This window comes from Pagrus major, chromosome 4 (genome assembly GCF_040436345.1).
Source record: "Pagrus major chromosome 4, Pma_NU_1.0".
Classification (NCBI taxonomy): Eukaryota; Metazoa; Chordata; class Actinopteri; order Spariformes; family Sparidae; genus Pagrus; species Pagrus major.
Window position 1 is genome coordinate 5,405,118 of NC_133218.1, and position 144,179 is coordinate 5,549,296.

Here is a 144,179-nt window from a genome sequence, read left to right on the forward strand (position 1 = left end):
GTTATGTTTAATTAGAAAAAAAAGGGCGGTTAAATGAGGTTACTGCGCGGCAGGGGAGGACGTTAAGGTGAGAGTGAGTGATCAAAAGAGGAGCGGGAACATCATAACAACCAATTAGGAGTCCTATATTTCTTTATTTTTGTAGTTCTGTCAGGTAGTTACAGAGAAGGAGAAAGCTCACTGTCCTGAATCATATTTGGACGACTAAGTACATTTTCTTCACTTATTATACATCAACAAAGACAATGATGGTGATGCATAGCATAAATTTATATTTGACTCATCATCTGGTCAGCCCTTACACAGTTTGATTATCACACCTCTTGGCTGCTGTGATCAAAGTTGAGTTGATGGTAAATGGCACTTTTCTAGTCTTACTAACCCCTGAAAGCATTTCACACCACACATCAGCATTTACACGTACAATGGTGGCAAAGGCTACCATATCACCTTTTATATTTCACACATTCTTCCTCCTTTTCAAAACCTGCAGCCTACATTACTCACAATGCAAATTAGCCATTGAGTGATATCACTGGAGGCAATTTATCAGATTACATGCAGCTTCCTCTGGAGACACAAAAGGCTTTATACTACTCTTTTTCACATACGCAGTAGTACTCCCCAAGACCCGTGAACACACTTTAATGTGTAAAATTGGTGGAGTTACCCTTTAAATATGTACATAGCGCACTTTTGATGTTGCAGCTGATTGGGCTGGAGTTAATTGTTTAATATACTGATGGACAGGTTTCTTTTTATTGTTCACAGCATTGCATCTTGTTTTATAAGATCATTATATGGTTTGTATGTACAATCTTAATCTATACCAACTAACTATAGCTGTGAAGTAAATGTAGTGAAGTACAAAGTACAATATTTCTCCATCGAAATGTGTTGGAGTCAAGTATGAAGTATGAAGTAACCTATCATGGAAATGTTTAAGTGAGAGACAAGGACCTTAAAGATGCACTATGTTGTTTTGGAGAAGAAAGATTTTCAATTTTAATATTTACAATATTAATGAGGTAATAATACAAACTCAGAAATATTTAAACATAAACATGCTGAATATACAGTTTCTATAACAGACAAAGAACATATATTTAAGTTGAGAAAGTCAGCAGAAATGCACAAACGCTTACAACTTAAGGAAGTCAAACGTCTGAGCCGTGTTGACTAATGATTCCTAACTGTGGAATAAAAGAAAAAATGAATACAGATGTCTCCGTTTTACAGCCTGTTTACATCTGAACTCCTGCTCAAAGACAAGAGTTTCCTTTTATGTGTGTAATTCAGTGGTGTGACAACACAGCCTTATAACTCGTTCAGCTCCGTCCTGTAAAGCTGATTTGAAGTGAGACTGAGTTAATGCCCCCGATCCAACATGACAATAACTCAGCAACTGAAACCCCAGAGGAGACAGTGGAGAGACTTTGAGCGTTTGACCTGTTGACCTCCTCGCTACTGAACTCCAGCTCTGTGGAGGAAATGAACCCCCTGAACCACTTTATCATCATCAGCCCACTACAAAGCTGAACTAAGAGCTAATTCATGATCAGCGAGAGGAGGCAAACGAAGCAACAAGTCGCTCTGAGTTAGTCTCAGTCTGGGTTCAATCAGGGACCGTTCAAGAACACCGAGCTCTGTACTGTTTGTTCATTCTTCAAACACCAATCATTGAAGAACCCAGTGATACATGACTTTGTTTTTATAATATTAAAGTATTCATTTGCTTCTATCCCCAGAGTTAGATGAGAGCTTTTGTTCACCAAGAAATAGTCCAGCACACTGTTAAAGTACATCTTGGTGTTTTTATTTTAAGACATATAGTGTAAATTAATGAGGTTTAGAGGCATTGGTTAGCAGATTTTTGTCAGAGCCAGGTTAGCTGTTTTTCCAAGTTTCCAGTCTTTATGCTAAGCTAAGACAACTGTCCCTGTCTGTGTGTTTATACCAAAACTGGGGCAGGGAGGTGATTAGCTTTGTTTAGCATACAGACTGGAAGCAGAGTCACACAGCTAGTTGGGCTCAGTTAGCATGTCTAAGGCCCCGATCACACGCATCAGGCCATGATCACACTTAGACTCACATTTAGAATCATTGCTACAAGCGCAGCCTTCAAAAACACTCATTGGGCAACAGTGTGGTGCACCAGTGGAGCAGGGCTGCCGGGTTGTAAGCCAATTACATCGCTGCAGCGAAGCAGAACCACTGTCTTTACTTTGGTCGCTGTTTGTGCCAATTACTGGACCATTAACAACGAGCTGAGAGGAGGTCAACACAGGTCGGTTTTAGCCTGACTTCTTACGTTACTTTTTGCTTTTTGCAAGGTTAATCATTAGAAGGTAGATATAGCCTCTGCTCCCGGCAGAGACACTTTTAAACCAAACTCCATTCAAAAAGCAGGTGTTTATAGTAGGGCCTTATTTTTCACAGTAAAAACTGTAGTTACACCATCACAAAGACTTCACTGATTCACTCCAATCTACAGACACAATCAGCATACGTCATTTACTCAGTAAGAGTAAGATGCGATGAAGTGTTTGATACAGACGGACACGTATTGACCAGCCAGAAAGTTAAAAAAAAATGTAACCTGTGGGATTTTGTATTGTTTTAGGCATAGTGCAAATAGCTTTTTTGATTTTGGCCCTGGTACTTTCACAACATTTCCACCCAAAAAGGGGCATGGCCGTTGACGCAACAGGAAAGTTGCTGCTCTCATCTATGCCAGGCTCGCCGTACTACAGGAAAACAAAGGTTTTGCCTGCAGGTTTGTTGTGACACATCCCAGTGTGATCGGCCAAAAAAGCTAACTAATTAACATGTTGTATCTTGTTTGTTTTATTCATACTCAAACAGAAATGTGGTCCTGCTCAAGTGATACATGCTTGAAGTCCACATCACTCAGTACTATATCTCTATCTTAAACCTGAGTAATATGTAACAGTTATCTCATTCACATGTAATAAGTCTGTAGCACTGATGCACCGTTCGTGTCAGCGGTCTGTTTCAGCTGAACTGGCTCCCCGACCAGCGTGCCATCCTGAGATCCCACAATTGAAAATGGAGCGTCTCCCAAACGCCAACATCAAATCTGAGCCAGTCCTCCAGACTCGCAGCTTTTCATCCAGTCCTCATCACTGAATCAAACACAGCCTTTTCCAACCACACTAACAAGGTCAAGCTAACACCCTCAGGCCTGACCCGACGTCTTTAAGACGACTGGAGCAGCCAGAGGTGGCCTCAGCCGTGTTTCCAAGCACCAAGCAGCCCCCAAAGCCTTATCCTATTAAACCACATACGGCGGCTCATGTGTTGCGCCACGAGCAGACATGCAAAACCGGGGCGATTTTCCGTTTGAGAGCGAGAGATTATTGTGAAAGAAGTGGTGGGAAGGATGACAGTTAGACGGCACAGGGAGATGTGGTGGTTTGGGCCCATCTGGTTCTTGCTAAGTCAATGAAGGGAGGAAGAAAAGCTGAGCAGATACACTGAGCATTAGTGGTTAACCAACTACTAATGAGGGAAAAAGAAAAACACTGAACTCAGATGAAACCATTTAGCGTACAGCGGTGTACAATGTCCTTACTGGGTTTCAGGGAAAGATGGCCAACACTCACGTAAGCCTCGTGTGTAATAACCAAAGGAATAAAAGAGAAGTGGGCCTGCTTCTAATCCGTGTGTGCGTGGGTGTTTTAACCAGGGATCTGTTTTAACGCATGTATCCACTACATGTACACTACACCTTTGATACAGCAATCGTCCAGGGCACTCGGCTCCGGTGTAGCCTTGGCATGTAAGGCTTGATCCTCCCGCCAGGGTTTGAGGCTTGAGGGTTTTCATTCCTCTGATCGCCTCTCTTCCCTCATATACCCCCGCAACCTTCCCCCTCAAAGCTCTGGAATAAATCCTGGGAAATGAGAGGGCCTCCTGCCCCCTCGCTGCTACTCATTCCCAGGTGTGCAAATCCCAGGTCAGCCCAGGATCAGACAGTTACACTGCCAAAGTGTTGGATGGAAGAATAATAAATGACGGCTGATGAGGAGTTGAGGGGGGAGTGAGAAGAGAAAGGTGAGAAGTGGGGGAAAGAAAAAGAAACAAGATGAAATAAAAGAAAGAGATGGGAGAGACGGAGCGGGGAATGTGAGCCATGCTGAAACCATTCAACTCAAATCAGCACCATGTGTCCTCCAGAGCCTTATTATCCCATAAATGAACTTTATTGAGGCAACAAAGTGCTTTGGAGCTCTGCAAAAACATTAAAGGGGCCTCGCCTGTCTCGGCCCGGAGCCAAGAGTAGTCCGATTCCTCAGGGGACTAATGAAAGAAGAGGGGCCCCCGGCCTCGTGCTCGCTGCCCCCGGTCCAGCCTCACAAGCCGGCCGACCGGCAGTGCCCGAGTAATGGCCTATTAGAGACAGAGAAATAGTTAGCCATTACACCAGGGAGACAAATGTGGCACAGACCTCTTGACTGAGCTGACCTGTGGAATTAACCAGGAAGGAAGGATGACAGACGAAAGGTAAAACAGCAGGAAGGAAGGAAGGAAGGAAGGAAGGAAGGAAGGAAGCAGAGGGGAGAGGGAGAAAGAGAACATATGATATGACAGGACAGAGAGCAACTGCCCCGGTGTCCTTTTGGGTAATTTGATTACCTGCAAAGTTTGGGGTACATGGACCTGTCTTGTAGAGGAGCTCTGGCTCTTTCTGGTGTGTGCTCACATGATGCATTTTCCTGAATAAAGTTGTGTAAATTACCACAAACTAACTGACACACAAACCATTTGCCAGGTACTATTAGAATAAGAGTACCGGTTGGTTTCTGGTTGCAAAATATAAGAAATTTAAGGGGAATTCCACAGATTTGTCAGTCTGTTGACATTTCTTGGGAAGTACTACTCATCAATTAAAATAATCAATAAAATATGGACAGAGATTTCCAGGTCTGAAAAGTGAAACCAAGTGAACCTGCATTCTTTCTCACAACCAGCAGGGGGCAACTCCACTGGTTGCAAAAATAATGTAAACTTATGAGAAAATGACCCTACTTCTCACTTGAATCATTACCTCATTCAAAAGTTTCCTAATGAGTTCATGGTCTCAATCGCTAGTTTCAAGTCTGCTTCAATGCAGCCTGATCATTTTATGAATTATGGTTCCATTTGAAAGAAAAATGGATGATAAAGCAGATAAATCCTTTTCCAGCACATCCTCATCCAGAAACCGTCCACATAGGTCAACTGTGAAAGCAGCATATTACGACCCATATTGACCATTGTTGTTAGTTGGCGACCTCTTGTGGCTGTATTAATTATTATGGTGGCAAAGGAGGAAGTCAGGTGAATTTGTATAAAAGAGCGACAAAATCCACATAGGGAGGAGGATCGGGGTGGATGGATGTGATAAACACCTGCAGAACTTTCATCCAGGAGACCGTTCATGTCCCATGTGGAACCAAAAGTTCAAATGGTGAGTCATTTTAACTAACTAACATAATTGAGTTAAGTCACAACTTAAGTTGTGTACATAATGTCGATTTTGTTACTGAAATTACATAAGTAGTTATTTTATTTAGGTCCAGTTCACTAGCATTTGAACATTTTGCCAAACTCGAGGTTTCAAAATGGTTGTCCACAAAGTAACGCGTGTGTGACGTCACAACCGTATGAAATGAAGACTTTTGTGGCCTCAGAGAAAGCAACATGAAGTCTGATGAATTGTTTCAAGTGATGTGATGTGCAGCTGTGTCAGTCGGGCCGAAGACTACAAGTTCGAAAATTAAAAAAAATTGTCTGTGGAGTTGAAATAAGTGATCCTACCAGACCTCTGTAGCTCGCTCCTCATCTCTGCTTGAGGCTTGAGGTTTCGAGGTTACATTAGCTGCTACTAGCACAACGAATACAATTCTCTGACAGAACTGTAAGCGGTCGCGTTGCATTGTGGGTAATGAAGGCTCCAGATTTTGCAGTGAAAGAAGAAAGTGTGGCATAAAAATGACTCTTGTTCTGCTGCATCGATTTGGATTCTTCTCTGTACGTAACGATGTTATGGGAGTGAACTGTGAAATAGGTTTAGTACAAGAGATCTGTGGCTGCAGCTAAGTTATTTACATTGTTGTTTGACCTGCTGATCATTTTTTTCGATTAATTGATTAGCTGTTTGTTAAATAAAATCCCAAAATTAATCTTCAAATGTCTTGTTTTGTCCACAACTCAAATATTCACATTTAAGAAGTTGAAATCAGAGAATTTGGACATTAGTTTTCTTTAAAAAAATCACTCAAACAGATTCATCGATTATTAAAATAGTCGGCGATTAATATAATAGCTGACTACTAACCACACAGGTCATAAAAGAGGGAGAGGGTAGAGGAAAAAAAAGGTTGAGAAAGTCATTTCACGTGTCAGGTAGTCATAGCAATAAGTTGTCACAAACACAAGCAGACTCCTCTGAGTTTCTGTATGGCTGACAATGCGGAGCGCCTCCTCCAGGGAGAGGCGGCTCAGAGGTGGCTCACTGCTGTGTGAGATGACAAACGTTCGTGACAGCTCAGAGCACTGGAAGCAAAGATGTGGGCGTGTATCTGATGTGTATATAACCACCCGCCTGCTTCCTCAGCCAGTTTACCACTCATGAGGCATGTGGTGGACGGCCGGGGCTTACTCCAACATAAATAAAGTCTCTGATCCTTCTCGGGATGACGAATTTTATAAAGATGGGATTCTTTTGCGGCCGGGAACGGGGTCACAATGGTAAACCAAATGGCCGCAAGTAGATGTATGGGACTGATTAGGAGCCTGGAAATGAGATTAAAGAGAGATCTACCAACAGATTGAATTGTATTTGCCATAATTGCTGAGAACAGCTTATTCAGTGCAGACCGCAAAAAAGAGAATCATAAAACCGAGGAAGGAGGAGGAGGAGGAGGAGGAGGAGGAGAGAGGGACAGCTGCGACTTGAAACCAACAAGCTTTCTCAGAGGAATCAAACCCAGGACAAGTCTTGTATCAATTAGAGGGTGTGTGCACGTTTGTGTGTGTGTGTGTGTGTGTGTGGACAGAGGATACGGGATGAATTAGCTCTTACTCATAAACTTCTTGAAGCATGTATTAATGATTTTTTTCCTGTAGTATAAGTAATCTTGATGATTTCAAAAGCAAAAGGCCAATTTAAGCACGTTGTGCTCTTTAAATGGAAAATTCCCCGGCACTCATCGGCTGCATGCCATGAATTTATCTGAAATGAGACAAGTGAAACAGCCACGACCTCTGTTCTCAGCATCCCACTGAAAAGGGCTTTAATGAAAAATAAATCTTGTGAAGAGAAAAATACCAACAGACAAATCAATAGAGGCACGGGCTCAGAGATAAAAGTGAGAGCTGTGTGCCAAAGAGCTACTCGCTCTCATTCCTGGGTTGATTGTACTTAAAGTGAAACCACATGAACTGAGCTGTTCCCACAAGGGAAGTACGAGTGTGTTGTACGAGCTGAAAGCACACTGACTGTTCCACTTAAAGCCTCTGAATACTCTGGTATTTCTACGTAACATTAAATATTCACGAGTTAATGAGAACAAAACAAACTGAGCTGAGTTGCTTCATCAGATCGTTTGGGTGTCGATGGACCTGATTCGATCTGGAAACAAGCCCACAACTGCCATCCAAACGATTACAATATAGTTACATTCAGTGACAGAATGTAACTACATTTACTCAAGTGGGGCACTTAAGTAAAGTTCAAGTACCTCAAAGTTGAATTTGACACCACTATATTTATTTGATAACTTTAGTTACTAGTTACTTTGCAGATTACATGTGTACAGAGGAAAAGGAGAACATTTTTAAATGAATTTATTTTATTGGCAAATCAGATTTTTAAAAAAAACAAAAACGGATTCTGGTGATTGGAAAATGCTGAATATCTGATCCAATGATCGCCCGACCCCACATGTAAATATATGTGCATTTTACTTTTACTTGTTGTTTGATACTTAACTTAATTTTATATCAGATACTATGACTCCCACTTTTACCAGAGGTATATTCTAACATGATATCTTTACTTTGACTCTTGAACACTGTTTGAATCCTGAATGATTCACAGAAGTTCATAATGTCAGGCGTTTTCAATGGAGCCTCGACTTCTTCGTCAGGGGACACCGGGAGTCTTAACAAATTTTTTCTTACAATCCATCGATTAAATAATTAACAGCATGACTGAAAACTTTTACACAACTGCTATAAACACTGGAGGAAAAGTCAGGAGATCATTGTTCATTGTTGGATTCATCCTCTGGGAAACATGACTGTTTATACAACATTTCAAAGCAGTTCATCTGAAAGTTTCTGAGGTATTTCCATCTGGAACAAACTGCTATTGTGGCTAAAAATGGCACAAAATTCCTTCCTGTAGTAAAGACAAAATACACTGAACAGAGATGTAGTTTTCTATGTTAGGCACTTTTATTGATTTTGTATTACTGATCCACAAACACAAATATTATTGCCAAAGAAAACAACTGATTTAAACAGATTGGTAAACAGTATTACATATTTAACTGGGTTTTATCTATAGTTGGTGTTAACGGTAGAGGGAAGACAGAAAGAAATATTCAAAACAATTAGTGTTAATCCCAAACATCTGCATCAGAAAATGTGAGAGGTATTGTTTTTTAAACCATGAAAAGAGTTTTTGGCCAAAATATAAAAACAGAGAGGTGTGTTAGCTGACAGGTAGCAACAGGAGTGCTTCAACTAACTCATCGTTAGGGGGTTTGTCTATCCACATAAATAAAGGAATCTGTTCCTTCCTACGTTAAAATGTTACCCTGAACGAGTTTTGTGCCGTTCTACTTCCAGACCTGCTGAATATCAGATTTGTCACACTGTAGTACAGTAATTAAAGTCGTACAAAGCTATGAAAAATATATCAGTGTAAAGGCATGAGAGACTCGCTCAACAATCACAACACCACTACACTACACCATCAAGAGTCACAAGGAGCTGGCTCAGGGGGACGCAGAAGCTGGTCTGAGAGGCTGCAACGTTCACAGCTGCATACATTAGGTTTTATATGAAGTCAGGCTTCATTTGCTGTCATTGAAGCTGGTAGAGCTCATCAATTTAGTTTGACATTTCATATTCTCTCATCTGTCTGTGAGATTTATAATAAATGTCACTGGTGCAGGTCCACAGCCTCCAAAAACAACTGCTGCCCACCCCTGAGCCACACTGATTATTACAATTTCTATCAACTTGGCCTGCCAAGTCTCACCACTAGAGGACACTCTGGTTTCAACAAAAAGGACGACGTGCCACTGCAAACTGTAGGACACAGCAAGAGATCTCTGCTCCACCTACACCACGACTCAAATCCGGCACAGACGAGACTGTGTGTGACACGACTGTCAAATCTGTCACGTAACCATCGACCACATGACAACATGGCGAGCAGTTTTAGATCTGGATGATTTCACCCTCTTCAGGTCTTTGGATTGTTCTGAAAACACATGTGCTAGTTTGGACCTCCAGAAGATGAAAACTGTGCCACAAAATGAGTCTCGAGAAAGAAGCTGAAGTGTTACAACCGACATGAACAATAAAGGAGAGATTCAAGTCTGTGTTAAAACAATACGCACATACCCACATGTACACTGAGATTGTTACTGGATACTGTGATCGTTCCTTCTCTTCATAATGGACCTGAACGGATCCCCTTATTGTGCTATTATCAAATGTAAGAGATTGGGGACAAAATCCACAGTCCTGCATTTAAAAAATCAAAGTTGAGTCATCCCACAGAGCAACTCCCCTTTCAAATCATCTTAGGAAGGGATCTCTTCACTGCCAGCCTCAGATTAGAGATCAATAACTCCTTCAGTGTACAGGTGATATTTGAGTATTGTATTAAAGGATAGGTTTACAATTTTTTAAAGTCTGTTAAAACAGGTTTTGTTTGCTGTAATCATCAATGAACATTCTCATTTTGTGAAATAAATGGATTCCAAAGTCCACAATTCACTCTTTGTTAATAAACTTTCACTGCAACGGGAAGGAACTGTCCCTGAAAATGTAAAATGGAATTTTTTTACTGAAATTAATCCAACTTTGGAAGATATCCACTCATATTTAAGGTCACACGATGTAGAAAGAGAGATCACCATGCCCTTTTTTGTTTAAAAGCAGGCCTAGTTGCTACAGTAGATAAATATCTCTTCACAGCTCTCAGTCAGCGCTAGAGAAGGTCTGGCTGCACCAATTATCATTATGGTATAGAGGTAAAAACACTCTGGCTTGTTTGTATTTCTTTAAACCAATCACAATCATCTTGGTCGGGGTTAAACCCTGGCTGCAACAAGTGTTCCCGTGAAAAATAGTGTTGGGGGAAACTTGTTTTGCATGTGGAGATGCAAACGTTGGGGCTGTGGTTGTTTCTTTTGGCGACAGGATTTAAAAAAACAAGGGAGGAGAACGTGACCTGAGATAGGGCCCAGTGGCAGGCTTATACTAACAGTCCTACAACCGCTGTCTCACACTAATATAAATACTGTGAAAGCATCAAAATGCTCAATCTACAGACAAATCCTTAAAGCACGTATTCAGAAACTGTGCCTTCAAACGAGCCGCCAGGACTTCTGTAAGGTTGTGATGTCACAACTAAACAGTCACCGCCAGACTGGGCTTTTCAGGAGGGGCGTCAAAGTGACAGAGGGTGAATAGAGGGGCTGCAGCACTGGATAGAATGAGAAAAGTAATGTGTTTTTTAAACATCGGAGCATGTAAACATTTTCTAGTCGACACCCAAAATAAAAGTATGAACCTGGAAATGAGTAAAATATGGGACTTTTAACTTCAGATAACCTTTTGAGTACATTTTCAGGGAATGAGATTTGTGAATTTTAAGTCCAATCACTTACATTAGAAGTGGAATTATTGCAGGAAACAAAACCTCTACAGGTACCCGACTACTGTTTAAAGACAGGCTTGAAAAAATTGTGAACCTGTCCTTTAAATTCTGGAAAACATTGCTATTAAAAACCAGAGCTGACTGTCAGGTGGGAATGTGAAAAGTGGTCTTTGTGTTCATGTCTGTTTTACATTTCAGCTGAGCATTTCAAGAGTGAGTCATCTACAGAAGAGATCTACATGTCAAACAACTCCCATTAAACTAAATATAATCAGATAAAGCTGCGTGAAAATACAGAGATTTGCATTATCATTTATAAGAGATTCGACAGAAATGTATGGAATCGCTTTTTCCCAAATGTTGAAAGAGTGAAAAATATTCCTGCATATATGAAGATCATTATATCAAAATTAGTTCACAGGTCAGTTTGATACAATATCATTTTTTAAATAAATTCTGTTTTCATTTGCTGCGTTTCTATTGAGGGTGAAACAACACATTTGTATTTTAAAATATACAGTTATTCACTTTTACTCACAACACAGGGACTGAGATATTTGGGAACCAAAGTGCAGCCGTACGACAAAAATATGGATTTCAGCACAGCCACACACAGACACACACAAACACACACACACGCTCACAATCACACACACACACACACACACACACACACACACACACACACACACACACTGGGCACCCACAGGGGCCACAGCGGGGCGACTCTGCAGTGGGAGATGTGAGAATTTGAGTCAGCAGACAGCATTTTGTTTTGGAGGAACCTTTAACAGACAAACTCTTGTCTCATGCGGATGATCTGTAGTAGAGCGGCCTGGACGTCTTCGTCCATGTGCCCCTATAAAACAAAACACATGACGGGCTTCAGTTAGTCCATTTGTACCACATCCATCTCAGCCCAAATTATTGAAGATTTGAGTCCACATTTTGTTGAACTGGTTTTTTCGTGTTTTGTTTAATGAATTTGCTCCCACAGGATTTCCAACCATTACACTTTTCCTCAAACACTCAGCAGGCTTTCAGACATTATTAAACAACACATGTCAGTGAAGTGTAAATGCATGAATTCCCTTTTGCTTTTGGATGGCGACAAAGTGCTGAAAGTTGTTTTTAAAATTTGGCTTAACTTGTATTTGCCAAAAGCACGGCCATGATTTGATAAAACAGGCGTGATTTCATGAAAATCTTTTCCTCCTGTCTACATATTATTTAATGCTTGCAATAGTGTGATCATTTATTGTTTTAATTTGCAGTGCCAGTGTGTCAAACAACCATTCAGAGATCTATTTCACCTCTCAGCAACAGTGACTTTAAGCTAAGTAAAACCTTTCTGCAGCTGTTGTGACAGACCCACCGTGCGTTGGAGCAGTTTTGGTCCCGTTTGCGTCTCTCTCTTCTGAACATTACTTTCTGCTGCCATAATGATTTGATGATGACTTTAAGACCATCGGTTAAGTGTTAAGATGCACTGCGTCAATCCCTGGCCCTTCACAGCTTGTTTAAGAGCTAAATGCTCAATAATAAAAACACAACTTGGCTTTCCAAAATATAGATTTCCAACTCAAGACAGATTTTTATCAAATAATTGGACCAGGCTTTTCAGGCAATCACGTCAGTTTTAATGAAATGATTCATCTCTTTTCCAAAACAAGTTATATTTAAGAGCGTTTTTGTCAATTTAATTAATTTTTCATGAACTCTGCTCTAAAATCCCTGAATCACTGAATCTCTTTGAGTTCAGCCTCCTTATTGTTTTCGTTCTTAAAATACTCCTGTAAGATCTTCAAAAGTCTGTCTGAACAACAGAACCTAATTATCTTAATTAAGACCAATTAAAGGGAATGAGGCAAACGTTCTTTATCGACAATGTTCAGAGTTTAAGAAAGAAAATCAACAGAGATAAACTTACCTGTGCTGCACTGAGTAGATGAGTTCGATAAATTGAAACCACCTCTCTGTGTTGCCTCTCAGCATCCTTATCGAGCAGAAGAGAGAGAAAAAGACACGAAGACAAAACAGTGGTTACTTTGATGTTTTAACAGCTGGCCAGTATCATAAATACTGATTCTAGTTCCATAATATTATACATCTACATCATTATACCTAAATGTTAGGATGAGAACAGCACCCAGTTTTTCTTCTAAAGTTGGATTTGGAGGGTTTTTGTGTAATTTCAAGTCATGATGATTGCTGGCAAGAGCTGACTAAAGCAGTGGAGATACTGAATTATTATTTTCAACCCATTCACCAAGTAAAAGAGCATTACACGACGTGATAAAGAATACAATAATATCATTCTCCCCGAATAAGACTTCATAAATATGGTCTACTCTTGTGTGACAAAACACAAAAAGTGTTTATAGTGTCAAAAGAACTCTAAATTAAGTTCTAACTCAGAATATGTTCAAAGTGAGGCTTTGCTAATAACTGAGTCACTCAAGTTTGACACTTATCAACACAGCAGGTCACTGAGGGAAAGTTCTTAGTTAATGGCCTCTTAGTTGAGGAATATGTTAATGTGGAATAGGGCATTAATAAGCGCTTTATAATGAAATAGAGAGCTAATATGCTACTAAAAAGCAAACAGAAAATGGTTAATATGTGTTTCTTGATATAAAATGTTGTCCTTTATTCTGTGAGCTACGTGATGAGCCAGAAAAATAAAATACCGTACACACAACAAGTTCCAGCATTCTTCTAACTAACTAGAGGAGATTCAGGTCCGTGAGGCCAAAGTGTTGCTGCATGAACTCTGTTAAGAAAACTCTGTAAATATCAGTGTGAAATGTATAAAAATGAAGAAACTAATTGGCTCCGCCAGTTTTTCAGAAAGACTTAATAAATGTGTGCGTTAATGTGCAGTAAATCTTATTAAATACGGAGCAGTATATGCATACATTAACTTAATCTTCTGTAATATATGTTTCAGTAAGTGATGCACGTCCACTCACAGCCAGCTGTTGCTGTAGGCTCTTGATCTGGGCTTGGAGTGTGTCGATGTGCTGCGCCTGTCTCTTATTGGGCGCGTTGCTCGTGTACGCCAGCTGGGACAGACCGTTCAGTGCCTGCTTCAATCGCTCAACGTCCGTCAACAACTCTGTGATCTGACACACGAACACAAATATTAAGGTGTAAATTATTCATACATTTTTAATTACTTTATCAATCACACTGCACAACTGAAAGAAGATTTTATCCCCAGAAATAGAAACAAACCTGATTTTCTTTCCAAATCTACTTGCAGAAATTATTTTAAATGGTGGATCATTACATTTTTAGTGAATACAGAAGTGTCATTTAGCTATAGTTAAACGCATCATAACTTTCATTTTAACTGAAAAAACTGTCATAATCATGATGATGTGACATTTGTTGGGGTCTGGACCAAACAAACATGTTTTCTTACATCTGGAGAACAAGATCTGTAGGCCAGGACACCTCTGCAGTACTACAGCACTTCATTGTAACGCTGTTAGTCAAACATTGCAGCTTGTGATATTTGGATATAGTAACTTTGTGATTGACCATAAACCATAACAAAGCACCACTAAAAATATTTTTACTACCTTCTTGTCTTTGGCTTCAGTCTGCGGAGCTGATGTCTGAATCCTCCTCTGCAGGTCACCGATGGTGCTGAGCGACTCGTCATATCTCTCCTTCAGCTCCCTGATTTCTCTCTCGATGGCTCGTCCCTTCTCCTGGACGGCCTCCATCTCCGTCCTCGCTCTGCTCTCGCCCTCCTTCGCCTGCGTCGTCTCCTGATGGGCCTTCTCACACTCCTCTGCTGAGCTCAACAGCTTGTTGCTCAGGTTGGCAGCCTCCTCCTCCAGCTGCTGCTTCTCCTTCTTTAGCTGGTTCATTTGGTCTTCCTTGGAGCGATTTTCCTCGAGGGCCTGCGTGGCTTGAAGGAGCTCGGACTGCAGCGTGGACACGTCTTCAGCCCTCTGGGCATTGTTCTCCTCCTCATCGCGGAGAGCCAATTGAAGCTTGGCTACTTCAGCCTCCAGGGCCTCCTGAGACTTGGCCTGTTGTTGCAGCTGAGACGCCTGATCCATGCGGTATTCCTGCAGTTCTTTCTGTAAGGCACAAACCCTCTGGGCCTCCTCCTGTTGAGCCTCTTTTGCTTTCTTGCAGTCGGTCTGAGCTTGCTGCATGGCATCGTGGAGGGCTTTGAGCTCCGTGTCGTAAGTTGAAATCCGAGTCAGCTCTGATTTCAGACGCTCCTGGATATTCTGGATCTGAGTGTTGCAGAGGGCGTTCTGCTCTTGAAGATCAGCGTTCTGAGACGTCACCTCTTTGTGCTGCTGCTCTAAGTCAGCAAACTTCTGAGTCAGTTCCTCGAATTTGCCATTGAACTGTTCCTCCACATCCTTGTGCTTTTCACTGCTAACTAGAGCAGAGTCTAGTCTCTGTTGAATAGATTCTATCTCAACTTTAAGCTTCTCTTTCTCCTGCTTGTTGCTCTGTCCGGCAGACCTTTCTTTGTTATACTTCTCTTCCATTTCCACCAGTTTGGCTGTCAGCTCCTTCACCTGGGAGCTGTATGAGTGTTCTTTCTCCTCAGCCATGGTCACTGGGATAAACTTGGACTGAATAGCCTCCTGAATGGTATCAAGTTCTTTCTTCTGAGCCTCCAGTTCTTGGGTGAGCTTTGCAGTTTCCTCCTGAGCCGACACATACATCGCCATCACTTCGTTTGCTTTCTTCTCTGCCTCGACCACAGCAGCACTCAACTTTTCTGTGGCAGCTTTGTGATCTTTCATGTCTATAAAGTCTTCTTTCATCTCCAACAGGACTTTTTCCAACTTTTCTTTCAACTTATCATTTCCTTCTTTCACCTTCTTCAACTCTTCCCCACTTTCTTTTTCCTTGGTCTCCAACTTCAACATCTCAGCTTTGACACTCTCTAAGGTGGAACTTAGCTCCATCTTCACTTGCTCATGCTGCTGTCTGGGAACATACTCTCCATCCACACTCTGTGTCAGAGTCTGGATCTGTGTGTTGAGCTGCACACACTCTTTACCTTTGTCTTCAAATCTAGTCTGCAAAAGTTCAATTTTCTTCATTAGATCAGTGTTCTGAGACCTCAGACTGTCCATTTCACTCTGTTTGGAACTCTGGATGTTGCTGATGTTCTCCTGCAGCGTGGCCCTCTCACTTTGAAGTTGATGAACTTGTGCTTCTGCTTTTCCGTAACGCTCGCTGGCTTCCACCAGTTTGTCCTCCAGCTCCTCCAAAGCCGTCACCATGTTCCTCCGAGCCTCCTCATGGTCCTTCATGGGTACAAAGTCCATCTCAATCCTGCTGTTGAACTCATCCAGCTGCTCTCGTAGAATATCTCTCTCTTCCTCACTCTCCTCAACCTCACGGATTAGCGCCTGGCTTTTGGCGGTCAAATCCACCAGTTTTCTTTTCAATGAAGCGTTCTGCTCCTCTAGAGCGGCCTGTATCCTCTGTTGCTCCTCAGAAGCTGCTGATCCTCCCTGGGATGACGGACTGTCCAGCTTTCGGTGGAGCTCGGCCACCTCCTCCAGCACACGATCATAGTCTTCCCTCAGCTCAGCCAACTGACGCTCCTTCTCGTCGACTGCATTGGTCAGCAGGTTTTTCATGTTGTCAAACTTCTCAGCAGGTACCGTGTTGCCATGTTTAGTCTGGGCCTCCTTCAGCTGGGTTTCCATTTCTAAAAGAGTTTCTGCGAGTTCGTCTCTCTCTGCAGTCAGAGCGTCCAGGTCTTGGTTCAACCTCTCTGCCTCGGTTGCTAGCTGGCTCTCGCTGCTCTTGTACTCCTCCAACGCCTTCTCGCTCTGTTTGAGGCGGTTACGAACTCGACCCACTTCAGCTGAAGCACCTTCATACTTGGCCTTGATATCCTGAAGCTGAGCACGCAGTTCTTCTGTCGCCTGGCCTCCTAAGTGTTCCTTCACGGCAACTACATGGGCTTGCAGCTGTTTGACCTTACACTCAGAATCCAGCATCCGCTTCTGGACATCCCCCAAAGCATCCTCCAGTTCTTGAATCTGCTGGTCGGCCTGTTTCTGGATGGTGTCTCTGCTCTGAACCAGCTCCTGGCACTCTCGGTTTTTACGGCTCAGGGCGGTGTTAAGCCGTGCCGCCTCTTCCTCCGCCGACTGTTGTCTTCTCTTGACCGCCTCGTGTTCGAGTCGGAGGGCATCCAGTTCAGCGGAGAGGTCCCAGCCTACAGAGGGCGGACTCTTCTCTAAAGGTCTGGATAGTGAATGTGACATGGAGGGATTCTGGAGCACCTGCAGAGGAAGAGGGAAAACATATTGATACAAATACACAACAAATGTGACAAAATTTTCATTATTAGTCATTTTTACTCTTTTATGAAGGCAAGACAGAAAACCAAAACTGTGTTCGCAGTTTAATACAAGTCCTGCTGTAAACTAATGATTGTTGACAGAGATTGTTTAGGCTATGTTCAGACAGCAGGCAAATCAGATTTGTTGTGTCCGCACTGTTATTTGGAAGAGATCAGATTGGATTTTGTATGTCCAGACAACCCCAACCGATTTGCATGGGTTGCTGTGGTAACACTGCATTAGTCACTTTGGACACTGGTGACACGGCTTGCAGACACAAAAGTATGAGAAATATAGACCCATCATCTTCCTCTCCAAGCCAATTTTTCCTGGTAGTCTGAACATAGCCTTCGATAAATGACTAACACTGTATTCTAGACATTTGCAAGTCACATGAAACTGTTACAACTTACGTGGTCAGAATCCAGGCTGTGAGCTTGTTTGACCAAAATGTTTTCTTTACCTGCAAGACAAGCATAACATTCTTTATTCTGCTGGTGAAGTTTCATGTAAAAAATGTCTTTAAGATTCAAGGCATGAATAGAAGCTAACCTTTGATAACAGACTGCCCAGAGTAGTCGCCCTGTGAATACAAAGAGACACACACACTCATTACATGGCTGCACTGACATTTAAGACCTAAACAGAATTTATTTTAATACTATAAAAACATTTAGCAGAACCAATTTACTTCAAAAACTTACTGTAATGGTCACATTTATTATGAATTTTCTTAAAGCAGATACACACATTAGGTAAACCGAATGCAGTCTAACAACAATCCTGCAATAAATGCTGGGTGCTTCTCTTACTTAGCCTACTCTCATTGATATAAATGGGTTGACAAAATAATACACAACACATGTTAGTATAATGCTATACAGTTGGAAAAGCACAATAAACTACATCCTCTAAAATGACCATACAGTTGTATCAACACCTCTGAAAAACAGCTTCAACAAAAACTGGACACTATAACCTTCACAGCAGTAGGATTTATTGCAGGACTGCTGCATTAGACTGCAACAGTTTTAACTCAGTTTACCTCCTAAGTTAGTAAGTAAACTAACAGAACTTTACTTAAAAACTTTCAGACTCCAAATAGGCGACCTGAATTCTCAGGGCAACAAAAATAGACATCAAAGCTTGAGAATCACTTTATACGAAATATGTTTATTGTTGCAAGTCAGCATACAGATCAAAACATCTTTGATTAAAGATGATAAAAGCTTCAAAGTAGAATCAGGTATTGCATAATGTCACTGACCATAGTGCTCCGGAGCTGGACCTTGACAGTCTCCAGGCCTCGAGCCCCTTCGTCTCTCTCTTTGGTACTGAGTATCGACTTCAGCTGCTCCTTCTGATTCAATAGAAAGAAAAGCAAAGGCGTGAGTAACAAGACAATTTTCGAAGAAGAGGCGACTGACTGAATGATAGAAAATACAATGTAGATCTTTGTTTATTTATATCACATTATAAAAGGGAATACATGCACTTTGATTGAACTGATTCCATCTATTCAAAACTGTGTTAAGACTTTATACAAATCAATATGTGCACCTCTTTGAGAAATGCTCAGAACATGCAGCCACACCGGGGACTTCAACACCGACTGACTGTTGTGGTCTTCTACCAGATACCTACTAAATTATTCAGCGCTCTAAATTGTGTGTTTGTGTCACTACTGCAGGTGCTTCAAGTTCAATAAAAGTTGTAACAGCATCAAAGGAGCTTACTGAAGAAGTTTGGAGCAAAATAAGCTCCCAAGGCAGAAGAGTAGACGATCCCCAGAGAATTCTTACAAAGCAAGGTTTTCACATCCAAAGTACGCCGAGGCAGTCCCTAAGAGAACACAGCTGCTCTGTAGGACAGTTTGTGCTTAGCTGTGCCCATAATATTAAACCATATGGACGATTATTGATCCCCTCAAGTTCATGAAAGTATTACAACTTGACATCTGCAGCTTTAATGGGAGAGAAGCTCTCTGAAGACTTTGTTGGTCTTTCTTTCACAACTAAAAGTCTAAGACTAAAGCTCTGGAACCAACTTTTTGTTTCATGAAGTCACAAAATGAATTGCCACAACACTTAACCTGTATTCCTGAATGACCTGGTAGGATGTTATCAAGTGCTATTAAGTACCATCCAAGTGGCGTTTCAGACTGTGCTGCCTTCCTTTTTCCTCCCCTTCACTTCCTCAAGCACATTTCTGTGTTGACACAGCACCAGCAACATCCTCCAGGGTCTTTCCTCGGCTCTTATGCTGCGTTCCAGACAACGTGGATGTTGAACATATCTGACCTTGTACTAGAAAAAGTACAATGGAACGCCACTCAAAGTGCTTGTAAACTCGAGGCACATCCATCTACACAGGCTTCACGAGGGAGCAGTTGTCCGGCACCACACAACAATGGCAGCACCCATGGGAGGTGGGAAGGGTGTATTTATCCACTACATTATTTATATTAAGTGAGTGAATGGATTATTTAGATACCTTCTGAGGTAAAAAAAAAATGCTGTAAAATAAAATACATAATGGCGTCTTTTACCTCGTGTTGTTTTCGCTGCTCTAATTCGTTTATATATGCAAGAAGGCTGCACTGCTGAGAGACATCATTTTGTTACGGTCAGCAAAGTTTTTTGTTAACTTTAAGCGTCGTGCACCTGGAACGCCTGGAGGTCAGAAGTTCGGAATTTCAACTAGGAATTTCCGACCTCCAACGTTGATTGGAATGCAGCATTGTTTTTAGGTTTCAGAGGTCAGACAGTAATTTAAGTAATGACTGCTACTTCTTTATAATAATGGCACATTTATTATTATCCTTACAAAGAAAGAAAGAAAGAAAACAATTGAGAAAATTATGAATGCGGCCAAAAATGTCAGAGCAACAATTTTAGTTTCATACCTCTTTCTGAGTGTCTTCCACAGTTATCTTTTCCTGCAGATGGAAGAGGATAATATGTAGTCAGTTGACCTGCTACTTATTCCTCTAAAATTCATTTAATTGAATGTCCTTCTGTGAAAACATATTGTTCTTTCAGCCAATACTGAGAAATCTATTATTCTCACTGAATGAAGCATTTAAGTCACTCATCTTTAACATAACCAAAAGCCTGCTCTACCTTATCTTAAAGAAAAAAGAAATATTAAAGATGTCCTAAAACACATTTTGTCTTACCAGACCTATGATACAAGGCCAGGAGAACATGACTCAGCTCAGTTTTTTACATAATATTTGCAAAATCCTCTAGTAGGACCCTCAGATCTACCCAACCACAGAAAACTATGAGCACTGAAAAAAGAAGCTAGTGCTGAAGGACGAGTATGCTTTGAGGTCTTTATTGTACTGCACTTTTTCTCTAGCTCAGTTGTTTGCTGTCTTGTTGTATTGTTTACCTGTGTGAGTTGTTGCTGCAGCATGTTGACCTTATCTAACAGGGCTCTCTGCTCCTGGTGGTACTTCATGAGACTTTCCTGCAGGGTCTCGTTCTGTCTCTCCAAGTCCTAAAACACACATGAAAACATAAAACTTAAATCTACCTGTGAGTAAGATGGTCAAACTCTATCCTCGATTAACCTATCAGGCGGAGGCTATAGCATTCTCTACCTTACTTGCTAGATGTCCGATACTTTGTTTGATTTCTCTTCATTTTTATTTTAGGTATACACTAAGGACCCTATATCCTGCTGAACTGGTATTCCACTGACGATCTGTAATGCCTAGCAACTATCTGTTTTTATTACTTCTGCCAAGGAGGTCATGTTCTCACTCGAGTCTACTTTGTTTGTTTGTCAGCAGGATTACACAAATACTACTGCACTGATTTCCACAAAACGTGGATGGTGGATGGCCCAGAAATGATCCCATTAACTCTTGGTGCAGATCCAGATAAAGGGAGAGATCCAGGACTTTTTTAACATTGTGAGATAGGACGTTTCTCAGGAAATGATGCAGGCGTCTTGATGAAAAAAATCTGAGGCATTAAGGTGATTGGCATCTATGAATGAGTACAATTTGATGCAGATCAGAATAAAAATATAAATAAATTTGTTTTATTTGATATTGGATTAGACTTGATTGAATCAAAGGTGACTGTTGGGCCTTGGCAGAGGTATACACTACTGAGAGTCATTCTAGTGTTTATATTTATCTTATTTTGGAGTATTGAGCACTGCTGTGATTGTACAGTATATGTGAAAATCAATAAAAAATATTTAAATTACAAAACCATAAAGCTTACAAATATAAAACAGTCAAAGTCCAGTTACTGAATGATAAATAAATAGTAATTCATCAGTACTTTATGGATGTGGGTGTCTTGATCATTGATTCATTCATGCAAATAATCTTAGTTACTTGTTAAAAGGTGCAATATGTACAAATTTTAGTTTTAGTTGTGTTGCAGAGCTATCTACTGCAGTTAGCATGCTTAACCAGCTAGCCCCAGCCGATCCCGGTCCAAAGCGTCCATGCTAGCTGCTTATATGCCAACACAGCCCTGGTGCTCTGAGCTCCCACTCTGGACTGCTAGCTGCAGGGCTAACTGAGCTAACTAGCTAAGGGCAGCTACTGTTAGCAGCAGTTAGGGTGCAGCATATCACCTGAATAACCACTATTTGTTTTGAACAGGTATTTTACAGGATGCCAATTCTCACATATTGCACCTTTAATGAAACAAAGTGATCATGTGTGGAGAAGTTACAGCACTTACATGTATGATCTGATCCCTTCTGCTCACCTCAGCTGCCTCTGATCGCTCCACTGAATGCTGCAGATAACACAGGACATGTTTTACAACCATGTTTTGAACAAATAACATTACCACAGGGTTGACAAGAACATGGCACAATTCCCACTAATAAACACTAGATGGCAGTCATGTACATCTGAGTATGTCACAGGTTTAGAAACGGCTGAATTTAACAGCAGCAAGTCAAAGAAAATAAAAGGCAACAACTGGCAGAAAATTAAGGCTTCTGAGTACCAATGACAGACAGGAAGGTCTCTGGCTTATTAACTTGAACAATGACTTTGAGAAGCAGGCAGCCTTGACCTTTATCATCTTTTAACAAAAGGGACTGAGGAGGCAAAATGGCCGCACAAAAGTCAGTTCATTGCTATTCCCATCATGCTTCATGTTGACATGGAGCTCCTCTAAAATATGTAAAGAAGTGTGGAGAATAAAAGCTGCTCCTCATTTCTGGTCAGGTGGAATGGACGATGTGTGCCTTTGAACTGAATGCTGCAAGATTACCTGTCGCTTCCACTGCTCTATCTTTGCAGCCTCTTTATCTGTAGCAAAACAAGAAAACAACATGTTCACATTAAAATGTTCCTGCTGTTTACAGAGCAGAGTATTACTTGGAAACATGTTAGAGGATAGAAATGCATACAAGAAAGAAAAAAGCACATAAAAATATCTCAGACCAATATGGAAACAGAAAATATCTATTAGGGGGTGTTAGTGTATGTGACAAAAAAGAATCTTCTTAAAGCAACAAAATTTGAAGTTCTGGAGAAATAATAGCTGATTGTTGAGTCTCATCTACAGATCGAGTCGGACGACAACCCAAAACGTATTTGACGACCTGCGGATGAAACTCAAAAATCAACAATCTGTCTCCAAGAAGTTACATTTTGTTGCTTTAAATATTCCTCAAATTAAGGCTATGGCTGGGGATATTCTTAGATATTAAAACTGAAAAGTGTTGAAAAAGACTCACTGAACTGAAGATTACAAAAAAATTTGCACAGAATGTCGTGCAGTGTTAATTATTCTACGTTCTACACATCTGCAAATCTAAACTGTGAAATCACGTTGACTAACCAATGGAAAGAAAAACAATACAGCATCAGGATATCACTTTTCCCTGCATGCATTATTGTTTTCACCTATTTTCCCAAGTGTAATGAAAATGTGCCACATTTGCTGTTGCCTGCAAGAGTCGGCGACTCACTGAATTAACACCTAAAACACCAATATTATCACGTGGCTTAAACAGAGTGAGTAAAAGTCTACAATCATCATTTTAATCACCCTTCACCTTGAAAGACTGTACAGTATGTAAATGATCTTTCCTGAAACAAATGGTGAAGTGATGTTCAAGACTCAGTTGTAAGTGGATTTTATAAAGATAAGAGTTCTTTCCACAGTACTTTTGCAATCAGCAGCCAATCACCTACAACCGTCAGACAGAAGTTCAAAGTTTAGAAGCTATTAATCCCTCTTGATTGGCCTGATCAGTCAATTATGTTCATCTTATATTTATTCCAAACAAACGGCTGCAGGACTCTTTTATCATCTGACCTCTGGTGGCTTTTTCGACGTAACTTTTGACCATCGCAAGAAGCTCCGGGTTCTTGCTGAGGCGAGCGTAGTGAAATGCATCGTGACCCAGGCCGTCAACTGCCTTCACATCAATGCCGCTCTTCAGCAACACCTCCACTGCATCCTTACAGCCGTACTCACAGCCCAGAATCAGCGCTGTCCTGAGGGGGTCAAAAGAGAGAAAATGTTATGAGCAAGAAAATTCCACAAACTAGAGCTCCCAAATCCACACGTGGTAAAAACAACAATTCACCTGGCGTTTGTTCGACTACTGCTAAATAATTAAGTGCTGTGTTGGCTCAGCTAGGTTGATTTGTCCTGTTTTTTCCACCACATCTGGCTGTTTTCTTATTATAATAATATAATATTAAAGGACTGCTGTTGCTATGTGTTACAACTGATGCTGAGACACAACAATAACTACGTCCGGCAAAACTATATTGAACTGTTAAGATGTCAAAACTTATATTACACTGAAAATAGAAATGTAAGAAGTTCTCAGGCACTTCTTTGTTTTAGCTGTATTTTAAACGTATGAAATCATGACACTAATGCAACATGTAACACATATGGAGTTAAGCTTTGTGAATCGATCCTTAAAAAACATCTAGGACTTCAGTATGCATCAACAGTGGCATCTTATTACTGATTTTCAAGGTCTCCCTTACCAAAAATGATCTGTTTGCTTTAATTTTCTACTTTTACAGGTATTTATCACCTATCTTACCCTATTTTTTGGTAAGGTTTGTATAATCCAGTTTTTTCAAGGCAAGTCAGCCAAAATGCCCCTCAGTCAATACTTTGACTTGATATTAACATCAGAAACAGTCACTTTATGATTAAATTTTTACTACTACTAATAATAATACTTTGACAACACCTTGCTAATAGGACAACATAGCAGAAATATGCCTGTAGTATCATGATGTTACACAGTACCGAAGATGGAGGATTTACCATTTTATTTATTTATTTATATTTTTTTCTGTACTAAATAAAAAAATAACTTCCAAAATGAGAATTACCGCCTCACGGTTGTATATCTCCGCACACCAGTCAAATGGCTGTTCCTGAGTTATGGCGTTTAAAAATGGCAGAATTTTTTTTGCAGAACATCATGTTGTCACAGTGAAGGTGACCTTTAACCTTTTGAATATAAAATATAATTATTTTATCCTATTAGACATTTGATTTCAATTTTATCGTAATGATCTTTTGAATTGTTCGGTAAAGGCCAAAAATGTGTTTAATGAGGTCACAGTGACCTTTGACCACCAAAATCTAACCAGTTCATCTGCAAGTCAAAGTGGATGTTTGTCCAAATCTGAAGAAATTCCCTCAGACATTCTTAAGATTTATGTTCACAAGAATGGGACAGACAACCTGAAAACATAATGCCTCTGGCCATGGCTATCACCTACGCAGAGGAATAAAAATAAAAGGCAAAAAGACTGTCACTTCAAAGAAATCAACAGAAATGCAAATTTTTTCAACCAATTCTACCAAAGCCAAACACAATGAGGGCGGATATGTCTTACTTGTTTTGTTTGTCCCGGACGGTGATGTCAGCCCCTCGTTCCAGCAGCAGCTGACAGATGCGTGGATGACACATCTGGGTTGCCAGCACCAGAGGTGTCCTGCCATCCTGGAGAAAAACCAGAGACATACAAATAAATACAAGTAAAACAAGTCCAGCCGCCAACAATCTAGCACTTAGAAGTACCATTACCTGGATGACTGAGAACCGTCATCACCACAAATACATGAACAAGGCTAGATTGATACCTAAAACTCATCTTTCATCTCAAAGCAAAAAGAAAGGTCACAATATAGAGAGCGCTCATTCAAGTGGACTAATGTAGGTTTTATTGAATACCTTGTAGCGCTGCTCAGACTGACCGTACATGCAGTTATTGACTGCCATCGACAAGCTCAAAGCCTTTATGGAGTGGGCAGACAATACACTTTTCTACAATGACAACTAAATACATGGAAAATGAAAAGAATATCCCAGAAGAGACCATTACAGCACACTGTGTGAAATTAGGTGAAATATCAATTCTCACAAAATCACTGGCATTCACAGAAGCCCCGCTGTCACAGAGTAGTTTCACACTGGAGGGGCATCCAGCCATGACTGTGAAGAGACAGAGCAAAAACAGCTGCAATCATTTCATCCCATTTACCACTGAAACACACACAGACATCAACTCAGCTCAGACAGGAGCCTGGAACTGGGTGGATGTATAGAAAAAAGATGAACAAGTAAAAGTGATGAATATATATAAAATAAGAAAAAGTTTGAACTCCTGTAATGTTGTAGACCTTAACATTCATGTGAGCATTTGGATGTTCTGATGTGCAATATAAAATATACTAAAGGAGCCTTGAGTCAGTCTTACCAGCATCATGTAGAGCTGTTCTTCCTTGTAGGTCCACGTTTCCAACTGGACAGTTGTGCTGTAAAATAACAAACATAAGTTTTCACAACAACATGTTACTTATTTTAATGCTGAAGTATCCATGGAACCCTCTAGTAGGGTTGGGTACCAAAACACTTATTTACACAATTATTGGTTCTGCTAAAAGTATTGGAAAAATTAAGGCATTAGTCTGTGATGGATTTTCACTATTCCCAATCCTGAACAGAGATCTGTGTCAGAGCCTGTCCTGTGCCGGGGGCGGGGCAGCTCCTCACTGCCCGTCTGTCACTTCACACACACGCCGGCACAGACAGAGACACAGACACCCTGCTCCGAGTGGCAATGGCAGAGACGGACACATTTTTTTGTGTTTTTAAGTATGGTTATACTTCACGAGAATCGATGCAGACAATGCTCGTTGCCACATGTGCAACAAGTCTTTTGCATGTAACAAGTCTTTTGTATGTAAGGGTGGGAACACGAGCAATCTTTCAAAACATCTAGCAAAAGTACATCACATAGAGACGGCTTAGCTCGTGGTTCCTCTCCCGTTTCCCCATCTGCCTCAGGTATGTTATGCTACTGTAGCAGGAGCCCACACAGAGTTAATGAAATTATACAATCATGGGTTGATGGCCGTTGGTAACCATTAGTTAGCTGAATGTTTAGTTATGCGGTCATTCTGTCCGACAGGATGAAAGCGTCATCCAAACTGTCCTTCAGATACGCTCAGACTCAAGTATAACTACATCCAGCAATTAGGCTACTAATTTAGCCATTTTCTGAATGACAGCTTAGATGATGCTTTCACCATTTCAGACAGAATTCATGAACACATAGCTAAATATTTAGCTGACTAATAGTAACGGTTTTTAACCCATGTATGCATGTAAATACTGTAGTCATGCTGCAGTCTGCAGCATGCTCATACCTGTTACCACTGTTTTTTATGTTGTTGTTCGTTGACATTTTCGTCTATTTGATTTATTATTACATTATACGCTATAATAGTTATTTGTTCAAAATAGTGCTGGCTCAGTATTCGAGAATGTTTATATAGAGTACAAGAAAATAAAGCAATTGTTCATTCTGTTCTTAAGTTGTTCATTTTTTTCTCTTAAAGAGGTAACAAAAAGTTGGAAAAATTATTGGAAAAATATTCAGCCACGGTTGATTAGTAAAATTTTAACAAACGGAAAGATGTTTTGTGGGGAAAGATAAGTCTGTCCTGTGCAGAGAAAAAAAAACCCAGATGTTTTTTGACCACATGAGAGGTCTATTATGAAGGAATGATTTTCACATAGTTAAACAAGTTTTCTGCTTCAACGTATCAGTATGAAGTAAATACTAATTGCACAATGCAGTGGATATAGAATAAAGAAACCATTAGTTCCCTATAAACCTTGCTATCACTATGCAATTGTATCTGCCACCGAGCCCGGCGTCACCCAGAAAAAGGAGGGTTGACTGGCAATCCATTTCTATTATAGACCAAATGATTGATGGTCTGTGTTGTTGTTATTTGTGACTCTGAGGAAAACAGAAACCATCCAGTTGTCTTTGCAACAATAATACCACCTGGAAAAGGTGGTGGTGGTGGTGGTGGTGGTGGGGGGGGCTAGGGAGTTGTCTGCTACCACTTTAAATATGAGGCATAGTGTCACCTTTCAAGAAACTAAAAGACTAAAGGCTTCAATCATAATTCTTTTGCAAATAATGACACTTTTGAGTCATTAGTAAAACCCTCTGTTTGGCTGTCTGTATTAAAGACAACTCAACAGATCAAATATGACATTTTTCTCAATCATAATGAAGTTAGTTTAATTTAGAGCAGCATGATATGGTAAAAAAACAAAAAACATATTGGAATTATTTTGACAGATATTACGAATTACTTCATTATAAGGCTGTTTTGTCACACATTTTACCTTTTATCACAACATTAAAGCTTCTGCAATTTGGATACTGCACTCGGCCATTTATAGCATTTTCAATAATTTGATTAACTGAGCATTGCGCTTGATTTGATTGTTGAGTCTGGATTTTATTATTATTCAACGCTAGAAGAACTAAAAAGATGCAAATATGATTGACAACTCAATCAAGTTCGTGACAGGAGAAGACAAAATCATTTATTTCCATTGGTTGTCAGTGGAACATGAGAGTCAACAGCAGGCAGGTCATACTAGGCTAAGTGGCGCTGTGCTGATATGCCTGTGACATCTCTACACAGTCAGTCAGCTGGTTGGACAGCAGTGACTGCACCACTGTGGTGATGAGGGCCTGCTATGACGCCTTGAGGACTCAATGCTAACAGGGGCCTGATGTTGCTGGGTAAGCTTGCCAGCCGGCTCTGGCCCCCACTAAAAAAACCCAACTCTCTCTAGCAACAAGGGCCAAAAATTAGCAGCATGCTCAAATGACAAAGCTAAGAGGGGTGAGGGGGAGAGCGGCAATGGGAGCTGACGGTGGAGCATGGAGGGGGGATATCCTATACCTTGAGGGTTTGGCTGACGGAGGGGAGATAGTGGAGGTGGTGGGGGAGGTGGGTGTTGGCGTCCAGCTGCTATGTCTGGTGTGATGACGGCACCAAGAATGGACGGCAGGTTTGCAGGAGGGTCGGCTTGTCAACACCACTGACAACCCCCTGCCAACAGCCGCGACCTCCGTTAGATCACAGGGGGAGGGGCTACGACACTATGAGAGCACAATATTGCAATTGCGATAGCCCCCTCATTGTAAACACATAAATCCTCCAGTGGGTCATGGTGACTCAACAGGGCCTACTGTTGACCAATATGGAGCGGACTGGGCTGCCAAAGCTGTTCGGCAATAATTATTTAAAGGAGCTGAAAGGGAAACTGCTCTGACTGGCCAGAGACTAGGAGGCTGCTCAGGGGAACAAGAATACTGTACAGTAGCGTGTGTAGACACACAACAAGAAACTACAACTACTAGTGCAAAGAAAATCTTAATGTGAGACAATATCTTGTAATTTGGCACATTTTCTCACAGGAGTAAATATGTGTTAGAGGATGACTGCACTTTACCTGCAGGAGTTTCTGCACACACAGAGAATGTCCATTTCTTGAAGACAGATGAAGAGCATTTTTACCTGAAAGAATAAAAGCAGCAATTACAAAGTTTAGTCACAGTCTAGAGTTTGCATGCATGTTTCTTTCAAGCTAAATGCCACAATCAGAGGAAATTGCATATGTATAGTCTGAAGTATACTGCTGAACAAGGATTGTGTTTTAAAACAGTGTTTTAAAAAGGACTCAAAAGTCACCTTTATAGTAAAAATAAAGATATCGTGTTAAAATATCACTTTGGTAAAAGTGAAAGTCAATCATACGAATGGTACTTGAGTAAAAGTCTTAAAGTATCTGATATCAAATGTACTTAAGTATCAAAAGGAATTTTTCTGGCAATAAATGTACTGAACTATACAACAAAAGTACAAGTAGTAGTATAGGTAAGTTATACATAAATTTACATCCATCTATACATTGTATACAATGGGTTAACTGATGATCAGCCTGGCAGATAACTGGATCCAATATTCAGCATTTTTTATCAGAATCATTTTTTTAAATCTGATATCCAATGCAATAAAATGTGCTACTTTGGCTCTGATAGAGTATGTAATCTGTAAAGTAATAAGTAACTTAAGTTATCAAATAAATGTAGTGGAGTAAAAAGTACAAGATTTGCCTCCAGATGTAGTACTGTGCCTCAAAATTGTACTTAAGTATGGTACTTGAGTAAATGTACCCCGTTACATTCCTGGACTGGACTGGATTCAGGCAACAAACTTTATTAGAGAACGAGTGTTTCAAAGTTATGTGCTTCTTCATCTGAGTCAAAAGACTCTAAAGGTCCTACTCTGACAGCAACTGAGAGACTGTCAACTCCATCTGAAACTCATGAAGTCTGTTAAACTTGTTCCTTCATTTGTCACAATTATCATTTTACTATACACAAGACTCCTCTTGTATCACTTCATCATGACAGCTGCCATTAAACAATATTATTCTGTGGCAAGCAGCCAGTACAAGTCACTCTATTGATCGATCTGCTGATGCTTAACTAACAAAAAAATAATAGTTTCCTGCACATGTGCCATTGATTGCAGGACAGCAAAACAGGAACCAGAACCATTAGATCAATCAGCGCATCACTTTGAGCTCGTCTCAGCTGGTAGAACATGATCTTTGATCTTAATGAGTTAATAACTGAGTCGCAGCCTGACATAAATTATATTGCGTTATCTGAATAGACGGGCTGTACAGTAAGTGATTTCATCAGTTGTAATGGATCACCATCGAAAAAATATTAAATAATACCGCAATGCTATACACAATACGATACAGAACATGAACATAGCTTCTTTTTATATGTTGCGGCATTAATTCTCTAAATCATGTGACAGCAGTAAGTACTCGTGTTGAATACATTTCCAAAATCTTCTTATTCTACTTCAGAATAAGTTCTTTAAATTTCTTTTAAACCATACTTGCTGGTATTAAAACTGATCTCTTACACTACTTGTTCATCTTTTCTTGGCTGGCTGAATGTTTAAAACAATAGAGAACTTCTATTGACATATTTAGATATTTTTAACCAATAGTATCACACTGGTCAGTTCGTCAAGTAAAAACCTGCAATATGTGCATACCTGATCTGAAATGCTTGAGATTTAAAACATAGCAAAGTGGAAAACATATTCAGGTGAAAATATGAAAGCTTTCCCGTCCAATCAGAGCAGGGGAGTTTCTTCATTCTGCAACAAGAGTTAATGTAATTTGTTGCTTCCATCTGGATCAGATCATGCCTCTTGCTCATTATTTAGCCAATTTCACTTCCCAAATTATGCACTCACACTGAGGCAAATTAACGTACCGCTGAGTAGCACTCTCTTTAGTAGAAAAAAACTGCTAATGAGACCAATTTTCTGCCTCACACATACTCATTTCCTTCCTCAAAACATGCAACGTGTTCTGGCACTGAGTACTGTAACCTGCCTTAATTGATAATGTGATAATGTGGGAATGACATCACACCTACTCTATGTGAGAACAAGGGGCACAGTGTGGTTTATTTTTAATCATTGCATACAATACAAAAACTTCCGACATGGACCCCCTATGGAGAAACAGAGCTTCTCTGGTTGTTTACAAAGTGAACTTTCAAATGTTTGTGGCCTTGAAATCCTATTATGTTATACTCTGAGGAGGTTTCCAGTACTAAGTCTACCCTCACGGATATGTAGTGGAAAAGTGTGGAAAAAATTTGGAAACACATCAAAGTATATAAATAACGCTCTGGGGCACTGCTTTCATCCAACCTGAACTCACCAGCGGCATCAGTCGCAGTGACATCAGCATTGTGTCCCAGGATGAGATTGAGACACTCGAGGTGTCCTCGTGTGGCAGCCAAATGAAACCTGGCGACGAGAAGAGAGAAAAATGAGGACAGGAAAGCAGACGGGTATGTCATGGAGGGAGCTGGCAAAGAGAAGACAGGAGGGCAAGTGGAGAAGTGATATGGTGTAGAGAGACTGAAACTAAAGATGAGAGAGGGACTGTAAATGGACACCTGGTTCCTTGCTATCGGCAAGATCTGCATTCTTAAAGCAAATACCAAGAAACCTCAGGGTCTGTAATGACTCCATGGTAACCAAGAAGACACAAACAACACTGTCCTTCTGTTTCAGCTTCATTTTTGTATTCGTGAGCACTATCAAATAATAAAAAAACAAGGTTACTGAAATACTGCAGGTTCTCTTTGTCATTTCTGGCTTTCTGTGTCCCTCAATTGTTTGTCTGTAAAAGGCACCACCTTATTTCAGTCAGTGGAATAGGGGCTGTGCAATATATCGATATTGCGTCAATATCATTTGATTAGTTTTTGAATATCGTTATATCGTCATATGGCATAAGTGTTGTCCGTTCCTGATTTTAAAGGCTACATTACAGTTAAGTGATGTTATTTTCTGAACTTACCAGACTGTTCTGCTTGTTCTAATACTTCTCTTTACCCACTAAATCATTATATCCTTATTACTGATGATTATTTATCAAAAATGTCATTGTGTTAATATTTTGTGAAAGTAGTTTTCCCTACAATATTGTTGCAACATTGATATTGAGGTATTTGATCAAAAATATTGTGATATTTGATTTGGTCGCCCAGTCCTAGCATGTATGAAGTGCTTTTGAGGAGATTTCAAAATATTGAGATATACATCATGTATCCCCAAATAACCGAACATATCTCAATATTATTTTAAGGTATAAGAAATATTATGTTGATATTGATAAACTTAAGAAAAATCTTACTGTTACACAATAAAGAGTGTAAGGACATTAAATGACCTGCAAAAATAACAATATTATCCATATACCAGACCTCTGAATTTTTTCAGTTCATCCTTGAATTTGATACCTTAAAACTGAACTTTTAAGCCAACATTGACAAGAAGTTCTTAAAATGCTACATGCTAATTTAGCTAATGCTAAAATTTGAATTTCTGCATTTCTGTGAAAACTGGGCAACCTCCATCTGCTAATGAGGATCATGTTGTTCATTTGAAAGCCATGAAAAGCTAATAAATGAACCTTGAAGTGCAATTGTTTGTCAACTTTTAATTCATGTTTGATATCCACAAAGTTTGCACTCTCCTCTCGTTACTTGCCTACTCAATGAAGCATCTATTTGCCAACATGTCTTTAATCATCACCTTTGACTGGAAACATTCCTGTTCCCCTTCTCTGATTTAACCCGCAGCAGCACTGCCGCCACTAGCCATGAAGGTCTGCAGAGCACTTGTGTGTAAACCAATCTCAGTCTGTCACCCATCAAGTCACATGAACCTGTTTATACACTAACCCCGAGGTATCTGCCAAGGAGACAGCTAGGCTGTCACCTCAACACTGGCGTGGGTATTAAAAGCCGTGTTGATGGCCAGGAGATGTTGGTTCTCTTGGTAGCAGCGGAGGGTCCTGACCTTTCGGGGGCAAACAGCAGACAGGAAGCAGACCAGAGCGAGCCAAGTTAGGGAGATAGGAGTGAGGTTAAGTTCATGAGCTACAGCATTTTTCAGACGGTAACTTAAGGAATGCTTCTGAACAGAGTCAAAAATACATAACTGCACACTTACTGGGTAGAGGATTTCTTAAAGGTTTTGTGATCGATAAGTAATGACGAGTCCTGACAGTGAGTGGCACTAACAGCTACAAAGAAGTTTTAGACTAAAAATCATACATTTTGTTAACAAATGCTACAGATCACACAGACTGGCCTTGATTTTAATAGACTTTAAAACCACTAAATTAGCACTCCATTAGGAGTGGGCAATCTGAGGATTTCAGATTGTGATTGATCTTGAAGGCATTCACAATCTGCTGTTCAGGCAAATCGTTGAGATTTCAACACTGGCGTGGGTATTAAAAGCCGTGTTGATGGCCAGGAGATGTTGGTTCTCTTGGTAGCAGTGGAGGGTCCTGACCTTTCGGGGGCAAACAGCAGACAGGAAGCATTCACAATCTGCTGTTCAGGCAAATCGTTGAGATTTCAGTATTTAATCAACTCTGTAGGTGATTGGCCGAAACATCTGTCCATAACTGTCTACAACGGGCTAACTTCCACCAATCAGATCTACAATAGGAAAGGGCTACCACCAGTGAAGCCAACTGGTGAATCCAACTCTTTCTGAAGCCAATTGAAGGACGAGCGAAAAAATGTTCTCCATCAAGAAAAGCCCTCAGTGTTGTTCCTTTCTCTTCATTCAAAGATTACCTTCCATTTCTGATATAGCAGATGCTGTAGCAGCGTTGTTGTTTTCAAACCAACAATCACTTCTCTCGCTGGTTGTCACACCTAAACACTGGCAATAGCTCCAGTAGATCCTCATAAGACACTGATTGGTCCAAACAACCATGGTTCTGATACAAGCGCATAGCTTGAAGACAGGCAAGACTGATACTTGAGAATTCAGCTGTCTGTATGTCTGTACTTCTGTTCCCAAACTTGACATATCCTCATTGATGAGCAGATCTGCACTACCTGAACAAACCAATAGAGTTGGTTATTCTAATTGGACGAATTACTACTTATCGAGCAAATATTGACTTTGTACATATAGATGATGCACAAAGATTAAGCTGGCTGTTACATATGATATAGCCACTTGCCTTGAGAAAGCGTAGGGGATAAGAAAAAAGCTCTTTATCAAGATAAACTGTAGATTTGTAAACATTTCTTTTCAATGTACAATTTGTTTGAAATTATATAAAAATGAATAATAATTTATTTTATGTAGTTACATTTTTTTTTGCTGATCTTGTAAAACCAGAAGATGACATATGTTCTATTCCGATGGTGTCTTGTAATCCCATGTGAGATGGGCCAGATATTGGCATGACACAGAAAAAATTAACTAACATGGCTCGTCCTTGGGTGATGTATTTTTAACAATGTAACATGGGTTACAGCTAATGGCAAGGCGAATTAGGAGTTTGTGTCAATAAAGAATTCACTTTAATGCAATATTGTGTCATAATGGTGCAAATCGAGAAATTCATAGGATATTTCAAGTCTGGCTCTTGCCCACAGGGCATTTCCAAATGGAGAAAAAAAGAAGAAATCTCAATTTAGATCCTATCCCTATCCTCTATAAAAAGTTAACCTGACAAGATTGAGACTGAACAAACTATGAGAAACCAACAAAACAACAAAATATCTGACACTGATCAACCACAAAGAGTTGACTCTGTGGAGATACATACCGCTCACCCAGCTGGAGAACCGGAGAGTACATTTTGTGAGACTGATGGATCTGGCTTTAAGACAACACATTCAGCTATGTCATTTCATCTTCCCACCTGCTCCTTGGGAAGCTTTCAGGTTGACAGCCTATGGGATATGGCTGCTATTTTTAGAGAGTGGACCGGGAAGAGTAAACCAGAGTACATGCTGGGAGCTTCTGAGCCATATGTGATAATATGCGTCTCTAAAGGTGGTCAAAAAACAAAATACCATGGCTGCTGCAGCTTCATGTTCTTCCTTGATCTATAGATCAACAACATGTTGTCTGGATGGACTATCTGGTGGTTAGGGTAACACTAAAAAACTACAAGTTGCATTACAACTGCAGTCCACAAAATAAAAAACAACCTAAGTGTCCTTTTCTATTCAAAAACAAAAACAACATATCCTCAGTCTGTTCTCTTCAAAGATCAGGCTCCATATCATGCAGATCCAGCTGTGAAACTCACAGCTTGCTATTGTTATGCTTAAAAGACACTTGAGCACAAAACCCATTACGGCTAATCCTGACAGACAATGGGCAAACAGCAGTATCTTCGGTCAGTGCCAGTTTTGTGCTGCAGGGCTGAGCGAGTGCTCATCTTGAGTGCTGTGCCGTCACGTGCACTTCTATTGCTGCTAAGCCCTTGTCAGCCAGCTATCACAACTGCACAGAGTGAGCAGGTGTGATGGGTGGGCTTACCCACCAGGATCCAGCTAGTGCCATGGCAGAGATGTAAACTGTTTACTCAGCTGGAGGCTGCGATAGGACAGTTAGAGCTGAATTCATTAGCTGAACACAGCGGGCTAATCCGGGGCACACCAAATGATATATCTGGGGTAACAGTTTGTAATTAGTTTCCCCACAGAGGTCCATGATTACACAGGATCGCCATCCGACATTCCTTTGTTGGCCAGAAAGCCAAAGACACGTGTTGGTCTGTGTGTGGCCCACTGAACTATAAGCAGACTTGCTGAGTTGTGTTTGTGGTACACTTTTGTTTTGGGTATCCTTGGCAAAAGCATGACGTCTTTCCATAAATGTTCAGTTAAGGTGATGTGTTGATTTTTATTTTTAACCAGTCCTTGTCTGGTTGCCCTGCAGGGGGAACACTAAATAATGAGCCTGACTGCGTTTGTGTACAACAACCTCTTCAGTCCATCACTACAAAACTGGCAGCCACAGTTCTAGATTTAGTTCTGCCAAATTCTAGCACCTTATTATGAGACCAGGCATTTATCAGGTTGTGTGTATAATTCTGTTTATTTACATGCATGCATGTATACAACAATTGGTCTTTGCAATGGTGCCACAGGAGAATTTCACACACTGCTGAAAATACTCGACACCTTTGCTTCTGGGATCTGGTGCTCCATAACAAAGCCTTTGTTAAAATAAACCTGAAGCACAGCCCAGTGACTTCTTCATATATCTGGGATTAAATTGAGGGTGTCCGGCCTCCCAGAAAGCTGCTGTTGGAATCTGATTACATTGAGGAGGAAAACAAAGTACTTGCTTTTTTTAAAACAGCTTATTGTATCATTTTCCAAGTTCAGGCTATCGTGATAGGACCAAAAGTAAAGGTCTGTATGAGATACCTGAAATAGTCATGGAGAGAAAATTCCTCGTACATATTTCAGTCAGGTTGACCTACTTTTTCCTCTCGTTCTTCCTGTCTTAGCTTTCTGTTCAACCACTGCTTCTTTAGTTCCCACTGAAAAATCCTACATATAAAACATGGTCCTTCAAGATGTCAGATGATCCTCATAATAGCCTGCAGCTGGACCTAAATGTATTAGTTGTTGCTGCAAGAACCACAGTGGATCTGATCTAACTGTGCAGGGAGTCATTTCCTGTGGGGACCATCTAAACAACCACTGGCCAGTGTGGTCAAGCCTTCAGTGGCCACAAACATTCTTCATACCAACTCCCACACTGACCTGCTCTCAGATGGACGCGAAAGGGAAATTTCTGGATCAAAAAATAGACATGTAATAATATAAGTCTTTTATATGCAGGACAGCTGGATGAAGGTCTAAGGTTGAAATGTGCAACAATGTCACCTTACACAAATGAATTTTGGTGGGGGCTGGATTGTTTTTTTTTTAAGGTCATGCAAGGAGAATTAGCAGCAATGTTTCTTCAAAAAATATTTTTGAGTGAGTGACCTAATTGTAGGAATTTCCATCTATGTCTTATCTGGGAAACAAGGTCAGGAATGTGTGGTGGGGAGACCACGACAATGTTTGGAATGTATGATGCTCAGCATTTTAAGGTTTTCAAATATTCAGAAAGGCACAGAAGACAGCAACAATCCAGACAAAACAATAAGAAACCATTTTTCTAGTGTAGGGCAGTACATAAAAGTTTTACAAATACATTATATACATGTTCAGTTCAGTAAACAGTCCATGTCTGCTCAGTTTGTTGAAAGTGTGTTGTAGAAATTCACACCTCTTTGACTACAAATGTCAACATACTGGACATGGATGTGTGTGGGTCTGTGTTTACTCACGCAGAGCGTCCTTCCACATCAGGCTTTGTGGGGATGATGCCCTTCTTGCTGAGAACAGCAGCCACCTTGTCCACCTCACCACGCTCCACCGCCTTCATCAGCCGATCGTCATACTTGTTCCAGTCTGTGTTCTGATAATGATGACAGTGAACAATCAGACGTGCAGTACGTTTGACAGTATACCCCAAAACAAATTGGTAAATATCTTACTAAATACATGCTTAGTTCAACAGTAGCGAGAGGGACCTATAATTTGGTTTCCTGTTTTTTTTTCCCAATGCAACAGTGATTCATGAAAAGTCCATTTTTGATGCAAAAACAACAACAGACATAATGGCAAAGTATTTTTTTCATTTGAAGCACAGTAATAGACTTCAGTTGATGCACAACATTCCAAGAATGTGCCATACTGCACTTTCATTGCATTACCACTTTGTTAAAAGCACAGCATTGAGGGAATTCAACTCTTCAATAAAAGAATAAGAACTGAGGAAACAATAGCCATTAAACAGCTTTTGATGACAAACTGAAGTTTCTGACAATGAATACCTACAAAGTGCGTTGAGGTGCATTTCAGCCAGCGGCTCATCTTCGGTGAGTGGAGCTGGTCCTTGCACCGAGCTACTGAAAAGGTTGCCAGTGTTCCGGTTTACAAAAGCCCAAAAATGAAGAAGAAGTGTATAAAAACTCCCCTCAGTCTCCCGATGCACTCAACCAGTGAGTGCAATAAAAATGGATGAGAGACAGAAGGGTGACAGTCTGTACTGCTGTGGAGGTCCTCTAATGGAAGGCTCAACCTCTGGAGTTTCCCTCACTTGAGGCAGAGAAGTTCATTTGGCAGGATTTTTTTATGCATTCCTGTGTTGCTCAAGGGTTCTTCCTGTGAGTTCATCACTGCACAGCAGTTCAGTTGATGGTTAAAGGGAGGAGAAGGAGGAGTGAGAGGAGGAAGGAAAGGAGGTGGAGAAGCAGTAGGGCCAGCCCTGCCAGCCCTGGGACCTGCCCTGGCCGGCAACTGCAACTCCTCCTCTGGGGGTAAAGTCAGCTCAGCCTGGCTACTTCTCGCCTCCCCAGAATGTCTTTCCCTCTGTCTTCGCCTTTATCCTCAAACCTTCTGTTTAACTCAGTCTTCTTCTGTTTTGATTCTCTTCCTCTTCTTATCTGTTTTCTATTTGTGAAAGCTGCAAGCTACTTGGTTATCAAGTAGTAACTAAAGAGCTCCTCTCTTCTGTCCTCTATGAGTGGTCTCCAGTGTCTTCACCCCACCAAATGGCAAGTCAGGCAGGCTGAGTGGGGTAAATATGTGAGCTCTCCCAGGTTTAAAATATCACCCCCTCCCTGGTAAACAGCGGTGGCGCAGACAGCCCTGTAGACTGGTTACCTCTTTATTTTTTGACCCTCCAACCTTTCTGTAGTGACTGATAGGAAGACAGGGGCTAAGAATACATTCTGGACATGCCTGCACCATGAGTAATGGCTTTAGTGTCTAACACCACTGCCAGCATGAAACAAGGCCAGCCAGAAAGACCTTGCTTACATTGCTGCCCCCCACCTTGCTTACCTCTATCTGAAAATATTAATGTCAAAGGGGGATTATGGTTTGCACATTTGAAGTGGTCCTGGCACTGACCCTTACAGGACACTACTGGGCCAAGAGCTGCTGTTAACCAATCCATCTAAACAGAATGGTGTGGCTCCAAAGCCCCCTGATCCTGGCTGCACGGTAGCAAGGTTACATGTCAGACTTTTTACAACCGGCTGTCTGACACTGCAGCCGCACCAAAAACTACACTACCAATACCCACATGGTAAACACTGTGAGAGCACAACTTCCCTTTTATCAGGTTAAAAATTGCAGGAAAGGTAAAAAGGTACACAGACAGCGATCCAAGGACACGTTTAATTTACACACTGCATCAGCTCCTTGTGGCTTCGTGTTACTGTCCGCTGCCAGGGTGGCGTTAACAGAGCGGCACTGATATCCACAAACATGCAAAAAGACCTCGTCCACATGACATGTCATATGAAGGAGGAGGTGTCAACTTACGAAAGCTGCTCACCCTAGCATAGAGACAAAGGCGCCAAAATGGCACCTAGCCACGCAGCATACTGTACATCGGTCACGTAAATATCTCACACGGGTGTGCTGGTGTGTGTGTGTATTTGTTTGGGAATCTGTTAATGTAGTAGTTAATGATAGGGCTGTTAGCAAGCAAGAGCTGCCACTGCAGTAGTCAGAAGGAGAGCTGGTCGATACTGACAAATTAAATTGTCATGATAGGTTTAAAAAGTATTGGTGGCTTCATAAGTTATTTGTTCTGAGTTTCGCTTGGCTGATATGAAAAGTTTTCAGATACCAACGGTTGTACTCAGAGCAGGGAGTCAAATGATCTGAACTTGAATCCCTTTCAAACACTGAAGCCTTTATGACCAGGAAGGATGATGATGATAACACATGACAATATCTAGTTTCATATCATGACGTCAATATGAAGTCAATGTATCTCCCTGCTTCACTTTCATGCACTGGAACAGCACCCTGCAAGCACACGGATATGTGTTTATCTTAAATTACAGACCTGGACAACATTTAATATGGAGGTCTGTGTAGGGCAAAAAGAAGCTGGAAAAAAACAAACATTTTGATAGTCATTTTTTTTGAGAAATACCGTACTGACATTTTAAAGTTCACAACTTCACCAAATATTTGAAGTTCTTCATTTTTGCAGCTTGTACAGAAAAAAGTATGAGCTTTATCATGTTTATTGAAACCAAAATGTTATTCCTCTACCTTGCTGTATCTTTAATCAACATTTTTTTCTTTGATTGCTCTGCTTCTTGCTCATTTCAAAGTCAGGAGAAAATATTTACATCAGATGCAATAATCAAATCACACCCCATAAATGATCGCAATTGGTCATTTGATGTGCATCTGATCCTACACAGAATCACTGGAAAAGCAGGATGCTTTACAGATCAGCAGTAGGACTTTGAAACTAGACTAATGTTATGTTCACGCTGCAATTTCATCGTCTCAGCACCATCAATCTGGACCAAATTCCCTAGTATTGGACTAAAATTGCCACTAGTGTTGCTATAAAAAGGAGAGGAGCTGTCAATGCAGAGAAATAAAAATACATTTCTAATATGCTTAAACAGGCACTCAGAGGCAACGGTCTCTGACTTTCAGGGAGATGTTGACACTGAAACAATATTCATTGCTCATCGTGCAACTGAAACAAACACATTACCTACAGTTTCTATTTTAACACCGTGACAAAATGTCACCCGACACCGGGTGAGCCAGGTTAGGCCTCTACCTGTCCACACAGATTATTCTGAGTGTCTGGTAATACTTCAGTTAGAGACTGTTGTCATCCTCAGATCGGGTTCTCCATCAATGTCTGCAGACTGTAACTCCTTCCAACACCTCAGTTTCCTGCCTCTCTCAGCCCCTGGCCAGACTAACAAGTCTCTGATGTCCTCACAGATGAAATCATCAGCAGGAAATATCTAACTCCTCATCAGGTAACTGACTGAAGTCAAGGCCAGAACATAAAGCTATATGCCAATATGTTAGATGATAGTCCTATCCAAGGCCAAATTGCTGTAACTGATGTGGTTTCATGAGATTATGACTTTGGGGATGATCGTGATCATAGGAGATGTCTGTGAAGAGACATTAAGTCATGAAATGTAAGCCTTTGACATTTTATGGCCGAAATGGATAGGTAGGTTGAGCACTTTTACTGCATGTATACATCTATAAGCATGGCATTATAATATATGTTCACGGTGTGAGATACTGATGGAGGCAATAAAAATATTGTTTCTCGTTAAAAAGACATGACTAAGAGTCTACAGCCAAGCTCTGTCGGCCAAAGTTAGCTACAGTCGTGCTCTGAACTAAACGCTTACCTCAGCATGCTAGCATTCTGATGTTTAGCAGGTGTAATGTTTACCGGGTCCACAACCTTCGTTTAGCCTGTTAGCATGCTAACATAGGCTAATTAGCACTAAACACACAAAGTACAGCTGAGTCTGATGGGAATGTCATTAATTTTCAGTATTAGGTCATAAAGCAAAGTATTATACTTCTAGGTTAATTTTATCCTGATTATAGCTTGAGTTTATTCTTAGTGTGGCGTGAATGTCTGCAGCAAATTTCACAGAAATCAATCTAACAATTACTGAAACATTTCACAAAAAAGCCGAAATGTTAACCTCATGGTTGCACTAAAGGTAAAGTATTTCATGGCAATCCATTTAGCAGTAGTTGATATTTCAGGACGAAGTGTATAGCCATTGTGATGTCACCCATATGTTTGTGGTCTACTGTTTTTAGGCCTTGCGATATGGAACAATGGACGTCGCCATCTTGGATTTTTGGAGCCAGAAGTGACCATATGTGGCCAAAAAGGTGGAGATGGGGATCATATGCATTGTTACGCCTCAAACCTGACTGATGATTGATGTGATAGCGACATGTCCATCACAAGGTAGCCATGCCCTAAAGCATACAGTGCTTTATGGTCCATTTTACTCTAATGGGGCCATCATTTACAAAATTAACATCATTTTGTATTGAAGCAGACTTGAAAGTAGCGATTGAGACCATAATCTCATTAGAAAACTAGGGTAATTTTCTCATGAGCTTACATACAATTGGACATCTTTTTGCAACCAGTGGAGTCGCCCCCTGCTGGCCACTTAATAATGCAGGTTTAAGGCACTTCGTTATCACTTTTCAGACCCTTACCTAAAGATTCCTCTGAATGCATGTGCATTGCGTTCCGGCTCTGGTAAAACACGGAGTGTTTTATTATGAAAATTAACCAAATGTAATGTTGTTGTTTCGGTGTCTGACTTCCTGTCTGCTCTGTGCTGAATTTGGCTGAATTGCTGCATCGTGCTCTGGCATCCGACAGAAATAGAAGTCCTGCGTATCTGCTCCGGAGGGCTCCGGACTGCCGGAGCTGGGATGGAGCAGATACGCAATGCAGCGGAGCCAGTGGAAGTAAACACAGACTAGAGTGAAACCTATCAGCTCCGCTGCTGTGGCGGAACCGTGACGGAGCGGAGCCGGACCGGACATGTATCTGGTGGAATCAGAGCCAAGTGCTGGAAAAACAGTCAGGTCAATAATTCCATCCCTAGAGGCCTACAGCCAGGCTTATTAAAAGACACGTTTATGCATATGATAATTTAAAATAGACTTAAGTTTGTAACAAGTACTGGTACAGTGTTATCATAGGCCAGGTTGGGTCAGGATGAAAAAAAATATTTGCTTAAATCAAAAAGAGTTGGATAAGGGTCATGCAAGGTCACCATTTAATTGAAAAGGCACTACAATAAACATCACAACAAACCTCATATAAAATACTAAAGTGGTAACATTCTGACCTCCATGGTCTTCGCAGCACAATTTGATTTTATATTTTCTCGTACAGCTTATTGTTAGGATTATGCTTTGTCTCACAGCTTATTTTATTTGAAAATTGGTATAGCGGTAAACATACCAATACCACACAAAATAATTAAGTGGTGAAATAACGACCTCATAGATGAGACGACCCACATCACTTTTCAGTACCGAGCACGAAATCTTTACTTCCAGTTTATGAACAGGTCCAAACACGACACCAATCGTCTGTTTGTATTTTTATCATTTATCCCCAGAGATACCGGTTTGTGACATTAAAATAGCTGAAGGCTGTGAGAATCTCCTAGTGACAAGTTGATTTATTGGTGCAGTACACCCTGGCAGTGAAAAGCCAAAACTCTAGCTGCATCAGCATTAATGAGAACCTTAAGAGCAAGATCGAATACCGGAAACTGTGCCATAGCAATCTCAAGAAATTATGTCAGTCATGGCTGTTAACCAAGAAGGGGAATTAAATAACAAACCAGAGTGGTTGGGAAATAGTACCCTGTAAGTGACTGTCTATAAAAATATTCACATTGTCAGTTCCCTAATCTGTGACCATAGACCTGTGCATGTAGTCGTGAATGGTGCAACTGTCTGGGCATGTAGGGCGTTAAAACCCCTCAGGGGGGCAGAGCCAGAAAGGGTGGAGGAGGAGAGCAAGAGAGAGAACATGTGAAGTGAACAAATGTATAAAAGAACAAGCGGGGAGGTGAGAAAGTGACAAGCTGCAGCATGCGTGTGGTCAATCTTTATGGGACAGGTAAGTTGATGCTTCAGAGTAAAAGTCCCTCAGGGATTGGGCCGAGCGCCCACTGATGATTCAGGCCAGGTGTCCAGAGGAGAGAGGCACTCTGTTTTTGGTATGTACATGAGGCACTCGCTGCATATCTGGGTAGCTGCTAAACACAGGACCACTCTTGCTGGGCAGAGTGTGGACGAGATGCAGGAGGACAGACAGACAGAAACGCCCTCTGGTGGTAAAAAGAATCATAACAGGTCCAATTCACTGAAGTCTATCTATGTCCCGAGAGGCAGAAAAAAAGGGTGACCAATGTCTTCTTCAATGTTGATTCTTTTTACACAGGAGAATTGTTTGTCTCTGTGCATTGCCAATACTTCAGTCTACTATTACATGCTCTTGAGAGGACTTGAAGTAAATGCATCTATTTGCATATGTATCTGTACCTATTTTGTAAGCTAAGATTTAAAATTAAAATGAAGTTTAGGAGGTCAGCATGGGCCCTGTGCCAAGTTGTAGACTGCAATGTTTTAAAATGTTGAGCAGCAAACACTGTTGCTGAGGTTTGCAGAGTCTGGCGTAAGGACCATACAGCAGCCTTAGAGGGGTCACAATATTTTTTCCAATAATGTGACAAGATGCTGTGTGCAATACTAAATCTAAATATTGGATGCTTTGGTACAGCATCTGTGGAACAAAACAACAAAAACAAAAAGACACTAGCAGTGAGACTTTCATGGCCCAGCAGTTATTGAATATTAATTTCACTCTGCAAAAGGAGCCAAATTGGATCCAAGTTGACTGAAATTCAGCCTTTTAGATCAGGAACCTTTTCCTTATTACAAAAATACAAGAACCAAAATTATACATTGTAAACAGTATCCATCATGTAAGTAGTGACAAGTACGGATAGAAAGCATTAAAGCCAGGGACTTTTCATCTTGTACTGTTTTACAACAATGAGTCTCAGTAAATGTGCATTAATTGGGCTTCCATGACACTGACAGAAAACTAATCTTAAAGTAAGGGAAACGCACAAAAGTTCATCCTCTGTACTTATGACACACCAAAATCATCTCCAGTGCTGCCAATTGTTTTTGCAGTTGTGTAAGGCAAGGCAAGGCAAGGCAAATTTATTTGTATAGCACAATTCAGACACAAGGCAACTCAAAGTGCTTTACAGGGGCATAAAAATACATTAAAAGAAATTAAAAATTGCATTTAAAATACATTAAAACAAAACATTAAAACAAGTTAAGAAATAGGGAAGTAGGCTAAAATAGAATAGGTTTAAAGACTAGAAAATAAAAGTCACAGTGCAGTTCAAAGCCTTAAAATTGCTTCAGTCTTGATTTAAAAGAGGTGAGAGTTGGAGCAGACCTGCAGTTTTCTGGGAGTTTTTTCCAGATATGTGGTGCATAATAACTGAACGCTGCTTCTCCATGTTTAGTTTTGACTCTAGAGACTGAAAGCAGACCTGTACCTGATGACCTCAGAGGTCTGGATGGTTCATAACGTGGCAGCAGATCAGAAATGTATTTTGGCCCGAAACCATTCAGTGCTTTATAAACCAACAACAGGATTTTGAAATCTATTCTTTGACTGATAGGAAGCCAGTGTAAAGATCTGAGAACTGGAGTGATGTGATCTACTTTTTTGGTTCTTGTTAGGACTCGAGCAGCAGCGTTCTGAATCAGCAGCAGCGTTCTGAATCAGAACAGTAAGTGTAATTCATAGAAGTTTGTTGAAAAGTACCACTCAGAGGTATACAAGAAATTTCCACAGCTCTGAAAGAGCCATCAGAGTTAGGTAAGATAAAACAGAAAAAATATAGCTCGATATAAACTGGCTGGCTGCCCTCAAAAACTGATAACATAGGTTATCTGTTTTACAATACTTGAGTTAAGCCAGAGCCTGTTGAAACCACACTAAAAACCCTGTGGTTAGGTGGATTAGTGGGATTTTTCCTGTGGACCTCTTAAGCGTCATCACTTGTGTTGCCCAAAGATCCAAAATTGGAGACTATACTGTCCAGCTGCTGGTTGACACTATTTTAGATGACTTATGACCCAGAGGGCAAAGCTGTTCCTTGCTATTTTCTTCTACTTCCAACACCCGCTGCCAGGCCAGGAGATCAGCTCTCCAGTTGCCTAAACCCTGTGAACTTTGCTCCTGCCAACTCCCCAGTAAAGAAAGTCTCCACAGGATCATGAAAAACAGGAAGGCCATAATATAGTTTCTGAAAGACAGTTCTAGAAAGACAATGGTGTCATTCATGAGAGAAAAAAACTGACGTCTATTATTGAATCTGAACAAAACCTCCCTCAAAGCAATTCTTTCTTATCTCTACTGCCTTAATCCCAAATGGATTTTGAGGATTATACTGTACCCCTAATGTGTTTACCAGACCTTTAAAGCTTATCGACGATTGTTGCTCAGAAGAATAGTTTTACAGTTTTATGTCTTCAAAGGGGGCTTCAAGGAGAACACTTGGCAATTGTTCTTAAAACATGGTTGTAAGTGCACAGCATATTTCTGAAGTCAGAATAATTTAAGTAAAAATAAAAAAAATATGCTTTGGAATAGAATTCACTGTGATCACGTGAAATTACAATACAAAGTAGAAACTGGTATTTCAGTGGAGGAAAATGAGCTGCCAATTACAGGACAACCATTTGAATAAAACAAGCCTGTAATCTCCTGCTCTATGTAGTGGAAATGAAAGATACATGAGGACACTGATAAACAGAAAAAGCAGATGAGAGGCCGCTCACATTGAGAAACCAACATTTCCAGCTCAACTGTTACTCAGCCTTGCGTTTTTATGTTTTTCCTGGGATGCTGGTCAGACCACCAGTTTGGTCCAGATTGAAATATCTAAACATCGACTTCAACATAACTCCTAAATCCTCTTTCTAAAGGCTTTCTTTTAGTTTCATAGAATTCACAGAATTTTAGTCATACGTGCTAACATCAGAAATTGTGTTGGCTTTTAAAAATACATTTGAAAAGTCGAAGCAATTTAGAGAATCTTGGAATTATTATGACGGCACCAGTTCTGTATCTTTTGTATGAGGTTAAAAACACCCTTTTCCTGTAAAACATCAGCAGCTCAGCTGACACATTTTAATAGCCATCATTGAAATAACAATGTCCCGAAGCAGGGGAATTAAAAACAAGCAGGGTTATGGGTTTTGGCTGTAGATGCCTGCTGGTATGGCTGATATTATTCCAGCTGGTCTGATGATGTGGAGATAAAAAGGAAAAAAGCAGGGCAGACAGAGAGCCGTGGGTATGAAATGATTTCCAATCAGCCAGGAAGGAACTTGTTAGGTCGCCAATGGAGAAACACTACAGTAAATTAACAAGGCAGTGATTTTCTTTAAGAGCTAAAAGAGCACCATTAAAATTAGCATATTCAGTGCCATGAGAAACAATAAGGCAATACAGATTAGAGAGAAGGAGAGTCTGCAGAGGTACTTTGATGTTTTGTGGCTGAAGGGAATATTGTGAAGAATGAAGCCTGTTGTTTTAATCTCACCTCAAGAAAAAGATGAGGCAATATTAGGGGAAAATGCCACAGGAGTGTTTTGTCTCACATGACCGTATTTGGTGAAATGAGGAGTTCTGGGGGCATGCTGGTACTTGGGCACAAATACTGATGATGAGGTCTGTTTGGCCAGCACTCACAAGTCATCACACACAGGCAGGGCAAGGAATGTGACTGGAGGGATGGTCAAATGGACTAGGCTTTGTAGAAACAGGCATGTACTAAAAAATATTTTTCCACATTCTTGTGGAATGTATGAAACAATGGTTGCTCTATGCCACAATATGACTTTCATTCGCTTTGTGGTGACAAATCACGAATCACAACACTAGACTCCCATGGTGTGAGATAATGATCAGGTACATATAGAGCAGGTAGTAACTTGCCCCTTTCACAAGTCAAATGCTCCACCCATTCTTTACTATGACCAAGTACTATGTAAGCAGGTCTTGCTGGAAACGTCTCCCTACACATCATTATCAAAATACCTTCAATATATGTGGTCCTTTGGAAAAAACAGCAGACCAACTGCAACGAAAACATTACAGTCAACTCTGCAGCACTTGTTAACAAAAATCATGAAAGAGAGCCAAAACAGCCATGATAGAGATCTATTTTACACATATCTAAATGCGCTATATAACATAACATGCAAATATTAAAACAGGAACCTTATATCTTCATTAGCAGGGCTCCAGGGTGTGACTATTTTGGTTGCACATGCTCTCAAAAATCTGTTAAGTGCGACTAAACATTTTCATTGGTTGCACTGGTGCGTTATTCTTTTAACCATTGAGATCATGCAATTTCTTGTTGTTTGTAATTTGCACCTTTATTCCAATTTACAATTTTAGATAATGTGTTAAGAAATTAAATTAAAATGTATTATGGTGTGCACCTAAATTATGCGCTGAAGTGAAAAAGTAAGGAGCACCAGTGGAATCATTTTGAAAAATAAGTGGTAGGGGTTTGACAAAATAATCGATTAGTTGACTAATCAACTATTAAAACTAATACTTGACACTGTGCATTGTTGTAGGCTAATCGTTCATCTGAGATTTTAACATGTTGCAGGAAAAATAAAATCCTAATGCATCAAAAGGAAGACACAACATGGGTAAATGTGTTAAAACAATCATTTACAACCAATCATCTACATTATGCCACATTTAGTAAACAGAATTTAATATATCTAGAGGAGGAAAGACTCCTACAATCCCTGCAAAAAAGCGTACAGTTGTTTATTCCAATCAGATCACGGCTCATTTATAAACAGCCTCTCAGAGCCAGCTGAGGACTTTGCTATTTCACCTACCCTCCAGGTTGGTCCCACCTCTGTAAGTTAACCCTTTACTGCTTGTAATTCAGACCTTTTCGATGAGAATTGATCATTGTTGCAAAAAATATGATAATTCATCTGCAATTAATTGAGTATTCAACTGTTTTTTGATTAGTCAATGACTACTACAATGCAGTAGTTGTGAGTCCCCAATCTGTAGTGAATAATCTGGTCGCTTGTATTCAGCTTTCCATTTGACATCATGCAGTAGTAGTCAGGTCTATGCACGACTTTTATAAATGGCTGCCAAAATAATTCTCAAACAATGTAGGCTGTCAAAGTTAGAAAAAGGAGTGTACAGTATAACAAGAATGGGACCTTTGTGCTCTTGCTCAATGTGACTGAATTACGGTGATGGATTTTAATTATTCATAACTTAATTATTCTAGCTCACCTCGACTGATGTAACACAGTTAATTAGGACCATTTATTTTTCCAAGAAATAGTAAAGAAAATGCCTTAAAGAGTTCAAAGACTGAGAACCTCCAAGTAATATTTGTCTGGTTGTACAGTGATAACTTTAAGCCTGCCGACTACACTGAAGCTAGCGGTGGTGTCGAAAACAAAAGCAGTAATTGGCTCCACCACTTTCTTTCTCAAAGGGCGCTGTGACTTTGGGAAAAAAAAAATTCACACCTGCCCAAAAGTGTTAGAGAGTTCAAGTTTCTGTTAAGGCAGAGACACTTGTCTTATCTGCATAGAGACAGAAACATATAAACATACTCTGAGCACAGCATGATGAGGCTTAGTCTGAGCCATTTCACAGCAGTTTGTCCCTCATCAGCAGAATCTTTGTGCTCCTGTTGCTCAGCATGCTCAAACTGTGTGTGAGTGTGTGTGTGTGTGTGGTGTACATGGGGTGCAGCCCACCCAAAGTCAGTCAATAAGCTCACACCCTTCTCATATTCAGACCTCCCCCAGCAGTTGTAATCTCTCCATCACTAACCCTACTCACTCACACACAGTTCATATTGCACATACAGTCTCTCAAACCCGCACATGACAAACAAACAGGATACAAACAAAGTCCACACACACACACACTTGTGCTCTCTGCTCCTTGTGGGCCGTTGCTGGCGCAGCATGGGAACACAGACGGGTAACACTGCTGAGATGACCTCATGGCTGCCCCCATGGAGCCAGACATTAATCCTAAAAACACAGACCGTCACGCTACCACCTACTCTGCAGCCAACACAACATCCAGCCTAAAACAAACTTCTGCTGATCCTGTCTGAGAGTTTTGCCCCCTACACTGAATATACGTTTATTGTCTATGTGAACATATGCAGTAAGAAGTTATTTTTCAGAATACACTGAGAGAGACAATCGAGATCGTTGTTAGTCCTATGGACAAAGCAAGAGATCAGCTGCTACTGACCAGACTGCCATGAAATTTAATAAGCATTCCTGGTCCACTAATGACTTTACTGAGTTTTCTAAAAGAGACACCATCTGGCCAAACATCCCACTTACACCCGAGGAACAATCAAAATCTACTGCAACATGCTGATCGAAATGAGATAAAAGCTTTATATAATCTTATGCTTTACAGGGTTATGCCATATCTAATGCCTTGGCCACACAAAATGACTTTCAAAGCCATTAGGCTGTTTAAACTACATAACCTTCTGTGTTGTACTCTGGAATCTTGAAGTTGTTGTGGTTTACATGACTGATCAGCGACAGCGGGTCACACATTACGAGTAGAGCTGTTTTGATTCATCTTCACGGGGTGCGTCTCTGTGGTGATGCAGTGTTTTTCGAGGCGCCGTGTACTGTCCTCTTTTGGCGTTTTTGTGTGTTTTAAATATCTTTCCTGCTGTGGATTACGATACCAACTGGCCAAATGAGTACATTTCACTGAAAAAGAGTTTCCCTATGGGGATAATAACCTAGTCGATCAAAAGAAAATTAGTTGCCAACAATTTTTATAATTGATAAACCGTTTCAGTCACTTTTCAAGGGAAAATGTCCAACATTTGCTGATTCCACCTTCCTAAATGTAAGGATTTGTTTGCTCTTTTTTTTATCATTTATGACATGAATGAAGAGTCTTTGGATTTTGGACTGTTGGTTGGACAAAAGAAGCCATTTGAAGACATCACTTTGGGACAGACATCAGCACTAAAAAAAAATCATTAGCTGCAGCCCTAATTACCAGATCTCACCAGGAGGAATCCTCTCCAAACTAAGTTTTGTCATGAAAACACACACAAGAAGTGACACAAGAACTGAGCGGTGCACAGAGTATCCACACTTACTTACAGTGAAAAACAAGCCGCTCTGCCTTGCTGTAATTTTGCCCAGTGGCCACTGGCGGTATTGCAGCTAAAAACACCCCTGCGGCCCAGAAAGCTTTTCCTATTGACCACCATTATAAAAAGAGCTGTCTGTAGAACTGGACAGGACATCTCGAACTTCAAACAAGGTCAACTTTCCTCTGCACAAGAAAAGTGATTTAAAAACCTGTGCCTTCATCACAGTCTCATGTAAAGTCTATGGGCTGGCTTACTGAGGAACTCATGGGCAGGGCCAGCGGGAGAAAACTCTACTCAACTCTCTGCGCATATTCAGTGGGCTACATAACCAAGGAACCTAAAAAAAAAAGGACGGGTCATTATGTCACCGAATCTTGCTTTGGGGCCAGACTGTGGTGACAGCTGTATTGAAGTCAATGGGAGATGCATGGAGAAATGCACTAAAACCCAACATATCTACGTCGTATTACTTCTGTTGAAGAGATGCCTCCAGAAAATTAAAGACCACAATTCGGGGGCAGATTAATGACGGTGTTGATTGACATGTTGTTTGTTCCTCGAATTTGTGTAGGAAAGGCTCCTGACTGCGGTGTAGGTGCAGTCACATCAGCGGAAATCAGTCAGACCTGCCCAGTTTGATCACAACATTATCAGCTCTGTCAATCATTTGGGTGAAAAAAATCAGCAGTTAACCTCCTCTCTGAAGTGTGTTCTTTTATTTTCTGGAGGCATTTCTTCATCACAAGTAATATGACGTAGATTGCTGGGTTGTACTGTGTTTCTCCATGCATCTCCCATTGACTTCAATACAACCGGGACCGACTGTAATGACCTTTCCTCCCTTTTAAGTTCGTTGCCCAGGAAGTAAACCCGGAAACTAGAAAACAAACAATTCTCAAATAAAATCTACAGCAGTCTTATTCGTACCAAAACTATCTCAGCCCCTTTTCCAAGCAAGCACTCTCTCTTTACTTCAAGTGTTCGGTTCAGAAAGTTTTCAGAAAAGTGACTGCTGCGGTATATTTCTACAGAAGGTAATGAAGTTATTTCTTATCTCGTATAATGGTAGAAAAAAGGCCCACATGACTGGGTAGGGTTATTCTGGATAATGCCATTTCAGAAATGAAATCTTTAGCTATTGTGCCATGAACAGACAAAAGAGCAATTTTGTAAAGCTCACTGTTGTGGATGAATGGGTGAAGTTTAGAAGACAAAATTGGCTATTGTGACATCACTTGTATTCATTTGCGACAGCAGTCTTTACTCCATTGTATTACATGAACATCCTTTGACAGGGCAGCAAACAGACCAGTAATTTAGTCTGACAGGCGCTCGTCAGAGAATATTTAAATTTATTGTTGTCTGACCTCAGATAAACTAAAATCAAACATTGAGTCGATACCAACTCAAGCCAACAGAGCAAATAAATGACATACTTTTTCGAAAATCTGAAACCCTTTCCCCTCACCAGCAGCAGAGGGGTAAGAATGCCTGCTGGGTGTCTTTAAGTTGGAGCCTAAACCTGTCGAGGGAGGCTTCAACTTGATACCGTTCAGTAGGTACTAAGGGCCTTAAAGGCTGCTCAACGGCTTGAGAGAGATTCCTCAGGGGTTTAGGAGGTGGAAAAACAGAAAAGTTGCCAATGTTTTTGCAATGTTTTTTTATTATAAAATCAACAGAATTCTCATCTTTCTATAAACATTTCAGTTTTAAAAATACTGATTCTGCTTCATCAGGTATTGGGTCAATATGCTATTTCTCTGATTATGTGAAAGTACTGACGGACATTTGACAGTTTCTATATAATATATTGAGGTTGAAATTGCAGCAGCAGTCCATTACAGAGTGACCCAAAGTGTCCAGGACTTTTGTAAAGCCATATTGTGTGACAGCTGGCAGAAGGGAGATAGAACAGTGTATTTTGTTTTCAGTTGAGGTTTAGGTTGGGAATGAATGAGACTCAACTCTGGTTCTCCTGGAATCCTGGTTTGGATTCCTGGCACATTGTTTTAGTAGATAAAATAGCTAAAAATAAAATGTATTTGCATGAGAAGGAAGAAAAAGTTGATTCTGGTGCATTAGGACCATGATTGAAGACATAAAAAATGCTCCAATCTGGTAGAATGTGTTTACTATTTACTAAAGGCCTTACAGTAGCAGTAAATACAAAGACTCAACTAAAACTGCAGATAGTGATCACTGCCATCGGCTTGGAGCCATCAAGCTCCCCTCCCCCAGCCCCAGCCCCAGCCCCATCTTTTGTTAAAACAACACTGAAATCACAGTTCTTTCGACTTCCCAACAATACAGTCCACAACTCCTCTGGCTTCTCTATACTACTATGCCATTATCATCATTTCAGCTCTGCACTTTATTTTGAAAAATAACACCACTTGAAGGGTGAGGCAGGCTCTTATGTTTCATCCGAAAGTGCATGCCTGCTGGGGGAGAGGACAGAAGAAAGCCAAGGTATTCAGGAGCACAAAGAAGCAAGAAGACATATAACACACTCTTACAAATGAAAATCTCCAACACTGTGTGTCCAGTAATAAAACATCCTTGAATAGACGCATCCCAAATTCCTTTCTTATTTATGCGCCACCACCGGATGTTGATAATGCATCATCACTTCGCACAAAGGAATTTAGCGTTATTCACCTGGGTCTTACGTTTAGATCGAAGCCAAGCCGAGGTGATAAAACCCTGTGTCTACTGCGGAGTCAATTGACCTGGGTGTAAATGCAAAGTTTACACATTCCCATTGCACACAAAAGCCTGATCTTAGCGGGTTTAAGTGGGATTTTTGACCAGTGGAAAAGGGGTAATGCTGTTTGTTTGGTTCTTTTTTATGTGTGTGTTTACTTTGATACCTGTAGACTACCATCCGGAATGTACACACACACACACACAGACACACACAGACACACAGCTGTCTGAAGAGTAGGAGTACACAGGATAGGCAGACATTACCTGTATAAGTGCTTTATCCTTGATAAAGCCCTTTCATCACACTGTGTGAGGGAAGCTTCTCACTAGATGAGTGTTTGACAAGTCACTGATGAAGGCTTTCCAAAGTAAATGACTGGCTTTGATGAAAAGCCGTGGTTTGCTGTTAAAATTGTTTTCAAACTAGGCAACAGGAGAACTGAAAAGCATAAACGTCACCCTTTGTCCCCACACATGTCTCCCACAAAAATATCATGGGAACACACAATAGTTCAAAACATTAGTAGAAAACAAACATGGATATATGGCATCCAGCATCACTATTGATCTACCAAAGGTAGCAGAAGCGTGGTTTACTTTTACAGTCAGGAGAGGTCAACCCAGGGCAAGTAACAAACAAAGGTATCTACTTACAAAACACACTTGCTTCCAACTGTGTGTCGAGAGCAACAATTGAAGCAATGAGCATCAATTATAGTCAGATTTAGCACAATACTTTCCACGTCCAACCTCCTTAGTAGACAGACTTACAGCAAATGTAGCAAAACATGTATTCAAAACCATTTCCAGGGTATTAAATATTTCAATTCAGGATTCATGGTCATCGATCAACTGCAACTAATTATTTTCATATCAATTGATATTATCTTGTTATTAATTTTATTTTTTTTTGACCAATCAATTCTTGTTTAGTCTATAAAATGTCAGAAAATTGTAAAAATATTTTCTTACTCTCAAGGTAATGTTTTTTGTTTTTTTTATGACCAACAGTCCACAACTCAAAGATACTCAGTTTAAATGTCATAAGACAGAGAAAAGCTGCGGAACTGAAGTGGTTGGAATTTTTTGATTATAAAAGACTTAATTATCAAATAATTTGTTGTTCTATGCCAATTGACCCATTAACTGACCGACTAATCATTTCAGCTCCAGTCCTACCAGGAAATATAACAATAATGATGACAATATTGTATCACTTATAATCAATAGTTTTCGCTCACACTAGTGAACCTACAGAGTATCATAACCTGAATCTGAAGCTCCCCTCAGCAGGGGAGCAGCCCCTCAGCAAAAAGAGTGAATGTTGGGATTAACATCCATCAGGTGGCCACATACGCAACTCCAAATGATTGACAATGTTGCTCTCTAACTGCTGGATGTGTTGATAAGCAAATGTTGGCTAAGAAGGTTACCATATCAGCTTAAAAACTGATATGTCAGTGATGTATTTACTAGGGGGTGTGCCAAAATATCGATACTATGATATATCGCGAGAATTCGTCTTACACCACGTTGTCGATACACTGGCGCCAAATATCGATATTTAAACAATAAACATACAGCCGTTCTAAACAGATTCTCTCACAAAAACCTGCTACAATTTTGATTTACAGAGTCACTACTTCAAGCCTCCACATGATGCCGCTTAGCATGAATAAGAGTGGGTGCTGCGGTAGAGTACTCTTTGAAAGGAAATAAAAAGAAGAAGCAGAAGAAGAAAATGGCGCAAGGCGGAGGATTAGCAAACAGCAGAGAAAAACATGTGAAAGATGCACCGTCGAAGTTCAAATCTAAAGTCTGGGCCCACTTCGGCTTTTACTATACTGACAATGGAACAACACTTGATAAAGAGTTCGCAATCTGCAAGAACTGTCTCGCAAAGGTCAAGTACACGGGCAACACAACGAACATGCATAGCCACCTTGTCCGTCATCATCCTGAGCTTGCCGTGGAGGAGAGGACGGTTAGCGACGCTAATGCTAACGTTTCTGTAAGCCAGCCTACAATCAACACCGTATTTAAAGCAAAGCTTCCTTCTGCATCCCCCAGGGCTGCGAGTATTACCAAGTCCATTGCTTGCTTTATTTGTAAAGATCTTAGACCATATAGTGTAGTCGAAAATGAAGGTTTCCGCCGAATGCTACATACACTGGAACCAAGATATGACATACCCTGTCGAAAATACTTCACTGAAAATGCTATCCCAGCGTTGTATGCAGAGACGAAAGCAAAAGTGGAAAATGCACTTCAATCTGCTGAGAGAGTTGCACTTACGTGCGATGCGTGGACTTCCAGGGCCACAGAGTCCTTTGTGACAATCACTGCTCATTTTATTCAAGAGTGGGAACTGCAGTCCTACGTCCTCCAGACTCGGGTGATGTCCGAGTCTCACACCGGTGCTAACATTGCAGAAGTCATATGGAAGGCTACGGTGGAGTGGAAGCTTACTGGGAAAGACCGAGCGGTTGTCACCGACAACGCATCTAATATGACTGTTGCTGTTGAGCTGACTGGATACCAACACATTCGGTGTGGTAAGTACAAGTTAAATGTGTGCCCAGGTTTTCATAGGCCACCCAGTTGTTTATGATATTATAATGCACTGACTTAAATGTTTATTTTTCATATGCAGTGAAATTTGCCAGTTTTCATAAAACAATTTGATTCTGCTTGTTAAGCAGCACTGATGTGTCCATGTTTACAGAGAAGAAGTTGATAATACTATCACTGAAATGTGTATTTTCTGCATTCATTTTGTTTTTTATAATTTTCTGTTAATTTGCACAGACAGAATATTTTGGCGAAGCATTATTTTGTATCATTCTTCCCTTAAAGACTTATACATAACACAAGGACATTGGACAAGTTGCGGTCAGTGTGTGTTAAGAAGAGCCACTGTGCAGTATACACTTTGTTTTACTTGGCTGTCATTCATGTGAAATTGATTGACAATGTTTTGTAATTCCTGTGAAATGGATTCAGTGCAGTCAATAAATTCTGAATTTCTTCAGTGTCACAGATATCGTGATGTATCGTGGATGAAATTTCTTGCAATATATCGATTATCGCAGAATCACTGTATCGTGATATTATCGTTATCGTGGGCAAAATATCGTAATAGTATCGTATCGTGAGGTACCTGGTGATACCCAGCCCTAGTATTTACTAATTTATTGAAGTAACAATTACGCTAATATGTAAAATATCAGCTTGCCGCCCTAAATTGCTATCTTAATAGTAACAAATAACTGCAATTGAGTTAAATCAAATGGATAATCATGTAGAAAAATACTGGGCAGTTAGAAGGCTGATAGCAGAATACGACAAAACATGAACAAATGTATGAAATTCAACAAATCGAGGGACTCCATGCCAAACTAACTCTCCTTCAGCTGAATGATCCAGGCGCAAACAACTCCTCTCTGTTACAGCTCCCCTGAGGAAGAAATTAGATCCTTATTTACTTCAGAGGTAATGTTTCTAACCGTTACAGTAGAAGTGCTAATCCTTTATGCTAAACTTCATGGACGTACGCAACAAAAGAAATGGAACAATAAAAACTCAGGTTACGGATATTAAAGATCACACACACACACACACACACACACACACACACACACACACACACACACACACACACACACACACACACACACACACACACATGCACACTAATTAACGCAATCATTATGACACCAAGACAGAAATATGAGTAGGTTGCAACCATGGACAGTCTTTTATAATAAAGTTAATGTGATATGCTCAATACAAAGCATGCACAATATCTGTAAAGTAAGATGAATATTAGTTGCATAATTGAATGGCATTTTCTATGTAATGACACCAATTATGTGTCCGTTTTGTGTGACACAAAGAAATTCAAGCAAGGCAGTACTTGTCTCAAACATACAAAGCATGCAGCACCCAGTTGTAGGTTTAATGCCCCGCTATCAGAATCTTCAACTCAACTTCAACTCAAACCTCCGACTCAAAATTCAAATAGCACATTGCTTAGTAAAAAATATAAATTTCTCTATTTTACATCTTTACCAACAACAACCACAAGGTCCTGTACTGTTCATTGCAGCTTAATATACTTACATGTTTCACTTTCTTCTTGTGCTTGACTATTACAAGACTTGGAAACAGGATTTGCTACCAAACCAAAATCTAACTCAATAAGAACAACCAATCTGAGAGACAAATCACATAGCCACAAGCCAAAGATATGCTGCTGATAAGATGCTTCACTTACTCTTACATCATTCTGCCAGGTACAAACAGACCTCCTCTGCTTCAAGCTCTACAAGAGATCTCTGTTACTCTTCCTTCTCTTTTTGTTGTAAAACATTCTCTACTACTTCAAAACCACCATAAAAAGACCCAATAAAAGCAAAGATTTTCTCCTATATTTGCACAAAGACAGCCGCGTCATGATAGAAAGTTCAAGGTTGAGGTTGATTATGTGAGGGGAACTTGACAGTTATGTAATCTGGAGAGGCTTCTTTGGCCATTAATCACATGAAACACTTGGATATTAAAGGAGTACTCCATGACAATCATCTTAATCAGAATAATGCCTTTCTCAGGCTGTTGGTCATAATCAGGTTATCAACTGTTTGATCAGAGATTTTTATCGTCAGATGGCATGAATGAGTTTTTGTGCCACGGGGAGAGCTGCATACACTCCAACGTGTCTTTGATGATTAACCCAAATGCCAGCAAACCATATGGGGTGTGCCACTGAATGACTTTCATTTCATTTCCAACCACTTATAATCCCCATCACACACAGACACACGAGATGCTGTTCCTGTGTGAAGTATGTACTTTCAGTGTTACTCACCAAAATGCATTATGAGTGTCCTTGAGGCCTAACAAATGTGTCAAAAAACATACATATTTAACTTGTATTTGGATACAGCTATTTCTTTCAGCTACCTGCTTGTGTTAGTGTGTCCTTGTCCTTATGCAAAATACAAACAAAACCCACTTGTGAAAACATTGTGTCATATTCACTTTAGTGTTTATCATCCACTGGGCCCTGCTGCCACACACATCAGCAGGTCATGATGCCAGAACCAATCCCAGCCAGTCTATGCAATGTGCCAATGTCCACAAAGGAAATAGGACAATAAAAACACTAGTCATGGGTAAGGGAATCCTAATTATTTTCCTACAATAGCTATGTTACATGCACACTAATAACACAATCATAATGTAGTCAAGGCAGAAATATGAGCAGGGCTCCACATTAATTTCTTTCCCCCTAATTGTCCAGTCCCAGGCAAGTGAGTCAAAAATGTTTTTGTATGTGACCCTGTACAAATTATTTTATTTATTAGTGGTTATCAAGAAACAACAAAGATTAATTGTCATATTTAACCTTATTTCGTCTTGCTCTCAAACTTACTGAATCTTGCAATACACAGTTGGAGTTTCACCGACATCCTCGAACACCACCCAACTAAACTCCTGTTTCCAGGATAACTGACTGACAAGACTAATAAATGAGGCAAGGCAACGTCTGTGTGAATGGATGCCAGCAGCCCGGGATAGGAGTATGTTGGTCTGATGGCGTTCACAGGCTGACTGAATGTCGCTTGAACAAACACTCTGCCCACTGCAGTTTTCTTATGAGTGCCTGACCGGCTGACCTGGATCTAGCCACGGGCATTCTTGGAACATGCCTCGGGCCTACTTGCCACTTGGGGGAAGACAAATGGGAAAAGAAGATCAACTGCTGATATTAAATAATGCTTGCCGACGGTACTGTGCATGTGCATCTCTCAACAGAGATGAGAGGGAACTGAGATGGTTCATTCCTTAGCTACATCCATCATCACCTCTGGAGAAAAGCAATGTTTTTGAATCAGTTTAACCACTTGCCCGATTGGGCATGTGAGTTGAAAGGCGTGGCAATTTACTTGCCCCAGGTGATCCTTACTTTTGAGTAGGTTAATGTGATTATGCTGCGAGATATTAATTGCATTACTAAAATTGCATTTTTAAAAGGGCATGAGCCAAGTGTTGACTCACAGTTCTTTATATACAATCAGACTTTGCTTTAGTTGTATTTTTAATCAAATGGAGGTCTTGATCTTACAATGTTTAGAATTCCTTTCAAAATATTTGTTGATCCACATCTAGAGCCAGAACTGCATGAACAATTGCCTAGCTGCTCCTGAACATTGCCCAACTTAAATAAATAACTGTTATTTAATGAGATCTGACATAGAATTACACCCCCACAATAGACAAACAGTGAATCAATACTGCATGGGGAATCAATGCTGAACATTTCATGACAGAATCGTCTGTTCATGTTCCAGCCAGCAGAGTGTATTGAAAGCTCTCGAGAGTTTGCTCTTGGGAAAAATATTGTAAAATGACAGAACACAAGCTGTGCAAAGCCAGACCATACTTTTGCTTCTCATTGTGGTCTGGCAAAGACTTGGGTGAATCTGCCTCAGAAAGACCTCAGCTCATGTAAGCAGCAGAATGAATGATTTGAGATCTACAGTGTCTCCTCACTACATTATCTCCAACAGTACGAACCAACTTATTTGTCTGATATAGTGGTTTTAATATATTTTGGCCCTGCGCACAAACCACAGTGAAGTTCCCAACCAACAGAGCAGATGTTTGCTGTGACAACAAGCTGTGATTGTGTGTGACAAGGCAGCTCAGACTAATCTCAAAACTAACCAGCAAATCCAGTTTCTCTAATTTTACTCCCACAGCTCTCCTGCCTCTGTAGATACAAACTCTGTAAAACTGCCAATTTCTGCTGATGTTGAAACAGTTTCAACATATTTGCTTTGGAATCTGAGTTATTGGTCAGCTTCGGTGTTTGAAGTATGTTAGTCCATCCACATTCAGACATTTGATCTTTATTTGGCTGAGGACATTCTTATCTAGACATTTTCTTTTCTTTAATTTATATTAGTCTTTAAGTTGATAAGAATATGTTTGCTATAAGCCAATTTATTTTTAAACAGCAGAATGAATATATAACATTTTATATATTCCTATAATGTATGGTTAAAGAAGCCAGGCCTAAATGGACAATTAGGGCTGCACTCTGTTGATTATTTCTTTTTATCCATTTCCTAGTTGTTTGGTCTATAAAATGCCACAAAATGGTGAAAACGTCGATCTGTGTTTCCCAAAGCCCAAGATGACCTCCTTTAATGTCTTGTTTTGTCCAAAACCCACAGATATTCAGTTTACTGTCACAGAAGAGTACAGAATACAAGAAATATTAACCTTTAAAGAAGCTGAAAACAGAGAATTTTGACTTTTTTTCTTTAAAAATTACTCAAACCAGTTAATCAAATCTCAAAATAGTTGATGATTGATTAAATATTTAACAACTAATTGATTAATCAATTTATCATTGCAGCTCTTTAAACAATTAATCAACAATAATTTGACAATAAATTACTCATCAGGAGTTATTTTCTAAAAAAAGATCTCTGGTAAACAACAGATTAATCGATAATAAAAATATTCATCAGTTGCAGCTGACACACTCTGTCAAGCTTAAAAATATCCCGACTCCTTCTTTTCTTTCCTTTCCTTTGGAGGCGTATGCCAATTATACACAACAATGTGTTTCATGAAAAGTCTTGTAATTAATCAATCAGCCCTTTACACAAAAGATTAACAGAAAATGGAGGTCTTACTGGTGAAAATCTGAGTCAAAACTACACACCTCGACCTTAATCTACAGCTGGAGTTGAGGGGATGCCTTGGTTTTTTGTAACCCGGTCACTAGGATTTCAGCTTTGTTTTTCAGCTAGCTTTAACTGTCCTGTAGCCTAGTTAGCCTTCCTTTGCTATAGTTCCTGTAGGTACTTGGTTGGCAAACCTGATTGGAGAGTAAAGCCAGAATGCAATAAATAGGACAAGACTCACCTAAAAACAATATTTAGCAGAGTCTAAATTTCTTAAACAAAGAAGCCATTAACTTCCTTTGCAAAGTGAATCCATAAATTCTTTCTTGAGGAGATCAGATAAAGATAATACATAATACAGTGTGCAAGGAGTGGACGAGGATAAAGTTTCCTCAGCTGATTTGTTTCCTCTGGCCAGTTACTGTTTGTTCACATATTAAAGGCTTAGTTTCCTCTAAATTCCCCCTCGACTCTCCCACTCGGAAAATGTTGATAGTCACCCCACCAGCAAAGAGTGAGCGAGTTCACTTCAAAGGTATTGTGCACTAATATGGGAAGCATACATATAAATATTCCCAATAAGTCTCGATGTTGTCAATTCAATGCTGTGTTGACTGACGTGATTTATTGATAAAAGAACATCAAAGGTTTCAGGATGGTTCTGAAACAGGAGGTGATGATCTGATATGTAATGAATCATGCGTTTACATTTGGCAACACACAACTTAGAACTGACTGAGGTGCACTACGTTTTAAAGATTCACCAAGAAAAGAAAAATAAGTCATTGGAAAGTTGGCTGAAGTTTCACAGTTGACACAACATTTCTGGAGCTTCTCAACAAAACAGCATCACAGAATTCTCCTAAAAAAGTGAAATAGCTGAGGACTTGTTTTAAAAAGGTAAAACATTTGAAGAAAATACTGTATGTAATGGCTCCCTTCAGCTCAGCCAGTGTAATCCAAGTGATCCCAGACATCGGGATCCTACATCGACTTAAAAAGATGTTATTTACATCCTCAACACGTGGTGAAGCTTGTGCAGCCTGTGCAGACGACTGCAAGCTAATACTTTTAGCTTAGCAGCTACAGTGACGATTTCAGTTTAAAATAGGGAGTAAATAGCATCTTTTTAAATCAATTTGGGATCTCAGGGCTTCCAGAGACTTGAAATATGCCAGATGAGCTGTAGGGGGCCATTTTCTGTTTTCTGTCTTTAAAACAAGCCCCCAGCTACTTCAGTTGTTTAGGAGAATGCTGCAAGACTAACCCCATTCACATTGCCTTTTCAAGGCCAGAATCTTTCACTGTTATTCTGCCTCGCCATCCGTGTGAAAGTAACAGAGGCATTTTGGGGGGACAGTTTTGTTCTGATGGTGTTGACAGTCTGACAACTAAACAGATCCTTCACTCATCAAATAAAAGAGAAATATCCCACACTTCAACCCACAAAGCAACGTTACAAGATTGGGAACAAACAAAGGTGGCATAAAGTGAGCCTTCGTTGTGGCGATAATGCAGAATCTCTCTGTGTAAAGGGCTACTGTTTTGCTGTGAAGCTCCAGAAATGTTTTGAGGACTACGAAACTTCACCCGACTTTCCATCAGCACGGAGGTGAGTAGATAATGTCTACAGTGACATTTTTGGGTGAAACATTTAACAGGAGACATTTAAAATGAGCTTTAGACCAATTGTGATGTCTGTAAAGGTACAGCCATCTGTCAGTTTTTCCTTTGTTATCTGCCTGCACAGAGGAATGCAAAGGGGTCGTAATGAAATCATCACTCAGACCTGAGTAAATGTCACGTCTGTTTCCTCAACACAGCTTACCCCGAGCATTTCCTGTGGTAGTTTTTAAAGCAATTGCACAAAAAATGCTGCAAGGCAAAAAACCGGCTTGAATTTTAAATGGTCGTCTCTGTTCTTGACTGAAGGGGTGAGACAACTATCAATGCAGATACAATACCATTTAATTCCTGAAAGGATTTTTTTCCCCCTCCCTTCAAAAGGCCCAGATAGTTTACCACACACAGCTCCTCTGGCTTTGTGCCTTTCTCATGGTAATTTCTGGGAGCTGAAAACAGAGTGCAGTGCCAAACACCCACTGCATGTTGAGCTGTGTAGAATTGTAATGACTATTAAGGGAACTTCAGAAACTGCTGCAGGATTGTGAGGAATTAATTCAACATTATGGACGGTGATGGGGGTTTAGTAAACATAACTGAAATACCTGGTAGTTATTCTATGCCTCCTCATTATTCTGTGTTATTCATTCAATACTCTTGGCTGTAACACATGCAGACTCGACCTGAGAACAAAATCACTGTAACATTCCTGGAGGGACAAATACTATTATTTATTGCGTCTCCACAGTGCCGCAATGGTTAACTGGTTTTGAAGTTGTTTTTTTCCCTCTATATGCCTGCTGCATTGTGTTGCAAGATTACTGCATTTCTCTAAGAAATGATATCAAAGTAGTTGCCGGTTTATTAGGTATACAAAGTTAAAACCAATGTACTCAACTGCCCTGCAATAAATCTGACCTTCATGAAGGTTATAAGGAAGGCAGCACGTTTGTTGTAGAAACATTAGCTGATTAAAAAGTATTTTGATATTTGTTTTATTGTTTAGTCAGTTTTCAAACATAAATCATGCCATACATTATATCGTTTAAACCTTCTCAATTGTGAGGATTTGCTGCTTTTCTCTGTCGCATATAATAGTAAACCAAATCTTAATAAAGAGATATGAAGAAAATACTTGATTTATTGGAAACTTTTCCTGTTTTTACTATTTTCACATTTTATAGGTTATAGGAATATTCCAGGAAATAATTAATCAATAATGAAATCAATCACTAATTGCAACCCTCGTTTGTGGTCAAGTTGTAAAATACTGAGAAAACATTTAATCTACCCTTTTGAAATAAGGTTGCCAAAATATTTGTAACACCACTCAGGATGACACAATACACTTTAACAGCTCCACATATTACTAGAGCTGCAACTAATGAATAGTTTCACTGTCGAACAATCCGTCCGATTATTTTCTCGACTACTCCATTAGCTGTTTGGACTATAAAATGTGAGAAAATGATGATAATGTCAATAAGTATTTCCCAAAGTGTATTAGAGTATCTACAGAGGAAGGAGAGCTGTGGGAGTAAAATTAGAGAAACTGGATTTGCTGGTTAAATTGCTTCAAGCAATTAAACGATTATCAAAACAGTCGCCTTTCATTTTAATAGCTGACAACTTATCGATTTATCCTTGCAGCTCCACATACTACAGCCTCAAAATGGATCCTACAGTTGATTCAACATATACTCAACATTATTTACTCATTTACTGCAGGACTGATGTGTTAGACTGCCTTACTCTTAACTAATTGTACTAAATAAACTAGTAACTGAATGTATTTTTGATCTGAGCTCACATCTCACATCTGTTGCTACAAGAAAAAGTTGAAACCCCAGCCAAAAGGCACCACAGCATTTCTGCAACCCTCCCGGTGATAACAGCAGGAGAACAGGCAGTCTGGAGCACTGATTTTCGGAGGCTTCTCCCTGACCTCGCTTTGTGAGTAACAATGACACAGTCAGATGCAGTAGATTTAGTCCAGATCATAAAAACAGTGGACCTGAGCGCATGTGGTGTAATAAACTGTGTCAGGCCACATCCAGCGATCATGAGTGCAGGTGCTTACAGGCGGTGAATTTTCCAACCGCCGCCGCCACCGCCGCCGTGGGAACATGACGGAGGTTAACGTGGTTGTTGAGGACAGGAGGTCAGGGCTACAACAATAACCACCCCGGTGTTAAGACTCAACTCCTAGCATTAGCATCGTTCATCAACACAAAGCTAATTCAATTGGGAGAGACGGGAATATTAGCAAAACTAAGTCAATACAGAAAAACAGCAGCATTCAACTTACTGTGATGGTAACTTCGTGCTTTTTCAATCGATACTTGAGGCTCTTCATCTTGAAACGTGTTGGTTCCTGCTGTTAAAAGTTTCCTTTGGTGGTTATGGTCATAAATAATACATAAACTTTCCAGAAAGTTTACACGAAGTAAGTTTAATCTGTCCACTTCTCCTCACAGAGCGAGTTTCACCTGACGCCTAACCGCAAACGCTGCTCGCACTGTGATGGACAACCAGCCCAGCCAATCAAAGTGAAGTATGCGCGGGCCGGTTTAACTTTTCAACCAATCGGCAACGCCGGAGGGCGGGACTTCCTTCTGAGGAGTCGCTGGGAAAAAGTTGGAGACATCCTGGGACAGGACAGGAAAACCTGGCGTGACGTCAGGCCTACCTGAAGACAGAAACACCTGGAAACGGTGCCAATTAATCTATGACAACCTGGTTAAACCACTCCCCCCCCCCCATTATTTGTTATTTACAGTAAACACAATATGTCTGCTACCTTGAATTAACGCCTGCACCTAGAAGTTATCTTAATAACAACCTAAACTGTCTGTTACCTAGTTACCTGCCTGTTCTGTGTCACTGAACACCTGGCTCACTGTACTGTGGCAGCCTTAAAGGGGCACTATGTGGTTTTGGAGAAGAAATTCATTCTCAGAATTTTAATATAATGATAATAATACAAACTCAGATATATTTATTTTTTCCATAAGTGAATAAACAAGCTGTTCTCAGAGGAAAATAAGGTCCCCAGATAACTGTTTGAAGCTAGAAAGGTGGCAGGGTCCGTCACATATAAACAAAGTAAAACGGTATGAAACTGTGTTGTCCTTTAAGGTCAGTTTGTTTATACAGATTGTTAGGGTTAGGGTTAGGGTCTTTTTTAATTTAGTTTGTTAAGGCATAAAAAGACGTTTGTCTTCTGATTAATAGTTCTTCCCCAAAACTACATCATGCATCTTTAAAGTTATGAACCTTACACTTAATAACACTTATTAGTCTAGCCCTCTTTTCAAGAGGAGATATTTCCACATTTTACCCCACCATTTAGGCCCATCTGATAGTTAGCCTGGCCTACTTTACACACAAATCTTAGCCCATGAACTCATACAATAGTATTTGATTTAGTGTGAACTGGCCAAGACGTTATAAAGTTGTTAGACCCAGCATTACTTTGACCACCTGCTGTTGTAGTATCAGTCGACATTATTATTACATAGACTTATAAGACATCAAGACACAGTTGCAGTGACAAAATAACAGTTGTTACATTACATTGCAAACAAAGACCCTAAGTTTTTATCATCATCAAATAAGAAGTATGGAAGTCCACCGGGGACATTAAACATTGTTTAAAATGATGTAAGAAGAATGTATGCTGATCACATCTATTTTCCATTAAACGATAACTGATTTCCTGTATGTGTTGTAGGCTTAGCTTATATATAAACTATTGACCATTTTTAACAAGTAATGAGGACATGTCCCTAGCATCAACAGTGTAACTGACACCTATCATTATTTCTACTTTTATCTCAGTGAAGCAGCTAAAATATTTATTCACCAGTGCTACTTGGAACAGAGAGAATTTAACCTCTTTACAAACTTGAATAAACCCCAAGAGTAAATGAACTGTCTTTCCTATCTGCATTTATTACCTAATATAAACATATCCGTCCGTGTCTAAATGTAAACACCAGGGATTAAACATATTTACTTAATAATACAAACAGTATTATAAGTCATCCATTACTTGGAATATCAGTTATTTATCTACATTTGCTTCTTTAAATAAAAATCTGAAATATCTTAAACCAAGCTGTTTACAGTACCTCCAAGTACAAACACCCGTTATCTTCAATAAACATGTTGGATACAAAGATATTCATCTGTGGGAAAATTTCTCAGTTACTCAGTTAAATAATGCATGAGTAATAATAATCTATTGCTAAAACAGTATCAATAACAGTCATACGTCATACTTAATTGCTTATACTTGACCTCATGAAGCGAGTTTCCTGTTGATTTGGATGTCACTGTAGGATTTAGGTGACACAGTTCAACTAATATAATTCACACAGTCAGTTGAGGAGGATGTATCCCACTCAGATCCTTTACTTAAGACCATAAAAATACTGCATTGTCCTGCATTGAAAATGTTAAATAAACAGATGGACATGGAGTTTTTGGAGGCATCAATCTGAAGAAAAGGGGGAAATGCTGCACCCTTGTGGGCTCTAATCATCCCAGGTGAGCTAGAGCTCAAACTTGCTGCTGACTGACTGTCAACAGATTTAACATCATGCCTCAATCAGTATCAAAAGTCTGGATCTAAAGAGCAAAGACGGGTATTGTTTTTCATTTTCCCGCTGCCCTCATTCTTTTGTTGACTTTCTTCACTTTGAGGGAACATTTAACCTCATGCTACTGACAGTTCTGTCTCTTTGTCTCCGTCTCCACAGCAACAGGGTTACCATGGAGACATGGCTGCTGTCCATCTCAGCTGGAGGCGTAATTTGACTCACTGACCCGGCTGGGGGGACTGTGAATCAGAGGCTCTACAGACCAGAGGTTTCTGTCAGGGTCTAAACAATCAGTGGTGAAATATTCTGTGTACTCAAGTTAAAGTAGGCCTACTTAATCTGAGAATTTGGACTTTAAACGCAGAATTCTGAGATTCAAGTCAGAATTGTGAAAAAAAAAGTCAGAACTCCATTTTTTTTTTACAGTGGCCCCAATCCTCTCGCGTACAATATACACTGATCAGCCACAAGATTAAAACCACTAACAGGTGATGTGAATAACGATAATCTTGTTACAACGCAATGTTCTGCTGGGAAACTCTGGGTCTTACCTTTCATGTGGATGCCACTTGACACGCACCACCCATCTAAACACCATTGTGAACTAAGTACACCCCCTCATGGCAATGGCACTCCCTGATGGCAGTGCCCCCCCTCAGCATACAGCGTGCCCTGACACACCATAAAAACTGCTCAGGAATGACCTAAGGAATGTGAGAAAGAGAACAATGTGTCGACTTGGCCTCAACATTACCCAGATCCCAATCTGATCGAGCATCTGTGGGACGTGTCGAAACAAGTCTGATCCTTGGAGGCCCCACCCCCAAACCCACACGTTCAACTGCCAACATCCCAATACCAGACACCACAGGACACCTTCAGAGGCCTTGTGTCCATGCCTTGATTGGTCTGAGCTGTTCTGGTAGCAGAAGTTGAAATTGCAGAATATAAATCAGGTGGTTTTATTGGTGTGGCTGATCAGTGTATATAGTAGCCATATATTATAATTCAGTGCACATCTTTTTTTTCACATTTAATATTTTTTACTTACTAGTTCCTTTTGTCTATTCCATATTTTATATTCTTCTTTATACTCTTGACATTTCTATTATATTCCAGAAGGAGCAACTGTAATGTATCCCAATTCTTCCCTTAGGGATCAATAAAGTATTTCTGATTTATTTTCATTCCAACATCATTATTGATTATTGTCTCAATTACTGCTCCTTGCACTCCTGTTGCACCTGCACAATTTCTGATTATTCATGAACTGAACACTTGCATGCATGTGGATGTCTTTGCATGCTCTCTTGTTGGATGAATATTAAGTCATATTCTACAGTGTGAGTCTTTGATGTGTAATGTCGTGCCTTGAAGTCACTGCGAGCCTGTCCACTATATTTCAGCCTGTTTCATCAGCGAGTGACACTTTTCAAAATACATCTTGCAGAATACATTTTCAAAGAACGACAACCAAATAATACACACGGTCAACAATGTAGAGATTGTGTAGAAACATTTTTTTTTTTTTACAAATTGATACAAATACACAAGATACAGATACAAAAACATTAACTGCTGAGCGCTGACCGTATGAGCCAGCATTCAATTGCACCTCATGTGGCAGAAGAAGCACTAATAAATACACACATGCAACAGTAACAAATATCTATCAGATGGAATGCACAAAAAACACCAAAGAGCTGCTTGTGGAAACAGTAACTTGTCAACAGAAAAACAAATTTTCTCTATCTTTTTAAAGAAGTGAGAGAAAAAACAAACAAAGGGAGAGATTCAGCTAAAAAAAGGTTTTGTGAATTTTTTTTTCTTCTTAACTGTGACAAGCTCCTGAGACCTTTGTGGAGGAAGTGAATCAATTGAAGCGAAAAATCTCATCCAAGTCTGCAATAATGGCTATTTCACATGTGGTCTGGGAGACGGAGTCTTGTGTGCTGAGAGCTCTCACACAGCCTTGCGGTGGTACTCTGGAGGAGCAACCTCGTAGTCAGTGGCACTGAAGAGGGTGGATGAATTCTTTACCAGGTACCTGTAGAAAATGTAGAATTGATGAGTGGGACAGAAATAGTTCTCCTGAAAGATGAAAAAAGAAATTGTCCTTTTACAGTTGTCATGTCCTGCTTGCAATGCCATGACCAGCAAGTATTTTAAATAAACAAAATGATAGCGGAGGATCACTATATCCTCTGTCCTGTTAAATTCCCAATAGAAGTCTTGTCCAGTTGAACATTAAAGATCTCATATAATGCTCATTTTCAGGTGGGGTGTCTACTAGAAAATGTTTACATGCTATAATGTTCAAAAAACACATTATTCTTCTCATACTGTCCAATGCTGTAGCACCTCTATTCACCCCAACCTACATGATGTGTGCATGTTCCTGTGGATTGAGTGATTTGATGAGTCATTTAAAATAAAATCATTATTTTTTGTTATTTAGTTAGTTTAGTTTAGTAGTTATTTGGTAACATTCAAGTTGTTGCTTACTTTATTTGTTCTTTTAACTCTGATTTTGTGTCAAACACAGATAAGATCAAGTCAGCGGTTAAAATTGTTTTCAAATGGAAAACTTCCAACATATTTCATTGATATCATTAATGATTATCCGATAATTGATTGTAAAGGCGGCCAACTATCAATTACAGAAATTGCTTAAAGGTGCACTATACACCGATCAGCCACAACATTAAAACCACTGACAGGTGACGTGAATAACATTGATCATCTCATCACAATGTGATGTTCTCCTGGGAAACCTTGAGTGCTGGCATTCATGTGAATGCCGCTTGACACACAACACCCATCCAAACACTGTTGTGGACCAAGTACACCCCCTCATCACAACAACACTACCCGATGGCAGTGGCCCCCCAGCAGGACAATGTGCCCTGACACACCGCAAACACTGCTCAGGAACAGCTCGAGGAACACAATAAAGGGCCTAAGGTGTTGACCGGGCCTCCAAATTCCCCAGATCCCAATCTGATCGAGCATCTGTAAGACGTGCTGGAGCATGTCTGATCCATGGAGGCCCCACCCCCCAACATACAGGACCCAGAGGATCCGCTATAAAACGCCCTGGTGCCAGACACCACAGGACACCCTCAGAGGTCTTAAGTCCATGTCATGACAGGTCAGAGCTGTTTTGGCTGCACAAGGGGAACCTTCATAATATTAGGCAGGTGGTCATAATGTTATGCCTGATTGGTGTATATGCTGATGAAGGTTCTCAGTCATCCAGGTCTTGGTAATTCTAAGTGCTATATCGTAGGCAACTGGACTTGTTTCAGACGTGAGTAAAACAGTCCATCTATGTCAAACTGGAATGACCATCTTTGAACAGAGGAGGTGGCCTACGACACTACCTATCACCCACCTGCAATGCAGACCCTTTCTAGCTTCAAACAGTGTTCTGGGGACCTTATTTTCCTCCGAGAAACACTTGTTTATTAAGTTTCGGAAAAAATAAATATTTCGGAGTTTGTGTTATTACCTCATTAATTGTATTTATCATTATTGTAAATATTAAAATTCTGAGTTTGAATTTCCTCTCCCAAACTATATAGTGCCCCTTTAAAATAAGCACCCCTAGTTTGTTAACAATATGCACTTAACCCAAATTACTCATACTTTATGATCTATCTGTTCAGTGCAGACAATCTTAGCAAAATATTTTTTTTATATTTATTTTCCAGAGCAGAAAGTCAATTGAGGTTTTGCAACAAGCCTGGCTGCACTAATATGAATATGATGGATGACATTTGAGAATCAACCAGACATGACATGGAGTCTCTAGTGGTGGGTGGTGTGACTTAAACCTTACTTACTTGAGGAAATCTTGGAGGTAACTGAGCAGCAAAGCCAGACTCTTCTCATCCAGTGGAGTATAGGCCAACATGGCTCCAATACGAACTGTCAGGGGAGGGGGCAACATATATGTGAGGGACGATGTACACGGACAGCAGGCTGAAGATGATCAGATCTGATGTCTTTTTAAAGACTCTTTTAATCTAATCTAAACAGAATTTAGGTTTTCTACAGGACATAACTATTTAAAATATAAACACAATGAGATTTTTGATAAATAATTATCAGTAATGTGGATATAATGACTGAGTGGGTAAAGTAGAACAGTCTGGTAAGTTCAGAAAATTACATCACTTAATACAAAAAACAGCTAAAAAGCAGTCGTTATAACCAAACCTATTTACTTTACATGCAAGTTAAAAGGTTAAATCTTAATTATGTACTGTATGGATGACTGTTATGTAATGCTTGACTACTGTTGGTACCTTGTATGTTTGTAAAATCAGAGGTGTTCATTAAGATCAGTAATCAAATCTGATTAGTTGTCTTAGGAAGCCAGCTGAGTCATCTTTAAATTCAATTTCCCCTCATTAAAAAAACAATGTTAATATCGGAACACAATGTCTCAGTTAATGACTCACTGACTAGATTATAACTCCAGGGACTCTGGGTATCCTTATTCTTATTTGTGTGCATATCCATTATTTATGTTATATAGTGTGGCCATACATGTTAGTTGTTGTAGTAAATCATTCTGAACTGTGCGGTGAAATCCAGTGTTGGGGGTTGTTGGAATACTCGGATTACTTTTTTGTTGTCATGAGTAACAAAACACGTTAGTTTAGCAATTAAAGTAATCCATTATTTAGTATGTTTCCAATTAAGTACCTGTTCCATTTGTTTCCGCAAAAAACAGACAGAAAAAAAAGAAAATCAATTTGTTCAAAAATCAATCAGTTTCTGTTTCTCTCCTACTTCTCTGCGGGCAGTACGCAGCCAACTTCAGATATGTAAGTATGATTGTGTTGTGTCACAGCATGGATTTAATTAAGGGCAATTACAGGTATAACTAAAGTAGCAAGATGGTCAGAGCAGAGAGGGCAGCCATTGGTTCATTAATCACCTGTTGAAACATTATGTGCTACAGGCTCTACAAACCTGTGTTTTCTTGTTCTAAGAGGCAGCTGCTAAAAATGTTTGTTTCAACTGGGGGTGTCATGATATACATGATAACCCTGATATTAAAAAATGTAAATACTGATATTGTGTTATTAATATACATATGATAACACTGTGTGAATAATCCAGCAAAGGTGTTTGGACTTGTGCATCTTTTCACTAGTAAGTTAGTGGAACTGTTCTTTCTGTACACTCTTTTACAGTTATGGTTACAGACTCCCTCTCCATACACTTGTGTATTTTGAGGGTAACTTTTTTGCCAAAAAAAGGACAAAACACTCAGTAAACAAAGTTGAAAATAGATTGGATTGCTAGAGTTTTCTCCTCAGATTTCTATAGATATCGCAATAATATAGTTATCGTGAATTCATGTGGCCACGATAATCGTGTAGTGTAAGTCTGATATTGTAACAGCCCTAGCTTCAACTAATTCAGCGGTCTTGTTGTTAGCAGCCAAAATGCTGTGCAGCTGCTACCAGTCAAGTTCCCTCTGTGTCTGTTTACTTTCACATACTACAAATAATTAAACTTTTTTCATTGCAGTTAAATTGCAAAAAAAAAACACATGTCAAAATACAGCCCGACCAATACTTGATTTTTGGGGCAGATGCCAACACAGATACTAGCAAGTGAAGAAATTCCGATATCAATATACTGGCCAATATTCTTATATTCGCGGAATATATATATATACATACATTTTTTTTTTGCAATAATCCCTCAGATGTGTTTATCAAATACTTGTGACAAAGGTACGCATGTAATGGAGGCAGGATATTTTTAAACAATACTCATGGGTAAGCTGATGCTTATAAATTACCACAAGAAGCTTTTTCTGCATTATGTTCCGTATAAAAAAGTTTTCATATCACCTAATCTACGGCAATACCAATACATCTATGATTGGCCAATGTTGGCATGTCCCCCAATCGATGTATCGTTCGGGCTCTAATATGCGCCCTATATCCACTCCATTTTATGTTTTGTAATCAAAGATAAAAGATGATTAAAGAGCTGTGAAGGGCATATTGCTTCATCGTTCCTGTTACTATCAGCTTGCAGTTACAAATTCTGGGTTGTAGAACATGCTATTCAATGTAAGTAGAGTCAATACATTTAAAGGAAGGCGTGCAGCCTCTGGGCAATATAAGCAGCAACACGAGCAAGGAATCGTAAAGGGGTTTTTCAAAAGTAACAATACCCAACACTGGTGTAATCTCTAATGGCACAACAATACTGCGATAACTTGGTCTCATATTAATTTGCTGCTTCCTCAGGGGAACTTACTTTTGAAAAAAAAATTAGTAAAGGACAAAATAGTGAAAACACCGAAGGCTGAAGCTTTAGTTCAAATGTGAACTTGAACTGCTTAAGCCTCTCCTTACAACATTCAACAAAGAAAGCAAGGTGATAACTCAAATGAGTGTTTGGAGACAGCAATGCCTCTCTTTAACCTCACAGAGTTTAAGTGGAGAACATTTCACATTTCTTTAACCTAGACACTGGAACTAAAAAACTACAACATTCAATTTACTCCCGCATCCTCTTTACCTGCATGAAAAAAATGTCCTAGGAATCAAATCAATCATTTGAAAGCACTTCTATTAGTACAAAGAGGCACTTTATTTTTTGTACCATGTTAAAACCCTCCATCCAGTCACCCACTTCAAAGTGTGTGTAATATATAAGTAATATATGTGTGTGTTTCAGGGTCCCTACCAAACAGGCGCAGCAGGTGTGGAGCTCCGTACACCTGAGACATCGCCATATCTGGGTGTTCAGACAGGATCTCAGCATACTGCGGCCTCTCGAACTTGTAAAGCAGCTGCGTGCCCAGCATGACGTTGAAGTACTCCCGAACCCCCGCCACCACTTCGTTAACTGCATACTCCCTGTGGAGGAAGAGAGAAGAGTCGGATGTTTCTCTGGAGGGAACTTCCATGGAAATTTTAGAGGTCGCAGTTTAAAAGAACCATGAACTGTAGAGGTTTAAAAACTTGATTGAGACCGGAAATACATCATGCTTGGAGTTTATTTATGTCAAAGTTAAGTTTACAATGTGATGAGATGCAGTTTAGACAGTCTGGTGTGTTCACCTTCTAACAAAAAGAAATTTGGAAATGTGAAACTTGAGACTCTGCTGATGGAAAGCAATAAAGTCACAAACTATGACCGCAGAAATCGGACCAAGAAGAAAAGTGATCAAATTAAGTAATCCCTTAGTCCTATTAACCTTCAAGAATCCAAACTGTTTATCTTACACACCAGTCTTGCTGCACAGATTGTGAAATTCTTGGCTGAAATTGATATTTAAAATAACCATATGGTTTGATACGGGATGTTTTTTCTTGTTGTTCATTTTGTTTTTGTTGTTATTTATTCCTGTTTTGTGCCAGGGGAGAGCACTGGCACAAAAAAGAGCACTAATTCAATCATAAAAATTCATAAAACACATTTTTAAAATAACCTTTTTTCACATGAAATAGCTAGCAGTCAATACCAGTCAACAAGGATGATACTGATCAGGGCTAATGATAGTCTTGCTTGTGCCCAGGACAAGATTATTTTCCCTCTGTGAACCCCAGAACATGTATATCATGGCAGTATTGAGTTCCAATTATTTCTACAACTCTCATTTTCTGTGATAGAATGAGAGGAACACATACTACAAAAACATTCATTAAGTTTGGTTCAATATTCAGTTTATTATAAGTCTTCTGAAAATGTGACAAAATCTGCTGGCTCAAAAATATAACACTACAAATACAACAGTAACGTGAACAATCAATTTTGATGATCATAGAAAGTTTTGTGAAACAAATTTGCTTTGTAGCATGGCCTCTTAACGTCTTCTGAGTGATTATGATTGATAATAGCTGATGACTTTTCTGGGCCCATTTTAATAGGGCTTGTTTGATACACCCACAAGACTCCGCCACAAACACTACAATGGGAAAGTCTAAGGAGCTCAGCATTGATCTGAAAGAGCACATTATTGATTTTAACCAGTCAGGAAAATCACCTGGAGCCATTTTCAAAGCAGTTACAGGTCCCAAGATCAACTGTGCAAACAACTGTTTGTAAGCATAAAGTGCATGCTTTGTTTGGCCACAATGACGAGCAATATGTTTGGAGGCGAGAAGCGCAGGCCTTTGGACGGAATCACTCTCCTCTGTTTGGCCTAAAAACCCAGTTATTAACTATACTATTTTATTGTTTTTGAAAGCTACTTTTTACTGATTTCTTTTTTACTTTACTTTTATCTTGCTCTTTTAAGTGTTCCACATTTAGCGATTGTGGTATTTTAAGAGTTTTTATATTTTCTGTTCTGCCCTCTTGTTTTCACTCACTTCCACTAGACTTCCTTGTGTTTGGCTTGACTGTTGAGTGTTTATTCTGTAATATTGTCTTCCTGAGTTCCCTGCTTTTGCTTGATTGTCAATGCACTTTGTAAACTCTTTTTTTAAAGGTGCGATATAAAATAAAGTTTATTATGCTATGGGGCTGTTTTGCTGCCAGTGGATCTGATGCTCTAAAGAAAGTATATGGAATAATGAAGATTATCTTCATATTCTTCAGGTAAACCTAAACTTGTCAGCCAGAAGATTTGTTCTTAGGTGCAGTTGGTTGTTCCAACATGACAATGATCCCAAACACACATCAAAAGTGGTAAAGGAATGGCTAAGGAAATGGTTTTTGTGACAAAGTAGTATGTGTTATGTTGTGTATGACATATACTGTATAACCTGCAACCCTAACTGAAATGAATAAATCACACATAAATAAAATGTAGATGCTTCTCACACATGTTCAACTTGGCAGCACAGAAGATCAGCACGGCTTCAAGGTGGGAACCCAAGATTAGTGTCACCAATTCAGAATCTGAACAAATGTGAAATATGGTAACAATCTCCTCTTCTCTTCCTGAGTTATTGCAGTGAATAATGACCAGAAAAGATTACGATGTCACAGTGGAGATGACCTTTAACCTTTTGTATATAACATGTCATTGCCCTCTTGTTCTATCGTACGTACAGGCAGATGGACGAAGCCTCCGGAGGCATAAAAATGTGGCATGTCTGGAAAAATGGCAAGCAGCATTTACGATTTAATATAAATGGGCTGAACAAGGAAACACATTACTTATGCTCATTTAAATACATTTCATAAATTACACATGATTGTGGTGAAACTGCCTGTAATTCATCTCATTTAAGAAGTTACAGACACGGATGTGTAACAATGCATGAACATAGTGTTTTCATTCTTACTTATTGTCCAAGTTTCCTTTCGATTTCTTATAGTTTGCATAGTCCTCCAAGACGGTCTCTACGTTCTTCTTCGCAGGCAGATGAAACAACTGTAAGAAGCCAAATGCAAAAGAAGAAGCAGGATGACATTAATTTTTGATATAGAGATTTTTTCATTGTAGCGGAAGGAAATCTACAGCAAACACAGGAACATGTTTTGTGTTTTTTTCACCTGTTTCTGTCGGGTGATGAGGTCCCAGTCGTCCACCAGCCAGGGTTTCAGCTCCTCAGGGATCTTTACTTTCACCTCCACACGGTTGGTGAACATCTCCTCCTGAACACAAACACTAACATTTATAACTTGTTTTTTTTTATTATTTAATTGTGTGTTATGGTCAATGTGAGCAACACTGCCTCTCTTTCACTTGTGCGTGTACGTGTTTATTTTTAATCCAACACATCTTTCCTGTTGCTACAGGTCGATTTTAATGACTTAAGTGCTCTTATCTTCTGTTGACATGCTGCTGTGTGTGCAGGTCAAAATTACATCTATTGCTGGCTGCATGGTGTCAACATTTTCTGAAGCTTCTTGCTTTCTAAAGCGAACTACACCATTTTTCTCCCCAGTGAACACACCAGAAAGAACTCAATCTGCGATCAACAATCACTTACTGTGGCCCACAGGGTAGTGGTCACATTCATGCATGAATAACTGATTCCACAAACAGCTATGTGAGCCGGATGAAATCAGAAAGGACAGGTACTTTTTGTCCTTTTACAGCCCTTCACTTAAATTTCACACAGTAATTTGGACACTTTAAGGTTATTTTTAGACTGACATCTCCATATTTCCCAGGAAGGAAGGCCAGTCTGCAGTTTTTATGAAAGAATCTGTCAGGTCAAATAATCCACTATGGTTTCAATCTATGACTTTACAGAAGACTTGTGATCAAAATGTCTCTTTTGATTGTTTTTCTATTAACTGATTGGTTGTTTTGTCCATCAAATGTCAGAAAATGGGGAAAAAATCTCAATTTTTCAATCAGTGTTTCCCAAAGCCCAAGATGATGTCCTAAAATGTCTTGTTTTCCCACAACCCAAAGATTCTCAGAAACCAGAAAATATCCACATTTAAGAAGTTGGAATCAGAGAATTTTGACTTTTTTTGTGTGAACTCAAACTGATTAATTGTTCATCAAAATAGTCAGGTGGGAATGTTTTCATGTGGGTCCATGGTGTGACCAATAGTTGATGATACCTACACTCTCCACAGTTGGATCAACCCGAGCCCTCTTCTTCCGGGGTCCCTGGGGTGTTTCTCCGCTGCTGGTGCCTTCACCCGGCCCTGGGGCTAAACAAGACACACATTACAGCTTATAAATTATGTAGAAATGAAGGCTTGAGGTTTTAGTGAAAATGTCTGGCAGGTTGTGAATGTCTTGTACTGAACAGACCCATAAAAAGCTCCCTAAAGAGGACAGTGCTTTTAGGGTATAATGGATGAGCAAGTAAACAACGTGTTATATAGTCTGTTTTTTTTATCGGCCAAAAAAGTAAAAGGACATGTAAGATCACTTTAGCCAGTTCTATGTACTACTGCAAACTCCTGATATCTTTTTTCCTAACAGATTCAGTGGGCCTTCCAACATGGTGAACATGTTTGATAAAAAGCTAAAAAGAAAATTAAAAAATACACATAATATGACACACATTAAAGTGACTAATTAATTAATATATTACCTTATATTACCAAATGTAAAATGCTGTTTTTGTACATTTCTTTCGGATATGAATAAAACATCATCAGTAAGAAGCTCCTCGTCTGCACTTCCAGAAAAAACAGTACTAATACACACGCTCATTTTAAATGCCCGAATGGCCAAAACAAGAAGCACAAATCATATAATGACGGGACAAATTTCATTTCTTTGATATTTTTAGACATTTCACTGTAATATTTAAAGGGACGGTTCACCCCAAAATCAAAAATACATATTTTTCCTCCAACCTGTAGTGCTATTTATCCATCTAGATTTTTTTTGGTGAGAGCTGCAGAGTTTTGAAGATGTCTGCCTTCTCTCGAATATAATGGAACAAGATGGCACTCAGCTTGTGGTGTCTTTCCAGGAATCATGACCCGTTTACTCAGGATAATCCACTGACCTTGTTGTGAGCAGTTTAAATGTAGGAACTATTTGCTTTCTGTATCACCGCACAGAAGGAAGTGTGCATCTACTCATGGACGAGACACTTAGGAACCTCGGCTGAGCTGTAAGGTTAGCTTGCTTCGTTAGCTCGCCAACTCACACCAAAACAATCTACAAGGATAATTAGCACTGCAGCTAAGAGGAAAAATATTTTCTTAAATGTTACTGTCCCAATTCTGGTGATGAAACAAACTGCTCTTTGATTTTAGTTCTAAGTGCTGTATCGTAGACAACTGGACTAATGTCTTCAAGAAACTGAAACAACACCAGTTGCCTCCGATACAGCACTTACAACTACCATGACCTGGATGACTGAGAACCTTCATCAATATCTTTGATTTTAGGTTATAAAAACACAATTTTCTTAAGCTAAAGCTACTACTAACATGTCATGTAGAAACATTTTACTTACTCTTCTGTTTTGCCTTTTTCACTTTCCTAGGATGCAAAAAAAGAAAGCTGTTATAAGCGACAATATGATGTTATACATTTACCCTGTGAGGTAATCCAACACAGCGACCACATTCAGTACATACTGTACATACGTTACTCTATTCAATATAGGCCAACATTATGTCAATTTATATGATGTGTTTACAGTATGTTTGATTATTAGAGGGGAGAAAACAAGGTAGACACTTACAGATCAACATTTTTCTGCTGCACAGCAGCAATCTTCTTGCTTGGTGCTAAACCCCTCATCTTTCCCTCAACATAATGGTCCCTGAAGAAGAAGAAAAAGAGTCAGGATCATTACATAAATCAACTTAAGAATCATTTATGCTCAACGTTAGATACACATACAGATATGGACGTAGCCTTCTGAGTTTATTGCATCCATATTTCTGCATGTTTTCTAAAAGCTTACAGGTACGGCCATCAGAGTAGTACCTCAAGTAGTCGTGGCAGACAGTGTAGCAGTGTAGCTAATAGTTCAAGCAAGACACTCTCACGAGACATGAGGAAGAAAATGGCAGAACTTTTTAGGAGAAGTTATGTGAGTTGGGCACAGAGACAAACAGTTACTACATGACAGCTGGGAGGAGAAAGTGGAGATCTGTACAAGACTAATTTGAGTCCAAGTGATGCCTTCTAATGGTTGTACTGCTTAACATCCGTGACAACATGAGGGACGTATGGAAGTATGTGGGCAGTGACGATTACATTGTTTGAAAACAGATGAATCTATTTGCGTCCCTAAAGGGAGCATAAATGAGCCTTTAAAACATGTAACTGAGATTTGCCGATGTACTGAACTGTCAGGAGCACTGTGTTTCAACTCACAAAGCAACTAGTAATAAATTCATGGTCAAAATGTCATTGGCAATGAGAAAATTGTGCTACTTTTGTTTATGTTGAAGCTATGTGGGTAAAAATGATGATCTGATTCATCATCATCACAGCACAAACAAAGAGAAACTCACTTGCGTTTCCTGGACTCAGTACATTTGTTAGAGGTACTTTTTGGGTGTAGATGCATGTTGTAATAAACATCACCAAAAAACTTGCAGGCACTCTCTTTTTAAACAATTAAAATGTCTTCATTGTCGTGGGATGGTCATGTTAGACCTTGACAACAAACTCTGATGTGAATATGCATCAAGCCTTCGTCTGGGAGTTAATAATCAGGCAGTTTAATTGTTTATAAAGACAGTGCCTTGGAGTTTTGTTGTGATTTTGAGAGAAACTTACTGATTGGCCTTTTGAAGCTCTTTTTGTTTCGCAAGGTTGCTGTCCACATATTTGAGAACTCTGCTTTCAGGAACCCATTCATCCCAGCTGGATGAGAGAAAAACAATGTCATAAACATGATGACAGTCAGTGATTTTACTCAGATCAAACACAACTGACGATTAACACAGACAGGAAGTCAAAATGTATCCAGGCTGCTCACTTTTTGTTCCATCCGCTGTAATGAATGAAGTATTTAATCTGCTTATCCTTTATGTTGATCTTTACGCACTGTAAAAACAGAAGACACACAGATGAATGTTGACAATGTTGGCTGACATTTGTGTTGCAGTTAATAATCAACTGATAACATGGACTAGTGTTGAAACAAACCTTTGCCTCATAGAGCAATGGCCCATGAAAGCACAGGACTCTTTCACCTGCGAGGAGCAAAACAAATGTTAGCATTGAGGGAAAAACACACAAAATAACCACAATACATTTTACTGTAGTAACTCGTTAGGCTGCCATTAAGGTTTTGAGCTGATATAATTTGGTCTGACGGGGTTTCAGCAGCTCTTTGTGTGCCAATGACTGTCTAGTAAATAAAGCTTTAGCTCATACATAGCATAAATAACAAGCTAGCTAGCTGTTAGCCTAACGTTAACGTCTGTTTCACACATTTAGCTTCATTTTAAGTTAATAGCTTTAATATATGTTGATTTTTGGCATGTTTCAACTGATTTCCTCACATATATGGGCAGTAATAAAGGCTGTGTGGCTCTGTCTCCCTCCCTGGAGACCACTATTGTCGAGCTGGAGCAGCAGCATCAACAACAACAAACCCGCCCCCCTCCAGTCGCGCTCTTTTTCTCAACAAACCTTCTTGAAATTTAGGTTTAGGGTCCTGTTTTGGCGCCATTCACAGACTCAGCTGATCGGATCTCTGAGGGATCAAATTCGTGCATTGCCAGAGTCCATTTCTTCCAGGCGCAAACACCTCCGACATTGGAGCCAAAGCGAAGGAAGAAGCCGAGAATGGCCTGTCTGCCGCTGGGTCACCTGACCGCCGCCGAGACCCGGAGCGGCGCTGCGTTCAGGGGCTCCTCCTGAAACTCGGAAAAACAATGATTGATGTTGAGCAAAGGCAGGATAAAGATCTCATAGACTTAGATGGTAGTTTTTCCAGCACAGTTTGTATATTGATGCCTTCGGTGACGCTTTTTTAATATGCACTTTTTAATTTAAATTTACTCTGTTGTATTTATGTTATTTTTGCTTGCTCAAAGTGGTATCATTAGCAGAGAGTAACCCATGGTTCACACAGGGTGAATTCGGGCAATCTGGGTGATGTGGGACACCTAAACTCAAGTGTTATTATTTTCTCTTCTTTTACTATAAGAGAACTTTTACTATTAGTTAAGCTTGGATGCCATGTGCATGAAATCACATGACATCATGGAGTTGATGTTACAGAAAGGGGCAGGGCACTTTTCAGTCACAAAGCATCCCTGGGAATTGCATGATAAAATCAGCGTCAAAGGATTCTGATCAGATTAATGATCATACTTGATCAAATTATGTTTGTGATTTGTTAAGGCAACAAAATATTCATTAAAATGTTGAAAATGTGTTTTAGTCTTTTTTATAAAACATTTCTTAGTTGTCCCACTTTATATCAAATGTGATTAAGACTGTGGGACAGCATGGTTGGGGTAATCTGGGACAGTCAGAATGATCAAATTAATAATCGGTTCATCTAATTGTTGCTTGGCTGATTTTTAATAGATTTTTTTAAAATGCCATGACATTTTAAATGAATGATTCAAATGCATTTAAATGAATGAACCTGATAATATGTCAACTTTAGAAATAGTAAGTATTTTTAATGATATCTACTCTATCTAGTTCGTCATAAAAAAACACTGTGTTTTAAATGTATATGTTTATGTGAATTCATTAAGTTTCACAAGTTTAACATTTTCTTATTCGGCTTTCTGTCCTTGTCATTTTTTCATAATGCTTTTGGCTTTTAATTGTGATATTGATCTTGGCATGCATAAACTAGGGTGATTTGGGCTTTTTTTTTAAGCCTTATACAAGTGTCCCAGATCATAAAGTGACCTGTCCCAGATTATCAAATCTTGGTACAAAGAGCACTAATAGGTGGCATGTCTCCTCTGGGTATGATATCTACACTCTGTCTCCTGGTGTGGTTAGAAAACATCTCAGGGATTTCAGAAAGGTGTAATGTATGTGTATAGAGTGTTGGCTAGATACTGTAATAGGTTGCCGAAGTCAAAATTGCAAAAAATGTCCCAGATTACCCAAATTCAACTCATCAATAACACTTGTATGCTGTTTTACATGATTTTGCTTTGAATGTTCTACTTATATGTCTTAAATTTCCTATATTATGGTCTTTTCTCACATTCATACTTTTATTTTTGGTGTCTCCTAGAAAATGTATACTTTGAATATAAACCCCCCTACATGCAGCACCTCTATTCACCCTCTGTCGAACACTCCATTCTCTGTCTCTTTAAGGCCCTTCTCCCGGCACTCCCACTCTACTCTGATTGGTCAGCTTTCACAGGCCTGAGCAAGCACCACCCACCATATTTCCACATCAGCCCCGCCGGTGCTGTTGCAACCAGAGCTGTGCTGGGGGCAGTGATTGTAGAGTTGAGACTATGACAACAACTAATTATCAAACATGAGAAACATTTTGGTGCGTGAATCATGACCCTTGATCTGTCTTGGCAAAGAAGAAACTGGTCTCAATATGAAGTAGTGTGTGAGAGTGTAAGATAACCTACTTCCAGAAGTTTCAGTGACTTCAGTAAACTTAGATGGGTTGCTGGGCAAAAGCCTGAAAATGACATTTTTGTGGAGTCACCACACCAGTGTTTCTCAGCCTTGTCAGGCCTGTGACCTGATTGTTGGGTCACAAATTTTGTCATGAACTCTGAGTTGTCACATTGTCATGTGAATTTGAACATGACATTCGGCAATCAAATGATTGTTATTCAGTAGGTTATATCAGTTTTCCCTCATCAACTCATCTGCCTGTCAGTGAAGTAAACACCACATGAGAGTCTCAGCTCTATATAATGACAAATTAAGATCTTTTTTCCTTTTTTTCCTCCATGTTTTGACATAAAGACAAGCAGGAATGACTTGGAAAAACAGAGATATGTGAGGACCACTGCATTAACTAAGAGATAGACTGCAGGTTCAGTCTCCTGTGATGGACTGTGTTTGTTGTAGACTGAAAAAGCTGCTGAATTCCTACCAGCTGTCCCCACAGACAGACTACATCATCCTAATTACCCTTCCAAGAGTAAACTCTTCTCAACCCTCAAATAATGTTTATCTGATCCTGCGGAGGTCAAGCTAAAATGGAAAGATTAGACATTATTGATGAGTGACTGCATGAGAAAAACACGAACGAATCATTAGACAATGTCAAACAGACTCAAGGGAGGTGGAACAAATATCTTCGAGGCATTTTTTATACTGGTACAACTGTCAAATAAAGCCAATGAGAAACCAATGACCCCATGTAAATGACTTTAAAAAGTATTTTACTGGCTTTTTAAAAACTATTTTCTGCCTCTTTCAAGCCCTTGTTGAGACTACAGTAGTCTACAAATCGAGTGCATTTTTAAATCGTACCAACATTTTAATTTTAACAAAATCAACAAATATAGACTTTTTTTCTCAGGAGCTACATACACAGAAGACTAATGTGCAAAAAAAACAGAACAAAAACAAACACCAAATACATTTACACAAACTATAAGTGATTCTCAAAGTAAAAATAATTATCAATAGCAGCAAAATATTAATCAAATAAAAGGTTTAATTTAAAAAGTTTTTTTGAAATTCAAAGGTGACCTATTATGCATTTTTGTTTATGGTCCTTCAGTGTGTTATAAAGGTTCATGTATATGTAAAAGACCTTGAAAGTTGAAAAGGTCAAAGTCTGCACCAACAGAAGCTCCTCTCTCCCACAGAAAACACTGACTCCTGAAACACCTTTCAGTAGTCCAGCCTGTAATTCTGTGACTTTGTGACATCACACTATGTCACACATTTGCATAATTTATGCCTAGTGACTAGTTTGGCTCATAAGAATTGATTTAGCACAACTGCTCTGTTGTTGTTAGCGGTGCTGGGTCAGGCTTGTGAGCTGATCAATCAGAGCAGACTGGGTATACAGGAGGGTACGAGAAAACTGATGTGTTTTTTGAGCATTAAAGCATGTAAACTTATTCTCAAACTGACCCAAAATAAAATTGGGAACCTGAAAGTGAGCATAATATGTCTCCTTTAAACATTAAGAATGTAATAGTTGCAATAAAACACAAAACACAATTTTATCTTTAATTTTGATTACATTACTTTTCTCCACAAGTTAAACAGACTTCCCAGGGTTATTGAAACTAAATTCCTCCATGTGAATTCAAACCTTACTTGACCTTACTGAAGGAAGGTAAAAGGACAAAAAGCGAGCTTATAAGCTGCTATCCGAAGTGCGAGCAACAAAAGGCAGACAAACAAAAGCTGGCAACAAAAAGGGAATGAGGAGAATCTAAGAAAACTGAAGAGCAATACAAAAACAGAGGACAAACCATAAAGCCACGGGGAACAAATCAGGAACACAGAGAACAAGAAGACCAAGGAACAGAAACAGGTATGCAGGAGACAAAGGATGAAAACAGATGAACTGACAAGGAGCACAGATGTACACTGACAAAAGGGTGGGAAAAAAGACAAAGACAGGAAGAGGAGAGTCTTATATGTACGCGAGTGAGTTTTTTTTTCATATGTTATGGTCAAACAACAGGTTATTTAAACAGTGACTGCCTGTTTGGCCATCAATTTGGGAATATTTGTTTTTTAATCAGTTATTTAACATTCCAAGCAGCACAGTCATGTATAGAAGGAAAGTGCCTCATTTTGATTTTTCTACCATTTAAAATGCAACAATGTATAAATAACTATCAAATATATGATAGAAATGACATAAAAAATTAAAATTAAAAATAAATATTATAAAATATGTTATGAAAGTACTGTGTGACAAAAGTCTATTATCTTCTAATAAAAATTCCACTGATGACATCACTTTACTTCCTTTGACCTATTTCCTGAGGAGCTATGAAGAAATGACATGGTTCAGTCCACTGTCTCTTTTCATTTTTAAGAAATTTTCACATTTATCTCACATTGAACTACATGATTTATTGAGTTTACATGACTGACAACAAGTGGTTTGATGCCCTGTAGCAGATATTTTATAAAATGCATTTTTCATGGATATTGTCACTGGTATTAGTTTCTTTATGAGTAACACCAGTTAAAAAAAAAACAAGATAAAAAGTCATTAGGCTTTCATCTATGTGTATTTATAGAGTCAGTGAGTTATGGAATAATGTGCTCTAATGACCCAAATGTATGTCTATACTTTCCACCTCTGCCTACCAGTGAGGGTAAAATGTTCCTTTCATGACAGTACAATCATTAATGGTGAATGTTATGGATGTTCAGAGTTCACTTTTTTATGCCCACTGCTGCCCACGTGCCTCGTGTGTACATTATGGTATATATTCTCTATGTGTGTGAGAAAGAGGTTTCAGCTATGAGTTGTCCCAAACAGAATCTTAAAGAGGCACTATGTCGTTTTGGAGAAGAGATCCAAACTCAGAATTTTAACATTTACAATATTAATATTAACTCAGAGGTATTTGTTTTTTCCATAACTGAATAAACAAGCTGTTCTCAGAGGAAAATAAGGTCCCAAGAACACTGTTTGAAGCTAGAAAAGTGGCAGGGTCTGCCACATTTAAACAAAGTAAAATAGTATGAAATTGTGTTGTCCTTTAAGGTCAGTTTGTTTATTCAGTTTATTCAGTCATGAGAACAAAGAGAGTTTGTTTATTTAGTTTGTCTAGGCATAAAAAAATCAGGTAATGAAGATCTTTCTCTTCTGATTAAAATGTGTTCCCCAAAACTACATAATGCACCTCTAAATTTCTAAATGAAATCAGTGCAACTTCACCAAAATGATCACGTCAGTAAACCTAAATCAAAGAAAACAGATCGATGGGTCCTTTAAATTCTTTTGTCCATAAAACAGAAATTGTTCATCTTCCGTTCTGTTCAATTCAGTCTACATCTGCAGACAGTTTCCTTTGTATTAGACATAAATGAATCCTAGTTGCTCATATGAATGTGCTCACACAACATCCGGTGTGTGTTCACGTGTGCTGCAGCTCCCAGACCCATTCAGTCAGGCCTTAATGTGCTGCTCGTTCATGCATGCAGCCACTGTTCTCTATCAGACAGCTCTGTGTTGAGCATAAAATCCATTATGTCTGTTCTATCCACCTGCCTCACATGTTGATGACTGCTGAGCTCATAAAGTTTATGTGCATGTCAGTGAGACCTGAAGCAGCCAGATGACTCATAACTCAGACCTATCATCAAATGTTATCACCTGTGAGGATTGGACTCCTGTGCGTCAGTTGTTAAAGGTGCAATATGTACGAATGTTGGATTACAAGATGCAAAAATTAACTAAAATTATCAACAGAATGTGAAGAAAATAGAGTTTTGACGTCCATGTGTTGTACCAGTCTAGACCACTAGCGGCACAACTAACTGAGCAAACTAACTAACAGCAGCAACAGTTAGCGGTTACTCTGGTGACATGCTGCCCCCTCTTTGTATGAATTCAACAGGTGGCCAGTTCTACATATTGTGCCTTTAATTATGAGGAAAACTAACCCATGTGACAGCTTGAGTATGTTTTTATTATGACACATTAAAGACACATTTTTTTTTCGTATTTACAGCGATCTTATGTCATACACATTGTTGTTGGTTTTTTACCCCAACTCTTGATTTTGGCACACTGAGGTCAATATTCACATCTTAGAAACATGACCTTTAACTTCCCCCCTTTTCTCCAGCCGATGATGAGGTCCATGATTGTCTTATAATCACATTTATCAGACACTTTGTACATTTTTAGCTTAGACATTCACAGAAGCGCTCTCAGCTGTAAGGTGAGCACACTAATGCGCGGTTCATTGTAATGCGCAATTACGCACGCAATCACTGAGAGTATGGACTAGAGATATATCACTCCTAATGGATATTTAACATGTAATGCCACAGTGGTCACAAGTGTAATAATCTTTCACAAAATAACCGATTCTTGTGTGTAAATCCCTGAACTAGCTATGGTTTCTTTAAAGAAAATTTGCCACTTTACGCACGCGTTTAAAGACAAAAAGTGCAACTGAAAGTCACATTTTCCAAAAGCAGAATCGAGTAAACAGTCTTGACAAGATGTTGTTTGTCCTTATTTTGCTCTCTGACTCGTCTCCTCTCTTGCTTCGTCCCTTATTGGTCGTGCGCACTCGGTGCGTCTTGGGATATAGTTTGTGAAAACATTTCGCGCTCTGTCGGATCATCAATAAACTCCAAAAACATACTCTATCCTCTGTGTATCAGATCCTTCAGTTTGCTCCTGAACTCCTTCCTCATGAGGCAGTAAATAATCGGGTTCAGGCAGCTGTTGGTGTGAGCCAGACACACGGTCAGCGGGAACACGTATGTGTGCACTATGTAGTATGCTTTGTCCCAGTTCACAGCGTTCAGTTTGACCAGCACGCTCCATAAAGTGATGGCGTGGTTCGGCATCCAGCACACGAAGAAGGACAGCACGACAATAGTGATGGATTTTGTAACTTGGGATCTCCGTTTGGGGTTGCTTGTTTTCATACTCCGGTTGCGGACGAAACGCAGCAGCATGATGTAGCTGATGGACACGATGGACATCGGCAACACGAAACCTACAACTATTTTCTGTATGTGATAAAGTGCCAGCCAGTACTGACCACCGGGAAACCTCAGCAGACAGAGTTTCTCTCCGGTTACGTTGCTGAGAGTTGAGAAAATCGACGTTGGCGCAGTCGCCACAGTCGCCAGTGTCCAAATAATCGCGCAGATCCACTTGGTGGAGCAGGACCGGTGCGCGGTACTGTTCTTCAGAGACGAGGCCACCGAACAGTAGCGGGTCACACTCATGGCAGTGAGGAAAAACACGCTGGCGTACATGTTCATCACTGTGACCGACAGGATGATTTTGCACATGGCGTCTCCAAACGGCCAGCTGAAGTCCAGCGCGGTGTCCACGGCCCAGAAGGGCAGGGTGAGCACGAACTGCAGGTCGGTCACCGCCAAGTTGAGCACGTAGAAGTTCATCTTGGACTTCTTCCTCTCTTTTTTGACCCTGATGAAGAAGAGCACCAGCAGGTTGCCCACCAGTCCCGCAGCGCACACTACAGAGTAAACCAGGCAGATGAGGAATCTCAGGATCGGACTCCCGTCAGCTGACACGTCGATGTCCTCCAGCTTGCTGAAGCAGTCCATCCCCGCCAGTGACCTGTTCAAACAAAGACTTTCATTCTCTTCATTCATGATTCCGGCAGCTTCACGGATACTTCAAGACAATCTGATCAGTGAAAACATGTCTACATGCAGCTGGATCTTGGAGTGCCACATTAGTGAGAAGCGCACGATGCCTCCAGCTCCTCCGTCTGAATCCACCCCTCCCTCTTGCTGTCTCCCCTCCTCCCTACTCATAATCATCCAACACCACCGCTCTCAGCTGTCACAGGATGAAAGGAATGGTGGGGTTGAGGTGTTCATTGGCTTATATTAGGTTTGATGCGTCCATCCGTCTTGCGCGTAATGGAGGCTCCTCAGAGCGCGCGGCTTCCCCATCCCCGTCTCCATCACTTTGAATCTAAAGATAAACCCCTAATGAATGATTTCAGATGATCACGTTAAGCAGAGTTTGTGTCACTGCCAGGAAGGCACGGTGTGGCGCTGACAAGACATGCGTAATTGGTTTTGTGCCATCACAGTGAGGGATGAGCTGAGCAGAACGTCCCTCTGCTGCCACCTGGTGTCAACATGTTAAACCTCATCTTTTAAAAAAAGAAAACACAGAGAGATGTAACAGAATGCATTTTATTACATCTAAACTTTTCTACATAAACAGGTAACATTCAATAAGTAAACAATTTCTTCCAATGCAGGTAATAAATATTTTTTTTTCACTTAGTATATTTGTACAAACTGACAGGGGTCTACCGTACACCGTCTTCTCCTCGCCCTCCTTGAAAAGCCTTTTTATGATTTTTCTCGGGTTGGAGCTGTGAAACAGAACCTGTGAATGTTTTAAGGCAGTGAGTGCACACGTCGACTTGAGTCTGACTTGGAGATTATTTCAGTTGTGTAAGACTCTTTATTGGCCACAGTCCTTTTTATTTTATTTATTTTTTTTAATAATAGTACAAGCTTTCATTTTCTAAAAAATATATAAATTAATTTATTCTCTCGCTCTGAACTGACACACAAAAAGCATACAAACGGACATCAAACACCCACGTTTGGATCTGAAGGTTCAGGTTTCCATACAGACATAATATACACACTGTTGACTTTTCCCTTTTGAGACATCATGACAACTAGTGATGATGTTAGATTTGTGAACGAATCGTTCTTTTTGAACGAGTTAACTTGATTCGCGAGCAGAAGTGAATCCCAAATCCTTCTGTTTGTTGCAGTTGTGCATAAAGAGCCACGTTAACTTCTGAGTCAACTTATTCGTTTTGCAAACAGCCACCGAGCTGAAGAGTTCATGACTACAAACCCACACTGGGCTGTGTTAAAAAATACAGAACCAAAAGAGTCGTTCAGAGTTTGTTCGCTAGTGTCGACTGAACAAAACAAAACAGTTAACCTAAAGGAAAAGTTCACACAAAAATGAAAATTCAGTCATTATCTGCTGACCACATGCTGATGGAGACTCTGGTGAAGTTTCATAGTTCACAAAACATTTTGTGAGCTTCACAGTAAAACAGTGTTGCAGCATTCTACTAAAGAACTGAAGTCGATGTGGACGTAAAAAACAACTGAAAAAAACAAACAAACATAAAATGGCTCGATACAGCTCGTCCAGTGTGATCGAAGTCTGCAGGAGCCCTGAGATCCCAAACTGATTTGAAAAGACTTTATTTAAACCCTGTCTCAGAGCCAAAATCTTCACCTTAGCTGCTAAGCTAAAAGCGTGAGCACACACCCCGTCTGAAGTGGGTGCACGAGTTTGACCACATGTCCGCAGTTGTTAAAACTTCTTTTCAAATCAATTTCGGACCTCGGGCTTCCAATGATTAGATTACTCTCATGAATCTAACAAAGAAAATCTTGTCAGATCCGTGGAGTCACGTTCATTTCCAAGAAAGCTGCTCAGTGGCGCATAAAGCTGAAACCTTCGGTTTAGCCCGCGGCTAACTTGAATGGGGATGAAATGATTTAACTGTGTGGCTCTTCTAAACTTTCCAGATGTTATCGGACTGAATGGATCAAATTTTCAGTGACACGAGTCAGTTGGCAGAGCTTGTGGCACTTAAAAATGTAACCGTCTGGGGGAAAGATTTTTTGACGCTGTAATTACATGGTTCGGCCACTAAAGCCTGGCGCTCATCCTGAGGGCTTGATTACACCAGATGAGCTGTACGGAGCCAGTTTGTTTTGTTGGGCTGTCTTTTTTTTTTAACATTTTAAAACAAGTCCTCAACTTCTTCAGTCGTTCAGGACAATGCTGTAACACTGTTTTGCTGTGAAGCTCCAGAAATGTTTTGTGAACTATGAAACTTCACTTGACTTTTCATCAGCATGAAGGTGAGGAGATAATGACTGAATCTTCATTTTTGGGTGAACTGTTACTTTAAAAGAACAGGTTTTCTCCTCACTAACAACCAAAGAGCTGAGCTGCTTTGCCCAGGTTGCCAGTGCAGATTTTGAAAACACAGTTAAGAGTGACTACTGATCATAGTGGCCTTATTCCATTCACGTCATCCTGTGCAGAGTTCAAACCAGCAAACACATAATCTGCTGCAAAAATGCTGTAAATACACTGCGAGCGTGTTCACACCTGTGACTGTAACTTGAGAGTGAGGTGAGCGTCTCTCTCCCTGCATGGAATCTGATTTCTCACAAAAAAAGAAGCCGATTAGTGGACAGAAAGAAAAAAAACAGCTCAATAATAACTGCTTCTCCCTCAGAAAACACAAAACAATTTTGGACCACATGATGGAGCTGTGGGCATGAAACATGGAGGGGAATCTGACTTTTTGGTGATCCCACACAGACCCCCCCCCCATCATGTAGAGCACTTCAACAGAAAACACATTCAACTCGGTCTGCTCTCTCACTTAATGTGTGAAATCGTAACCTGCTGCAACGTCTCGTGACAAACATGAGGAAGGAAGAAGTCGCTTAAATAAATTAAATCTTGATCGAGTGCATTCCTTAACTGTAACCACCTCATCAAGTCTCTGAACACTGGTGATTAATATTCAAACTAACATGGATGGAAACTAAAGGACTGACTTCATCAGTAAACAAAGTAACACTTTGTAATAAAGGTTCAAACACACATGCTTTGAGTGATACACGAGCCATGATGTGTCAGGAGTGGACCTGATTAACTCACTGTGGGTTTGTTTGATTAGTTAACACTCGGATGGATCACAAGTTACTTTATACTTTAATTCATATGTCACCAAATGTTATATACGACCCCTGTTCTATGAAAAGTATGCATGTCCAAAACCTCCACCCTTTACCAGCTAAGAAAACAACCTTGATTTCCACTGTGACCAAGTATTTTTAGCTACCCCACAGAGTTTTTAAGTTGTTTATTTAGTTTAAGAAGTAGGAGACTTTTCTCCACTCACAAAGGTATCTGGGAAATTCGAAACCACCAAATTTGGACACATAGTTTTCTTTAGAGAAAGGCAGACTCATATATTTAATCAGCCTACGAAGCTGTTTTATCAAACTCGGTCAGATGTAAACATCTGCATGGTGCTGTGTGACGCCAGTGGTCTTTGTGTGCCATTTATAAGCTAGCAATTGAGTCTGTGTAGCATAAAGAGTGTAGTGTACTACAACCAAAATCATAGGTGCAAGTGGATAAAAAGGGGATAAATGGTCAAGCATCTTAACCATGCGTCATTATTTTATATTGAAGACAGAAGAAGAATAATGCCTACAGCCATGCTAGCAGCTGTGTAAGGCTATAGTGAATGCTAACGTTGGGATGCTAACATGCAGATGTTGAGCAGGTATATTGTTTGAAATGTCGACATGCTAACAGTTGCTAATTATTACTGAGAGGAATGGGAACAGTTTTGCAGGTATAAAGCCATAAGATATAAGACAAGTTGAGGTCTTGACTTGATGGTGATGCTGGAGGAAGAGCAGAGTGAAGGTTTCTGGCACAACTTGACATCAAAAAGTCTAAAGAGAACAAAACTCCAACAAAACATGATCACTTCATGATCTGTCCAACAGTTTGGACCACAGCGGTGAACCGACTGAGCGTGCTGCTAATTTAGGGAGGATCAAAACTGCTAAAATCAAGACCAAATAAACTATCGATAAATGAATGTGTCATTAAATGAACAAAGATAATATTAAAAATAAAAGTAGACTTTTAATTTATAAAATGTGACATACAGTAAATCAATGCTTTACCTTTGTATTAATTCCCTATTTTTTTTTTAAAAAATGTTCACTTTCCAGTGTATTTTTTCCCCACTGTATCTATTATTTTATTCTTCTTTAAAGTAATTGATATATTTTGTATTTTCTGGTGAGTCTGAGACTCTCAGATTGTCCACTGAATGTGAGAGCAGAAGTCGATCTCTGCACTCAACCTCATTAAGTTAACCACTCTGAATGACGGCCCCTCGTCTGCTTAATGATGCAGAATTGCATAAAGAAATACTAAAAGGAAAACGAGGAAATGAATACGTTTGGGGAAATAAATAGGGGGGAAATGCAAAGGGAAATAATACATCAATAAAAAAACATTTTAAAATGAAACTAGTAAAGAGAATGGAAGATTAAATTAGAAGCAAATAAATAGGAGAATTATTACAAAGGTAAATAAATACAAAAGCAAGCAATTTATGTCACATCTTACAAATTAATTAATGTCTACATTTATTTTTAATATGACTTTTTAGTACTTTTAATGGCATATAAATTCAATTATTGACTAATTTTTTATTTTGGCACTTTCAGTCCTCCGTACTAACGTGGCTATAAGCTCAGCATTAATGTTCAGTCAGGAATCTGATGGTGATCTGCCAACTTTCCTGTCGGTCGTGCTGCGACACGTTAACTTTTGCATATGACTTCCAGTTTGACAGAAACAGCGTTGTGCTTCCCTCTTTCTATGTGACTGGGTTGGAGCTAATTTGGTGGCATAAAAATTCAAGCACGCCACCAAATTAGCTGTGAGTTAATCAATAATTAATGATCCATTAGGCGTTTCTTCATAGCGAGCAACAGGAATTCATAATACCTCCGTGATTAACTCATACGTTAAATCATCATGAGTCGTGCATGCATTAATTAAGCATGTGTGTTGTGCCCTTTTTAAAGAGTGTGTATCAGCTCCCAGGAAACTACACACAGGTATCTCCACGATGAATAACTAAATGGTACCTTTCGGAGATATAATAGAATAGAAAGTATTATAAAATGCATATTAAATAAAATCATAACACAACAGCTCCCGAGTGACAGTGACTCTCACACGCTCACCCACGGAAATCAAACCATTTGTAAAAATATAATATATAGAAATAAGAATACAAAATAAATAAAATACTGCACAACACAGGAAAACATAAAATTTGTTCCGGCTGTCAGAATGAGAGGGGGGAAGGAGGGGTCATTTTAGGACGTCTCTCAGTTAGTTTCTGAAGAACAGGGCGGGGGATGTGAGGTGATGGGGTTGGCTGTCCAAAGTGATTATCTCATCGTGGTGGAACATCGGGGAGAGGCTGATAAGAGGGGACGCTGGGACAGTTTGAAGGACAAACGAGGGTCTGACGGGGCAGAGGGGGTCCCAGGTTTACTGGATGTAACTGTTAAAGAGCAAACGTGTGTCCACTCTAAATTGTACGATACATTCATGAGCAAACTTCAGCTGAATGGCAATTACATCGAGATCCAAACCTCCGACTCGTTTTGACACTTCCACATCATACGCTCACTAGTGCAAAGGGTTTTTAAGTCACAGACAGGTCATGTATTTTTAAACCAGCTGGCTTTGTGCCCGGTCTAAGTTGGCATTTTGAAATCTCCCTCATTCATGGTGGCACTAAACTGTCTGCTTACACTCTTCTACGCTTTTCCACAAGCAGTTTCCCAAAGATAAAGTTTATGTGTGACCATTTATGTGTGACATTCTTTTGAGTTTGACAACTCCGCCCCGAACACGCTGCTAAGCATGCTCACAAACAGGCACTAGTTTGAACGTGGTCACGTGTCATGGTCGCCTGTCTCTTTGAAAGACAACTTTGACTTTTTACTATAATTCCTTTCCGACGGTCAAGCACAAATCTGAGAAGACGAGAGACAAAAGGACACAGTTTGACTTTCAGACCAAGACTGAAAACACTGTGGCACACAGATTCAACTGCACTCTGATTATTGTGATAATTCATAGGTACCATATGTTATTTTTGGCATTGCGCGAAAAATAAAAACAAAACTCTTCCAGCTCCAAACTCTTAATTGGCAAGTATAAATAGTCTGAAAGTCTCCTTTTCTAAATGCTGTACGCCGGCAGAGTCTTTGTAAGGAGTTGGAAATCAGAGAGTGAAAATTAAAAACCAGAAATGGCTAATTTCCACCTGTACACTCCCCACAGCATTAACCTGAAGGTCAAAGGGAATGCATATATATCATTTCTAACTGTTTAAATATCATACATAACTTAAAAAGCATAATAAAATTATTAGTACATGAATAAACTGTAAATTCAGTGTCTGAAAAGTCCTTGTCATTGGATAGAGAAATCATACACCATAATTAAAAAAATGAGCTCGAGCAGGAGAGAGAGAGAGAAAAAGGGAGAAGTTTATACTGAGGAGGCGAGAATGGAAAAAAGCAGGATCGAGCTAAAAGAGAAGAAAAGATAACCACATGGCGACAGGCATATGTATAAGCATCTGTGAGAAAAACAAAAAAACAACCTCCAGTCGTCCACTTAAAAACAGCGATCGAAGCAGATCACTAGACTGAAAGTGTCCCGATTTAACATACAAAAGTAAAAGAGGAAAATAGATTTTGTTCTCTGTACATGGTGCCGCTCCTTGTTTTTGTAAAAAAGAGCCGTCCTCCGCTGTGTTTTTGTTCAGGTAGCATCTCTGCTGTTTGTGCCGCAGGGTTCACATGCTGGACAGGTTTCTGAACTGAGTCAGTTTACCAACACAATGTCACAGCTGACCCTTTCAGTGATGACTCACAACTGTTCTCAGGTCAGTCTAGTGAAGGGAACCGTCTAAATATTGGTGCTCTTGTCTTTACGACTGAGTTTGATGACTTGGGGCCAGTCTAGTTTCTGGATCAAAAATTTACCCTGCAGTCAAAAAGTCTGTTACTAGATCAAAGCTGGGCCCAAAGTGTAGCTTTGACCTGCCTTGAGTCAGTCCAACGATATAACGTCAGGTATCCCTCCGTAAATAGCTGCCACTGCTGCTTCAGTGCTGCTCCGGCTGGCCACCACCCCGGGGTGTGTGTGTGAGGAGTGTGAGCCCGAGTGTGAGGACGAGTGTGTGTCACGGAGGCTGCTGGAGGAGACCAGGCTGCTGGCGCTGCCCGAGTTGCTCGCCCCGTTGGTGGGCGCAGTCAGCGAAGAGGCGCCCGATTGGTCAAGGAACAGCTGGGAGGAAGAGGAGGAGGAGGAGGAGGTGCTGTAGGGCAGGAAGCGGTTGAGGAGCAGCTCGTGGTCGTCTGAGGCCGAAGCGGCGGCCGCTGCTGCCATCACCATGTTGTAATGCTGTGGGAGATACACAAGACAGCTGGAAGTGAGCTGCTGGTGGAGGCTGCTGAAGTCACCAGAGGTCACGGAGAGGTCCTCGTACTAGAAGAAGAATTTTTCATTTATTTATTTTTAGCCTTTGTTTGACCACTTTAGTCCACCAAAAGTAAGTCCTAAGTCTCGGAGAAGTTAGCTGTACTCTAATGTCATTAAAGTCTATCAGTAATGAGGCTGACTGCACCAGAGTTTTGTAACAAATGCAACATTAATGAACTTTTAAAAGCACATTGTGATGATGGCAGAGTTAATAAGAATCTACTCAGCTCACCAATAAATCTAAACATGATGGCTGAACACAGGAAAAATGTCTGTAAGAATTATTCCGAAAACCAAACCAACCTCAGTGATTAAATGAATACTTCTGATCTAATTTGAATTTTTTCTGGATTAAAACTTATTCTATATGTAAAAATACTCAGCTGGAAAAAATAATCACAGTGTCCTCATCAAAATGATTTTGAAGCTGGGTGAAAAACTTACATAATGTTGCTTAAAGTACAGCCACAAAGCATCTGCTACTAGATCTAAATGAGCCACAAATGTGTATTTATGCTTGTAACACATGTATCATTAATGTGGATACTGAAGAACAGACGCTACGCTTCTGAAAGTTGATGTCTGGCGGGGCTCTGGCATCACATCTGGGGGATAATGTCAGTAAATTTGGGTAAAATACAGACTTTGCTTATCCCTTCAAGACATGCAGGGTAATTTCTGAATCAAATCCCCTGGTGAAACTAGTCCAATCTGAATAGAGCTACAGTGAGTGAAGTCACTGCTGAAAATTGATGTAATCCATAGAAATGTGATGAAACCCAAAAATATGTACTTACTAATCTCTAGTGGTATCCAGCTGCGCAGGTAGTTTTGGTTTAATTTGATTTCTGCCTCCACAATTTAACGGTGCTGTGCTCACAGCATTATAAAAAATGACATATAAAAAAGATTCCACAGCAGCATCTTTCCGGGAGCGTCGTCCCTTTAATGCACAGAAAACACTGCCGACAGTCTTCTATCTCCTCGGGAGGAAGTGGCTCATATAAAAACTGTCCACGGTGACGTCTGTGGACTCACCAGAATAGCAGGGGAATTTATTTTGGAAACGTAGCTGCTGTTGAATTTTTTAAATGCAATTTTTCAATACTGTGTGAACCACATATGAAATTCCACTCACTCAGGAGAAATCACAAAACTATATGGACAGCTGGATACTCCACCACTCAAAGCAAGTGAAAGAAATGTTGTTTTATTTTGTAATTTGGGAGAAATAACCCTTTAAAATGTTGATTTCAAATAAAGGAACCCGAACAGAGCAAAGAGTGAAGAGATGTCTGTGTTCATGTTTGACTTCCTCAGAGAATTCAACCCACCAGTTAACTGTAGGGTGAAGATTGTTAAATGTCTCGCTCTCATGAGTCCTTAAATAGCTCGAACAGACAGAATCACACAGGAAGGATGATGACATTTAGTGCTCACTGGTAGACATCGAAACAGGTACAGTGTGTACCAGCAAGTTTTGGGGCAATTTACAGACAGTTTTTACCAAATGTTTTTTTTTCAGCTATGTTCTTTAAATTGTGAAGTGTTTGACTCTGCATGAGGGACCTTTTATCACTGTTCTACTGCAGAGAGGAAGTCTGTCAGTGAAGGAACACCAAGTACTTTTGCTTTGTTTTTTTGGTAGTTTTTTGGTTTCATGCAGAGTCAGAGCCCTTGTTTTATTTCAAAATGAACCACGCTTGCAGGCTCTTGCAGGTGGATTCAGCATCTCCACATAACATAATGTACGTACCTGATGATTGTCGCCTTGAAGAAAAGAGAAGAAGTTCAACTCTGCAAATCAAGCACACGCAGAGTCAGTGGAGAATATCAGCAAAAAACAATTTCACAGACACAAATACAAATGTGTTTAAAAGTTAAGGTATTGTGTGCGGAGGACCGATACTGCCAGAATAAAAAAAAAAAAGGTAAAGAAACAAATAATCTATTCAATGCACAACAGAAATTAAAAAATAAATGCAGGCAGTAATTCATGTGCACAATTCATGCGCACTGACAGCCGTGTCAGTGCGCACACTTAGCCAGCCAATTCAGTGTAGCGAGATGGCAGAGAGGACAGCGTTTACTTTGTAGAAATATTCCAACTGTTTAGATTTTTTTGGGGTGAAAAAGACAAGAACAACATCACGGTGAAATGCAAGTTGTGCTTGTTGTATTTGTTTTCATTGAAACAGCTGTGCCTTATACTGTATGCCTCTGCCCAGTTAGCTGTCAAGACTGTTTGTAAAATAAAGAGCTTTAAATGTTATATTGCGTCCATCAGTCCTATTATGAGTTGGCTGAGTTACAGATTGTGGGCCGTAAAGAAGGGTACAAAATGACGGTAGGGTCGACACATTCAAAGGGGTTTTACTGTAATTTTTGGTAACTGTAAAGTACTCAAACGCGTTACTTCTCTCAGTAGATAACGCAGTAACGCAACAAGTTACGTTTTAATGAAAGTAATCTTGTAACACAACAAGTTACTTTTAAAAGTAACCCAACATTGTTCCTGAGTCATCTCGAGTCTGGCTGTGTTTACCTGACAGGTCGTTGGGGGTGTGATAGTAGGGTCTGTAGTCCTGGATGAGTGGGGGGACAGGAGGGATGTAGCTGGTGTCCACAGCTGGCATGCTGGGAGTACGGCTCACAGGAGACGCCTGGTGGTGCAGGTTCAACACTCTGAAGGAAGATACAGAGGAAGAGCTTCAGAGAAGAAGTTAAAGAGGACACTAAATTTATAATTAGGTTCTTATTTCATGTCACAGGGGAGTTGTCTCCTGCACCGACCCCGAAACACAAACGTCAGAACGATAACAGTCACAGGGTTCATTAAAGTCAAATGGCACAGCAGCAGTTTCTGCACTTAATGAATTTTAATTTGACAGAAGATGTCGCTGTTAAAAGTTTCAGAGAACTGACTTCCAAATCTTCATTAGAGTTTCTAAGTTGGAGAGGCCGCTGGCTCCAGAAATGTTTCACTTTACTGTATTCCCATTTCAGTTTTTTTCTTTTAACAATAACAAACAATTAACATAGAAACCATTAGCCAATACACACAGGAACCTCCCAGCTAATGTAACAATCATATAGGTCTACATTAGAACCACCAGTTTCAATTATTTTACTTTGTTTGTGAGAGATCATGTTTTATCTGTCAGCTCGACATACTACAATACCCATGAGCCTCAGCTTGTACCTTCATTTTTTTACAGGATGGATGTTTTCTACGGAAGCCCTCAAGGGCCATGCATTCATACATTTTATTTCCTCCGTTTTCCCGTGATAACGAGTTAATTTCATTTGTTTTCTCGAGATCTTGAGTTATTATCTCAAAATAACAACTGCCGTTTTCCCAAGATAACGGGATAATTTTCTCGAGATCTCGAGATAACGAAACTTTGTTTTCCCAAGATATCGAGAAAACAAATGAAATTAACTCGATATCTTGGGAAAACAAAGTTTCGTTATCTCGAGATCTCGAGAAAATTATCCCGTTATCTCGGGAAAACGGCAGTTGTTATTTTGAGATAATTTCATTTGTTTTCTCGATATCTCGAGTTATTATCTCGAGTTATTATCTCGAAATAACAACTGCCATTTTCCCGAGATAACGGGATAATTTTCTCGAGATAACGAAACTTTGTTTTCCCGAGGTAACGATATAATTAATGCGAGATCTGGAGATAATGACTGTGATATGATAGGCCTGAGATTATGGAGACGCCCGGGACCTCGTAGCTGGTCAGCTATGTAGTTAACGACGACATCAGGCTCACTTAGATTGCGCCGCCGATATAGCTGAAGCCTTGCTAACCATCTTTTTAGATTACGCACACTAATGTGTATATTATCTGTAATAGCAAGGCATAATGCTATTTCAGCCTGTCAGGCCTTGATTGAAAAGATATGTGACACGGTGATCGATATGCTCCTGCTCCTCTGACATTGCTACACCGAATGATGTTTCCTGCAATGATTTAATATACTACACTATCGTTTTGTTTTCTCAAGATCTCAAATTAATTATATCGTTATCTCGGGAAAACAAAGTTTCGTTATCTCGGGAAAACGGCAGTTGTTATTTCGAGATAATAACTCGAGATCTCGAGAAAACAAATGAAATTAACTCGTTATCACGGGAAAACGGAGGAAATAAAATGTATGAATGCATGGCCCTTTAGGGCTTTTGTAGTTTTCTCATGCACTTTGTTAATATTTTAACCTGAGAGAGATTCATGTTGATTCAAGGTGAAGAGCTTTAACTGTGAGTGACACAGCATCACCTGTAGGAGAAAGGAATGGGACTTGGCTATGTATGTAAGGTGAATGTCAACCAATCCTTCCTGATCCTGAGACGTTTACCAAGCATTTAATTCTATCTTAATATTCTATATACACGTGGAATTATGACTGGCTGGTACTCATACTGTTCATGATACTAATTTGCAGAAAAACAAAAAGATTTAGTGTTTTATTTTTAGCCTCAGCTGCCAAAAGAATCAAGTCAATGAAATTGTGAATTAAAGCTTCAACAATTAGTTGATTAATTAATTACACAATCTTTAGGTTTCATCTGTTGTTAGCAGCACGCGCAACAGAATTTTTGAAGTCAGTAATTGGATATTTCTTGCCAAAATGCACTTTATGCTCCTACAACATTTTGAAGTCCTCAAGTCACTTGTTTTCTACTTTAGTTTTGATGAACAAGATATTTTTTTTTAACTCAGTTGTTAATACTTTTGGACAGACGACTTAACCAGCTGAGTTTCATGCTGATTCAAGATGTAGAAGAGCTCTAACTTTGAGTCACATAGCATCCAAAATTAACTTTTATTTCTACTCTATAAGGTGTGTTTGGCTGAAAGTTGACCAATCCTTACTGATCCTGAGCAGTTTACTAAGCACTGAACTCTATTCTTGACAATTTATACACATAGAATTATGCCTGGCTGAACTTAAATCCTCTGTTCATGATGCATGTTCATGTTCTTCTTTCAGAAAGTCACTCATTTCTAGATCTATACATCCAATTTCACTTTTTAAAAGTTAAGATAAAAGGCTTTTATCGACAGCTCTCTTGGTTATCTACTGTGAGTGCTTTTGATGTGAAATGTTAAAGATACTTCTGAGTTCAACTGCAAAAAACTCATGAATCATTTAACATCTAGATGATTATGTGAACAGCCAAAATGAGCCTCATTTCCACATTAAATGAAACGCAAACTGTGTATGGAGATGAGATCACAGTGTCGCAGTGTGGCTGACCCTTTGTTGATGACGGGCGGCGAGGTCGGGGACATAGAGGGACACGCTCGTTTGGGTGGAGGAGGCAGCGGTGGCGGGGGCGGAGGCGGTGAGTCCTGTCCTTCGTCCTCTGAGGAGCTGTCCAGCGTCAAGTCGATCACCTCCACCTTCTTGCTGTTGCTGCCGTTGCTGCCGCCGTGGCTGGACGACGAGGAGCTCCGCTGATCTGAGCCTGCAGATGTCCGACATGAAGCTGGAGAGCAGCAGTGCTATTTTAGTTTGTGTTTTTGAGCTCGTGTTTATGACTTTTTGCGGCGGCAAAGTAAAAAGCAGAGCACTACTGAACGCTTTAAGAATGCTAAAAATGCACATGTATACAATTTCCTCTACCCTCATGTGAGATACACTATGTTACTATGGAGACAGGCAGTTTACTCAGTGCCGCTGTGATTGATGCCTTACCAAATTAAAACTGACACTTCATAAACACAGAGGGGGAGGGGATGCACGTCCTCCCTCTTCTTACCACGTCTCTTTAATCCTAATTTAATTACTTGCAGCCTTCCCTCGCTGCTTTTATAGCGCAGCAACCTTTGTTTCTTACCCTCCCCCCCACTCTGTCCCCCAGTCCACCCCCATGACATGTCTCACCGTCCAGCCCGTTGTTATATGAGGCAGAGGAGACCTCCTGAACCTCCTTCTTAGACCTCATCGGGGCCCAGCTGCCGTCCTCCTTGAACTGGATCTCGTCACAGTCCATGCAGCTGTTGAGGATCTCCACGAAAAGCCTGAGGACAAACATACACGTCATACACAAACACATCCGAGGAAATGTACACAAACACACAGAGAAATTGGTATTTTTTCTAAACAAACGCTGAGTGGAAAAGATCCTACACTTTAAAGGAATTCTAACATCAACATTCTCTCCACATAAAATACTTCAGTGAGTTGAAGGAACACTCCGGCAGTCTATCTTTTGATCTTATACACTGATCACTTGCAGGCTTTAAAGGTAGGGGGTCGTTTCTGCTGGGAATCTGAGCTGACAGTCACTGCCGTCCTCCCTAAAGGAGCAGGCAACAAACATTTTGCATTTCGAGTCGCAGGATGCTGATGGGACCAATTTTCTGTCCTTTAAAAGTCTTTCATTTTCAGATGAAAAATTAAATAAATCACAGTGTATCCATTACAGACAGGTGCGGTATCTCCTTTCAAAAGACAACACTTGAACTTTGTGCAGACACTCAGAAGTAAATCTGCATTAACTGTAATTTGTCATTATGGGAAAAAGCTTCTATAAAATGTTCTTAATTTGCCACTAAAAGTCAAAGACAGGCATCCATTCAGTAATCATTGTGTCACAGCTGAGTTTGACAAAATAACTGAGACTGCACAGAAGACATACCGTGGACGACCGCAAGATGCAGCAGAAAGCTGACTGACTGCCGGTACTCTCTTTACTGACATGTTGGCAGGCATGTCTCTTTACAGTCAGTCAGGTCACGGTCATTTCTGCTCTTCTGCGCTTTTCTAATCACACCTAGAGCTGATAATTATTACAACCTCATACTCCTAATGAATAGACTTTTATATGTCCTGGATAAGCAGGATGTTGCTTCTTCTGCAACTTCTGCAAATGTAGTTAAAAGGACCATAAACTTGTCTCCCTAATCTACAGGGAGGCATTTGTGTCCCACACGCAGCTTGTATATCTGTGTGTTTGTGTGCTCATCTCTGAGGAATAAATACATAAAAACACAATCATAAACAGCATTGACACTGTTTCTAAGAGATTATCGGTGCGTTTTCTTGCCAGATTTGCATGCAGAGAAAATAAAACAGACTTTGAAACGATTGCTACAAATTGTGAGCCGGCTGCAGCACGCTCAATCTGAAAAGCGCAATTGGTTAACATGGGTGCCGAAAGGAAGCGAGCAGCAATTTTTTGATGCTTTGCAGTGTTTCTGCCTCCTGTGTCTCCCCAGCAGGACATGGAGAAGGGCAGAAAAGAGTGCTGCCAGCTTGTGAGACATGCCGATACACAAGAATAAATCACCGTGCACCAAAGAGGAAAATATAAACATGCGGGTACACAAGAAAAAGTCGCTGTGCATCAAAGAGTAAAATTTAAATGTCCTGCTACACAAGAAAAAGTCAGGGTACGCCAAAGAGTAAAGTGTAAACGCACCGGTACTGTATACTGGTCATTACCGGCCCACTTCAAGCACTTACTTCAGTCAAGTGTTGTTTTTTTGGCAAGCTATTTTTTCTAAGGTCAAAAATGAACTTTTGATTCCTCCAGGTACAGCTGTGTTCTGTTCCCCTGTAACAGTGTTGATTTTGTTTTCGTCCTCCACATGGCTTCATACCCTACCGGGAATATTTTACGTGCCCAATTTTATTCACTTGCTCAGATTTTGTTGTTTTGGACAATTTTCCTTGATTTTTGGGATTATATAATGGGTAATTAAACTACGTAGTTAAATAGTTTCTTTTCTGTCTGTTTTGATGTGATGTATGGATGCTCTATGTCGTTCCTGCATCTGATTTTCTGTTCGGCTTGATCTGCTACGTGCAGTTAGCCTGGCTCTGTCCAAAGGAAACAAAATCCACCAACCAACACCTCTAAAGCTCCATCATTCACATGTTTGTTTAAAGTGTGAAAATGACAAGTTGTGTTTTTGGGTTAAAGGTTTGTTACTGTATCTTTAGGATGTGGCGGTGGGGGTTTGGGTGACTTACCCGTCGATGATGAGGTGTTCATAGGGGGCCTTCTTGTCACAGACAGGACACACCCAGGTTGGCTTCTTCTCGTTCATCTGGATGTAGAGTGTGGCGTCAAAGCACTGCAGGTGGGAGCATGTCAGCGCCCGGCATGGGATCATCAGCCGCATCTTCCCCAGCTGCACAGTGTGTGCACAAACATGCAGTCAGGGCATATAGAAGTCACAAACAGCAGGGATGAGACGGAGGGAATACGAGAAGTATAAATGTCACATCACAACGAACCCACATGGAAAAGGCGGATGATAGGGGTAGACAAGACAATTTGACAGGTGGATCACGTACACAAGTCAAAGTTAAAGGCGTGTTGAGGCACACAGAAAGACAAGAAAACAGGAAAAAGAAAGGACAGACATGTCTCGGCATGAATGGATGTCTAAACACTGCCTTAAATTCATGAGGAGCAGGGAGGATGTTTACCGGGCAGAGAAGTGATACACGAAGGCTGGTCGTGGCTATTTCACTGTCCGGGTCTGCTGTTAGCTTCTCTTTGACTGCAGGAGACAAGTAAATCACATAAATGCATGAGTGAGTGAGAACAAAAAAAGATTTCTTCTTGTTCCCTTTTTAGTCTGCATCTCCTTCACTACTTGTATAAAACCAAGGTCACGAATGAGGCAGTTTTCTGTAATTCACCTCAAGCTGTGAGGGGCTGATCGAGTCTCTGCACCTCATTCTTCTTATATTATTTCCCATACAGTCTAAAAATATATACAAATAGGTAGGATTTGTAAATTTTTATCAAAAAAGAGCAATGGAAGTGTAGGGCTCCCCAGCTTACAACCCTGATTACAAAAAACGTGGCGCTGTGTACAACGTAAATAAAACAGAATGTGATCACTTACTAATCCTTTTTGACTTATACTCAATTGAAAATAGTACAAAGTCAACATATTTAATGTTGATTTTTGTAAATATATGCTTATTCAGAATTTGATGCCAGCAACATGTTTCAAACAAGTTGGGTCAGGGGCAACAAAAGACTGTGAAAGTTGTGGATTGATCCAAAAAACATTCACAGGTAAACAAGTTTATTGGTAACAGGTGATAGTATCATGATTGGGTGTGAAAGGGGCGTCTTTGAAAGGCTCAGTCGTTCAAAGGACATTACTACATACAGTTCTACATACAAACAGTTCTTAAATCTGTATACATCAGCTCATTTTTATATAAGACACCATGAAGAGAGAAGCTGTTGTCGTGCTACGACTATGACTACTATGACTCAGGTGGTGACCTGTCCTGATTAAAGGGGCTCTATGTAACAATTTACAGCAATTTACATGTATTAATCACTTTTTTATTGGCCATATGTGAGCAGATTGTAACGTGACGGGAAAAATGATACAAGCCTGTGGACAATTTGTTTAACTTGTTTAAAACTGCTGGACTGTGGATTTCTTTGTAAAAGACTTGGGTCGGATATTCCACGACAGTCCAAAGGATGTGACTTTATGCACGTTCTCAAGTGCCTCGTCTCACTGCAGCTAACAGGGAGCAACAGTAGCTAACGTTAGTTTAGGAATGGAGTCCGCTAACATAAGATAACGAGCGGGTTCCAACACAACATAGTTGTTCCACAGAGCCACTGTAAGATATAAAGAAAACACAACGCCATTTTCTAATAAAACTGTATTAAATATAGATCAATCATCAGTTTAATAAGATAAACATCGGCCCTGATGTCGATCCAGTGTATCTGATCTTTAAAAAAAAACAATGTTGAAAGTCCTTACTGAGTGCTCTGGAGTGGTCTGGGTTTCTGATGCCTTTCGCCCGTAGTCTCTGTAACAGCACTGTGGACGACTGCTGCTTCACCAAGTACACTGCCATGGAGTAACTCTGTGGACACACACCAATACAGACAGTGACGTGATAATGTGCAAAGTGGCACTTTAAATCCCTCAGGGAGGCACAGTTCTGGGCCGTACTTGCCCAGTGTTGATCAAGGTTGATCCAACTGCTCTGACACAAATGTTCGTTCAGCCATGTGTAAAGAAGAACTTGTGCCCTGATGAACTTTCGTTGTGAGATGGTTCGTTTACTGCCCTCTACTGCTTGTCTGCAGAACGTCAAGCTCCATCCAACTCCGTAAAAATCAACACGAGATATTAGATTTTTAACCAAATTTTTTTGGTCTGAAATGTTTCATCAAAAGGTGATTTTGTCAATAACTGTAGTATCAGTCTTCATTCAACATGCAGTCTATCCATATGAGGTCATAAGTGCTTTCTGAAGTTGCAGTTTTATGCTTTCTTCCTCTGCTCCACCATTAAAGGTGTTTGTCTGTAAGACCTCAGAACAGTGGTGGGCAGAAATCCCGCTTTCTGAGCTTCAAACTGCTGCCCACACACGTGCATGTGATGCGTACATGTTTTATTATGTAAGCCTACATGGCTCACGTGGTCACTTTATCTTTTATGACTTCTTTCTGGATGTTGCATAATGCCAACGTAAAGAAGCGTATTAATTTTGTCTATATAAAGGGCTATACAAATACATTATACTTAGACACACACACACACACACACACACACACACACACACACACACACACACACACACACACACACACACACACACACACACAATAATATGTAATAAAAGTCTGCTTTGACTCTGCATTAATGTCTGTCTAGACTGTAACAGAACAACATGATGATTCTCCACAGACAGCTCCCGATCCAGTCTTATTTACAGCATCTTGATGAATATACTGGAAACCTAATCAGGATTAACAAGGATTTCAATGAGCTTTCCCACAACTTCTTTGAGATAAGAAACAGTTCTTGATATTACCATTGCATTACATTAAGACGAGTATGTGCTGACAGAACTGTATATATATTTTAAAAAAGTCACCAAACCCTGAAGTGACATCTTTAAATGTATTCATGCTGTCCCCAAAACACAAACATGTTCAGTATAGAAGGACAAGACACAGAAACAAACTGAAAATCCAATGAAATTCCTGTCCAGTACAATCCAATGTCTCTGTGCAGTCATATTTATACCTTCTTATACTTGTCTAATATATTACTACACACCATGTGTGTATTACTATAGTGGAATTATCATGTGCAGCTTGTCCTTCTGTGTCATATCTGTGTGTGTAGTATTCATTCTATTTTACTTTTACTTATTTTACTATCTTTTATCTACCACTGAATCACTATTTTTCTCTCTGCTTACGACTCTTGAGCTGCTGAAACAAGTGAATTCCCCTGGTGAGGGATCAATAAAGTCTTATCTTATGATTGTACTTGATAAATGACTTTATCACTTATCAGCATTTATCACCTTAAAAGCATAACTGAAGTCAGGGACCTGATGACAAAACAAGATTTCGAATGCTTTAATCTTAAGCAAAATTGATTAATGCAATGGACTGAAAAGGCCAACAGGCACCTGAAACTTCCTCATAATTCAGACACTTCCTCATAGTTCTGACAGAACAGGACAGCCCACATCACCCCAGTTCTTAAATCTCTAACCAGTCAGCCACAGAGTTGATTTTAAAGTTTTGTTACTTATTGGAGTTGGCCCAAAATATATATCTTGTGTGCTTATGAAGTAAAACCCTGCCAGACCTCTGAGATCACTGGGGAGTGGGCTGCTAGTGGTTCCTCTGGGCAAGATCTACTGTAAGCACGTAGAAAGTGGTTTTTAAAGGAGACCTACTATGCTTTTTTGTTTTTATCCCTTTCTTCAGTGTGTTATTTAGGTTCTTGTGCATGTAAAAGATTCAAAAAGTAAAAAAAAAAAAGTAAAAAAGGTCAAATTCTGGACCAACTGAAGCCTCTCTCTACCACAGAAAACACTGCTCCCCTGAAGGGCCTGAAACACCTCGAATCCCGCCTTTAATTCTGTGACTTTGTGACATCACACTACATCACTGTGTCATACATTTGCATAATTTATGCCTAGCAGCTAGTTTGGCACGTAAGAATAAAATTAGCACAGCTGCTCTGTTGTTGTAAGCGGCATGTGTGAGCTGACCAATCAGATCAAGAGAAGGAGCCTTAAAGAGACAGGAGCTAAAACAGAGTGTTTCAGACAGAGGGGGAATACAGTGCTGCAGCACTGGACAGTATGAGAAAAGTGATGTGATTTTTGAGCTTTAAAACATGTATCTTCTCATAGTAACCCAAAATAAAATTATGAACCTGAAAATGAGCATAATATGTCTCCTTTAATCATTATGCAGCACAGCACTGGAACCGACTGCCTGATGGTCTTAGGAATGCCTCAATGTGGCAGTTTTTAAATGCAGACTGGAAACCTTATTGCTGTCAAGTGCTTTTAACTAAAAGTTTTAATAACCAATTTTAATTTTCATGAATATTTTAAATCTTTCTACTTATTTTTATTCTTTAATCTTATTCTTTAAATGTCATCCCTTTTATTCTGCTCTATAATTGTGAAAAATAAAATTTAATTTAATTAACTGAATGTGCTTCATCTTGAATCAGCTGCCTTTGTTTATAAAATGTGCCTTTTCAAACCTCCCTTTTTAGAAACTGTGACACTTTGGTCCTTACCCTTCCAATCTCAGCGGTCCACGACACCACAATGGTATTGGGGACTGTGGTGGACAATCTGACCAGTGAGGTAATGTTAATGGGCCGGCTGGGCCGCTTGGGCTCTACGCCGTTTTTGGTTGGAGGAAGATAACCCTGGTGAGGAAAGAGAGGAAATGTGAATATGATGAGGTTAAAGTCTAACACTCATCAAATAAAAATTCCTGTCACTCTTCTTGTTCCTGTGGTTACTCACCGGCAGGTTACATGGCTTCCCGTTGACTTTCACACACAGATTGGGTGGAAAATGGTCTTCCTGAGGACAGCTCGTCTCTGACAGGCAAAACCGCAACTGAACTTGAACTGAGAAGTCACATTTGGTCCCCGAGATGTCCCTTTGAGCACAGAAACAAATTTATCACCACACATCTGCAGAAAGCATGTACATCTATTAATTATTCAGCATCCTGCACTGACAGAGCGGCGTTCATCTTACATCGAGCTGCTGATTTGCTGGACTTGCTGTGGCGTTAATGCGAAGGCGAAACACGTCTCCTGAAATCGCTGGCTGTTGTCTGATGCTGCAGAGAGGGACAGAGAGGAGGGGAGACATTTTAAATTAACATAAATTATATATACATCCACCAAGTTTCTCACAGTGACAAAATGTCGGCCAATTATAAAAAAAAATGTGACACATAACAGAGTGAGATTTAGAAGACCAAACCTCTGCAAAGACAAAGCATGACTGCATACACTTTTAATCTACAGATGAAGGTAAAACAAAGTGTGTGAACAGTAATGTATCAGAGGCTGCATAAACAGCATTATTAGGACCTTCTAAACATGAAATTAGCAAAAGCTAAAGAACAACTGGATGTCAAACCACATCACCTCCCACAGAGGTGAAGAAGAAGAAAATGTGTGCGCTTGTTCTATTTATAGGCCTACCGAGAGGTGCTGGAAATAACTGGTGCTGCTAACCCAACCTTCATTAAAGTGACAGCAGGTTTGCAAAGGCACGAAAAGTTTGTGTGTTTACGTCAGAAGATGGTGAGAAGATGGAGCTCCAACCCAACTGTGGTTTTTATCTCTACTCACAGGAATAGTTTAACAGTTTTACCTCTCTTAGACGTAGATGAAAAGATCAATATCACTCTCAGATCTGTGTTCAGTACGGAGCTAGAGGTGATTAGCTTAGCTTTGCATAAATGCAAGAATCAAGGGGAAACAGCAAGTCTGGCTCAGTCCAAAGATAAGAAAATGCTCTATTAATCAATTTAATAGTCCAAAAAAATGCCCATAACAAAATAATAAACATTATTTATATAGCACTTTTAAAAAAAGGTTACCAAGTGGTTTTAAAAGACAAAATTAAAATGGTAGACAAATAATTTAATTATTTAAAAACATTTTAAATTTTCTGCAACAAGAGCTAAATATGAGAAAGAATAAGATAAGTTAAATAAAACAAGAGAAAATAATAAAAATAATCAACAAGCAAATAAAATAAGAGTTTAAAGAATGCTTTTAAGAAGAAAAGGCCTCATGTCAGCCCCATTGGCTGTTGTAGCATGATGGCAGTGCAGTGACTCCCCCAGCACACACACAACTTTTACATTATGGAAACAGTTAAAGACAGATCATTTACAGAACAGAATAACTGAACATAGTCTTGTTACTCCTACATGACATATCTTGCTAAAATGCAGTACAGAGCACTGTATGAACTGATATAGACCTAAAAAACAATTGAGTTTCGAGGTTCATGAGGCCTTTTCTCAAAAATCAAAGTTGTGTGTGTGCTGGGGGAGTCACTGCACTGCCATCATGCTACAACAGCCAATGGGGCTGACATGAAAATGCAAATATGAATGTAACAGTTATACTGGCCAAAAAAATTGGTATTCACGATATTATCCTGAAAATCAAAGGTATATGCTTCAAAAACAAACTGGAATCACACAGTTTGTTAAGAAACAAATAATTTTACTTCATCACAGATAGGACACATCTTTTTCGGTGAACATCCTTTTTTTGTGATGAACAAACTGATCAGCGGACTGAGGTCACAGGAACGGGAGTGCAAATTGGAAGTGTTGGTCCAACAATACCTTGAAAATATGAAAACCATCGATATTCGATTGCATGTTACTTGATACCATGGGGAAAAAGTGACACAACATTGAGGGAATAAAATTTAAAATTTTTTAGCAAACGATAAATATAACAAGGCTTTTGTACTGTGTGTTAACAACAACAAATTTAAGGTAATTTACTTCTGACCGTAGTCAGACGAGTGGGAGGAGGCGGGACTATGTGTGTGTCGACTCGCTGAGAGAAGAGACAGCAAGAATCTTCTAGAATCTTAAAATGACTGGACAGATGCTGGATGGCAGTTCAAAATAAATAAATCAGGAAATCGATAGAGGACTAGTTAGAAGTGAAGAAGCCTCTTGGAGGAGAGGTGAAACTGAAACAAGTCCAGTTGCCTACGATACAGCGCTTAGAATTACCAGAACCTGGATGACTGAGAACCTTCATCAAAATAGAGGACTGTACTTTGTTCAGCTAGACAGCTTTTACAGGTCACTGATAAACAGGATTTCACCACGATCAACTTATCCTCAGTGTCTTTTTCAGTGTGATCAGGGGTGAAATCTTATATTGTCCTGCCAAATGGCAGATTAAAGCATGCTGACAGTGTGGAATCACTGATGAGCTAAAGACAAACCAGAAGTAAAAACATCTTTACATATCATGTACATAAGGATCATAAAATGATCATAATGATAAAAACTGTATTTTTTTGTATTTCTTTTTCGGAAGAACGGACAACCAAGCTCAGTCTGAACACACCAACTAAAATCTTATCCACAAGAGTGCTCTGTACACCTGTGAGTGAGCATTACAGACCACTGTTAAAATACTGTAGTACCCTCTTTGCGTGTGCATGCCATATTTTGTGAATCTCAGTGGGAATCTTCTGGCCTGAGGGCTGCGTGAGTGAGGGGGAAGATGAGTTACAGGATTACCTGTCAGGAATCATGAATGTTCCTTTAATTACAGAAAATAATGTAGAAGTGTCAAACACGTGGAGAGAAGCTGTGTGCACACACGATCATGCACTTCAACACGCACTCTCAGTAGTTTAAAGTACGTGGAGGTTATTTCTCTCCATGTGGGGCGTTGAGGGGGACGACTTCTACAGCTCCTGTGGATGATTACTGGACCAATCATGTTCCTCCTCTCATCAGCCTTTCAAACAGCCATTAATTTTCACAGTAACGACCCATTTCACCTCCCACATGGTGTATAATTTGTATGGCGTGTATTTATTGTATGCTTTCGTCCTCGCATCTTTCGGAGCGGCAGCCTGTGTACTGCAGAACAAAATCATCGGCACCAAGTGTGCTTTCGAACAACAGTCTTCCTCCTCTCCGGGCACACGCGCTATAAATAGAAAGTGCTCTCTCACTCCCTCTCACTCTGTCCTCTCTCACTCTCCCCCCCTCATGTCTCCATCGCTCTATAACTCACCCTCTCTCTCTCTCTCCCTCTCTGGCAGTGGATTTGTTTCTGGTGTTTCAGTGTGTGTGGTTGGGAGAGATATGAGAAGGGTTGAAATGAGCTTTGATTGATGTCTTCCTCTTTTTCCCTCAGACACACTAACTTACTTTCACCCCAACACACACACAAGATCCCACAGTGGCCTCTTTAACTCCAGTGATTTAAGATGCAGCAAAGTGTTCGACATCAACTTTAGGAGGTTTTAATTGTTCGACACATCATGATACTGAAGCAAAGACTGGATATCAGACCGTTATACTTTTCTGACGTGTTTCGTTGTATGTGTTCCTGTGCTGTTTGTCCCGTTTTCCTCTAGCTCTGCCCAGATGTGCTACATCTGATTGCTCAATGAGGTGCACCTGTTCTGGGAATAAAGTGCTTAAAAGCTCCTGCATCAGCACAGAGAGGCTTCTGCTGGGGGACTGATTGTTTCTCTGTCTCTCATCCTGGGATTTTGTGCTGCTCTCTTTTGACTATGTGCCTTCTGGTAGACTTTATTTTGTGTCTTAGTTGTTTATATGTCTTCATCATGTTGATAAATCCCATGAATATGGTTGTATTAAAGGTTATGTTATGTGGTTGATTTGGGTCAGTGGTGGAGTTTTGCAGTGTTAGATGAGAAAAAGAATAACATTCTCATATCTGTCAATTAAATATGCCAGAACCTGTTTAGCTTAGTTTATCATAAAGACCAGAAACAGGGAAAAACAGTGAGCCCATAGGTAACAAAATCTGCCTACCTAATTACAAAATCTGCCTAATTAATTAATACATTAACACGTTAGATCTTGTTTGTTTAATTTACACAAAAAGCGAAGTGTAAAAACATCGAGTTGGGATTTCACAGAGGGGGTTTATGTGTACTCTTTGTGGAGCTGTTTCCTGGTTTACAGTCTTAGCACTAAGCTAAGCTAATCGACTGCTGGGTCCAGATGCATATTTAGCATCAAGACATGAGAGTGGTAACTACATTAACTAACTTGCAGCAACAAAGAAAGAAAGCAAGCAAGAAGAAAGTGAGATTTTTTCCAAAATGTCAAACTACTGGATCAACATTTGAGAGGTTTGGCTTCTTATGTTAAAACAAACTGTGTTTGCTGACAAAGGTTTTATGAAGTGTTCCTGAGCCCATGTAGTAATGTCCTTTACACAATCATGTGTTTCACAAAGTGTTGAACCTCGCCTCATCCATGCTTGTGAACGACTGAGCCTTTTGAGGACGCCTGTTTCATACCAAATCATGATACTGTCACCTGTTACCAATGGGCCCGTTTACCTGTGGAATGATATAAACAGGTGTTTTTGGATCATTCCACAACTTTCACAGTCTGTTGTCGCTCCTGTTCCAACTTCAACCAAATTCAGAATAAGCACACATTTCTAAAAAACAATCACGAAAACATTACATTTATTGTTTTTGTGTTGTTTTTAATTGAGTATATGCCAGAAAGGATTTGCAAATGATCACATTTTGTTTTACTTAATGATTTACACAACATCCCAACTTAAATTTAAATTTAAACCACTCCACTCACACATGAGCACTCAGAAAGCTGGTAACAGAAATATCATAATTTGGTTTATAGCCTATGATTCAAAATATCAGAATTGGCTTGATTAATTCAACCAGTCACCTTATTATGTTTTAGGAAATGTATTGTCAGATAAATGTATCTAACTAGTATTAGGTAGCTAAATGTTAGGTGCATAAAAACTGGTATTTAAGACTAAATACATTATTCAGCTGCTCCTTGTTTAAATATTTTTCCTTTCAATTTTATAAATGTGGCACAAAAGAAAACATTTTTGATTTGTATTCGCCAATTTTTTATCAAAACTGTGATCATTTAATATTTTCTGCCTAATCTGAGTGATAAGCTTTGCAGAATTGAGACATGAAGACAAGCAAAGCATGTACAGATAACAGATAATCATGTTTATCATATAATTAAAGAAGGATTTTTATGCTCTAAAACAACCTTGACCTGGTAGAGACTGCGGTCTTATGAAATATCAAACACGTGAAAACACAGAAGTGTGAAAAGACTGACGTGAAGGATATTAAATCTGATTTCATCACATGTAGCCGAGGCAGAAACTCACGAGTTGAGAAATTAAGCCATTATAAAGAATGAAGCTGACTCCATCACAGAATGTAATTTCAATAAATGATGTCTCTATTTGAGTTCACTGAAAGAAGACACTAAATTAATGACGCCATGAGCTGAATTGTAATTACTGTTATTAAACACATTTCTGTCACTGCCTGTAATCTTATTTCTGCTTAGTGGTGCTTATTAGGATGTGAACATTAATAAATCAATGAGATATTCATTTTGTGACACAAGTGTAATTACAATAAATAAATAAGAGCGTTTATCTGTGACATGAAGAAGAGTTTGTTCTGACTAAACATCACAGCTGTCTGGTTTAAGGTGAGGTCATCAGAGGAGAGGAGGAGGACGCTCAGGTGAGTTTTTGTAAACATCTTTCTATGCTGTCTTCAAGAGAAGAGACTTGATGCTTCTCTGCAGTCTGTGATGGACCGTGTGCTTGACGTCAAGCTTTAAAATCAATCCGGCTGTTTTGACGCCATGCTTCAACCGACAAGAAATCATGTGAAAAGTGTTATCATGGACGTTAAGAGTGCAAACTGAGAAACAGCCCTGCTGCAGAGACTGTACGGCATGAAAACCTGCCGACTCTCAGCCCTTCATGGTCCACGATTTGAGACCTCTGCTGTACCGGCTACGCTGCACATGACATTGTCTTATAATGTGAAATGTATGTATTTGAAAGACAGATGGTGGGAAGAGTGACAGATGGGAAAATGACCTTCAATGGTTTGCTGTTTACAGTGAGGAGGAAATAAACTGACGAGAACCCAAAACATACAGTCAGCTGCCATTTTATTAGGTACTATATATAACACCAAACTACAGGGCTGCTACTAAACATTATTTTCATTGTTTATTTATCTGTTGATTATTTTGTCAATGAAATGATTAATTGTTTGGTCGATTAAACGATCAATCGGTGATCAAAATAGTTATGGATTAATCTAACAGTTGACAACTGATTGATTAATCACCTCGGCTTGACTATACTGACAGGTATTTCTATTATTTTGTCTACCCCCTTTCGAGAAAATAATCATTTCATTAGTCAATAATGAAAATAATCACTTGTTGCAACCTACTTTGTATTGGGTTACACTGAGAAGTGTTTCTACTCATTGATATTGTGGACAAAATAATACGAACACCTGTCAGTATAACACAACACAGTTTAACAGCAACACAAACTGCAGCATCTAAAATCATCATTAAGTTCAATAAACACCTCTCTAAACTGTTTTGGACAAAGACTGAAGATTATAACTTTCATGACAGTGTGATTTATGACATCAGACTGCATTTGTTTTAGATGAACTGGCAGCTGAGTGAACGTTTGTGGCGAAAGTGAAATTGAGGCACATCTGCACACCTTTACACTAGAGATGCAACCAGGGACGCTGGCAGTCAGTCACAGTTGGGGGTGCCGAGAAATCAGCCATAATGAGATCATCGTAAATGTTGTGCAACATTAATGTTTTTTGTGTTCATTTGAATGGCTGGGATAACTCAAAGCAAATAGCTGTCAACAATTCGAGAAGTTTTGCGCTACAGCAGACGGTAAACTTGAACACCAACATACTACAGGACAAGCAGCCCCAGCAGCCAAATTCCTATTATTTGGGCCTTCTTGTAAATTTGGCATATGTTATACATTCATTTCCTATTTCTTTTTTGTGCAAAAATGGACATGTTTATTTACATATAGAGTGGTAGTGAGTTCCTATCGCACATCACACTTTTTTAAATCAACTGATGTTTTTTATAATGCTTTGTTTTACTACTTCCCAGGTCCATATCAGCAAAGATTAGTCATTTAATCGATTAGTCAACTTAAAGAAAATCAATTGCCAACTACTGTTTCAATGTCAAAGATTTGCTGGTTCCAGCTTCTTAAATGTGAGGATTTGCTTTTGTAATTTACTAATTTTTATTCGTAAAAGAAGAATCTTTGGGTTTTGGACTGTTGGTTGGACAAAAGGAGCAATTTGAAGACGTCACCTTGGGCTCTGGGATATTGTGATGAGCATTTATGATTTTTTTTTTTGTCATTTTACAGACTAAACAATCAATTAATCATGAAAATGATTAGCAGATTCATCGATACTGAAAATAATTGTTAGTTTCGGCCCTACTTCCAGTAGAAAAGGTGTGATCACTGTTTCGAAACTGTGTACACATCTCAATGAGCACAAGAGACAGCATGGAAACATATACTGTAAAAATAATCATACTAGTGATAAATGAAGGCAACTAACTACTGTTAATGATCACACTGAGAGGGAGCTGACTAAACACTTCTCATTTACACTTTGAGGTCTAACAGTAAAAAAACCTATGTGAGGTAAAACAGACACCTTGTACGCTGCACTTTTAAGTATGAACTAGATTTATGTTCCAGCTTGGTCACATCTGGTCTCAAAGCACTTGTTACCTCACGGTGAAATATTTCTACATTTTGTCCTCCAGTTAAACTGAAACCCAGCTGTAAGAACTGAGTTACAGAACCTCATAGTGACAAGATGGAGGAAACTATTAACAAGCTCATTTGTGGCTTGTGAGCCTACTAGATTGGAAAGTGTGGAATATTACTGCGATGTGATTTTGACCCTGCAGTCAGTAAAAACGTAGAAAACTTTTGGTTCTCGGTCTTCTCTCTCTGGTTAGAGGAGACGCCGTGTGAGCTAAGCTACAGAGAATGTGCTCGGCTCTGCAGCCCGTCTTCAGCACAACAAAGCCCAGCTGGAGTTTATTAACTTGTTAGTGGCTTTGCTACTTTTTCTCTGTTTGGTACACCGCAGGCACACACACACACACACACGCACACATACACAAAACAACACGCACACGCACAACACACACACGTGAACACACACACACAGAGCCACACAGACGTGCACAAACACAACATACTGCAACATTCACAGGCTGAACAAAGACAAAAAACCTTTTCAGCGTCACTCAAATTCAGAACTATGATGCTGGAAGGATCCACAACAAAAGGTCAGATCTGGATGTTGCACCCACACTCACACACACACTCACACACACACACACACACACACACACACACACACACACACACACACACACACACACACACACACACACACACACACACACACACACACACACACACAAAGACAATTGAGAACATTTTTCCAGAAGTGTTACTTCCTCTCCCCCGAACAGCAGTGATTATCCTTTATTATCTGCACGAGGGTGTTGCACAGTTATATATTGACAGGGCTCATTAAGGCATTCCAGTGTGCTGACAGGACTGCTCAGGCTGGCATTACATTTTCTCAGCCTGGCAGCTGGCCCTGCTACCCCATCAATGCATTTATACTGTAGCAAGCAGGTCATAATAGCTGTGGTTACATGGACAATATTTCTTTAATCTGATTGAAAGATTCTGATAAGATTCCAACTGTTTACATGGACGTGTATAATCTGACTGAAAACATTTCATTAGAATGCAACTTTTTTGACAAAGAGGTTCCACCTGCCAGGAATATAACAGAAGAAGAGGAATTTATATATATATATATATATATATATATGTATATATATATATATATATATATATATATATATATACACATATATATATATATATATATATATACATATATATATATATATACATACATATATATATATATATTAACTTAATGGAGAAATTTAAATTATCAATTCATTCATTAATTCATTCACTCTGCCTGTTAAGACAATTTTCAAGATGGACCCACACTTTGTCTTGGGTTCAATATTTGCGTTTCTGCTTTGGTGGATGCTGACTTCATTCATTCTTTCCAACACTCGTTATTTTGAACCTTTCAACAATCCTTAAGGTCCCTGACACATCAGGCTAAAGGTCTGCTGTCAGTGAGCGTCAGTGGCTCTAGTCCGCATTTGAAAGCCCTTGTCTGTGTTTTGTCGGCCAATTGAGCATGTAGAATCACTGATGGCTTTTAAGTGAGAGACATCACTCTGTTTGGCTGTTCAGCTGAGCTGACCAGCGCACGAAAAGAGACACGGAAAAAGAGAGGGAAATACCCTTGAGCCTATCCCTGTAGCATCCATGATTTCACTCATGTAGCAAGGTTTCTGGACAGAAATCCATCTGCAGCTATTTTGATAATCAGTGAAATGTGTCAAGTAAAAACGCCAAATATTCAGATTCCTACCTCTAAAAACATGAGGACTTGATGCTTTTCTTTGTTATATCTAATACTAAATTGAATACCTTTCGGTTTTAGACTATTATTTGGATAAAACAAGCAACATGAAAGCAAAAATGATTAATCAAGAAAATAATCGGAAAAGACTTTCTATGATATGACCCATTTGGCGCAGCGTCCTCCCGTATCCCATATTCTGTATCCCATATTCCTGATTAGATGTGGCTATATTAGTGAGAGTGGTGTCAGGAAATGTATCTTAATCATAACTATGGTTTGTATATCTGCTGAGGCGTTTCCTTTCACGCAGGTGCAGAACGTTCAGGCTTGTTGGCTGACGGCTGTAGTCTTTGCGGTGTGTTCAAGGGCAGCTTTTTGGACAAGACACAGGGCATGTGAGGTGATCCAACCGTTGGCCTTGTTGCAAGCTACTTCTTTGAGGTCAGGTTGGTAACAGTATTGGAAATAGGATTATCAAAGGTTTTCCTCTCTCGATCTGATAGCAAATCCATTCAGATCAGGCCGGATCTGATCAGTCTCTTCCAACCGAGGTGGTCACATGAGACATTTTTACTTTGTCCATGTAAATGCAGCTAATATCTTGCTTGTTGATATAATAATACACACTATGCCCTAGTCAGTGTGAAGTGAAGCACACTGAACGTAACTGTGTAAAGAAGAGTGTTGTTTGTGTTTGAGATGAGCTCAAGGAGCATCAAATGTTAGGAGTCACAATCAGGGTTCAGGTCCTCTAATCAGGAGGATGATGCACCATCTCAAGAAGAAAAAAATGCTGGTTTAACAGGCTGTGAGAGGTGGAGGCCATGTTGTGTGCAGCGTGTTTATAGTTCAGAGCAGCCAAGCCTTCTTTGTTGATGTTCATTTGTTGTGAGAAGGCTGAGTTGTTTACAGTGAGATAAAGAATTCTGCATCGTGCAGGGGAGTGTGAGCGGGTGAACCTCTGCTTGTGTTTTGATGCTGAGTGAAGAGGTGATTTATAGGTTTCTGTGCTGTAGACATTTGGGAATATTTCCTCTATGACTTGTTGTATATAGCTGATAATATGTGTGATATACTACCTTTACTGATTCCCCGAAGAGACACAAATCTGCTTGACAATCCAAGGGCGAAACAAGACGAAAAGAACAACTGATTTGCACCGATTAAGTGTGCTTGCTCAAGGACATTCAAGCAGGGTTGATAACTGAGGACTTGAAGCAAGGACTTCTGGATGACTGTATGGAAAAACACTCCCTGATGCGAATTTCTGACATCCTGCAGGTGTTGGTATATTTAGTCGGTGATTTGCCCAACTTTTACTGTTGCCTAGCTACTCTTGATTGGGGGAAGAATGGAACAGTTGATTACATCTATTCATTGAACTTACATTAAATCTCACATAATGGCGTGATGTCAAATAGTTTTCACTCAGTGATTCATTGATTCAGCACTGATTGTATTTGCTTTCTTAATTAGGCTGCTGTTAATAAATCAGCAATTCCTACAGATGTTTCATAGTAAAATGTTTTAACGTGAAGTGAATGAGTGACACAGCAAAGGGGCACAGATCAAGAAACAGAAAGGGTTCCACAAATATTAAATATATGTTGGGGTGTCACAAATCAAATTTTCAATCAGAAATCGATCATAATTAGCCTTTAATCAAAATCAAAAGCAGGATTTCTGATTCTCCCAGTATTTTATTCTCTCCACCCTCACCTACTTACATGCATCTGAAGGAAAAAAACACTTAGACAACACAGCTTGCTTAGCATCAGCCTGTAACTGCACTTCCAGACACTTATCCCGTGTGCAATAAATACGAGAGGAGAGATCCATTTGTTTGAGAAGAGGGTCCACTTGGGACAGATTTGAGAAACCAAATAAGTATTTTTATTGACAGGACAGCCTGAGAGATGACAGGAAACGGGATGAGGGAAAGAGGGGTTGACATACAGCAAAGGGCTGCAGGTCGGACTCGACCCCTGGGCCGCTGCAGTGAGGACAAAGCCTCTGTACATGACACGATAGTCTAACAATGGCATAGTCATCAGTGCTGAAACAACTGAAAAGTCAAATTGTCAAACTGAATCATGGAATTGGAGAATTGTGACACTGCAATTCATTAGAAATAAAGGCCTGTCTCTAATGACAGCCTATCTTTAATAAAGGCCTGTTTATTGGCAACATTATAATATATTTAAATGTAACATACTTTGTCAAGGACAGAATGATAAAATCATGGACGTGTTTCCATTTTGTTCCTGGTATTCACACAAACTAGCAATCTTTATCGAGACAGAGACATTTGTGTTTCAGTTGTGAGTCAGTATGTCAGTGAGTTTGGTTTCATGTGAATGGAGGAGGAAGAGTACCTGTACATTCATAGAAATTCGGAATACTGTCCCTAATAATTATTCTCTAATTAACAAATATTATGTTAATCAATCCTTCTATGAATCTGAATGCATACTGCATCTGTCTCACTCAATTACCATAAATCACAGACCAAATACTCAGAAAAACAGCCAGCAGTGCTCAACCTGCATGTTAAAAAAGTAGCTAACGGTTGGATTAACACAAACTTTTAAGGATGAGGAGTTTTTAGAAACGCTGAATATCAATTTACTTCAGAACCAATTCAGTCAATCATTTTGTAGCTGCTCTACAGGCACTTGAGCTGCCTAATGTACAGCTATAATCAACATGATATATGCAACATTACAAGTATATGCAAATAACACCATTAATTTGACTAATGATTATGTAAATTAGAAATATTTTACAGGAAGCACTCAGTATTTAACATTTGCATAACACAAAGGTGGTATGAATTTGAACTTTGTATCTAAGAGTTGAGTTACAGAATCTTTAAGAAACTTCCACTTACATAGGAATTGTATGAATAAGGGACAATTAGTCCACTAATCAAAGTATTTTGATAATCGATTATTAATTTATCTTATTTCAAGTAAAAATGCCAAATATTCTCTGACTACTTCCTCCCAAGTTATTAAGTTTTGATCATATTCATCTCATTCTTTGCCATATTTGGTAGTAAATTGAATATCTTTCTTTTTTAGAGAACTAGTTGTTAGACATGCAACATGAAAGCAAAAAGATTAATCAATTAATAAAAAAAAAATAAGAAAAATGTATCAATAATGAAATACTTGCTAGTAGTTGTATTACTCCAACATTTAATGAAATGATCAATAGTTTAACTGTATAAACGTAATCTGTTCTCTAAATATAAAGTTTGTATAAGGTATCATTATTTTTTTTTCATTAATAAGTTACAATATCAGAGTGTAACTGACAGGCAGACGGCACCATGCTTACATGATCCATGTCATGCCACCATTAACTGTATATAAAGACGGACGACCACTGACAGCGCACCAAAAGTGAAGCCAAAACACCTCGATCGGCTGCTAGTCACACATCCCAAATGAGACCACCAGCATGAGATGGCAACGACCGTATCCAGGACATTTTGGCTTCATTTTTGTACAGCTGGAGAAAGTGGAGGCGTGTTGTTCCTTTTCAAACTGTATTGGAGAGCTGAAGATGGATTTTTCCACTGGCCTTTAGAAACAAACTGAAGGTAAACGTGATTGCGACCTACTGGCCTAAATAGGCTGTAAAAATTTGTAACAATGAATCCCAGCCGTCTGGCTTTTGAAGAGGCTTCCAAGATTCAGTATACAACAATAAAATCATGGACTGACTCATCTTTGAAGGAAGCAAGGTTCTTGATTAGACTGACATTTTTACCTCATGATTTTCCTCCATAGTTCTGTATGAATATCACAGCGATCTTCCCATGAAACAAGACATTATGCACAAAAATGCTCATCAAACGCGAAATAGGCTTGCATCCTTTTCCCGAAGATATGGTGATTAAAATCATGTATAATGCATGTGCAGCACAATGATATCCATAATGAGCACAGAGCCATAGTTCTCTGTAGAGGACGGATAATGATGGAGACGAGACTGGAGTTCAACCAGTGAGGTCGCCATGGTAATGGAGGAGTAGCTGGTGCAGCAGACCAGACTGTCGACCAGTTTGGACTGGCAGGGCTACACTGTGGGCTGACTAACTTTTATCCCACAAAGTGATAAGACTCATCAGAGAGCACAAGGCTGCATGGGAGGGAGGGGGAGATAATGATGGTGGGGGGGGGGCATAGTAACTACGTTTACATGCACAGAAGAAACCAGGTTACTGCAAGAAACCAGGCGACGATGGGAAAACTGAAAATACATTTCAAGATACATTTTAGTGAAACCTGAAAATGAATGCAGCTGACTAGAAACCATGTTTCTTTTCACCTCCATTACCGTATTTGTGAACCAAGGCTGTCATATTTTAAGTGGATGATGGTGATGTGTGCCGCTGCGGCTTCAAGAGTTTTTAGCATTTGGAATGATGTCGCAGTGGAAGGATTGGCTCTGCAGTGAGAGAGCACACAGTTCTCTTCTTAATGTGCATGTGTGCAAAAAGGTTTTTTACATTTATACACCTTATACTGTTCTCTTAGTATGCTTCCATTCATTATTTGCTCTGTGAAGTGCTGGGAAATGCATATAAAGCAAAAACAAACCAAGTTTTTCAAAAGAGAACAGCAAACAAAACTACTTAACACAGACAAACAAACCCACTGCTGATTAAATTAAAGGCTCTAAAATTTTACTGACTTGGTAAGTCTTAAAATAATACTGATTGTGTATGAAGAAAAAAATGCCTGAAAGTATCCAAATGTTGTTCAAAATGAAGCCAACATGAGAGGAATATGCATGAAGAAACAAAGGGTCAGAGCTAAAAAAAACATCATTGTGTTATGGACCAGTTGCAGTGAGGAACTGAAAATGAGCAGCACACTTTGAGAAACAATCCAGGGTTCCCACACCTTCCTAAACTTCAAATTCAAGGACTTTTCAAGGACATTCTCCAATCCAACTTCAAAGACCAAACACGGCATAGTTTGAGACATGGATCAAGGTTAACTACTGTTACAATGCTGAGAATTTTATCATGAGAACAAGCAGCTTTACAGAAGCTCACAGACTACAATTAGAAAAAGAGACAGAGGCTTGACTGTGAGAACACGTCTCAGTTCTGCTGTGTTACTGCGACGGCAGAACACTGGGGGAGAAATGCAAACAGCGAAAAGTAGCACATTTCCTAACGTTTAAGTTTTTTGCTTTACCTAATCATGGAGTAAGTGGTGATTGCACCATGTAATGGCTGTAGAATAATGACACCATCAGCATCAAGATTGGTTCCCTATAACCTTGCTTTCACTATGCTTTTTGCCTGCTACCGCTCACAAAATTTCCCAGAGAATGAAGGCTGACCAGTGTTCCAGTCAGGTATCTGCCTGGCACCATTTCTATCTGCTTTCATGTCTCCATTATAGTGTAAATGAATAAATAAACACATGTCTTTAATCTTGTTTTGTTGGCTGTTGTCTTTGCAACAGCAGTGGGGTTGTCTGTTTTCAATTTAAATTTTAAAAAGCTTTTGTTTTTTAATTCACAAATTTCAAGGATTTGGAGGACCTGTGGGAACCTTGACAATCTTTAAAAATAACTTCAGTTGGCCAATATTGGCCTATCACAGGTATGTCGGTATTGGTGTATATCAGGGGTCGACCGATATGGTTTGTTCAGGGCCAATACTGATACTGATTATGAGAAATCAAGGAGACTGAAAACTGATATTTGGGATGGATATTCATTTGCAGTAAAGAGATTTTTCAGTGTTTATAGGCTGTTAATTGTGAAGTGTTACCAATAAGATAGTGTTGTGTGTGGGATATTGTATGAGAGGATGCTGCATCAGAGCCAAAGTGATACATTTTTGAATACGTTTTCTGCAATCTGACAGAAAAATCACTGATACAGATAATTGGAAAAAAGCTGAATATTGTTTTCATTTTGTTTTTTCAGAAAATAATGCAGAAAAAGATGCTTGGGGTAATTTATAATTATTCAATTCTCACTAACGTTTACTGTTTCAGTGCACTGATGTCATTTTGGATGATAAAGTTTATTATTAAACTTAAAAATATCCTACCTCAGTTACATATCTTTGTCACAATTGTCAGGTAACCACATTTGAGGGATCATTGCAAAAAATGTGTGTATATCGGCTGATATATCCCCAATTTTAGTATCAGTTCCAAAAGGTCCTCTAATTTTTATTTTCAACATTAAATAGGTTCTGGTCCAATAAGTTGTAGAGCCAACCTACACCTTTACAATCTAGTGAAGTTTAAATCTATCTTTAACAGGGCAGTATGCTTTAACATTTACTCATTAACAAATCTGGATTTCACTAGTGTCTGAATTTTACAAACAAGCTGCGGATCAGCTGTAGAAACAGACTCACTCAGACTTACTTATTCCAATCTTTGATGCAAGGACGCACCAAACAAGTTATAATTGCTCCTTTCACTGCACTGCCTGAAGTCTGCCATGCACATGCGCGCTTGTAAAAACCCTGTTTGAGTCCTGCTAAAGCACAGACAGGGGCGACAAATCAGCTCTCTCCAGCCAAAAAAAAAAAAAAAAATAGCAAAATTGGAAAAAATAGCAAAATTGGAGAGCAAGCAAGTGGGGGAAGGGAGTCAGAAAAATGAGAGAGAGGAAGAGAAATAGGAGGCAAGGCGGGAGAGGCAACAACAATGGGGGAGGGAGAGAGGGAGAGGGAGAGATTGAGCAGTAGTCAGAAGATTAGAAAAGGTAAACAAGCAGACAGAAGAGAGATGTGGAAGAGTGCGATCAGGGAGTGAGGAGACTACAGCTGTTTTAAAACAATAGAAAAAAAATCTCACAGTCTGCCTTTGAGTGGAGAATTACAATTAATCAAGTGGCTTCATTAGTGCCCTCCGTTATTATGAGCATAAAGAGGGTCATCACCTCCGAGCTGCTGCTGTGTCTCATTTTTGCAGAAAATTTCCAGCTTTGTGAAACAATGTGCACCATCTTACTCTGGGTTTTTCCTCCTCTCTGCCGCTCTGAGAACAATACGATCAACATGCATTATTTATTTGAAAGTATGCTTGTGTTTTCAAAGTACTGTAGGCGCAGACGTGCGTGTGAGAATGATGTGAATGTACAATTCACATTCAAATGAGGGGAGGGTGTGTTCTGCGGGCACAGGTGTATGCCTGTGTGATTTCATCACTTTGCATGCAAATTTTAAGCGGGGATGGCCGCGGAGACGGAGTGAGGCTGGAAGACGGAGTGGGGGAGGGAGAGGGGAGGCAGAGAGGGACGGAACATGTGCAGGAAATGGATAGAGTGAGAGAGGGAGAGGGAGAGGAAGGAGGAGAGAGATGGTGTGATGACAGAGCTGCAGGCGCTGTGTTTGTACATGCATCTGCAGGCAAATTAATCACGAGATGGTCTCTCACTCCATTAAAATGCTAATGTAGGAAAATCTAGACATTTCCATATATTTGCAATATATCCCAGAGCCCAAAGAGTGTTATTATGCTAAATGCAGGCTGGGTGTTGGATGCACACCTAATATAACGACAAATCTGACCAAGATAAAGTCAAGATTAAAAGTCTCTTCAGGAGTGAATTAAATGGTAGACTAGAGAGAAGACACGGTGCTTAAACTCTGGGCCTTCATGAAGTTAGACACGAGAACATTATTGATACTTGAACTTATTAAAAGCTGTGAGAACTATTTCCTCGATCAACTTATTTTAGTTTAAGTTTCAGTTATTTTACAGGGAAGATTTGCAAATTTTGTCTCACTGGTTTGAAGGAGGAAGAGCACACATTGAAATCAGATGTGACAAACATTTGTTTACTAGAGCCGCAACGATTTATCGATAAGTCATCAACTATTTTGATAATGGATCAATCGGTTTGATGTTACTGGTTTCTTTCCTCCTCTGTGACAGTAAACCAAATACTTTTGGACTGTGGAGAAATTTAGACATTTGAGGATCGATGTCATCCTTTTGGAAACCACTGATCGACGCTTTTCACAATTCTTTTAAATTTTAAAGACAAAACAGCTGATCAATTAGTCAATAAAAATAGTCAAGTGATTAGTCAACAATGAAAATAATAGTAAGTTGCAGCCCCACTCTGTCACATATAAACAGTCGAATAGTCCTGTGTTGAGCTCTGTGTCTGAACAGAGTTGGCTCCACAAACACAGACAAACCTCAACTCTAATTTCTGTTTTATGCACAGCTGGTGTTCTGAACAGTCCCATGCAGAAAACTACATTACGCCAGGTTTGCTTTAAATGTGTTTCACAGCAAATCGAGCAGAAACGGCTTTCCCCTATCCTTTTCTGCACCAACTGGGATTTTGCAAAACCTGAATCAAAGTTTGATGACAGTTGGTGGGGTGTTTGTTTATGGTGTCCTCGTTAATTAAATCTGATCCAACAACAACCATAGTGCTGATGGAGCAATTTAGCAAAGTTTTTGACTAATACATTATATAGAATATTATAAAATTTAATAAATAATGTTCAATGGTATAGAGAATAGAGAATGGTATAGAGACAAAGACTAAAAAGCTGGTGCTAAGGTGCCGGAAGTTCTTCTAACAATTGTTAACTGACAATACAATTAATGGGTTTGCCTGTAATTACACAAATCTGTCATCTACAGAATCAGGTGCTGTGTGAAATTGAAGCTTACATCTCTTCTCTTGGAAAGATCTTTTTAGTTTGGACTCTTGATGTTAAGACATGATGGTGCGCAGCAGAGCGACGGCTCGACCGCTCATAAATGTCTTTGTTAACGTAAAGTGGTATCTGAGGACATGTGTGACTTTGTGTAGATAAATGCAGATCAACAGAATATACTGTTGATTGTCTACATGCAGCGATTCATTTATATTCAATGGCTCCACACTGATGTAAAATTGGTCTCACAACGAGATATATAATGGTACAATGAAAATATAATGACACTTTATCATGTGGCAGCATTGCTCGGCCCATCTTAACCAAAACATTCCATTATAGCAGTCAATACATAACAAAATATGAAAATAAGAGCCATTATTCTTCTATAATGCAGACTGAAACTTATCCAGTGGCTGAATGTGGCTCCAAAAATTACCTTCAGATCCAAATAAAAGAAAACTATTTATATGATTTATCTTGAACTAAATGCTCTCCCTGCTTGTCAGTGGAAATAAACACATGAGCAAACACTACCACTATTAGGTAAGGTCTTTAAAGGAATATGAGAGAAGGCACCCGATTAATATTTTCACTTAAACCTATTGGGAACCAACTGTGGCCTCTCGTGGGCAATCTGAAAATGATATTTTTGCAGTAACATTTCTGTGCCCTGTCAACACATTAGCAGGCAGCACAACACCAGCACTGGCAGGGAGCCTCTCCACAGCAGAGGGAAACACAAATGTCAATGTTTTCTGTGACTGCTGCCATCATTATTACAGCAATGATATACTGATATAAATATACACAACCTAGCAGATTATTTTTCTGGCATCTTCACACTCACTGTGTCTGATGGTGAAGGAAACATATGGAGAGAGAGAGAGGGATGACGTCCATGAAAGTTCCCCGGTTGGTTGGTATGTGTTGTTGTTAACCACTAGGCCAAAAGGATGCTCCACAACCTTCCATTTATTGTGTATTCTTACATTTGTAGACATAAAATTATATATAATAAGCAGCCGTTTGAATTCTGGTTTTGTGAGCCTCAAAAAACTAAACTTATCTCAGTCACACAGTTTGTTTTTTTACCAATAAACTGTAAATAAAACATGGTGCAGTTCCGTTCCAAACTGATAAGAATCAAGACTCAATAAATAATTACTCATCGGGAATTTCTTGCTACCAGACACTCTTCTACCAATTCTTAATCTCATTTATTATACCTGTTCCTAAACGCACCACAAGGATAGTTAATTGTTTAGTCTCATTCCCAGGACGTCACATAGCCACATTCTGGGTTGGTAAAGCGTCCCGAGCAGCAACAAAGTGAGAAAATAAGAAAATCCAGGCAGAGGGCTGCATGGTCTCTGCAGATACGAGACACTAACACGCCTTTTCTCCCCATTCCAGTCTGCCTCTCTGTCTGTTTCCGTCTCTTTTACGTCGTTTCGTCTCTCACTACGTCTGCCATGCGTGATAAGCACTGATAGGTTGAAATCAGTCTTGTGATGTTGGGAAGGCGGCGTGCAATTAGGCAAAATAAAAATAATACATAATTCCCCTCAAATGCATTAAAACTAAAATAACAAGCCTATTTTAAAAATGTAGTACAAAGTACAGATATTTCTGTTCAAATGTAGGGAGTTGTCAGAGAAATAAATACTCAAGTACAGATACCTGAAAATCTACTTAAGTACAGTAACAAAGTAGTTCCCATCTCTGCTGTTACACCAACTCTCACACAGGACACACTCACACCTGCCCTCACCTAGACTGGTCGGCTTGATGAGCTCGTCCAGCATGTCGTAGAAGGGCAGCCTCTGCAGCTTGACATCTGGGTGGACAGGGTGCAGCGTGGCCGAGGTGGACAGGTGGTGCGTCAGCCCGGTCAGCTCGTGTTTCCCAGGGCCGAGCAGCGAGAGGGGCAGTAAGGCAGCAGGCGACGGGGCTCCACCGTGCCCGGCGTGACCCTCGTACGCCAGCTGTGTCAGGCCAGCGGGTAGTGCGGCGCCCCCTCCTCCAACCATTCCAGCTGAGGCCGGGTGGTGCGGCCCAGGCATGGCCAGCTCTGAGTGGGAAACCATTTTGGCAGGGAAGCGTCGTCGGTAGAGCTCTTTGATCTTCATGTGCACAGCGGGACTGCAGCCGGCTTTCAGCAGATGCAGCGCCTTGGTCAGCAGCTCGTGCTTGCGTCCGTGCTTGTTGCGCCCAGCGTAGCCCAGCAGCACCTGCAGCTCCGACACCCGCAGGCTCATCACCATTTGCTGTGATGGGGGAGGAGATGAGACAGAGAATGAGAGATCAAACTTTTAAACAAAAACTTTCAAACTTATTGAAACAAAAAGACAAAAGACATGGGGAGCGTGGGATCATGGGAGTTGTTGTCTTCATTGTTAAACAACCACTATTGCTGATAAAAATCTAAGTGACTCAGGCAGAAATGTTCACAGAAGTGGTAATGTTTTAAATTTAATTCACGTTACGTCTCGTCATGTTTGCTGCTGACGCCCCCCTCCTCACTCTCTAACTCCCTCCTGAACGACATATCGACAGCTGAATTATGGATCTATCTGAGTTTGAACATTTGGGATAATGAAAGTACACAACTCAACAAAATATATAACGTGATCTAGTCGTTTTTAGACATTTCAATCCAGAAATGTTACATATTGTGTCTTCAAGTACCAACTTGAGTGGCACACAACAGTCACTGAAACAGACAAACAAAAACAAAAAAACAAAAAACAAAATCCTCTTATATGATAAACCACTGTGCAGCTTTTTTATGGCTGATAACCCTTTCGGGATTAGACTCAAAATGTGGGATCTGAATGGGACCTGGCATTGCAGCCCAATGCAGCCTGCAGAGTTTTAAAGGTTGCCCAGCGGCACTACAGGAAAAAGTAGAAAAAGGCTCAATTTTATGCTAATGTCCTCTGACAGAATGTGAGTGACATTCAGACGAGACCAAATACAGCTTGTTTTGAAAGAGAAACAGAAGCAGAGAGTTGTTCACTACTCTGCTCTACTAGTGGAGGATCACTTCCAGTTTCAGATACAGGATCATTCTTACTGCTCAGGTGTCACTGTACTAAAACAAAAGCATGCTGTACACAAACTGTGCAACAGGAAATCAACAACTTTCTTGTAAGTAGTAGGCGGCTAGCGTGCGTCAGAGCAGAACATGTGTATCTATTTCTATGGCTTCTGCTTTGTGTCAATGTGACCTCACTCTCAGTTTGCTTTGGAGCACTTTGTGGCGACCCAGGGTCAAGCAGAGGGGAGTTACTGTGGAAGACATTAGGCTTCTCTGATAGCCATTCTGCTACTGTCAACCTGACCAGGTGTGAAAATAAATGGACATGAATAGAAATAATTGATTTGCATCAATATTCAGTGTCTTAATCTAACTCGATGCTGGTGTACTGCCTCTCTGAGTCTCTCCCTATATCAAGATACCTTAGCTCGCCACATCTGACTGTTTTCCTCACAGAGGTTTCATTTCTTTTTAAAACTAGGGACACTGTAGTGAGAGTTTTGCTCTTGCAGAAAAGTAATTAATTGTTCTATAGCACTGGCTCAACGTGAGGCTGAGGCAGTACCTTCCAGGGTGTAGTGGGGCTGAGTAGCTGCAGCAAGAGTGCAGGATAAAATGTTGCCTGCGCCAGAAGGGCTGCAACTACTGATTGTTTACATTGTCGATTAATTTGCTGATTATTTTCACAATTCATCGATGAATTGTTTAGTCTACAAAATTGTGAAAAACGCTCATCACAATTTTCCAGAGCCCAATGTGCCATCTTCAAATTGCTTCTTTTGTCCGACCAACAGTCCAAAAACCCAAGACTCTTCACTAACAATCATAAATGACAAAGAAGCACAGCAAATCCTCACATTGAAGAAGTTGGAAAAATGTCTAAAACATTTAATCGATTAATGAATGCTGCTCTTGCCTTCAATGACTTCAGGTTTAGCTTCAGGTTGGCTCACACCACAGTAAGCAGCAGCTCCTCATCATTAGACCAAGTGTCCAAATGTATTTGAGGATTCAATTCAGATAAAACCGAAGAAAAACAAGGTATACCCTCAGTGACTCTACCTGAGCACCTCTGTAACTGTTTAAGCACATAGTTACTGCACGTTGATATCATAATAACGGGTGCCGTTGAGCAAGGCACGTCTCATTGTTTGCTCCTGATGTCTGATGACCCTGAGCAGATACCAGTTGTGAATTTAAGTGCTTCATTCTGAATCAGGACACTGTTGAATTATACACTCAAAACCTCACTTGAAAAAACATTGATTTAAAACACTAAGCTGGCCTGGAAGGAATGGTAAGTATACGTAGCGTTTTTTTCTCAAATTGCATGGTACAACTAAAGGAAGAAACAAAACTGGGGAGTTTTCAAAGATACAGAGCTGAGGAACTGAAAACAGAACAGGGCAAATAGAAAAACGAACAGCCAAGTGCTTTGTCTCAAGGTGGAGGTGGGTGAAAAACAGCTTTAATGAAAAGCTCATCAACGATCATCCATCACAAGCATCTATTAACCACATAGACAGTATGCAGCAAATTATAGCTATGAGACAGACACTAAAAACAGCTTATCTTAAATGCATTACAGAAGCTATAAACAAGAACTTTTACTTCATATGTATGTTGGAATCTGCTCCGTCTCTCTTGTAACACACGTAAACACACACACTTAGTGGGCAGACTTGCAGGAATGTCTTGGACAAACTTCCTCCCTTCATCTCCTTTAATGACAGAGCAGGAAAAAAAACACACACACACACATAATTTAGATGACAAAGCACACAGAGCTGTTGGTGCCCGTTGTGTGTTTCCTCATGAATTATATACACAGTCATTATTGTTATGTCGTGTATGTTATGTCTATGTGTGCTGCAGTGTCCGCACAATGTATTAAACCTTAAAGCCTTCAAGATTTTATCTCTGTTTCTTATAATGAAGCAGATTCCTCTCGGGTAACGCCGAGGTTCTGCATTTAGTTGACATTTAAAATGACATATATGACTGCTGTGGGCCATGTTGTGTGACCCAACCACAGCAGAGACATTTTAGGCTTGAAAAACAAAAACAATGCACCAATACCACTTTTTATTACTGGAACAGATTTAATGAAAACTTTACTATGTTTAACAGCTCCCATACAGTCCAATTTATCTATTTTAATACCAGCTCAACCGTTAAACTGGAAAATTCAGGCAATAAAAATCATGCATAATTATACAGGAATGCATATTAACTTTAACATGCCTCGTTTTGTAAAGAAAAGCACCTTACCTCACTCATTGTGTTTAACTTCATTGCTGTCCTACTTTGCTACGACTGCCATCGAAAAGTAACAAATAACCAAAACATCTCGCAGGATGAACTACTTTCATTTTCAACAGCAGTGGCCCAGGTGTGATAACACCTCTGACTCTGGTCCAACCACAGAACTGCAACATTAACGACGTATTAAGGGTAGTTTTGAAAGGAACTGAAACCCTCAAAGTGCTGCAGTTTACTGTAAATCTGACTCCACTTTTGCATGTTTGGCTTTCAGTGCTTGCAAGTGCAGCGAACCAACATGGGCTTCATGTCACATCTAAAAGCCATCTACAACATTTTCTGGTAAAATGTTGGGCGATATTTATTCCTTTTCATAAATAAAATAGTGAATTCAGAGATCCATAAGTGGAGGCTGGGAGAGAGCAATAACCAACAGGCATGATCAAAAGAAATCATAATCGTTTCTCTTTCTGGGTATGAGCCATTACTAACATTTCATCTACCAAAAGTCTTGAGCTTCATAAACAATGAAAGCACATTTCAGGCAGTAGATGCTGTTCTGTGGTGATAAAAGATGGAAAAACAGAGAAAAAAACATGACGGTCTTGTCAGTCTTTTCGCCCTTCCCCAGTGCAGCTAATGTAACATGAAGCTATTGAGTCATTCTATCCCAGCTCACTTTGGACTTCCCTCTCATGTCATCGATTTTCTTGAGAAATTCTTGAGAAAACTTCTATTAATTAATTGGGACTTTGCAAAATCCCATAACTCTACTCCAAATGCTTTTGTTTTTGGTTATGAGTCATTCAATTCAACTCCATGTCAGAAATCAGTTCGGAAAAGTCAGAAATAGTGAAATAACACGTGTAATGAGCTAAGGAACAGAGGTTGTTATTATGGGAACAACATGATATCATCTGGTATGAATCAAACCAAGCTATTACAAGCTGTAACTTGCAACAGACTCAATAAATATCACACAAATACGAAATTAGCATATACTATATATGTGTTTTCTTTAGAAACGTGGTTAACCAGCAAAACCGGTAAGCGGCAATCGACTCCTTTCCCATTGCCAGGAGATGAGTTTGCCTTTCTGTTTTTCTTTCTTGTGTTACATTTGTCAACACAAAGGCACCAGAAAAATAAGGAACAGTAGAAAGTAGCAGATCACATAGCTCATCAGACTACATTTAGACTACGGTTGCTTTTTCTTAATATCTTTTTACTTTAGTCTCTCTTTTAAACTGTGCTGACTGAATGATGAGTATTAACAAGCTAGCATCCTTAACTCCAATCCATGTCATAGCAAAATTAGCGTGTCCACCCAGGCATGTGTTTCCATCGCGACTGATCGTGTACCCACTAATATTAAAAGACAAAAGCCAGATGTTACTGGCTGTTAGTTGTTTTTTGACCAGTGTGAAAGGGGCAAAAGATAGAAAACCTTGAAGTCAACACTGCAAATATCTACCTATGAAATAAAACCACTATGTAGTTTTTGAGAGGAAATACAAACTCAGAAATATTTATTTTTTCCATAACTGAATAAAGAAGCTGTTCTCAGAGGAAAATAAGGTCCCCAGAACACTGTTTGTAGCTAGAAAGGTGGCAGGGTCCACCACATATAAACAGAGTAAAACAGTATGAAATTGTGTTGTCCTTTAAGGTCAGTTTGTTTATTCAGGCATAAAAAAAATCACTGAATGAAGATCGTTCTCTTCCTACCCAAACACCACTGTAGACCAAGTAAATAACCTCAGCAGCGAGAGGGGCAGTAAGGCAGCGGGCGACGGGGCTCCACCGTGCCCGGCGTGACCCTCGTATGCCAGCTGTGTCAGGCCAGCGGGCAGTGCGGCGCCCCCTCCTCCAACCATTCCAGTTAACCACAGCAGCGGCACCCCTCGATGGCAGTGCCAACCTGCTCAGGAACGGCTTGAGCAACGTGACACAGAGCCCAAGGTGTTGACCTGACCCCCAAATTCCCCAGATCTCAATCTGACAAGCATCTGTGGGGCGTGTCAGAACAAGTCCGATCTATGGAGGCCCCAGCCCCAAACCCACAGGAACCAAAGGGTCCACTGCCAATGTCCCAATATACCACAGGACACCCTCTTGTGTCCATGTCTTGACAGGTCCGAGCTGTTTTGGCAGCACAAGGGGAACCTGCACAATATAAAGCAGGTAATGTTAATGTTGTGGCTGATCAGTTTATATTAATACTACACACACAAAAAATTTGGCTACAACAAAGTGAATATATTAATTTTTGAAAATACATAAAAATTGTTACTAATCTAATTACGGCAAACATTCTGCAATAACTATTTACATGAATACATGTTGCCTATTATACCTCAGGCTTTTCGGATGTTTAGTAGAAGTTTTTACCTTCTGCATCGAGACAATAATTTCAGACAATCTGGGCTTCACGCTGCTCAAAGTGACAGAACCGAGTCTGCTGTTTACAGACCAAACACTGCATTTTGTGTACTGCTGTCACACATGCAGAGGCGTGCGCGCGCACACACACACACACACACACACACACACACACACACACACACACACACACACACACACACACACAGATGCTAAGTGCCCGATGTACCAATGCACACAACATTCAGACACAATTACCAGTCAGGACACAGACCTGTCCTCCAGACATGCAGTAACGACACATTCATGGAGGAAAACAAAATTCAGGAGGCAGACACACATTTGTGAATGTAATTCCAATGCCTTTAGTCTGAACCACACTGCAGTTCTAAAAACACATCAGTCAAACACAGTCGGCTCTTAGAGCAGGACGAGAAGATCAATCACAGGTGCTGCAGGAAGACAGCAGCTGTCACGTCTCCGAGGTTTAACATTTTGAGATATTTTTTAACAGAACAATCATTTTAATAATTCAATAATATTCTGTTAGGAAATTCTAAACTTGGACAGGACACAGAGAGAGACACACACACACACAAACTCACAGCACTTTGGTTCGGCCAAGAAACTCTCCTGCTGGCGACATAAATGACCAGTTCCATGAAATATGCATGTGGTGGAGGAGAGGGCTGTGTGAAAAAATGAAGACACTGGCTGCCCACCATCACACACACACACATACATACACACACACACACACACACACACACACACACACACACACACACACACACACACACCTTAACACAAACACACACGCCAAGCCCACCGCCCGCCCACTCCCTCTACAGAGCAAACACACATAAAAGACACAAACTGGCTCACATAAACACACACACAGACAGACGCGCGCGCGCACGCAAGCACACACACACACACACACACACACACACACACACACACACACACAGTCTTCCACCACACTGCGGATGTGTAACATTCCTCTGGCTTCCCAAAAAAAAAATGAGGGAAAACAAATAGAGGAGAGAAAACAGTGGAGCGGGTGATGATGGTGGTGGTGTTGGAGGAGAGATGGATGAACAGCTCACATCTCCTCTTTCGCTTTCCTGTCCTCCTCTCCATCAGTCAATCATTCTCCTTCCCAGGATAGGTAGCCCCTAAACTCCTCCATCTTCCCGGTCAGTACAGGGGAGGAGGTTTCTGATGTTTCTGATGATATTCAACCATCAGTCAAGCAGTTCTGACTCGCGACTCAAAACCAGGAGGTGTTCAGTTTATCAGATAAGATAAATAAAAGCTGCCAGTCGTCACATTTAAGAAGGTGGAATGTTGTTTTAAATATGTGAACATTTTGCTCAAAATCAGCATGAGGGTGAGTAGATAATGACTGAAATTTTTATTTATTTTTAAACATTTTTTATCCTTTAATAAAATTACTAAAATATTTGCCTAAAACAGCTAGAAACAGGGAATTATTTGCTTGTAAATATGGATCAAAAATATCGTGCTACTACAGCCAATCCTCCTGCACACACAGATATCACAGATATAACGATATCGGCCTATATGTTGTTGATATCGACCAATAAGAAAAGGTTTTGGTTTTAAAGAACACAGAAAACGATGCTTGGGGTGATTAAGTTCACTGTTTCAGTTCACTGATGTCATTTTAGACAAAAAAAAGTGTGTGATGACCACATTTAAGGGATCATTGCAAAAAATTTGCATATATCGGCCAATATATAAATATCGGAATTTTTTACTCCCTAATATCAGTATCGGCTCCAAAAGCTGCACATGGGTCGCCTCTAATTGACATTTATTTAGAGAACTGAAACTGTTTTTCTTTTAAAAAAAAAAACACTGATTAATGGCTTATCAAAATAGTTGGAGATCGATTGAATAGGTGACAACTAATCAACTGATTGTTGCAGCTCTACCTCATACTGAAGCACTGCCCTGATGAAACAAATAACCTGTGCCTGAATCAATGGCTGCTTTAGTCATGCCACTGATCAAAGCCAGTGAAAAACAATGAAATGCTTCAAAGTAACATCAAAGAGGCATTCTGATATCAGAGCGTCACAATATTAAAAGCCAGTGAGGCAGATGTTGCTTACTGATCTCCTGAAGACATAAAAAGCAAATTCGTTACCCCTTTTGCTCGATCCTGAAACACAAAAATCATCACCACCTATTCTACTGCACTGAAGAGCCAGGAGTGGACAAAGCATGTTTTTGTGAGAGGGAACGTGCTCTGTTGTATTGTTTTCCTGAAACAACTTGACATGTAGGTGCAAAAGGGAAGCTGCAACAAAGGAAGGAGAGTGAAAGAGGCAGAGGATGCAACACAAAGAGAATAGCTGGTGGTAACAAGGGAGTCCTCACACACACAAACACACACAGCATGCTGACCAGTGTGGCTTTTTAAAGAGGAAGGTTTGGCCTTAAATTCACCAGCCTGTGACATTTTGTGGCAATAAATGGTAAATCTAAATGTGACAGTTTCGGGGGCCAAAGATAAGATTCACTGTGTCCACCAGAGTGATTCTCGTCAGAACAGAAAGGCCCAGAAAACAACATTTTTACCGGCACATCAAACTAAAACTGAAACCCACAAAAACCCAGGGTGATGAAATTTCCACAGGCAAGTAAACAACTGCACCAAAATTCATTTAGGAAAAAGAACAGATCTGTCCAAAGAAAGACTAACTGTTGTCATTTCACTGTACTCAGAAAAACACTAACTGGACATCTCTTCACCTTATGACACTGGCTCGATCAGGGCTTAAACAAAATACAGTTGCATGATTAGAAATAAATTTAAAGATGCACATTTATTTATCACTACAGTCAGCATTCATTTTAACGTTGGATCGCAGATATAGTTTTTTAGATAATGACAACTATTGGGCTTCAGCAGCATTGTTTCTAATTAAAAAGTTCTCAAATTAAAGTTCAATTCAGAATTAAAAATGAAACAAAAGAGAAAGAGAGAAAATATTCTTTTCCTATAAAGGAACTCAGGAATTTTATTTGCTTGTCCACCACAAGAACAAAGTTTCAGTTTTTTGGTTTCTGGGATGTGATATTTGCTCTCAAAAAAGTCCCTCCTGAGGTCGTAGTTTCTGTTGGCTCAGGCACCATCCAGGTGTTTGTCAGGTTGCTGCTTGGCAGTAAGAGCCTCGTGGCTGCTACAAGCTCTGTGCAGCAGTCTGTGAGACTGCAATTGAGCACTTGTCATCGCCAGTTTGAATATTAGGCCAGTACCAAAGATCCCTGGCCTGATTCGAACCAAGCAGAAAACTGATAGGGGATTCAAAAGGATTCAGATTTGTCATGTTTTTTTCCATGTAGATATATATACACCGATCAGCCACAACATTAAAACCACTGACAGGTGACCTGAATAACATTGATCATCTCATCACAATGCGATGTTCTGCTGGGAAACCTTGGGTGCTGGCATTCATGTGAATGCCACTTGACGCGCACCAATCAGTACACCCCCTCATCACAACACTACCCGATGGCAGTGGCCCCCCAGCAGGACAATGTGCCCTGACACACCACAAACACTGCTCAGGAACAGCTCGAGGAACACAATAAAGGGCCTAAAGTGTTGACCGGGCCTCCAAATTCCCCAGATCCCAATCTGATCGAGCATCTGTAAGACGTGCTGGAGCATGTCTGATCCATGGAGGCCCCACCCCCCAACATACAGGACCCAGAGGATCCACTATAAAACACCCTGCTGCCAGACACCACAGGACACCCTCAGAGGTCTTAAGTCCATGTCATGACAGGTCAGAGCTGTTTTGGCTGCACAAGGGGAACCTTCATAATATTAGGCAGGTGGTCATAATGTTATGCCTGATCGGTGTATTAGTAACAGCATATGTGTTCAATTTAAAAGATTTGTATCAAAACTGTTCATGTTAATGTGACATGCTCATTAAATAAATTACTATTGGCTGATATATTGAATATTCATCATAGACTGGCTGTAGACTGTAGGCTCTGATGCTGGTCTTTAGTCCACTTTTAACATCCCTTTATTTTTTCTCTAAATTCATTTATACCTCACTTTTATTAACTTGTATTAAAATGTGCAGTGTTTCCCACACATACACTTTACTTGGGTGGGTAGTATTTTAGCATTTTACACTTATAATATCTATTATATTTATTGATTATTCTTATTATTCGTATATATTAAATATATCTATAAATATACTTATACATTTTTGTTTTATTTTTCCAAGAGAACCGCACCATCCACAATCAATGAACTAGTCAACGATCTACCCTTGTTCTTACCTTCCTGCTTACTGTCTATCACACAGGCTTTGCAGACAGGGAGAGAGAAGCTCACTGGTATTACACCCCTCCTGTAAATGAGCTGATTGTGGTTAGGTGCGTCTGCTGATGGCATGCAGCTGTGAGGGTATGACAGCTCCAAATGTTGGATTTTTAATAGAAGTCAACACAACTAACCTTTCCAAAAAGTTTAGAGAAAATCCTATTAACAGACAGATGGATGAACAGATGGAACAGGACGGAAATAAAAGCCCTGTTCAACTCCATTGGCAGAGCAATAAACATAAAACATGTGGTTGGTCCTTGCAAAGTGTCATTTACATAAAGACAAAAGACACACTTAAAGAAGACATTAACCGAACATTAACTTAACTTCCTCGTGTCTCTGGTCAACTTGATGCTGAAATATAGCTGCCAGATTAGTCATTCATAACAAAGTCTAATGTCTGATCGGATTTTTGGACTAAGTCGTTCAAAGTTTTATGGATGCCGTCATGTTTTTGTCTCATGGGGCTTGCTGAGACATGTTGCTTCGTTTTTCCAAAACATCTGTAGCTGACTCTGCTTCCAAACTGGCCCAAAATTTGGAGAAAACATTGCTGGGCTGATGACCCGAGTCACAAGTAGACCCTGATAGCAAGTAGGTCTAACTGACACAGTAGCTACCCATCTTTGTGGATCCTTCACAGCAAATTCTGCATTACAACACTTTGTATGATCAATGTCATACATTTCTTTTTTGGTCTGCTTTAATTGTGCTTATCACCATTATTTCCAACTTTGTTTGCAAAGGGTGAATTTTGAAAACTGACCAGATGCTCTAATGCCGTTCCTGTGTATGACTTCCGGTCTGGCTCGATCTTCTTTGTGCAGCTTGATCAGGCTTCTTTCAGCTTGTGTGAAGAATAAACTAGGTGCATATTCTCTGTGGGGCTTTCAAAAAAGATGGCTAATTGTAAGCTTGTTTAAATGCGGTCAGGACTGCATGGCAATAAAGTTAGTAGTCATTTTAAAGGTCAAACTGCCTTTCAAACAAGGCGGTGCTAATCAAATATGAATCAAGATTGTGTTATAGCATTGCCTATTTATCGAGAGGGGAGAGAATGAAGGTTTAAGGAGCTGAGACTCAGCAGAGAAACTGGGACTTGGCTATTCTACTCCTCATCAGACGATGTGTGCAGGAGGAGGAAGATATTTAGCTGCATTTCAGTGTGGACAAAGATCTTTTAAAAAAGGAACAGAAACTGTAGTTTAGGCACTAATAAACAGCTTTCCTTTTTATATATTGAGCCGGTTTGCTGTAGACACTGTCTTAACTATTTACTTTGAAGCTTGACCTGATTGATGGTAACTACGGTTTCATCTCTCTCTGTATGTTTGGTAGATTCTTGTCAGACTGGAGAGAGGGCTGTAGGGTAATAATTTGCTGTGTCTAGAACTGGTGGGAATGACTGATGGAGGGATAAAGGGAAGGGGAAGGAGGGGGAGGCGGAGGGGGAGGGGGGGAGAGAGGGAGAGAGAGCGAGAGAGAGAGAGAGAGAGAGCGAACAGCTGAGCCTCCAAACCAAATAAAATTCTCCACAGCTCCCAATGAAAACACAGGAGGGAGGGAGGGTAATAGTTTTTAGCCCTTTAAATTCTCATTATGGTTTTTCTTTTAATAATGTAATATCAACACTAAAACACAAGAGCCTGCTAGATTATTTAGATATATTAGATTTTTATGTTATGGACAGTTTTAAGTCCTGGATTTCTGAGAAATACAGTTTTTCTATCAGTATGGTAATGCTGGTGACATTACTGTAAATAAGATTCCAATGAACCAGTCAGGGGCACAAACTGGAGCTGTGGCAAATCATGAATGCTTCCTCATTGTAGTTTGGACCAAAACACCACACTGTATTAGAGAAATCATCCAAAATTGATGCAGAACCTAAAACTAAACTGACCAAACTGAGATTTTTGAAGATAAAAAAAAGAAGCCCATCACTGTTTCCTAGAGCTCAATGTTAGATCTTTGTTGGATGATAAGCCTAAAACCTCAAAGATATTCAGTACAAAATTATATAAAATCGAAAAAAGCAACAAATACTGACTTCTCAGACGCTGTTCTCAGAAAATGATTTTATTTTTCTGTTGATCCGACTTGATTAATCGACTAATTGCTGCAGGTCTAACTTCTACAAACCTTAATCTTTAGCTTCCACTTGTTATTAACAGCACCTGCAACAACTTTTTTAAGCTTGGTGACTGAATTTTCTTACATAAATGCACTTTGGGAGCAATAGTCAACTTCTCTTCTCAACATCTTATGCACAGAGGCTTGTAGCATTTTACTTTTTACATCAAGAAACCATAAAAACTCAGAAAGAGTTGCTTATATTTTGTACTGATGATCCAACAGAGAGAGTTTAATGCGTGTCCAAGCCTCGGAAGTGCCCCAAATGCCATATTACTTTATTTATGCAGAAAATTAACAGTAATTTTACTCCCAGAATGCCTGAAATAAAGCCTACCACTTCTCAACTTTATCACAGTAACATTTTAAAACACAGAGCTATACTGAAGATAACTTATTTCCATGCCTGTGTGTTATCAGAGACAGATAGAGAGAGGTTCACAGTGACATTGCTGCATCTGTCAGAGGCTAAGATGTTATTAAAACAATGTATACACTCACAGCTTAATAAAAAAAGCAAAACAACTCATGCATGCTCTGTAGGCTTGTGCCGATCAGCCATTAGATTGACTCTGACTTAAGAGACAATCACTGATTGTTTTTTTCCCAGCTGATATTAAGGACTCAACTGTTGTAGAAAATAAAACATATCATGAGCATCCTACTGAGCATTTACAAGAGATGTTTCAGGTGGAGGTGCCTTTCAGAACACTGTGACGATGATCACTGTTAACCACCGCAAGTCCGCTCCGTAATTTAAAGCAGCCTGTATACGATCCCTTCTCCAGCTGCCAATCCTGACACCTACACTGTGCAATCTACCAAAACCCTGCATCTCCATTTTCCATATGTTTGCTCACCAAACTCCATAGTATTAATTATGCATTCAATTTGTTACAGACTTTGTCTAAAAACATATTCAGCAGAATCAGTTTGTCATGTTTGTGATTAGAGAGTCCAAGAGAAAGAGGAACAGGATGTTGCGGTGTCAGATGTCAGAAGTAGTGTGAAACCTGATAAATAAAACCTTAACCTGCAGACATTACCAAGGTATTGCACTGCAGAATAAATCATTATTTCATCACTACACAGTCTAAAAAAAATGAACAAAAAAAAAAACTGGTTAATGACAGCCACTGTGTCTTGAGATTGGCTATATAGACATTTTAAATGAGTGACACAAAGAAAGCTCGATATAATGAAAGGACAGAGGCCTGCTTGATGAGAACAGACAGGTTGGTACTGGCCAGTGGCCGAGCCGCCCTGAATGGACTGTTTTATCTGTCAGGAGAAACACTGACATCCACAGCTGCAGACTGGCTGGTTATGAGCTCTGGTTTCTCAGAAGGTGCTGATTGGTACAGGTTACCAGCTCCACACACTCTCTCACTTCTATTGTGGTTTATTTTCCAGTATTCAACTCGTATTTCCCTTGTTATTTTAGGGACAGTAGCAATGTTTCACTATCTTTCTGCTGTCATCTACTTCATGTTTTCTGTTGCAGTTGTTTCCTTGTTTGTCATCTTGTTGTTGATGATATAAGCTTTTCTGTTTTTTAACTCACCTGAAAAAGATCACTGGCCGGAGCCCAAACAATACACCAGCTCAGCAAAGGTAATCAGGTAATTTTAGCTTAACACAGAGTAAACAATGCAACCATGAATTACTTTCATGATCGAGTAATCAGTCAATTTTAGAAAATGTCATACAACAGTGAAAAATGTTGTGCTTTCTACATGTGTGCTGGTGTGACTGTGTTGCTGGCGATGTTGAGTGGATTACCAACTAGACTTTCCAATCGTAAATACACCGACCTTTTCAGCCCATAACTGTGTCTCCGGACAATGCAGAGTGGAGAGGCGGAGCGGTTTTGGCAAGGCTGCAATGGCCAAAGAGGGTGGTGTGTTTACTGGGGAAAATACAGGTCACAATCCCCGGTATGAGCACCACCGCTAAGCACCGGAGGAGAAGCCGGAAAATGCAATTCTACCAAGTGGACCAGTCACAGTTGTTACAGTCTGCCATGCTGCAACATGCGGTTAAAATATCTCGAGAGGTGCACATCAGGCTACAGCTTAGGCTACGACATAGGGCATGCATCCACGCAGAGGTTAGATTCAACACAGAAGCATAAATCAAGCTTAAGTTTACTATCATAGAAGGTTATGAAAACTTATTTAACAAGCTGGAATCAAAGAATTTGGTCATTTTTTTCTCAAATAATGACTAAAAATAAATTAATTTATTACAGTTTACAGATTTGTTTAGTTAACCAACAGACTGAGATTGATTGACTAATTGCTGGAGTTTTAATCAGTACTGGCCTATATGTCTGCCAATAAAAAACAGTGATACAAACATGCTAAAGACATGCATTTCATCTGTAAATAAATACGCTCAATGCTCAGTATAGTTTAATGTAATTCAGACTTTTT

General features: G+C 39.8%; 4 protein-coding genes across 4 annotated transcripts in view; all 4 read right to left on the minus strand.

The window, feature by feature from the left end:
• Positions 1-11,604: 11,604 nt before the first annotated feature.
• Positions 11,605-65,130, minus strand: uacab (uveal autoantigen with coiled-coil domains and ankyrin repeats b). The gene is made up of 19 exons (XM_073464208.1): positions 64,987-65,130; positions 37,333-37,463; positions 31,366-31,454; positions 29,059-29,123; positions 25,988-26,045; positions 25,652-25,722; positions 25,124-25,230; positions 23,565-23,746; positions 22,512-22,549; positions 21,969-22,025; positions 20,653-20,760; positions 20,162-20,194; positions 18,524-18,616; positions 17,809-17,839; positions 17,670-17,719; positions 14,497-17,196; positions 13,882-14,034; positions 12,840-12,905; positions 11,605-11,768 (listed from the first exon to the last, which is right to left on the minus strand). The coding sequence occupies exons 1-19, from the start codon at positions 65,032-65,034 to the stop codon at positions 11,697-11,699; spliced, it is 4,152 nt and encodes a 1,383-aa protein (XP_073320309.1). The 5' UTR covers positions 65,035-65,130; the 3' UTR covers positions 11,605-11,696.
• Positions 65,131-68,781: 3,651 nt separating this feature from the next.
• On the minus strand, positions 68,782-81,463 carry LOC140994780 (mortality factor 4-like protein 1). Its single transcript, XM_073464559.1, has 12 exons — positions 81,297-81,463; positions 80,808-80,854; positions 80,638-80,705; positions 80,436-80,522; positions 79,387-79,467; positions 79,156-79,181; positions 77,799-77,887; positions 76,769-76,870; positions 76,558-76,646; positions 74,006-74,178; positions 71,128-71,212; positions 68,782-69,329 (listed from the first exon to the last, which is right to left on the minus strand). Exons 1-12 carry the CDS (start codon positions 81,334-81,336, stop codon positions 69,245-69,247), a joined length of 972 nt encoding a protein of 323 aa, XP_073320660.1. The 5' UTR covers positions 81,337-81,463; the 3' UTR covers positions 68,782-69,244.
• A 6,460-nt stretch (positions 81,464-87,923) lies between these two features.
• On the minus strand, positions 87,924-88,910 carry rxfp3.3a1 (relaxin family peptide receptor 3.3a1). The gene has a single exon (XM_073464574.1). It carries the CDS (start codon positions 88,908-88,910, stop codon positions 87,924-87,926), a length of 987 nt encoding a protein of 328 aa, XP_073320675.1.
• Positions 88,911-95,020: 6,110 nt separating this feature from the next.
• Positions 95,021-144,179, minus strand: part of LOC140994876 (E3 SUMO-protein ligase PIAS1-like) — a 65,240-nt gene continuing 16,081 nt past the window's right edge. Inside the window, exons 2-13 of the mRNA XM_073464703.1 lie at positions 129,312-129,807; positions 109,495-109,579; positions 109,255-109,393; positions 109,020-109,154; positions 106,215-106,320; positions 104,899-104,972; positions 104,437-104,597; positions 102,343-102,479; positions 101,713-101,944; positions 98,987-99,126; positions 98,198-98,238; positions 95,021-96,363 (exon numbers count right to left, since the gene is read on the minus strand). Of these exons, the coding sequence (XP_073320804.1) occupies positions 96,010-96,363; positions 98,198-98,238; positions 98,987-99,126; positions 101,713-101,944; positions 102,343-102,479; positions 104,437-104,597; positions 104,899-104,972; positions 106,215-106,320; positions 109,020-109,154; positions 109,255-109,393; positions 109,495-109,579; positions 129,312-129,804 (2,097 nt within the window). The 5' untranslated portion in view covers positions 129,805-129,807 and the 3' untranslated portion in view covers positions 95,021-96,009. The remainder of the gene's footprint in view (positions 96,364-98,197; positions 98,239-98,986; positions 99,127-101,712; positions 101,945-102,342; positions 102,480-104,436; positions 104,598-104,898; positions 104,973-106,214; positions 106,321-109,019; positions 109,155-109,254; positions 109,394-109,494; positions 109,580-129,311; positions 129,808-144,179) is intronic.

What these genes read in the sequence shown, in the direction of transcription:
- uacab (XM_073464208.1), bottom strand. Translation starts at nt 65,034, where the DNA reads ATGAAGAGCCTCAAGTATCGATTGAAAAAGCACGAAGTTACCATCACA. An exon ending in CGTCGAAAAAGCCACCAGAG is followed by an intron (nt 22,550 to 23,564) that starts GTCAGATGATAA and finishes GTTTTGCTACAG; the next exon opens with ATAAAGAGGCTGCAAAGATA. An exon ending in TCCAGCTCCGGAGCACTATG is followed by an intron (nt 17,840 to 18,523) that starts GTCAGTGACATT and finishes TTGTATTCACAG; the next exon opens with GGCGACTACTCTGGGCAGTC.
- LOC140994780 (XM_073464559.1), bottom strand. Translation starts at nt 81,336, where the DNA reads ATGGCGCCAAAACAGGACCCTAAACCTAAATTTCAAGAAG. An exon ending in TAAACCTAAATTTCAAGAAG is followed by an intron (nt 80,855 to 81,296) that starts GTTTGTTGAGAA and finishes TGCTCCTCGCAG; the next exon opens with GTGAAAGAGTCCTGTGCTTT. An exon ending in ACACCTGCTGCGCCTGTTTG is followed by an intron (nt 71,213 to 74,005) that starts GTAGGGACCCTG and finishes CTCCCCTGACAG; the next exon opens with TTCGTATTGGAGCCATGTTG.
- rxfp3.3a1 (XM_073464574.1), bottom strand. Translation starts at nt 88,910, where the DNA reads ATGAATGAAGAGAATGAAAGTCTTTGTTTGAACAGGTCACTGGCGGGG.